The following is a 144,179-nucleotide window of genomic DNA, read 5'->3' on the forward strand; positions in this document are numbered from 1 at the left end:
CAAAAATGTAAAATGATGCCACTCTTGCTAATATTTTTGGTTTTGGAAAATATAGTTATTTTTCCCTAAAACATGTTATTTACGTTAACATGAATGTGTTAGGTTTATTCTTCTCCAATGAATAAATATTTTAAATCTTGTTGCATTTTCCTTTCAAAAATTGTAAATATTGGTAGATATAACCTCAATTGAACAATAGTTTTTTGGTTTCAATAATTATCTTCTGGAGTGTAAGGAGGTCCTGAAAGCTAAACATTTGAGAAGCACTGAGCTAATATTTTGGCATTGGGGTCTATGAAATCATCCCTTTGCTCACTTACTTCTAAATAAAACCATCATTTCTGGAGATTTGGAATTGTGTGAATTTTATAGTAATTTCAATGTAATGGATTTGAGCGGAGCAGGTCTAGTCATGAAGCCCATGTGGAATGCTCTTTCCAGCTCTCGGCATGTTCCAGCCACTGTTTTAAAGGAAAAATGTCTAAGCTCTCCCAAGACCAGACTGTAAATTACAGAGATTAAATCGTGCAGGGCAGACACCAGGGAAATCCTCAGCTGGGAGGCGAGGGACAGGTTTTGAATCACATCCTTCACTGGAACCAAGATGATTTTGCCCCCTGGGGTCCTGGCCCATTAGGGGGAGTCAGCTCTCCCTGGCAGGATGGGGGTGGGTGGAGAGGCTTGGGGTCACCCAGGTCCTTAGCAGCCATAATCATGCCAGAGAAATCTAAACTCAGCAAAGAGTTTGGAGGGAGGGGCTGCTGTAAGATTCAGGACCCTCGGCAGAAGTTAATTTATCTTTTCTGCTGGGGTATGGATCAGTTTTGCAGCCTGCGAACCCGAGTTCAAATCTTGACCCCTCTCTTGCAATCTGTGTGACTCCGGGCAAATAGTTCACTGTCTCAGAACCTTAATCCACTTATGTGTAAAGTAGGCTAAAATTAGCAATGCTTTTAGGGTGATTAGGAGAGTTCAACGAAATAGTAGTAGTGAAAACATAGAAAACAGTTCCTGGCACTGGGGAAGAATATTAGCTCCTTGTCTTTCTCTGTCCCAACTTGCTCTGTGGTGTTAGGCACCCTAAGAGCATAGAGGGCTGTAAAGCACAGGCCCTGACCTTATTATGACTGTCACATCAGAGAGGAGTCGTCCTCTCATGGCGGGCATAGTGCTCTGCACGTGTCCCTTCCAGGTGCTGTGTTTATTCCTTATTGAATCCAGTGATATGTGTAATTGGGCTTTTACCTCTCTGTCTGCCTCAGGTATGGTGCTGAGAGCCCAGCAGTAAAAGAGAACAGAAATGAGGCTTCTTAGGAGTCCAGATCCCTCCTATGTCCTTGCTGGGGAGGTTTCTATTTGACCCCACAGCCCCAGCTACGCCTCTGGGGCATGACGCTGGAACCTGGAGCTCAGGGCCCAGTCACATTCTTAGGGCATCAAGAAGTCCCTGAAATAGTGAACAGAGAACAAGGGGCCTGGCGGTGACGGATCCCACCCAGACATGAACAAAGCAGGGTGCCATGCTTCAAGGCCCAGAATCCGCCAGATGCCCTCATTCTCTCTGCATCCAAACCCTTAAAATGAATGGGCCGCCAGGGACCGACTCAGCCCAACGGGGAAAGGAGAAACTGAGATTAGTCACCACCCAAGTCCAGACTATTGAATTTAACTTTCCATTTTGGATGGGAGAGCATTCTGGAGAAAGTTCTCCCTGGCGTTTAAGAAGGGGGAGCTGAGAGCCGCCCCACCCTGCCTTCGGGTTCTGCCTCCCAGGCATGGCCTCAGCCTCTTCAGCTTGGTTGTCAGATGGGCTTTCAGCCCCACCTGTAACTTCGGGAAAGAAGGCCGGCGCTTCTGGGAAGCTGGACAGCACTGTGTCATTTGTACAAATCAGCAGGAGGTCCCCTGAGTTCTCTCCCATGTGCACCACGTGGACTAGTGCTTTCTCAACTGTCCCTGGCAGGGAATCGCATGAGTCTTGTCCCGGAGCCTCATTCCTGAGGGCTGCAAAGCATTCACCAAAGCCACGGTGGGACTGGCCCCAAGCCGAGCTGAGAAGAGGGAACTGGGCCCTGCCTGGCCCAGAATCTTTCAGGAATGTAGCACCCTCTTGCCTGAAGGGCCGCCTCTGTACTAGGGTCCTGGGCTCCTAGGAGCACATCCACGGTGAGCTGACACGGGGCGAGGAAGGGGGCGGCACGGCCGCCAACTGCGGGGTGGAGGAAAATGCAAGTTGGCTGTTGGTGCTGAGCCTTTCGGCCAGGAGGCCAGGAGCAGAGGGCTCTGCGGTCAGTTAGCCTCCTCCTACAGGCAGCCGACAATGGCTTCCCCCCGGAAGAGTGACTGGAGCTGATGCCTGCTGAACCTCTGTGGGGTGCCCCGCACTGCTCTAGAGCCTCACACGTGGCAGCTCAGTGAGTCTCCATCACGACTCTATAGGCTAGGGCCTGGGATCAGCTTTGTGTCCCCAAAGTGGAGCCCGGACCCTGGGAAGTGGTTTGATTTGCAGCCGCTGGAGTTAGCCACTGTGGGCCTCCCGGTCTGACCCTGGCTGGCTCGACAGAGGTGACTTGACCGCTCAATCCTGCCTCAGGAATGCAAGGAGCAGGGGACTGGTGTCACCCCAGGCTTCCAGAAGCTTGCAGGTGGGTAAGAGCACATCGCCAGGAGCCATCTCACCCGTGCCTTTGTCACTGTGAGCTCCAAGTCCTTGCAAGACTCTGACTTTACTGGAAAGGAGTGAGAATGTATATCTGACCAAAACAGAAAATATACTTTACACACACACACACACACACACACACAAAATAAATAAATGTATGTATGTAGGCTTAGTAGTAGTAGTGGCAGTAGTAAACAACAACAACAACAACAGTAATAGTAAGGGCTAATGTATCTACAGCTTGCTCTTTCCATCAACCACGCTACTGGTTTCCTCACAATATCTCATTTAAGCTCCCCCAGTGCCTTCTGAGTTTGGGATAGTATTACTTCTCTTGCATAAAGGAGGAAATGCAGGCTCAGCAGAATCCAATAACCTGGCCGAGGTCACTGCTGATAAATAAGCAAGCTGGGCCTCACACCCACGAGGGCCTGGTCCCCGGGACCCAAAGTCCTGACGAGGGGGATCTGCTGGCTTCACTGTTTTTGATCTCTTCCGAAGAATTAGACAAGCCTGGAAGGCATTTGGGCCTGTGCCCAGGAGCCCATAAAGAGTTGTCATCATCTTGGGGAGGCTATCAAGGCACACCGAGGTCACTCTCCCACTGTGGCGTCTGTGATGTCTTCCACATAGATGCGGAGATCTGGAATGTCGCCCCCCTCACCCCCCGACATTTCACAGACTTTCATCTGGGGATTTCCCTCATCTGTCAAGAAAAGGAGACATCCAAACACAAGCACACATATTCTTTTAAAATAAGGAAGAGTACTGAAAGACAAGTAAGTTTTTGTTTGTTCTCTTTCTACATTTGCAAAGCTCGATGACAGCAATGGTTCTTTACAGCAGCACACAGACTCCTCGGTATGAAACCCAGGTTCCTGAGGATGCAAACCCAGTGCCCCTTTCTGGAAGACAAATGGAGGTAACAAGACCCTTTCGAATGCAGGTGCCCCTGGTTTAAACATCTCTACTGGAATGTATATAGACCTGCACAGACAAGCGAAGTATTTCCGGTGAAGTCTACGAGCGAGACAAGGCCCTCGTGACCATCTATGAGCTGGTTGAATCAATTATGCTATAGTCGTACCACACAATAGTTCAAAAGCATGAGGTAGGTTTATGCCTTCTATTGTGGTCACCAAGACAGTTACTAAATGGGAAAAAAAGGTCACTGAACAGTAATGTACAATCTCGTTTGTATCAAAAATACATACCTATGTACAAACATATGCACGTACATAAATAGAAGGTCATGGTTCCCTGGGTTACATCTGAGAAGAGGTGGGAGTATGGGCTTTCCCATTTTCCTGCATATTCTTATATTCTGATTAAATCATTTGCAGCAAGAATCTATTTTTGTGCTACTTGTGTGTACTTTTAAAATGTATTCTGACCCAAACAGGAAATATACTTTATATAGACACATACATACACATATATAAAATAAATATATATTTATGTAAAATAAATATCTATCCCCATGTAGTTTTCCTGCTCCTGGTCTCTGGCCCTGAGGATCAGCAAGAGTTTAACATGGCCTCTGCAGACCAGAACACGGTCTTACAGCCCCAAGATGCATTTAACAGGTATTAATGCAAATCTCATTCTTAGTTGTTGTTGTTGTTTTTTTTAATTGATTGCCTAAGGGCAATTAAAGGCTCAGAATGGTACCAAGTCTTATAATGAAACTTAAAGACTTGGATCACCAGCTCAGTATGGGCACAACAGTGGAATGCAGATTTTTACAACAGTACAAAAACCTTAGTTTGCATTAAAGGGAGCACTGGGAGTCTCCTGGGAAGTAACTTCATCCCTCTGGGCTGGACAGGATGTCCTCATTGAGAGTAGGCTGTTCAGTTTCAGGTAGGCACTTAGGCATATTGAAAGCTACATTGTCTAGAAGGCACAGATAAGCTGGGTAAAGTTCTAGAAAACATGTTACTCAAAGAATGACTTGAGGAACGGGCTTTCTTGGTGGGTGGAACCATGGCTTCGTGCCATTTTCAAACATGTAAAGGACTGTATGTGAAAGGGGCGTTAGTCTTGGTTTATGTCTCTCTCCAAAGGGAAGCTCTAAGTTCAGCAGAAGACAAGAACGTCCACTCCAGAATCTTTTGTACTGTCGGAAAGAACCTTCTGATATCTAGAGCTTTCTCACTTGGGCAATCTAACAACAGGACAGGCCATGGCTGAAAAACGAACACTTCCAGAGTAGAAAAGAAAAATCCTGTTGGGGGTTGATGGTCAAAAAGCCGATGTGTAATTATCCAGCCCATGCGTTCCCTTTTGGGAATGGGCAGGGGAGGAATAACCACTTAACTACCCAATATTATATTATATTATATTATACCCAATATACCAATAATAAACAATATTATACCCAGTATACCAATAAATTACCATTTAACTACCCAATATTTTCTTAAGCCCTGGGTATGACTACAGTTTTTGACCTGAAATTTTGTCCCTTTGTGGAAAGAGACGAAAACCCGTTAAGATAAACAGATTTAACCCTGAAAACTAAGAGGTTTGTGGAGTAAAAGAAGACTGGAATCTGGATTCTCAACCAAGAATCTGTCCCAGATCAGGAAGGTGTACCAGTCAGTGGCCCATGGCCAGACGCTGAACCCAAATGTACATTTTTGTTGGTTGGTTGTCCTTTACTTACTGTGAGAAGGTGAATGTCAGAAACTGGATGGCTGGTAGTCAAAACTCAGGGAACAAAGGTACTGAAACCACCCCAGACCTCGGCTTCCCTTCCCGTCCTTTGAATTATCACTGTCCCAAGTTAGTGATTGCTTCTCCCCACAAACACGGAGCTGGGGCGTCCTGCCAGCTGGGAGCCCACCCTGTCCGATCACTGCGTTCTCTGTTAGCCTCGGCGTTTGATGCTTTGCCCTTATTCCTTTTCTTAGTTCTTCTAGTCCCCTGATCTCTTTTCTTACTGTCTTCACTCCCCTTCTCTTGTCTTCTCTACCCCTAACTCCGTACTGTCCAGGGACAGAGAAAAGGTGAGCAGGAAGATGGAGAGAGAAAGAGAGACAAAGGAGAGCAGAGGCGGTGCTGGTCGCTCCACGAAGAACAGAGGTCTTGGAAGGCATGCAGGGGACATGAGGCAAGGACGGACCTAAGGAAAAGGGGAAGGGGAGAAAACAGGATGCAGGAAGGAAAGAAAACTGCAGAGCAAGCAGAAGAAAGAAGGTTGAGGAGGAAGGAAACTGACAGAAGCCGGAAGAAACTATCTGAGACACGTGCCCTTGGCTGCTTTTACGGAACCTGGGAAATGGTAAGTGGGTTATCTCCTGGAAATAAGACGCAGAGGGACCAGAGAAAGAGGTTTTTACGTATTATATTCTTTTTGGTTGAAAAAAGAATTGAAGGCGATCAAAGACCCAGATTCACTTAGAGCATTCAATGAGCAAGGATAGCCAAGAAGGGAAGGGGGCAAATCAGATAGGAAACTGGGGAAAACCATCCCAGCTGAGCACATTTGTACAATTTCCTAGCCCGGAACTCTGAGAGCCGGATCCAAAGAAGGAGCCTGAAGGACACGCCAATCCCAGGTCCTTGCCACTGGCCTCTCTCATAAGACACTCTCAATAAAAACAGAGGAGACAATGTAAGATCACAATGTCAAGAAGATATTTCTTTCTTATGCTCCTAGTTTCTATTCTTAGTAACTTTTCATTTTTTTTTTAGTAACTTTTCATTTTGATACAATTTCAAACTTATAGATATGCCCCAAGAATATCACAAGGAACTCTCATTTACCCAAATTCTCTAATTATGGACATTTTACCATGTTTGCTTTATCACTTTCATTGCTCTTTCTCTCTCGGCCCCCCTCTCTCCCTCTTTCCCTCCCTCCCTCCCTGTCTTTTTTCTTGAACTCTGAGAGCATGCTGCAAACGATGATGTCTATTCACTCCTAAATACCCACGGAAATATTCTGGTGGAATCGGGACTAGTACAGTGTAGCTTTGTGACTTTCACTAGCACCAGATTATATGGAAAGAGCTTAGTGGGGCACTGAGATTGGAAGGGGAGGAAGTCTAAGAAAATGGTCTTAACCTGCACTGATTTAGTAAGGGACTGTTTTCTTGGGTTTATTTAGGTCAATAAAATTAGCAAAATCTTCCAAAGCAGCTTCTCCCCATGCTTTACATGAAATTGAAGAAACATCAGTTGTTCACATCAAATTTTTAAAAAAAAAAAAAAATGGAAGGGGAGATGGCTTTGGTAGGTGACACTCCGGGCTCCAAATGCCTTATCTAAGAGTTCTCAGGACCCCCATTACTGAATACAAAGGCAGCAAAAATCACCAATAGCACGCAGTGCTCTGTCCATCCTAAAACACGCTGAGGATATTTTTAACATCTGTGAAATTAGACCATGTCTTATTAATCGGTGACATAATTGTAAGTGGCAGCCCCCTGTGTTTATTTATATTAGTGCATAAAACAACAGTGCATCCCACAAAAGATAACTTCTTCGATGAGATGAAATAAGAAAGATTTTTTACCTCTGTGCTTCTTAGCCTGTGTATTACCAGGAGGAAGGAAGCAGAAGCAGGTCAGGTGGGGCACAGGGTTTTGGTATCATCTCCTAAGAATCCTCCCAAGTCCCAGCACATGATCTGTAGCTTCCTCCTCCTCCTTCTCCTCCTCCTCGCTCTGCTGTCCTCTCAGTTGCCTGGGACACTTGCTTATCTCCCGATGGCTATTTCTCTGCCTGCTAGCATGGGTCTGATGACAATGTCTTGTGCATCCCATATGTCAAAGTTTTGCCAGGGGCTGTTGCTTCTACTCCCTTCTCCTCTCAGTGCATGTGCATATGTGTGTTTGGAGGGGGTTGGAAGAGCACAGCATTCAGCCGCAAAATGATGTGCTAGAGGACTAGGCTGAAGGGAAAGTCCAGCAAGAAAACCGACTTCTAGCCTGATGACATAAAGGCTGACTTTCCTGGGTAGGGGCTCCAGGTGTAATGCAGCCATCTGATTTGCTGATTTAAAATGATGATGAAGGGGCACCTGAGTGGCTCAGTGGGTTAAGGCCTCTGCCTTCGGCTCAGGTCATGATCCCAGGGTCCTGGGATCAAGCCCCGCATCGGGCTCTCTGCTCAGCAGGGAGCCTGCTTCCTCCTCTCTCTCTCTGCCTGCCTCTCTGCCTACTTGTGATTTCTCTCTGTCAAATAAATAAATAAAATCTTAAAAAAAAAATAAAATGACAATGAAGGGAAACCTGGGTGGCTCAGTCTGTTAAGCACCTGACTCTTGATTTAGGCCCAGGTCATGATCTCAGGGGCATGAGATCAAGTCCCGTGCTGGGCTCCACGCTAAGTGCAGAGTCTGTCCCTCTCCCTATCCTTCTGTTCCCCCTCCCCCAATAAATAAATAAAATGTAAAAAACCCCAAAATGATGATGATGATGAGGAGGAGGAGGAGGATAGGCTTGAGGTATTCTTCAACCCCAAAGGGAGTGATGGACAGAAGTGAGATACAGGAGTACTGTAGGGGAGGGGGCTTTTACCTTTGGTTTCCTAGCATGTTCTCTCTTTCACGTCCTTCTTTTCCCGATATCAGACCTGGAACATTGGCCACAGGGTGGCCTGATGCTGGTCTGGCGTGTCAGAGTCCTTCCGGCGTCTTGTATAATGACCTTGGGAGAAAGATATTCTCTTATTCTTGGAGTGGTCCATTTGGGGCTGCCCATGGCCAGCTTTCCCAGCATGTAAGGAGAGTCTCCAGAACAAAGCCCAGGCAGAGACCAGCATGATAGAGTTGGAAGAGAGTGGCTCCAGATCCTTCCATCCTGTAAGGTACCACAGTTATCCTTCTCTGAGCACAAGCCAGGGCTTTCCTGTTCTGCTTAAACAAGTTTAAGCTGGATTTCTGTTCTTTGGAATTGGTATGATATGAGGTATTTTAAACCTCCACCTTAAACTCTCTCTCTAGCTTAGCTGTTCTTTTGAAAGTTATTTGCCCCACATAATTCAAGTTTGGGATTTGGGAGGGTGAAATCCCCACATCCCGGGCTGTTGACTGAAAGGGGATCCCAGGGCCTTAAATACTACTGGCTTTGGTTGAGAAGTTGTGTTGATGACTGAAGAGCCTGGTGTGGATTCTCACTAGGGGGAGGGCCTTGCCTCGAACTGGGTCAGGGGTCCCCACGGGCCACCTAGGATTCACCCTACATCTCTGTTGGGTCCACGAAGTCTGAGAGAATCTGAGACCTGCAAATTCTGAAGAGGCTGATTACCATAGCCAGTCACTTGGGTTTGTCATAATGGATAAGGACCTGTCCTTTTGACAGGATGGGCCCAGCTGGGTACTCTGCTTTTTTTTTTTTTTTTTTTAAGATTTTATTTATTCATTTGACAGAGAGAAATCACAAGTACACTGAGAGGCAGGCAGAGAGAGAGAGAAGGAAGCAGGCTCCCTGCTGAGCAGAGAGCCCGATGCGGGACTTGATCCCAGGACCCTGAGATCATGACCGGAGCCGAAGGCAGCGGCTTAACCCACTGAGCCACCCAGACGCCCCAGGTACTCTGCTTTTTAAAGCATGTCCTAGAATAAGAGCTGAGCCCAACGCACCACATCTTGAAGGATATGCTTAAACTATTCTCTATAGCAAGAGGGCATGCATCTAGTTTACCTAAAAACTATACATACAGCATTATTCAGGAATTACTAACAAGAGGTCTTAAGAACAGCCTTGGGTTGTACTTTTGAAAAGAGTAATTTACTTGGTTTAAAGGCAACCCCTATTTGCTCGGTTTCTGGTAGAGCTACTGGCATAGAGCTTTCAGGAATGTTGATAGCTGAGAATTGGCATCAGTCCATAGACAATTCTCGTCTATTAAATTAAAGCCTACTGAGAGACCGATGCGTGCAGCTGTCTCGAACTGAATTATTAGGCAAGGGGCTTGCTAAAGCTGGACATTGTAAAGTTATGAAACTCATCTCAAAGGGTGTGTAGACCAACCCAGCTCTGAAACCAATGTTTGTTTATTCCATTGCTCAAAAACAACTTCATCATGGATTGGAGAGCTCTGCTACAGTGTGTGACATCATTTCCAGAGAGAACCTCTCAAAAACTACTGAATGGAGACTTTTACAAAAAGCATTTTCTTATCAGGTCAGATATTTTATTGTTGGTCTCTCACAAAATATGATTTTCAGACATCTCTTTGGGCTTCTTAAGGCATAGTCCATAGGCCTCTTTCATCCAGTTTTACTGCAAAAGGGAACCACACTATTTCTTTGTGAACCTCACAGTCCTCACTTCCATAAACAAAAACAAGTATTCAAAGAAATTCTTCCAGCTGATGATGATGATTATTATTATTATTATTTTAGCAGGCAGGAAAGATGGCATTTGTGCTTTTCTCACCTGAGGATTTCCTTCCACATAAACTTGTCTGATGGATCTGGAATGAGACTGAAGGGGGTTCGAATTCTGGCTTCACCTCTTGAGAGGTAGTTAAGAGGTGGGAAGGGGAGAAAACCATCAAACATTTCAATCACTTCCTTGAAAAGAATCATTTAAGATTACAGTGTTGTTGTTGTTGATTTAATTTTTACTTAAAAGGGTTACTTGGGTTACTTAAAAGGGGTGGAGGGGAACAGGGAGAGAGAGAGAATTTTAGGCAGTCTCCACACCCAGGGGGGAGGCGACACGGGGTTCAATCTTACAACCCTGAGATCATGACCTCAGCCGAAATCAAGAGTCTGATGCTTAACAGACTGAGCCAGCCAGGCGCCCCAAGATTATACTGTATGTCTGTAATTGTATTATTGCAGTGCGTGTGATCTTGATTAAGTCACATAACCTCTCCGAACACCAGTTTCCACCTCTGCAAACTGAGAAGCAATAGAACAATAGAGATTTCCAGCGTGGGTAATACTCAAAGCGCAGAGTTGTCACGTGGTAACCCCCCAACTTTTATGACACTTGAGAATCCCAGAGGCCCGGAGGTACAATTCCACCCTGGTCAACTACCAGACATCTCACCCTTCCCCGGGCTCGCCCTTTCCCCAACCTTGCGGAGAAGCTCTTTTCTCCCCCGGGGCTTGAAAATGCTTTGTACCAGCTGGTAAAGGTAGGGCGCAGCCAGCGGGGGAAGCTACCGGGGACCGAGCACCTCCTGCTTCCCCTTGGAAGGAAGCGTCCCCATCTCGAGTTCACAGCGCCCAGATCCGCCTCCCGATAAGGTGGTCAGGGCGTCCTCCCGGCTGGCCCCCGGGGTGCGGCAGTGCGTGCGCCGCGGAGGGCGGTGGCAGCGGGTACCCCGCCCTGGGCTGCCGCCCCCGCCGCCTCGGCGTGTCAGGTGCCGTGAGAAGCGCCCAAGGATATGACCGGAGCCCAAGTCTTTCCAGAAGCCGCGCACGCAAAGGTCTGCTCTGCACGCAAGGGGGAGGGACAGCAGAGGAAACTTCAACCCGATGAAATTGGTAGGCGCGAGAACGGCCTCCTGCTCCTCCTCCCCCTCCCTCCGGGATCCTCAGAGCGCCTTCCCTCTGCTCCTAGCCCCCCGTTCGCCCCAGCTTGGCTCCGGGCTCTGTGCCGAGGGTCTCGGACGCGGCCAGCGCGACAGTGCGCGGGTCTGGGGGCGGCGCCACCTCGGGGGACTGCGAAGCCGGAAGCCTCTCGACCAGCTGCGCGCGGCCAGCGCTGGTCTTTGTGTGCCCAGCACCGCCCGGGTCTGGGAGCGGCGTCTTTCGGGGTTCTTGATCTCTCTGCACAAGGTGGAAGGAGAACTTTGCCCGCCAAAGGGCCTCATCCGAGGGGCCTATTTGTTTGCAAGAAAGTTACAATAAAGTAAAACAACTGGGGATATGCTGTAAAGGCAAGCCGCCACCATAACCCGGGCAGTCCGCGTTCCTAAACCGACAGGTTCCCTCCCCCGGCCCGGGCGCCCAAGGATCCCGAACGGGTTTGTCTCGGAGAACAGAGCTCAGTCACCGAGAGGGAAGAGGAGTCATGCGCTCCGGGCGCGCGGGGCGGGGGGGGGGGGCGCGTTCCCATCCAGAGCCCCGCGAGACGGGCAGGTTTCGTTCCCAGCGCGCTTCCGGGAAACTGCGGCTTCGCTGGGGAGGGACTGATTAAAAGTGGTTTTCCGGCAGGCTGGAAGCTCACACCGCAGCTCTGGCAAAGCCGACAGTCACTGTGCCAAGGCCGTCGGGAGAATTGGGGCCGCCTTGCGTGACTGCGGGAGCACAGCGACTGGGGTCTGAGCCGCTGGACCCTACCCGGCGCCCCGCCCCCCGCCCCCCCACAAGCCCCGCCCCGCTCCGCCAGGTCCACCCGCCCAATGCAGACCTTAAAAGTCGCGCGGGATGGCGCGTTTCAACTCTGGAGTGACTGTGCGCAAACGGGCCACGCCTCTGCGACACCGGCTGTCGGAGACACGCGGGGGTCCTGAGGGCTGGGAATTGACTGCATTTGTTGACCCCCCAGTCTCAGTCCGCACTCTGTGAGAAAACCCCGCTTTGCCGAGGCCCCAGGTATAGCGGCGATCTGCAAAGAAGGGACCCTTCTTGGTCCGCATCCCAGTCCCAGCGCCTCTGGCTCGGACGACGCCTAGAGGCTACTGAGTGGGTGCCCAAGCTCCCAGAGCAGCAGGTGTCCCGGCTAGGTCTCCGATTTCCTGGAGACCTCTTGCCCTCCACAAAGGCCCCAGCCCTGTTTCGGAGCCGTGCATCCCGCGCCCGCAGGAAACCGCGCCACCTCGCAGGTCAGTCTCTCCGCAGAGCTGCTTTCCCGCGACCTTGCCGGGCCGGGGTGGTAGGCACCGAGAGGGAACGGAGCGCCTCGGTCTTGATGCCCTCCGGTTTGTCCCCGAATTGCTGGGACCGTTAGGCCGCTGGGGGTTGAGGTGGGGACGGAGAGTTCGGGGCACAGAGAGGTGGAGACACGCGTTTCCCTTTCTTCTTAGGGGAAGGGGTTTGGGCCGGGAAGAAGCGTCCTCTGCTGCTTGCCCAGTGCGCGCGCCCTGAGCTGACCTACGTGCCACCTCCTCCTTCCCAACAGCGCAGCGTAGCCAGACGCCAGGGGTAGGGGCGCGGGGCGCCGGCTCCTTCCTCCGCACACCTGAGCGCCACGCCTCCGTCCATCTCTCTCCGACATGGTCACCAGCCTCGGCCCCGACGCTCGCCTGCAGCCGAGCGCGCTGTCGTCCCAGCAGACCACGCTCCTGCTGCTCCTTTCGGTGCTGGCCTTGGTGCACGTGGGCCAGTGGCTGCTGAGGCAGCGGCGGCGACAGTCGGGGTCCGCGCCTCCGGGCCCGTTCGCGTGGCCGCTGATCGGAAACGCGGCGGCGATGGGCCCGGCGCCGCACCTCTCGTTCGCGCGCCTGGCGCGGCGCTACGGCGACGTCTTCCAGATCCGCCTGGGCAACTGCCCGGTGGTGGTGCTGAACGGCGAGCGCGCCATCCGCCAGGCGCTGGTGCAGCAGGGAGCCGCCTTCGCCGATCGGCCGCGCTTCGCCTCCTTTCGTGTGGTGTCCGGCGGCCGCAGCCTGGCTTTCGGCCAGTACTCCCCGCGCTGGAAGGTGCAGCGGCGCGCGGCGCACAGCACCATGCGGGCCTTCTCCACGCGCCAGCCGCGCAGCCGGCGAGTCCTCGAGGGCCACGTGCTGGGCGAGGCTCGCGAGCTGGTGGAGCTGCTGGTGCGCGGCAGCGCGGGCGGCGCCTTCCTCGACCCGCGGCCGCTGACGGTGGTGGCGGTGGCCAACGTCATGAGCGCCGTGTGCTTCGGCTGCCGCTACAGCCACGACGACGCCGAGTTCCGCGAGCTGCTCAGCCACAACGAGGAGTTCGGGCGCACGGTGGGCGCGGGCAGCCTGGTGGACGTGCTGCCCTGGCTGCAGCGCTTTCCCAACCCGGTGCGCACGGCCTTCCGCGAGTTCCAGCAGGTCAACCGCAACTTCAGCAACTTCGTCCTCGACAAGTTCCTGAGGCATCGCGAAAGCCTGCAGCCCGGGGCCGGCCCGCGCGACATGATGGACGCCTTCATCCTCTCGGCGGGAACCGAGGCGGCGATGGAGGGCTCGGACGACGGCGGCTCACGGCTGGACCTGGAGTACGTGCCGGCCACTGTCACCGACATCTTCGGCGCCAGCCAGGACACGCTCTCCACGGCGCTGCAGTGGCTGCTCATCCTTTTCACCAGGTAAAGCCTCCAGGAGGCGTGGGCCGGGCTTTTCCTCCCCTGTAAAGGGCGGAGTGGGGCTGGAATATGCTGAGGGCGCGACCAACGCCCAGGGTATGTGGTTCCGCGCCAGGTCCGCACCTCTCCAAGCTGAGATCTCGGAGACCGCGCGCGCACCCTACCCAGCCGGGCCCCGACCGCCCGAGGCTTTGATCTTGTCGCTCGCTACCCCTCCAAGTGGGGACAGAATTGTGAGAGCCGCCTGAAAGGCAGGATCTTCTAAGTGTCCTCAGATCAGTCCTGGTCTCTGCCTCCTTGGCACAACAGAAGCAAAATCGGCACGGTTCCGAAAGAAAGGGTAACGGGGGATACGTTCAATAAACACAGCAGCTCCTTGGCCCGGCCAGTCCGCGGCGCAGAGCAGAGGCCGCCCAGCCCCTGCGCTGCCCGCCAGCCGCGCGTCCGGGCTTTGTTCCCGGGCACAGGGAGCCTCGCCAGCGCTTACCCGGCACGGAAGCTTTAGGAAGGCGGCCAGAAACTAGCAGGTTGTGCTGGGTTTACGAAACCGCCGCGCTAGTTGTGTTAGAAGTATCCGAGTTAATAAGCCGCAGAAGCAGTCACTTTTACCGAGCGCAGAGCGGCGTCCGGGAGGGCAAACGGGGCATCCAGGAGGCGGATGCACTTTTCTGGTCCCCGGGCCCGGGTCGGTGGGCAGACTGATCAGCAGTGGCCACCTGGATTAGGATCGCAGACCTCTGGGAAGCTCTACACGCAGGAAGCAAACGGGTTGCTGGTATAGGGTGTTGCTAGATTTAGAAAATAAAAAATAAAATTAACGCAGGACATGCTCTTGCTAAAAGATTAACCATTGTTTATCCGAAATTTAAACATTTAACAGAACAGCCTGTTTTTGTCTAGGAACCCTACTCTGGGGCAGATGGCTCACTCAAGGCACATCGTGGTTGCCTTGAGAGACCTGAAGTCCTGGTTGTGCCATTTCTTGGCGCAGAAGGGAGCCACGGTGGGGGCGGGGGAAGGGATGCTGAATTTGCTGGCAATCCAGACATTGGAAGGCAAAGACTGTTTCTTTTCTTATTAGAATCCTCCAACCTCAGATCGGGTGCAAGCACTTTTATAAACTGAATTTTTTGTATTTTTAACATTGCATTTCAGTATTAAGAGCCCAGAAACACATATAGGCAATGAGCAGAAACCAAATACAAACAAGTTGATAATAGATTGGGAAGAAGACATCCCAAAACGAGATCAATAGGTCTTCTATGTCCCTCCATAAACATATCATCTTTTGAAACTGCGCTCTCTCTCTCTCTCTCTTTAAATCAGAAACTGAATTGGGCAGCATAAGTAAATAAAACAATTTTGGAGTCACTTTCAATTCAATATAGCTGATGAATACATTTTTCTTCCTTTTAGTGAAAAGACAGTATGATGGAGGTTAGCAAATTACACTGCCCATTTTTGTATGTAAGTTTCTTAGCAAAATACAACCATGCCCAGTCGTTTATGTCTTCTCTATGGCTGCCTTCACAGCACAGGGCAGAGCTGAATAGTTGTGACACAGGGATTTGATTGGCAAAACCTTAAATATTTACTATCTGACCTTTCATGAAAAGGTTTGCAGACCCCTGAAGTATGATGTTCATGAGGCAGTTTTTTAAATCAACCATAATTTCATACCATACATGCTTAAATTTTTTTCAGAGATGCAATAATAATTTACTTTTTTTTTTAAACTTCTGGCATTTTCACTTACTGTAATGGACATTTTCCTATTTTTTAAAACTTTATTTTAGTGATTTTTGATGGCTCTCTATTTTTGTCATAATAGTCCCATGATATACGATCACTTCTTTTAACACTGTTGATTGCATTTTAAAAATTTTGGCTATTGTTTTAGTTACATATTTTTGTATCTGTTGTTTCCTGCATATACATTTCTAGGCATGGATTACTGGGTTTAAAAAGACTGGGGAGGGATTACCCTTCTGCATCTTGCTTTGTACTCAGATTTTGTTCTCCAAAAGGACTGTACTATTTGTATTGCCAACAGTGAATAAGCATTATAGTTTGTACCATCGAACACTGGGAATTTCCTTTTACGTTTAGAAGATGTGTAGCTTTATCAGGACACCAATTTGTGTGAAGTGAGAGCAGTGTATGTCTTAGAATTATCCTGGGAAATGAGAGAAAAAAGGATCAGCTTTGGAGGCTGCTTTTCTTACTTTTGTGGACCCTGGGTGGGACCTCTTGCCTCTGTACAGGCTTACCCCAAGTGATTTTTTAGTGACATTTCGTGACATTTTTTTTACTACATTGGAATAAAGATAATTAGGTTAAAATTACATATTAAAACATTTTCTTTGACCTAACAGCTCCTTTTTTTGTTCCCTGATTTTGAATGAAATGAAAACATTTTCATGGGCCCCTGGAAAGTTTTGTGGGTCCTTGGCATTGTCTCCTGTGCCTCATGGAGAAATTGTCTTTGTTAGGACCTTTTTCAGACTAGAAAACTTAAAGACTGTTTTCGACTTACGATAGGAAAAAGAGCATCAGCCAGGTGAGGCTTGCTACAGGAAATAGAATTATTAGTTTACCTATCCCGTAATTTAGTGAGAAAGTAGGTAACTGTTTGGGATTGTTTTCTTTTTGAGGGGTTGGCTGTGTTAACTCAGCCACTGATTCAGATAAAGAAAATGGCATGAAAATAAACGGTCATGCACTTCCTAGATAAAAGAATTCATTTGCCTCCTTTACTTTCTCCTTCTGTGTTAACAATCCAACAGGTATCCTGATGTGCAGGCTCGGGTCCAGGCCGAACTGGATCAAGTCGTGGGTAGAGACCGGCTGCCCTGCCTGGACGACCAGCCCAAGCTGCCCTACGTCATGGCCTTTCTTTACGAAGCCATGCGCTTCTCCAGCTTTGTGCCTGTCACCATTCCTCATGCCACCACCACCAGCGCCTCCGTCTTGGGCTACCACATTCCCAAGGACACGGTGGTTTTTGTTAACCAGTGGTCTGTGAATCATGACCCCGCAAAGTGGCCTAACCCAGAGGACTTTGATCCGGGCCGCTTCTTGGACAAGGATGGCTTCATCGACAAGGACCTGGCCAGCAGTGTGATGATTTTTTCAGTGGGCAAACGGCGGTGCATTGGGGAAGAGCTTTCCAAGATGCAGCTGTTTCTCTTCATTTCCATCCTGGCTCACGAGTGCAATTTCAAGGCCAATCCAGACGAATCCGCGACGATGGATTTTAATTACGGTCTGACCATTAAACCCAAGTCATTTAGTATCAACGTCACTCTCAGAGAGTCCATGGCGCTCCTCGATAGGGCTGTCCAAAAGTTTCAAGCCGAGGAAGGCTGCCAGTGAGAAGCCAGAAGCGAGCTCAAATTTTGGAAATACTCAAGTGGGGGGGCGGGGGGATATAAGACTGTTCTAGCTCCTCTGTGCCACTTTCTCAATTGGCTTCTAAAGTGAGCATCAACCAATGGACCCGCTGATGAGGGGCTTCACGGACCTGTGCTCAGAGCAGCTCAGGGCTATGAAGGAGCTCCTGGATTTTTGGAGCCAAAGAATTAAAGGGTTCAAGGTATTTTTACACAATATTGAGTGCTGGTAATAATATCTTGAGGGAGCATCCTTTGGAGTTGAAACCCACATATGCGCACCCACAAATGACCTAATGAAGAACAGGTTCAGTAACCACACCTTCCAGGACTGACATTCCAAGCGCTGAAATCTGCTTCATAGGAAACCACAGTGAGCAAAATTTCTGAAAATACTGTTGATTATGCAAAGGCAAATCATTTCAGTGTAAGACGCGGGATTGAGGGTGACAAGGGAAGAGGGTAAAGACCAGAAACTCCTTTCTGACCTCTTTGGTCAAAAATAGTTTAGGGAGTATCTCTGGATGGATTTGTCTTTTTGCCTACTGATGTGCTTTCTCTTTTTTGCATAAATCATGAGGTCATTTGCTTATAAAGAAATCAATAGTGGTTGGTCCAATAGTAGGCTTCGATGATTTATCATGATTTTGAAGTGTAAGTTGTTAAACTGTCAAAAATTCCAAGCCGAAGTCACACCTCTGCTGTTGCCAAAGTATAGAATTTCAGTGATGAGGAAAAAAAAATATTTACCAGCCCAGCTAAGCTTTATGGCCTATGATCATAATGCACTGATTTCAGTAAGTCTCGTAGAATAAAAAGGTCACCAAATACTATTCAATATATTTACTTATATAATTATTTGTAAGTAATATGTATTAGTTATTAGATTATTAAATAGTATTAGTGATTTTAAGAAAAGTTCGAGTTAGGTACACCTTTCCAAAAGAAAGACCAAAAAGTACAGTTCAACCAATTTAGTCTCAAATACTTGAAATGAGCCTATTTTGACATCATGGAAACTAACATAAAGCAAAGTCCATTCTCTCATCTGCAACTTGAATCAGAACTAAAAAGTCTCAAAATTGGATCTCTAAGATGTGTTCCTTATTACTTTACAACATACTTTCTAAAAATTATATTCACCATCTAGAATCTTCTTGTGAAATCAATGTTGTTAATATGCTATAATTCTAAACTCTCACCATACTTAAATTTTAATTTAATTTTAAAGCCATTCTGATTGTTGAGTTTCCATTGAAATTACTGGAAATCTGACCGTTAGCCTGTGCAAGGCAAAAAAATTTAACCTGTGTCTGCCTGGTGAATAGGGAAAAATGCAATGAACTATCCAGATCTTCTCTTTATTAGAAAACCAGGGGGGAAATTCCCATCATACTAGGCCTAGTTTCTTAAATGATTTTTAAAAAATAGTGTCCATGTCTGTGTTTTGGAAAGTCAGAATCAGAAGGTAGCGTTGGGAGGCTGTTTTGAGGATTGTATCACGTTCCAATGGAGCTGATCAGATCAGGCATGCTGTTCAGAATGGCCGGCCTGGTGAGCAGCCCACTTTGATAACTGTGAAAACATGAAGCCTGAAGGAAATATATATGTTCCATTTATGTAAAGAGCCCAAAAACCTAAAACACACACGCAAAAACAGAAAAACAAGGCAAAACAAAAAAACGCACGATGGAAAGTGGCAAAAGTTCAAAGTGAAGGTTGGAGCTTTAACTTTCCGTTGCGTGTGAACTTTCAGAGGAAGGTATACATGTCCTGAGAGTTTACTGCTTCTTACATTCTATTAAGCTTTTTGGGAATCTTTTAATCATGTTACAAAAGGAGGCATGGCTGATGGCTCTGCATAGGGGCGGTGAGAAAAAAGATAGGAAAAGGAAAAGGAAGAAATATGATTAAGCTTTCCCCCACTCATTCCAAATTAATTCCTCTGAAGCACAAAATTTGAAATATGAACATTTAGAAAAATGTATCACTGGCTAAAGTTCAATCCCAAGTATACTTAAAAAAAAATCTACAACACAGAAGATCTATTTTGTAATTTGGAATTCTTTTATGAATAAACATTTTGTATGCTTTTAATCAATAAAATCTCATAGCTCTACCTCTTGAGGATGGAGACCCATGACAGTATTTTTAAAGGCACTAAAGCCAACTGTAGAAATCAGGCTTACTCACCACATTTAAATTTTTTTTGTCACCCACTATGCTAAAACGTGGTTACCCCCTACCCCTAAGCAGGGCCAAGACAGTGATTTTAGGTTGCCCTAGCCCACTTACTCTGAGACATGTGTGGTACAAGAGCAAGCATGTACCAATCTGGATGCCTCATTAAGTCAACCAAGTCCAGATGTGCTATAATCTGTTTGTACCGATGTAGGCTCAGTTCGGCTGAGACTTCTAGCAACGGAGAAGGACAAAGAGAGGTGGGTTCCGGGAGGCTACCTGGCTTATTTAAATGCAACTTGGTTATTCTCTGTTTTATAATCTAGTTAAAGGAAGGAAAACGAAACCCAAAACAAACAAATACAAATAACCAAACTTGGAGGCTACAGTAATCCAGCTACTTACTGGTCTAATCAGAAAACCTTACTATATTTCTTCCAGACAGAGAATGTATTTGCTGGTCGCTATTGTAGTTGGAATATCTACTCTCCAGGTTATGGTAACAGTTAAAGTATATTGTTCCTTAAATAATTCCTTTAAAAACTGAAGCTTTGACTTTGCAAGAAGATGACTTTTTTTTCCAAACAAAAAGATGTCTCAGGTTTGTTTTGTGGGTTATCTGAAAGCTTTTTTTTCTCCCCTCCCTCTAAAAGCTTTCACGTCTCAGAACTTAGCCTTCACCTGTGAAATGCTATTACAGCCTTAATATTTCCGTATTAGATCTATATTAGATCAAATAGTTGCATGGCGTTTATATGAATTTGTATGTTTTTAGCTATGATACATTGTGTGGTATTTTAGTAGATGTTTATAGCTCAATGATAACTTTTTATTTAACCTTTTCCTATTTTTGTATTTTATCACCGATGCTTTTAACATTTAGAGAGCTACTGTTGTACATGCTTGTGACTGAATACATTTTGGCAACACAGGGTTAACATATATCTTTTAGTGTGTGATTGACCACACTGTATCTGTAATTACCTATAACCTGACACCATTACCAAAATAATAAAAATCACTTTCTAGTCTTGTTATGAAGTTTTACTTTCTGTTGTAGCGAATCTGCTACCTTTTTTTCAACATGCATCCACTCATTTCAACTCCGACTTACAAGTACTTGAATTAAAATGTTGCCTTGTAAACATTTTACTTGGTCATTTGACATTTTAGGCTGCTTGCCTTTTTTTTTTTTTTTTTTAAGTAGGTGTTCAGCATTCAGTTTCCTACCAAATTTCTGATCTCCGTATTTTTCAGTTTATGAGCACCAACACAGAAGTTAAATTTCAGTGGCAAACACCTAGCAAAGTGCGAGTTGATTTTTAATTTTGAAAGATGGACTAGAGTAGATTTTTTAAGACTCTGGTCTTTTATTTCTGTTTCACCTACAAAATGCAGGATACACTTCCACCCTCAGTAACAAGCCAGTCTTTTCCTTTAGTATTTCATTCATTCATTTTGTTTCCTTTTGTCACAAAACCTTGTGTGTGTGTGTGTGTGTGTGTGGTGAAAGCTTTTGTTTTCAATTCAGTTGATACACATTTTTTCATTCATTTTTAAGGTATATGTGCCTTAAATAATAAATGCAATTCAGGTCCAATAAAAATAGAATAGAGGAGAACATTCTGTCCCATACTCTGTGGAAATATTTTCTGCTAACCTTTTTACTGGGTGAAGGATGTGACTTCCCAGAGACTCTGCTGGGACTCTCCAGGCTCTCACCGCCCCACGCACACAGATCTCAGGCTCTGCAGTGCCAAGGGCTCTCATTTCTTCCAGACCGAAGCTCCCATTACTGTGAAAACAGGAAAAGAAATTGGACACACACAGTGTTATTGATGCCTTGGCTCAATGACATCATTTCAGCAAGTAAAGGGTATGCCTATAAATTGGTTTAAGAGAAGATCCACCTGGTTTCCAAAGATGCTAACCTAGGGTTTTCAGAATGATCATACAGTTTTAGGACCAGTGAAATACATTTTTCCACAGGAGAAATTTTAACAAAATTGTAAGTGGGGTCAGGCGTTTGCAATAATGTCAAGCAGAGTTGAATTCTACCCAACCGATCCACTAAAATATAAGGCTGGAGTGCAGGGTGGGAAACGGACTTAGCTTTAGACAAAAGACAGGCATGATTGCTGCAAACACATAGAGGTCATTTCTCTGACCTTGAATCCAGTCCATTTTTCTGCAGAAGTTTGGCTGTTGACACTCCCTCCCTTCGCCTCAGTGACTTCCATGCTCTCTGCTTTCCAGTTCTGACCCACTAGCTATAATTCTCAAGAGAAGGGAAGAAAAAAAAAAAAAAGAATACACTCAGAAGCAATTATTTTTGATGGGAAAGAGTGGAGAAAATCTGGTTTAAATAGGTTTGGGCGAGCCGCAGGCAGACAAGAGCTGATGCCTGGAGCTGCTGGTGCACTTGCACCCAGGCTGCGTGCTCCGTGCATACACGTCCAACGCGCAGCAGGTACTGGAGGAAGCCACGCCCCCAGACCGTGTTGTGTCTGAAGCGCTGCATCTCGCACCTCGCGTAACTGCACAAGCATTCCCTGCGGGGGGCCGTCACGGGGCCTGCTAAACACTGAGAAGTTGGCAGTGTCTGGACACTCTCTAGACAGAAACTGACTCCACAGCCCATTGTCCTCACTCTGTAGTGAGTTACCTTCCGACCTGGCCATGTGTGGGGGGACAGTCTAGTCCGTCTACGGTCTAATCCCTCTGACCCTTGGGTTTCACAGCCATGTGCCAAACCTGTCTAGGGCACGTTCCACACGGCAGTCTGGTTTGACACTGTGAAGTGCCAGGAAGACTCACAACACTCCTTTCTCCTGAGAAAAGCATCCTCGAACTTCCTTATTGAAAAGGAAGAAAGTGGGTGGGGGGGCGCCTGGGTGGCTCAGTGGGTTAAACCTCTGCCTTCCGCTCAGGTTACTATCTCAGGATCCTGGGATGCAGCCCCACATCAGGCTCCTTGCTCAGTGGGGATCCTGCTTTCCTCTCTCTCTCTGCCTGCTGCTCTGCCTACTTGTGATCTCTTTCTGTTGAATAAATAAATAAAATCTTAAAAAAAAAAAAAAGGAGGGAAAGGTGGAAGGGGGCAGGGAGGGAGGGAGAGAGTGAGAAGAAAGAAAAGAGAGAGAAAGGAAAGAAAAGGAGAAAGAAATCCCATGGCTTCTGCTCGCTCTCTCGTGCTTTTAGGCGTTCATCCAAAGAAGGAAAGGTCGTGGTTTGTTTTATAATCCTAAAACTTCTATCCTGTAATCTGTTTAGGTTAAAGATCCTTGCCTGAGCCAAAGGCCATCTATCCATAGGGAGGACCAGTGGCCTATGAAGGGGCCTCATTGAATAATTCTCTCAGGTAGGGGACACCACACTGGATATTGGCTCAGGTGACCCATCAGAACCTTTCCTGCTTTCGGTGACTTTGAGTAGGGTGAACACAGAACATTCTCCAGAGAGAGAGCGTGCGCCTGCAAAACCAAGGCATGAATGAGACAGGCATGTTGATGGGAAGCCTCCTTTGAGAACAACTTCTGGGAGCTGCTGGAACGGATACTGGGCTACTTGAGGTCCTTTTAGGTGATAGGCTCAATAAACTAGCTACATAAGGGTTATACTAAACAAACAGCACGATATTACATAAATTGCACAATATAACAACACAAACCCAACAGCCACTGAGAGTCCTTCAGGTCAGAGAATCACACCACCAGCCTGAAAACCTTCTAGGCTTTCCAAAAATTTTTCATTCTGTTTTTTATTCCTACCCACTTATTTTTGTTTCTCTCCCTCTCTTGATGCTTAATGGGTACTTTTTGTTTGTGTGTGTTCCAGCGAAATTTGTATTATTGTTTTGTATACATGTGGTTTTAATTTATTGTAAGTGCTCTCTGTATTCCATCCGACTGCTTGGTCTTCTCTGTATACGATACTTCAGACATTGTCGAATCCCATGGCTTCTGCTCGCTCTCTCGTGCTTTTAGGCGTTCATCCACCGCATTTTCTTAATCCAAGTCTTGGGAATGGGCACCCAAATGGTGTCTGATTTCATGTGTCCCCATATAATGCTGAAAGGAACATTTTTGTACATGTTTCATTGAGGATTTATGAGAATTTTGTAATATACACCCGTGATCAGAACAGTCAGGTTCGCCAGTCTGCGTCTACCTGATTTAGGGACTGTAAACACGTTCTCCAGGATGCCAGCTAGCCACACTTCCATCAGTCTGGTCCCTCTACACCGTTGTCCCTACCAACACATGGAAATGGCTTCATTATTTTTTACATGAAATACATTGCTTAGGGAGTAAGCATTGCATTAAATAGATTTTTTTCAAAAGAGACATCCACCCTCATTTTTCAACATGTCCTATAGATATATCTGTGGTTCTATCAATCTCTTTTCGATGGTACCTTCATTAAAAGCAGGGACTGGGTGCCGGCACTTTGCTACTGAATGGTAGTTTGCACATACACTTATCAATGAACAAAGGAGTGAGTTCTGGTAAATCTGCTTCTCAGCACTAAGGAGACCATCTTTCCCTGACTCCTTTCTCAATCTGTGCCCTTGAAGTCTGACCTCAGTTTCTTCTCCCTGCTATAGAGTTGAGCTTAGTTAAGGTTTTGAGGTTCTCCCTAACTCACTCCAGCAAGCAGATTGGCAAGCAGAAATGCCAATCCTGGGTCTTCCTCCTCTGGTAGGAATAGTGGCTTTTAAACATTTTTTTTTTTTTACCATAATCTGTAGTATAAAATACATTTTGCACCATAACTTAGTACATACCTATGCGTGTAACTGTGCACTTACATACTGATATAAAAGTAGCAGACCCTTTCACTGGGGCACCTGGGTGGCTCAGTCGGTTAAGAGTCTGCCTTTGGCTCAGGTCATGGTCCTGGGATCGAGCCCCAAGTCGGGAATCCCTGCTCAGTGGGGAGTCTGCTTCTCCCTCTCTGTTTGCTGCTCCCCCTGCTTGTGCTCTCTCTTTCTCTCTCTCTTAGTGTCAAATAAATAAAATCTTCTAAAAAATAGTATTTAGCATTGTTTTCTGTGATGCAATTTCTTTCAAATCTACTTTATTATTTTTCATTTAAAATACACTGTAATGAGATACCACAAACTTTTGATAGAAACTAAATTAAAAAACAAACACATAGTAAGTGTTAGAGATAATGTGAAGCTATTAGAGCATTCAAACATTGCTGCTGGAGAGTGCAAAATGGTACGGTGTGATCAACAATCTTACTCCTAGATATTTATCCTAGACAGATGAAAATTCATTCACATAAAAGCTTTACATTAATATTTATAGCAGCTTTATTCATAATCACCCCAAACCGGAAACAACCTAAGTGTGCTTCACAGGTGATCGGCTAAACAAACCTTGGTACACCCGTACAGAGGAACGACACTCAGCAGTAAAAAAGCAATGAACTCCGCAGATCTATGACCAGCTTGGAGGAATCTCGAGGGAAAACCATTGAGTCAAAGAAGCCATCCTCGAAAGGTCATACACTGTATGAATCCAGTTTTGCGACAGTCTTCCAAAAGACAAAATTAAAGTGATGGAGAGCAGACCACAGGTTGCTGAAGGTTAGGGGCAGAGGGGGCTGGGGCTACAGAACATGGTGGAGTTTTGGGGGGTTTCTGACTGTGGCAATATAGCTTCGGTGTTAAAGCTTATTAAGCTCTACATTAAAATAGGCTGAAAAATATTTTTGAAGGAGAGTTGGTGCAAATGAGTTTCAGCGAAGCTGTTGGGTGGTTGGCAGAGACGACAGCAGCTGCTGGAAGACAGAGAAGCACTGAACAAAGGCCAAGTCCAGGTGTGTGAAGCCGGGTCACAGCCCGAGTTGAGTCCTTGTTGGCTGAGGCAGAACCGGGAAGTAGGACGCCAGCATTTCCGATGAACAACAGCAGCTACAAGTCAAGAGTGGGAGCCTGCCACTCGGTGCGATTGAAATCAGAGTTAACTGAGCATCTACAGTGTGGCAGGCTCTGTTCTGGGCACTGACAATAAGACAGCGATCGAGATACTTGGCTTTGAGCTTTTGGGGCTGATATTCTAGTGGGGTAGACCTGGAGAGAGGAAAGATAGAAAGGAAAGAAAGAAAGAGAGATAGAAAGAAAGAAAGAAAGAAAGGAAGGAAGGAGACTTCAGTTAGTAGTAAGTGTCCCAGTGCTGTAAAGCCAATGGAACAGAGTGGAGTGTGTGTGTCCGTGTGTGGGTGTGTAAGTGCATGTGTTTGTATGTGCATGTGGGGGAACTCTATACGTAGTCAGGGAGGCCTTTCTGGAGGAGGTGGCAAGGAGCAGAATTAAGGACAAGCATCCTCTTCCTCCCAGCCTATGTGAAGGAAATAACCGACACAATTTTCAGACAATAAATCAGTTATCTAAAAAAAAAAAAAGGCTGGTTACAACTCATTAAATTGATTCTGTGGTCACTAATGAGTCACAGGCCACAGCTGGAAATAAAATCACTTCAACACGCCCAATGACAGATGTTGCAGGCAAGTCCTTATGCAGCTTTGGCTTTTGGTTTTGCCACATGGCATCAGTATGGTCCAGACCGTTTCCTGCCTCTGACTCCCAGACTCCATCGTCTTCCCCTGGGAGCACTGAAACAGCTCCCGGAGAATCACCAGCGAGCAGGCCCTCTACATGCCTAAGGATGTCGGCGCTAACATACTCGACAACGGTGCTTTGAAAAATCCAAGTTCAAATGGTCTGCGGATTCTCCCACTTTCTAAGCAGCAAAGTATTTCAACTTGATGCTTCGGAGCACTTAATGGATCTTCTTCTGGAATATTTCACAGACTCTACCTCTGGCCCTTGAATGAAACTCTTACTGTATTTGATTGAAAAGGATTTCCACCCTGATTTCCGTGGGCTTGTGGGGAAGAGCAAGCAGTCTGGGTTACAGTGTCCTGGGTCTCGCATCCCCGGTCTCGTACTGTGCGGCTGGTTAGGCTTTCTCTACGGGCCTTGCCTTGTGGTTGTGTCTGTCAGCTCTGGCTTTTGTCCAGGTGCTGGGACACCAGAGCACAGGTCACACCCAGCGCTGAGACTTCCACAGTTCCCTTGAGGCTGGCAGGCTCTGTGCTGGTCCTTCTGATGCCGCCTTGGGTGCTCCCCTCCGACCCCCCATTTCACTGCTGCCCCACCTCAGGGGGCCACGGGGCACCTCGGCTCTCCTCCTGCCCTTCTCAGCAATCTTCATTTTAACTTCAGACTCTGCTTCTGCAGTTTCCACAGCCTCCAAGCAAATCCAGCTGGCACGCGGTTTTCCCTAGCACTTGGCATTGACACCGAGGGAAAAAGTTGGGAAACACAGGCTGGACAAAGAGGTGGAGGAATAAGGTTGGTTTTTTACTGTTGTTTTCCAGTGTGGTTTCCAGAAACTCATTGTGGTAAAGAGCAGAACAAGGCTGCTTGCCACTTAGTTTTCATTTTTAACTTCACAAGATGGTTCTGGAAATACCAATCAAAGCTTTGTTCACAAAACCCACCAAAAACTGTCCTCCCTCCCTCATTTTCTCTGTGATCATGTGGCAGGGGTTCAGTCCATGAATCAGAACCACCACTGGGCTCTGCAGGGTTCAATTCCTTTGTCACTTTGCTCCTTCCTGTAGTCAGAGTTCAGACCTCAATTTTTTTCTTTTTTAAGGATTTTATTTATTTGTCAGAGAGAGAGAGGGAGAGCCCACAAGCAGAGGGAGCAGAGTCCCTGCTGAGTAAGGAGCCCAATGCAGGACTCCATCTCAGGGACCCTGGGACCATGATCTGAGCCAAAGGCAGATGCTTAACCGACTGAGCCACCCAAGCGCCCCAGATCTCACCTTCTTGATGCAGCCTACTTTCACCACCCACCAGACACTCTCAGCTCACCTTATCTCATTCTACCTTTTCTGTGTTTCCTTTTTTTCTTTTTTTTTTTTCTTTTTCACAGCACATGTTTCCTGCTAATATAACACAAACCTAACCTTTCCTCTTTGTTTATGGCTTAACGTCTGTCTCTAACGGACCTCACTCCACAGAATGTAAGGATGGGCATCTTTATGTTCCTTGGGAAGTAGGACATCCAATCATCCCACTAGGTTTTCTACACAATGTCTGTGGGGTCTGTGGGATCTGATCACTGCCCCAAATAAGTAACACACACACACACACACAAAATTGGTTAATTATTGTTGTATAGACCTGCTGTCCAATAAAATAGCTATGAGTTACATGTGTCTATTTAAATCTAAAGTAATTAAGATGGAAAAAATTGAGCTTCATCTCCCTAGTCATGCTAGTCATATTTTAGGTGGTCTGTAGCCACGTGTGGCTAGTGGCTACTGCCGTGGACAGCACAGATATAAAACATTTCCATCACAGCAGAAAGTTCTATTGAACTGCGCTGCTATAGGTGAATTAGTTTGTCAACGTGTTGGATTTTTTTTTCTTTTATCCAAGTGGTAGCTATCCATTTAGTGTCTAATTGAAGTAAGGTGCCCTGATAAGAAATGCATGTTGCCCAGGGAGGATTCAGAGAACTTGCTTCTTTCAGCAAGTGGGTCTGAAGATAAATATAATATGAAAAACATGTATCAAAAACCTTGAGGTTGATACAGATAAATTACTGCAGGAATTCAAAGGAAGGAAATATTTATATTTTCCAGTTCAGGGTAGGAAATCAAGGAAGACTTCTTGGAGGAGGTGGATCTGAAACAGAAAACTGGCCAGTACTTCAGTCTGAAAGCACAAAACACTCAACATCTTGAGAAAACGAGAGGAGAGGACCTGATACAGTGATAACCTGGTGGGAAACTTAGCTCCACACAAGGAGATTAACAATGATCGTTCCCATAGCTTTGAAGTTCTGCTTTTACTTCTCCCTCACCTCTGCCTTGGGACAACGAGTCCCCTGGAAACAAAGACTTCTGGTCCTGACGTCCTCTGCTTGTTCGGAGCTGGGGAAGCAGGTAGAAACTAACGACACTTGAATGGTTCCTTCTCTGATTTTTCTCCTCTGTTTGGGGGTCGCAATGCAGGGAGAATCTTCTCCTAATCCCATTCTCCCTTGCAGAACAAAGCTTGAAGTCTTGACCTGAAGAGCTCTATTGCAGGATGAGGAGTGACTGACTGTGATTTGTGGCTCTCTGAGACTCTCCACCGGGCTCGTTTACCCTCTTCCCGGAGCCCGTAGATGCTGACTGGTATCAGCCTGGCCTTCTCTCACAGGTGGGGAACCTCATGCTCCCAGTGGAAAACTCAACTCAGGGCAAAGGAACAAGGCACGTGAGGAGCACAATTATTTCCACAGAAAACAGTTAAATTTCAAACACTTGATGTAGCTCTCTAACGCCGCTAATATGATTTGAATATTTCTGGAATGCTTCTTCTAACACCACTAGCATAGCCTCAGCGGGCTCCACTGATCACCTGCTGTCTAGACAGATGCCACCTTCTGTGCTTCACACCAGAGGTCAGATGCCACCTTCTGTGCTTCACACCAGAGGTCAGCAAACTGCAACCCACGGACCGCATCCAGCCCATGACTTTTTTTTCTTCTAGCTTGTGAGCTATGACTTATTTCTACATTTTCTAATGGTTGGCAAATATCAAGAGAAGAATAGTATTTAGTGACACATGCACATTTCATGAAACTCAAAATTCCGTGTCCGTAAATCAAGTTATGCTTGATTTACACAAAGACATCCATTTATTTGCTTTTTGTCTATGTTGCTTTCCTTCCCCAGAGGCAGAGTTGAGAAGTGATGGGGATCATGAAGCCTGCAAAGCCAACAGTATTTATTCTCTGGCTCTAACAGGAAATGGGTGCCATTCCTGGTCTATACCATTGACGCCTCGAGGCACCAGCGAATATTGATAATAACTTCCTCAACATCCACCAGCCCACTGTGGCTGACAGGACACTTCCCCGGGCGCCACTTTCCCCTGTCTCCAACTGTCCTGGCCTCCGTCTGGCAGGTTCTAGCAGGCTGTGGCTGCTTCACAGACAGACATGAACCCACAAAGCCATCACCCCAGGTGAGGTCATTCGAGAGCAGAAACAGGTGCCAGGCATTTTTTTTTTTTTACTGAGGCAATATTCCAGGCTGTTTGAAAATGTAGGCATCTGATGACAGACTAGAGAGCACAGCGGTTACGTTCAGGCAACATTCAGATCCACGCACGTGGTGCGGTAACATCGTTGAAACAGAATCAAAGAAATAGATTGTGTGTCGGCACTTGAAGTTCTTACATATTTTCCTCTTCCCGAAGGATTTGGTGTCTGTAAGCTTGTATCATCTGAAAGAGTGCCCTTCACAATTATTAGACATAGCCTGAGCTAAGGCAACAATCCGATAAACAAAATTCTTTGTCTTATATGGTCACAGGGGACACTCTGAAGTGTGTTTTTGAGCAACTCTCATAGGATCTTCCATGCAGAGTGGAGTAAATCAAATGTCATTTTAGTACATTCAGATCATTTATTCACATCCAACTTATGCCTCTAAGCATTGTTAAACACTGTTAGATTTTGTGATAAGAGAAAATTACTGAAAAAGCAAACACATTTCCTGTTTCAGGGGTGTTTATTCTTTTTTTTTTTTTTAAGATTTTATTTATTTATTTGACAGACAGAGATCACAAGTAGGCAAGAGGCAGGTAGAGAGAGAGGGGGAAGCAGGCACCCTACTGAGCAGAGAGCCCGATGCGGGGCTCCATCCCAGGACCCTGGGATCATGACCTGAGCCGAAGGCAGAGGCTTAACCCACTGAGTCACCCAGGCGCCCCCAGGGGTGTTTATTCTTTGTTCGAGGAGACACACGCGAGCAGTGGGATGGATGCAGCAATGGTTTTGTATGAGGTGCAGGGGGAATAGAGATCAGAAAATACCGGATTCACCTAAGGACTGTGGGGAGGCGAGGGTCGGGAATGGCTCTGCAGAGGAGTTCGCTGTGAGCTGGGCCTGGGAAGATGCTCAGGGTTGACCAGAGAGACGGGATACTGGGAAAGAGGGCTGAAAAGATCCTGGCTGGGCGCTGAGCTGTGGAAGGGCCTGGTGGTCTGTCTGGTTCCCTGCTGGGTCCCCAGGGCTTAGAATGGTGCCTTGTCCTTGCTCAGTAAATACCTGTTGGATGAATGAATCTGGCATGTTTGTGGATTGTGATAATCCACATGGAGTGGGCACTTGTTTGTATGGTTAGTAATGTGCTATTTGGGAACCATTTCAGCGATGAGACTGACTTTTATCTTGATTTTTCATGCATCTGTGAAAAAATAAATACTAGTCTCGGAGGGCCTGGAAACAGCTTGCATTCTCTCTTCAGCAGCATTGCTGAAGCTTTCTCCTGCTCTGGCCCATGGGTTCGACATTGTGTACTCTCAGAACTCCCGTGAAACCTCCCGCACTGCCCAGGACATTTCAGCTAAAAGTGCTGAGATACTCAGCTGTTAACAATACACCAGTAACAGCCACCTGCGGGCTGTTTGGTCTTAAGGTTTTGAGAGGGGGCTGTGCACTATTTCTCTCACTCAAAAAATCACATCATGAGCCAAGTGAAAAAGATGTATTATGGTAGGAACAATTTTAAATCCACTGTTTTGTTTATTTATTTATTTAGAGCATGCCAGGGAGGGGCAGAGGGAGAGAGACCATTCCAAGCAGGATCCATGCTCAGCTGGGAGCCAAATTTGGAACTCTATCTCACGGCCTTGAGATCATGACTCGAGCCAAAATCAAGAGTCGGATGCTTAACTGCCTGAGCTACCCAGGTGCCCCTCACTCATTTATATTTAAGGGACATTATTATTTGTACTTATTGGTACTTTATTTTTTATCAACAAATGCCTTTCAATCTCACGGTGATTAAGATATAACAACGCAGATTGAGAACCAGTGCTTTGTACTACAAAGAGCCTTGACATTTATGGATTTGGCAGTCATGGAGTTAGTGACCAAGGATCCGTTTCTATATGGTGATTTTTATGAGACACAGATTTGAATCCCATGGCCAGTTAGGCTGGGGGATGGCAGGGAATCCATTAGCTGGTGAACCCAGCCCACTGCCCACCTGCTTATGTCAAAATAGCGTTAATATTTTCTACTTGACTTCAGGGTCCTCAAATTCTTGGAAACTGATTAAGAGAAAAAGTTTGTAGAACATGTCCCCAGGACAAACAATAATTTCTGGTGATGAAAATAAGACAGAGAGGTCATCAGACAAAGAAGGATCCTTAGCCAGGCTCATCAATGCTTATGGAGAATCATTAAGGAAATGAAGGTCATTCAGAATTTCCATTTCCACCTGACTGCATTGTACAGAGGGCATGTGAAACTGCTGCCATTCACAAACACCTCCAGACACATCCCACCTGACCGCCAGGGGTCAACTATATCTTCAACCCTCCCCCGGCAATTTGGTTTTGCTACGATTCTGCATGACCTTTGAAGGAAACGGTTGGCAAATCGAAGATAAACATCAAACCAGACTTGGTCTAATTGAATAAATTCCAGACTGATGAAGCCTGAGCTAATGAGGTTTCATGCCCTGAAGGACATCTTAGTCCTTGTCACTGGGCTTGGGGATGTCTTTCCTGAAGAGACTCGCTCCCCGGGGTACAGCCAGCCCCACGAGGCTGTGTTCTAACTTGCTCTCCCTCTCTGCCTCTCTGATTCTGGCCCTTAAAAACAACACACCCTTCGTGATACTTTCGAGGTAATTCTTCCAGGTGGAAGATTCACAAAAGCACAGGATTACCCATGAGCCTTCTTTGGACGCCGCTCCCCTCTCTCATTTCCCTCTGATACTTAGACATCAACCACGGTGGGAGGTTATCCAGCTTGAGTTTTGAAGTTGGGCGAATCTTTTTCACAGCTGGGAAACTAGACTCAGATTAAGAGTTGCTATTTGACTTCAAATTATGATGCTTCGATTAAGCATGTTGGGGGGAAACCATAAATAACAATCCTAAGCCTAATCTTCCAAAATTAAATAAGATTTCTTAAATTCATGTCTTTCAAGGAGCAGCTTGCTCTCAGAGTGGTCCCAACTTTTTAGGGTCTTTTTATATTGACGGCCTGGCTTTTTTTTTTTTTTTTTTTTTTTAAGATTTTATTTATTTGTCAGAGAGAGAGAGCGAGCGAGCGAGCACAGGTAGACAGAATGGCAGGAAGAGGCAGAGGGAGAAGTAGGCTCCCCACCAAGCAAGGAGCCCGACGCGGGACTCGATCCCAGGAGGCCAGGATCATGACCCGAGCCGAAGGCAGCCGCCCAACCAACTGAGCCACCCAGGCATCCCTGGCTTTTTATTTATATAGATCCTATAGATAACAACACAAATCACAATAATTCAACAGAACAACATGTGATTATTCCAATACAGTGGATGCAGAAGTTATGGTCATCACTCAAAACCACGTAGTGAATGGCCCTCTGATCTTTAAGAAATCCATGTGCCCTTCACTCAGGGTCATGTCTTCTCTTGGTTCCAAGTTCATAATGGGGTGACCAGGAGCTCTATTAGAAATTGAACCATGGTAGGATATCCAGGGCAGCTGTTCTGCCCAATTAAAAACTAGATTGCCTCCCCTTCAGCCAGGACAGAGGTCCTGTGGGCTTTTATTTTTTTTTATTTAAAGATTTCATTTATTTATTTGACAGAGATCACAAGTAGTCAGAAAGAAGGGAAGCAGGCTCCCGGCCAAGCAGAGAGCCTGACTCGGGGCTCGATCCCAGAATCCTGGGATCATGACTTGAGCCGAAGGCAGAGGCTTTAACCCACTGAGCCACCTAGGCGCCCCTCCCATGGGCTTTTAAAGACTCCACCAGAACATCTGAAAGCTGCAAACAATGTAATGGACTGGTGATGTTGCTTGCCTTTTCATGAACACAAGAGGAGAATCAGAGAAATTCAGGCTGTAAGTGGGGACGTGAGGAAGGAAATGTACAGTCAAGGGTCATACTTAGAGTAAGTCATGCTTAGGAGATGTGTATGCTGGACCCCATGATCCTAGAGAGAAGAGGGGGTGAGGCAGGACAGAAGGGAGCCGGTTGTAGGAGTGAGGACCCTCAGAAGGCAGTGGAATGTGGGACGCACAGCTCGTGGGGACACTGGGCCAGGGACACGGAGCTCCTGTAATGTGGGGCTGAGCGTTTGTGTCGAATCATGAGTTCAAATCTAGTCTCTGTCAGTTTGTAGAAATGTGTGAATTTGTGCAAGTTAATCTCTTTAAGTAGCCATTCCCTCATGTGTAAAATGGAGGGAATAAGATCTCAGATTTAAATTGCTACCCTTGTGGGGCGCCTGGGTGGCTCAGCGGGTTAAAGCCTCTGCCTTCAGCCCAGGTCATGATCCCAGGTCCTGGGATCGAGCCCCACATCGGGCTCTCTGCTCAGTGCAGAGCCTGCTTCTCTCTCTCTCTCTCTCTCTCTCTCTCTCTCTCTCTCTGCCTGCCTCTCTGCCTACTTGTGTTCTCTGTCAAATAAAGAAATAAAATCTTTAAAAAAATAAAAAATAAAAAAATAAATTGCTACCCTTGAGTCTCACACACACACACGCATGCACGCACACACTTGGGTAGGAAATCACTCATCTGTGAAGAAAGATTACATCCTCAGTGTTTCCACAACTTACCTCCTGGCATTTCTCTGTCCTCCTGACGCTGGCCTTCCCCCAACTTGAACCTGCGGATCCCTGCTTGTCCGGCAGGTGCCAGAGGACGAGGGTCTTCACCTGCCTGGGACACGACTGTGGACTGAGCCGGAAGTGCGGGGCGCCCCGCTGGGAGGGTGGCCTGGCGGGACAGCCTGAGGAGAGGAGGGGCTACCGGGAGGTGGGAAGGAGACCAGCAGGGCTTGCTGTGGCTTTGTCAGACATGGCGCTGGGCACATTACCTTTCCTTGTCTGCTTGATTCCTCGAAGCAGGGTCTGATCCTTGGCATCTGGGGGCCGGGAGTGAAACAGGAGACATTAGGTTCTTGGGAGGGCAGGGCCAGCTCATGTCCTTCCCTACTATCCTTCCTGACTCCTCAGCGAACACACAGTTCAGCCTCAGACAGTGGAAGATTTTGTGGCAGGGGAGGAAGAGGGGTCTTCCCTCATCTGTCAGCAAACCTGATTCCTCCCTTTGTGGAAGTGGGGCCTTCTGGTTAACAGCAGGAGTGAAAAGGGGGACTGTTCCATCAACACAGAAACGATGTCTCAGAGGAGCAGGGGTGACATAGGAGAGACTGTGCCCCTCATGTAAAGGAAGTCACTGCTTCTGAGAAAGAAGTGAAAAAATATGAGTGCCTGGCGATGCTCCGAGGCCTTGTCACTTGCCATCGACAGCACAGCTGACCTGCAGATTTAGGAACCAGGCAGCTCTGAGTTTTGTGACTCACTAGTTTTATGACCTTAGGCAGGTTAACCTCTCTGGACAATAGTTTTTGCATTTGTGAAATGAAACCAATCCCAAATGAGTAAAACCCTAAAGGACAATCCCAAAATGAAGACTGACTTTTCCAGGACAATCATGTGCATTAAAATCACACACATATATATGAATTACGTGTATTATGGACTGTTGAATAGCATCTGGCTTTTAACCATTGCTTTAAGAAAACCATTACTGTATTTTCATCATCATTTAAAAATTTCAAATCAAGATTGGGTGCAAAAAACCCCTACACTTCCAGCTTGGCTTCTAGGGGACATACTGGCCCAGAAGCACAGGCCTGACCCTCCTAGTGCTGAGGGGGCAGAACCTCTCAGGGCAGGGCTGGTCTGGTCAAGGCTAAGACCTGATGCGGGTCCTCGATACGGACTCCACAATCGGGTCTGTGAGACCAAAGTGTCTGTCTCTACCTGTCCCAAGGTCTACCTGTTAGTCTCAACCCTGTGGGGTTCTGACAAGGTCCCAGTGTCATCAACCCACATTTCCTTTTGATTTCAAAAGGCTTGCCCTGGGTGCCTGCTGTGGGGCAGGGTTCATTCTAGAAGCTGTGGGTACAGAGACTGAAGGTGCGTGCTTGAACCTCAGCTCAGGAAGTTGGAAGGAACAGGCAGACCATGCCCCCCCCCCCCCCAGTGCGGGGGGGGGGGGGGCCCTCGCCTGCAGACGCAGACGGCCGCCCAGCACAGGCTGCAGACAGCGGGCCGGAGCCCTGAGCCACGCAGGAGACAGTGCTGAATTTCCCAGAAAACAGCTTGCACAACAAGGAGTATCCGTTTTTCTCGGCTCCTTCCCCCATGGACCAAGATAACCGAACGAGTTACACAGAACACTCGGCTTATTTGATTGTTGGGAAAAACCAAAACCTCCCCAAGGGAAGGAAGGCCCAAGCGCCTGGTGCAGAGAGACCGGCAGCTAGCGGCGGCCTTGACCACGGCTCCCAGCACGCCCCGGGGGGACCAGGCCGCCCCCGGGTTCCCCGAAAGGCCAGGCTGAGGCCCTCAAGTAGAAAGTCCGCGAAGGGCTCCCTCGGGGATCGGGAGATTTCTGCTGGCTAACCGGAGGCAGTAAGTGCCTTCCGTGGTCTAACTGCGGGAAGAAATGGAAAAAAAGAAGGGAACAGGGAGAATAAAGAGGAGACAAGAGACAGAAGACAGCCAGCATTCTGGACGCCCAACTTGCAAGTGAAGGCAAAACTCCTAGGTTCCGGGGCGCCTGGGTGGATCCGTGGGTTAAAGCCTCCGCCTTCGGCTCGGGTCATGATCCCAGGGTCCTGGGATAGAGTCCCGCATTGGGCTCTCCACTCAGCAGGGAGTTGGCTTCTCTGTCTCTCTCTGCCTACTTGTGATCTCTGTCTGTCAAATAAATAAAATCTTAAAAACAAAAACAAAAACAAAAAAAATACCCCTAGGTTCCAGAGCTCTACAGGCTTACAAAACACTCCAAAGTATTGCATTTAATCTTTTCCTGCAATTCTCATTCCCTCACCTCTCTTTCTGGTCTTTCTGGGAATGACTCCCAGCCCAGGCCGGCACTAAAGTCTGTCACACTGTGGTAGTTATTGAGACTCGGGGAGCTTGTGTTTTATCACCTATGATGGCCTTGTGGGGGGTGGGGGACAAGAGCCAGAGGGTGTAAAGCATTTCACACAGTGTCTTCCGTGAGCAGTTTGTGAGTTTCCTGCCTTGAGTTTCTTTCAAGCTCTCGGCCACTAAGGAGAACCCGAAAACGTGATTGAACACAATATGCAAGTTCGGGAAAGACACACCAGGATTCTGAACTCATTTGGAGACTCTGTTAAGTCAAGGGCACTGATGCGGATTGCCCAGCGGGTGTGCATGTGGCAGTAGTGGCAGCAGCGGGCTGTCTTCCCCCAGGACTCGCACAGAGTCCATGGACGCTGTCCGGCCCTCGCTCTGGGCTGCGAGGCCGTGAGCTCGTGGTCGGGCCCGTCTCTGCAGACATTCGCTCAACAACCAGAATCTAGAGGCAGAGTCGACAAGCACTCCAGGGAGAGGACAGGGTTATGGGGATAAAAAGCAATGGGGGAACATCTTGGGAAGATAGGGAAGCTGAGAAATCCTCTCCATGTCCCAATGCCAATTATTTTCCTTGCGTTTATTTAAACTTTCTCACAAAATCTTGCATCGTCAGAATGTTTAGCACCATTTTATGAAGGGGGAAGCCAAGGCTCACTGAGGTTAAGTCACTGGTGCGACTTTGTGCATGGAGTGAGGGCCGGTCTGGATCGGAATCGGATTCTGAACATTGTACTGGTTTCTCTTTTATATCATGCCACCTTTCCCCGGAAGCCTTGACTGATGGAAAATCAATGCTATCCGGGGATAAGGCGGCACATTTTCCTATGCACTTTGCTCTGCACCCCCCTTCCTACTCTCTGGCCACCAGGACCCCCGAAGTGGCCGTGGCCACCAGCCTTGTGGATTTTTGGTCCAGTTGCTTCTCATCAGACTTCTGCATATCTGCCAGCCTGGTCCAGCACATCTCTGGCTCTGATTTCTCCCTGCAGGAACCCGAGAGTCTGTCTCTGTATGTGTTATCAGACCAGCTAAAGAGTTACACATGTCCGCTCGGAGGAAGAGGGCTTTGATGTTGGATCCGCCTCCAGGAAAGCCTCCTGCTCCCCTGCCCCGGCTGGAGCTCTGTGTTTTCATCAAGTTCCTCACAACACCTTGCTGCTTGCCAAGAGGAAGGCCAATGAAGCAGGACGGTGCCGGGGTGGGGCGGGGGAGGGCGACGCGCCTGCTCGCGGCCCTGAGTTTGGGGCAGGGTGCTGATTATTCCCTGGCTTCCAACCTTAGCTTTCTTCAGGGAAGGGAATCTGGATTCTTGCTGGGTCTACAAATCCTGTGGCTCCTTCAGAAAGGATAGGGGGCAACAGCGAGGGGCGTGCTTGTTACAAGCCAGACTCAAGGCAAAGTGAACACTTGTCTGTGACCAGAGTTTGCAAAGTGTACTCGCGTTTGTCATTTCATGCTCTCCTTGAGGGAAGCCCGGGAGCTGGGCACAGTAGCTCGACTACACGTACTTGGCTTGCTGGGCGTACGGAGCCCTACCTCTGGGCTCCTGGTAAGACTGTCCTGCAGGTGGTGGCTGTCCCCAGGTGACACCTCCATCTCTTTGTGATGAGATCTCCGTGATTCTCCATCACAGGCACCTCTTTCTTTATCCTCAGGTTGGGCCCATCAACAAGGGTCCCCTGCATGTGTGCCCAGGGAAGCTCTTTTTCCACATGTTCTTGTAGCTCCTGACACAGTGATGCTTGGAATTGGGTGGGTGGGGGGGTCCCTGTGACCCGGGTGATGCCCAGAGTGAGCCACCGTGCCACGGTTGGGGAGCGGGTCTCTTGTCCATCTCTCCGACCCCCCTTTTTTTTTTTTTTTTTGTCCTAAGGGCTCCTTTACTGCACAATCCCTTTTACGTGCCCCCTTGATTTATATTAAATTGGCCCATGTATCTGGGTATACTTACAGCCTCTCCACACTGATGGGTCATCGATTCATTCACAAAACTGCTTTCATTCTTAGAGCTTTAGGCTCCATTTTTTCCTATCTGGTAGGAATATCTGCTTCCTATCTGTTTGCCCTTCCTTCCTTGACTTTTTCAGGGTCTTCCCAACTATTCTTCTTGTTGTTTTTCTATATGACTCTTAGGATACGGAAAGGATCTTGTTGGCATTTTAATGGGAATTACACTAAATTTGTAGATCGACTGAGGAAGCTTTGGTAACTCCAGGATGCTGTCTTCTAGTCAGAATGCAGTAGGTCTTTCTACTTGTTCAAACCCTTGAGGACTTTAGATTTCCACTGTGCATCAGGCACTTTCTTACTTTACTGCTAGGGATTTGACTCTGTCTGGTGGTTACAGTCGATAAGGGCTTAGCTTCCATTACCTCTCCGACCGACTGTTCATACCGGGGATGGCTATTGATCTCCACACACTGCACTGTCTTAGTAAACTCTCTTATATTTGAAAATAGGTTTTTAGCTACTTCTCTCAGGTTTTTTGTGCATACAGGTTGATTTACCTACATAAATAACAATATTTATTATATTCTGTTAATATAGTACTTCCAAATGGACTCTGGAATTTATTTGTCTTTTTAAATCAGAGCTAGTACCAGGGCTAGTACCAGATGGTTCAGTCGGTGAAGCGTCTGACTCTTAATTTCCACTCAGGTCATGATGTTGGGGGTGGTGAGATCGAGCCCCGCAGGGCTTTGCACTCAGCCAGGAGTCTGCCTGAGATTCTCTCTCCTCCTCCCTCTGCCTCTCCCCTGCTCAGCTTCTCTAAATAAATTAATTAAAATATTTTTTAAAAAAATATTTTACTTATTTATTTGAGAAAGAGCAAGTGAAAGAGAGAGAGAGAGAGCACGAGCACATGAACTGGGGGAGGGAGGGGCAGAGGGAAGAGCCAGCTCCCCGCTGAGCAGGGAGCATGACCCTGAGATCATAACTTGAGCCAACAGCAGACGCTTAACCGACTGAGCCACTCAGGAGCCCCAGTAAATAAAATCTTTAAAAAAAACTAGTGCCAGTGCCTCCAGAACAATATTAAGTGATAATACTGATAACATCATTCTTGTCTTGTCCCTGACTTCAGTACAAAGGTTTCTAAATTCTGTGTTGTAGCATGATAGACTCAGATAAATATCTTTTTATCATTTTGAGAAAGTCTTTTTTTTTTAAAGAATTTCTTTTTTAATCAAGCAAGGAGGCAATCCTATACTTTGAAAAGTTCTATATGTGTGTGTGTTTTATCATAAATATGTTAATAGAGTTTTAATATTTGTAATTTATAAATAAATGAATGTAAAGATGTTGGGGATGCCAGCTTTGAAAAACTGATCGCCTCAGGCATGTAATCAAAGAAGCTTGGAGACAATGGGCTTGTAAGATTGTAATAAAATTACTATATTAAAATACTAACATTTACCACATATAATTTAACTTTTTGTTTTTTTTCAAATGCAGAAGACACTTAAAGATCTTGAAAGCTTTAGTTTTATCGTAATGGATGTTGTTTATCTTATCAGTTGATGGAAGATTGGCTAACTAAGCATAGATCATTAGAAGGTCTTAGTTCATCTCTGAAAAAGTCTGATTTCTTTGCCCCTCTGAATGTCTTCCTCTACATCGGATGGTTTCAGGGAAGCAGCAACATGCTGGGTTTCCCCGGTCACACCCCCAAGTGTGGAGGCATCATAATATGACAGAGGAAGGATGGAGGGGGCCCTGTGTGGCCTGGGTCCTGCCTCTCTGAAGCACACCTTGGACAAAGAGTGTGTCCTCGTTGAAAGATGCTCTTTCTGGCAGAGGCAAGGTAGTGACACACCTATGTGCAGACCACTCAAAGGATGGGAGGGAACCAGACTTCATAATGACTCATGGCTTCAGCACAGTGGGACTTCCTGTCGGGGCCACTGCCAGAAGTCTTGAGTGATTCTGACACAAGAAACACAAGTATTCTTTGTAGTCATAGAAAAAGGAAAAGATGGCTAGAGGGATAAACATCTCAAACAACAAATACTTTTTATGGGATGTCTGGTTTTCTGCAAATTTTTTTTCTGAACCAAGACATGTGTTCTTTTTAAAATTAATACATGCAGTACAAAAACTCAAAGCAATATGCTGATTTATTCCATAAAGATAATTCCCAGGCTAACTGTGGTTTGTTCTACATTGTCAACAAGAGTAGGGAGCTGGGGGAGGAATTTTGTAAAGTCCTGGAGATGAAAAGCTTGAGTCCACATGGAGTGACTATAATCTAGATCAATTCAATCTCGGCCTCCCGCCTCCCCTCCATATCTCTCTCTCGCTTCCTCTCTCCCTTCTTTTTTCTCTCTTTCTCTTTTCCTTTCTCTCTAAATATATACATACACATATATGTTTATATGCGTGTGTGTGTGTGTGTATAAAAGAAACATATATGTTGAAATGGCAAATTTAATTCAACCTTTTAAAAAGCACTCATTGAGTACCACGGGAACACAGAAGCAGGATAAGAGGGAGTGCCTTTTAATCTATTTAAGGAGTGAATACATGTGCATATGGAGTGAATAACAATTCAAAGAAGTACAGAATTGTGGAGCAACTGGGTGGCTCAGTAGGTTAAGCGTCTGCGTTCAGCTCATGGCCTGAGCCGGGTCCTGGGATCGAGCCCTGCATCAGGCTCTCCACTCAGCAGTGAGTCTGTTTCTCCTCTTTCTGTGATCTCTCCTGCTTTTACTTTCAAATAAATAAATAAAATCTTAAAGAAACCCCACAATTGAATAACAAAATAACACGGACTGTGTTATAAGAGGTCAGAAAACTCATGACTGGTTGTTGGGATTCTGTCAGTGGGGTGTCTGTAAGTACAGCGGAGCAAAGCAGGGAAGGAGGACCTAGGATTTCTCTTCCTTCTCCTAGCATTGTTCCAATGTCACAGGATCCATCTACCTGCTCATCTGAAGGTCTGTTCTGACGACCTCATCCTGGGGCAGGGGGCAAATCAGAGCTCCTGTCAGCCTCCTTATGTGCTGCCAGTGTTAAGGCAAGAAGGAAAAAATGACAAGCTACCCACAAGTGAGAAGGATGTTTTTGGCTGTAGGATTTTTGAGTTTAGTGCCATCTGCTAGTCAGAGCAACTGAGTCAAGGAAGAAGATAGACAACGAGCCCATGAAAAGATGCTCAGTCATCAGTCAGTGAAGTGCAAATTAAAAGCACAATGCAATGTCATCATGCGTCATTAGAATGGCTAAAACTGAAGACAGGCTGACCGTGCTGAGTGCTGGTGAGGATGTGGAACAATGGGAACTCTCATTCATTTCTGAGGGGAATGCAGTAGGGCGCTGCCATCGGAAAAGCAACATGGCGGTTTCTTGTAAAGCAAACATAGGCTTACCATGTGACAATTCCATGCCTAGGTTTTGCCTCCTCCTTCCAAATAAAAACATGTCCTTGAAAGACTAGTGAATGAATGTTCACACCAGCTTTATTCATAATAACCCCAAACTGCAAACAACCCCAGATAGGTGCATTGACAAATGATTTATGACATTCAAATTATGAGTATTACACAGCAACAAAATGGAATGAACTATTTATTGATACACCCGAAAACACAGATGAATCTCAAAAATGTGCTTGGAGAAGGAATGATTCCATTTATGTGATGTTCTCAAAAACAACCTATAGTAACAGAAAGCAGATTTATGGTTGCCTGAGGCTGGGGTGCGGGCTAGAGGGACACAAGGGAACCTTCTGGAGTGATGCACATATTTATATCTCGATTGTGGTAGGGTTTAACTTGATGTATACATTTGTCCTGACTCATCACCCTGTACGCTTCACATGAATGCATTTGGTTGTATGTAACGTTTACAAGAAGTAAGAAGAGAAGGAGGAGGCCCTTCTGATAAATGGACTTTCAGGACAGGTGAACCAGTGAGAGATATCACTCGCTTCTGAGAAAGGCCTGGGGGATGACGGACAGAGAGCAACTCAGCCCCACATCTGCCCTAGTGCTGTACAAAGATGGCGGCTGAGTCTAGCCTGGCAGCCATGGTGTGGTGTGCTTGGTTGGATGTTTCTTTTGAGACCCAACTCAGTTCACTGGCTCCTCTCTTGAACAAGACACTTAATTTGGGGTCTAGCTAACTGTGGTTTGGAAAAGCATTCCTCCTGGGCCCTGTGCATCCCGAAGGTGGTCCCTGCTCTGAGAGCATTTCCAGTTCGAGACAAGGTGGGAGGTCAGAAGGTGATGGGCAGCTTTTGCTTGGGTGCCCCCAGCAAGTTATCCTCTTTGAAAAGAAACCAGGGGGTTTTTCACTTAGGTGAAAATCACCTAAGTTTGGGAAAATCTAAATAAACTTCCCCTCATCCCCAAGCTTCTCGGCCAACTCAGTGAGCCACATTGGAACAGTCTAGATTTGGGGAGGAGGGAGTTGTGACTTCGAGATAGATCATAATCTCCACTAAGTATGTTCTGAAATGTAAATTATGGTTATGGAACAGTGATGATTCACATAATTACATCAAAATTAAAATATAAACAAAGTATGACTGTGAGCAGCATCTTTTAGAGAAATTACCGCCACCAGATATACAGAAATTGTTCCCTGAGTAGAGTAAGGCACCTTTCCAGGACATTCCTATGAATTTATATTCTATGGACACTGCACTCCCTATCCAAAGCCCATCTTAATTACTGTTTTCCTTTCCAATGAACCATTTCTCCCACTGTGGGAGATACTTGTGTGGTTGGCTAAGTTAACAATTACATGAATTTCAAGAATTCTTTGTGTTGAGAAAAGATAGACGGCCACAGGCAGTTTTTAGGTAAATATAAACAAAGGAAAAAGAGTTCCTAAGTACATTAAATCTAAAATGGTTTAAAGCTGATTGTATGGATCTGAATATGATTTCCTCCCTTACTGCATACACCAGGGCTGGGAGTCAGGGCCCCAGGGTCCGGTGTCCACTGTCTCATTAGCTAGGTATGTGACTTCCAGAAAATCTAACCTCGTTCCGGTTTCCTCATGGTCAAGTTAAGATGGCACCATGTCCTTGCCAACCTCAGCAAGTAAAAGGCTTGCAACGAAATGTTACATCTGGTGCTAACACTTTGAAAAAGTGAAAGTTTGATATGAATACAAAGGAGCGTTTTTTTGTTTTTTGTTTTTTTTCACATTCCCAAGACAACTTTTACAATGTTATAAACATAGTATATGTCGTATCAGTAGATGTACATGCTATGGGACTGGTTCTGAAAGCAATAAAAATCACCTCATTCAAAAATTTACCAATCTGTTAGCAGGAAGCACCAAGGGCTAAGTGTCCTCCGAGAGCCGCACTTGCTCTCACCAGGTGGCTGTTAGGAACAGTCCTCTGTCACTACCATTCTAAACCATGTTAAGTTCCACACTGGGGTATGGCAGGAGTCACTTTATTACTAAACCAAGAGACTGCAAACTGAAGCCTGGAAATGGAATATGAATTAAAATTTCAAAAAGAAAAAAAATAGCAACTGGGTCTTAGAAATGCCACCATGATTAAGTCTAGAATACAGTCCACATTCCATTCAATGCAGGCTATAGTTAAAAAAAAAAAAAAAAAGGAAAAGAAAAGAAAAGGAATGTCCCCGTGTCTGTGTTGTTTTTAGGGGAATAAGAGAGTTCTAGGAATTTGAAGTCAAGGACTGGTCTTGGCATTGCCTTGAGCTTGCTTACTGCCTCTGGCCTAGCCCTTGAGCTACAGGGTGGATCCATTTCCTGCCCTGCTCTCCTCTCCTTCCCTCTGCTTGCTCCCTGTCACGTCATCTCCCAAGGGTAGAAGTGACCCTTAATCTCCTCTTTTAGGAACCCTAGGAGCTGTGAAGTGCTTTTGTGTTTCTTGAGTTGTTTGGGTTAGTTGAACACGTGTTAATTGAGAGCAGACAGCCACATAGGTAATAGAAAAGTGACTAATAGATGGTCCTTGTCCTCCCCTTGCTGAAGATCTGATGGCTAGTCAGGCTGACAAAGGACACAAGAAGTGCCTTGCTATTTTGAGGAAGGAGAGAGCACATCTAGAAATGTGGATCAGGAAGGATTTATGATGGAGCTTCTGTCACTTGAGCCAGGCCTAGACTGGGGATAGAGATGTTTGCAGTGTGGGGCTCAACTGTAGGACCCTGAGGTCACCACCCGAGCCGAAACCAAAAGTTGGACACTTAACCAATTAAGCCACCCAGACACTCCTGACTGGGACCTTTTAAAAAATTAGGACAACCAATGTTGGGTTCCAGATGATTCCATACACAGCATGGTGTGACTAGTCTACCTGACAGGAAGTGGTTGCCCACTGAGGGGTCCATGAACAGCACAGCTGAGTGACATTAATAATTCTAAATGATGTTTCTACTTGTAATTTTCAGCAGATTCTTTTCCTAGTCAAGTTTCCTAAATTTAAATTAGTAGGGTTGTGTAAATCTCAAGTACTGAAGGAGGAAGAAAGGTATAATTTAATTCTTCACATGCAAACTTTATTTGCCAAAGTGTAAAAATGCTGTTTAAAAACAAATTACCTGAGTTAGAAACCAAAGTCTAATTAAATAATTAATTTCATAGTACAATTGCTCAACTTGTTTTATATTATAGAATGGATACATTTGAATATTATAGAAATTTGTTTTAAGAAACAATTTAATATGCTTAAGTTTGCTGTACAATAGAATGGCTTGGAGGACTGGAAAGTGTTCCAGAGTGACAAGTGTTCCTGAAGTTACAATTTCTCTTCTTCAAAATCCAAATTATGGACAAAATGTATGAATCTATGGTTTTCCTGGAGTAGGAAAGAAAGGACAGTAACCCCTGAGAGATTGTAACAGACAGGATAAGCCCTGCATCTGCCCAGGGTTATTGCTTTGAGAGAGCTTCCAGGAGATCATGAACAGAGGGGGAGCCTGAAAGGAGTCCCACAATCTCCCTGAGTTGAGGAGACAAATTGAACAACAAAATGCCCATCAAAATCTTACTTTTTTTTTTTAAAGAAATTAAACAACTGATTCTAAAATTTCGATGGAAATGCAAAGAAGCTAGAATAGCCAAAACAAGTTTGAGAAGAAACAAAGCTGGAGGAATAATAATATCTGATTTCAAGGGAATATAAAACTACAGTAGTCAACAGTGTGGTGTTGGCATTAATACTCAATGGAATAGATCAATGGAACAAAATAGAAAGTACGTACATGTGTGGAAAATGGATTTTTGACAAAGGTGCAAAGGCAACTTGATGGGAGAACAACAGTCTTTTCAACAGATGGTGCTAGAACAATTCTGTATCCACATACACAATGAATGAGTTTCAATCCGTACCTCACACTGTATACAAGAGTTAACCCAGAATGGATCACAGATTTAAATGTAAAACCTCAAATATAAGCTTTTTAGAAGAAAATATAGGAGAGAATTTTTATGACCTCATATTAAGCAAAGATATTTACATATACCACCGAAAACAACATACATTAAAGTATAAATTGATTCATCAAAATGAAAAACTTTTGTCAAAGACAGTGTTAAGGAAATTAAAAGACAAGCCACAGACATACAGAAAACAGTGACAAATTATCTATCTAATAAAGAACTTCTATCATACTTAATATATAAAGAATTCTCAAAATTCAATAAAAAAGAAAACAAGTATCTCAATTAAAATAATGGACAAAAAATTTGAATAGATATTTCACCAAAGATACATGAATGGCAAATAAGCACATGAAAAAATGCTCAGTGTAATTTGCTATTAGGGAAATGCAAACTAAAACCCCAAATAGACCCAATTAAATTCTAATCGCTGCACACAGAACAGTAGTTAAAATTATGGAGAATGACGATACCTAGTTGTTAATAAGGTGGTGGAAGTGGAACTCTGATTCATTGCTGGTGGGACTATAAAAAGGGATAACCACTTTGGAAAACAATCTGACCATTTTTTTAAATGCTAAACAGAGATCTATCACATGATTCAGCCATTCTACTCCTATGTATTTATCAAAGAGAAATGAAAGCATATGTCCACTTAAAAAATTTATATGACTATTCATAGATTCGTTTGTAATAATCAAATACTGGAAACTCCCCAAATGTTCAACAGATGAATGGGGAGAAACAACTGTGGTATATCCATGCAATAAAAATCCCCCGGTAATAAAAAGGAATGAACTTTTACTGCACATGATGAGATGAACAAATCTCAAAATAATTTTGTTGAAAGAAATCAGACAAGAAAAGAGAAAACACAATTAATATACAATCTTAATTATACAAAAGTCTAGAAAATACAATCTGTCGTGTCAGAAGGCAGGTCGGTGGTTGTTTGGGGATGGGAGGTGCAGGGAGAATTGGGGGGTTGCAAGCGGGTGTGAAGAAACTTTTGGGGTGATGCAAATGTCTGTTATCTTGTGGTGATGGTTTCAGGGATATATATATAGAGAGATGGATCGATCAAAACGCATCAAGTTATCCACCTGAAATATGTGCATTGTGGAATGCCAATTACACCCCAATAAAGTTATTTTTAAAAAGCTTAGGATGTGACTTCGGGCACCCAGAGCAACATCCTGGTTTGGGAGCTACAGAAGTCACGAAACAGCAAGATATGAACAATATTTGGTTCTAAAATGTGACTTGTCTTTAATTGGGAAATGAAATATTGTTGTTAACTGCCCAATAACAGGTCGTAAGGTCTCCACTGAGGCTCTCCCACGACACAGATCGAGGTGAACGAGTCACTGAAAGCAGGTTTCACCACCTCCTTTTTCCCTCCTTCCTTATCTTGGGAAAGGAGAAGGCGGCGAATGTGAAAACAGACTTAATAGAAGGGAAGATACACAACAGGTTGCTGGAAACATAGGAAACCAGAAAATGGGTATCAATATCCAAAAACTACAAAGAAAGATTTTTTCACCTTTGTTCTCTTTCCTTACCATCTCTCTCTCCCACTCCTTTCTTACTGAACCCTTTCTTCCTTTCCTGTTCTTTTTTTCTCCTTTTTTCCTTCTACCTTCTGTCTTTTACCCCCACATCCCCTTGACCCCCATTTGCTGGCAGGATTGCACAGTGGTTCCGACTATAGCACGGACTGGAGCAGACTGCCCAAGTTCAAATCTCATCCCGTGCTCCGTATGGTATTTAATGCCTCCTGCTTTAGCTGCCCCGTCTGTAAATAGGGTAATACCAAATGTTCCTTCTCATCGGGCCACTGTGGTAGGGAAAGCACTTGAACTAGGCAGAATCACGGGTTAATACCCTGCAGTGTTACCATTTCCAGAGCCGTTCCCTAATCTACCACTGACAGGCTGGGCTCCAATCAGTTAAATGTAAAAAGTCCTGGGCTCAGAGAAGACCACAGAAAGCACAAGATTCCGAGAGCTGGAACCCAGTCCTGTCTCAGCCAGTCCCCAGCTCCCTGACCCCTTCCATGTGATTTATGCATCAGAGCTTAGACTCTGATCTAAATGAGAAGGGAAAATGAGGTTGGTCTAGAAGACTGTCTCCATGGTCACATGCAGCTGTTAACACTGCTTATCATTCTAAATCATACAAATATTATCAAATGAGCAGCTTTTTGACAACCATTAGGCACAATGGAGTTTTTCATGTTCCAGCAAAGATCATTCATTATTCAGTAAGAAAGATAACTTTGCAAATTGCATGGAGTTTAGGAGTCTGCGTGTTTTCCTTGTGGTGGCCGACGCGTCACTAGCTTGGCCTTAGGGACCCCCGGGGAGAAATCATTCCGAAAGGGCTCTGGAGCGATTCTGTCTTCTCCCAGGTCAGCAGCACAAGTGGAGTGAAGTAACCATAGAAAGAAAGCGACAGCCAGTTCACATGACTCCCTTTGTGTAAAGTTCACTGCAGAAGTAAAACAGTGCTGCCCCCTGAGAAAAAGACTCCACTTTTCACGGGGGCAGACTGAACGTGGAGACTGTTCCGTCGTGACCCAGACGGCATGAAGGGGATCCAGTATAACATGACGAGGGGGAGGTTTCCTCTGCTAACATCCTACTGAAGAAACTGTTAAGTGTGTCAACAATTCTGAATGCTTTAAAGGTTCAAGTAACTTTTAGAAGTGTTATATTCGCAATGGGGTCCTTATCCAGAAACAGGATCACTTAACCAAGGGACATCAATTTGTCCCCTGAAGGCATATTGACTCCAGGGACTCAACAGGAATTTTGTTAAAACACACGGAGATCGCTTAGATGTCCCTCATAATTCCTAGCAGAAGTCTCTGCACTGCTCTCTGCTGGGATGAGCTGCTCCCACAACGTGGTTGATTCTGTCATTTGTTGCTAGTGGCAATCACCGCCTCAACTGGCACATTCCTGGAGCTGTTTAGAGAGCCAGAGGCATCCTAGCCTGTGGACACCAGGGCTCTGTGCAGGGACCTACTGAGACTCCTGTCCCTTCCAGCCAGCAGTGTCAATGTGAGACCGGGTGTCAGAGTTTGGGCAAGAATCAGTCGAACCGATCTGGGTATCTCGATGGGTCACTGTAAAAGAGGGAGGATTTGGCTCAGTTTGATTAAATGGCATCGGTAGGTCAGGGCTCGAAGTTTTGAGTGTACAAATGTATGCGTGTCTTTGGGATAGCAAGCAGGAAATTCAACTTCTGACCTGATTTCCAGGATGAGGCTGGTTCAGGTGTAGTGAGGAATCTTTATAGATCGCTAAGTTCAATGAAAAAAAAAACAAACCCTTGTAGTTTATTAAAAAATTGAAAATACAGGAAAAAAAGAAACACAACTCCACAGAAATAGGAACTGCTACCAGATTCGTGTCTTTCCAACTGATGCTCTTCTGCACACATTTTCATACAGCCGAGACGCCATGTATATGTGTATATGAGATGACAGGTATACACTACGTATACATATACAAATAGGTACACTGCCTTGTAAGTTGTCCTTAAGATGCTTTGTGCATTTCACAGTTCTGGTAATTTTTTCAATGTCAAAGTAGTAACCTGTTGTAGTTATATTCTTACATGGTTAGATTCTAATACAGTTAACTGCTTTTTTATTGTTGGACGTAGTGTTCTGCTGTAGTAAAGAATGCTGTTATAAACATTTGTGGATAAATAATTGTACTTTCCCTCTTTAGCACTAGTCCCCTGAAATGACATTACAAAGCTTAGGAGTTACTACATTTTTAAGGCTCAGGATACATTTTACCAAATGCTGGTGTCAAAATACCCTTCCTCCAGCTGTGGTTGAGAATGTTCCAACTCCTGGCATCATGACCAGCACTGAGCATCTCTTGAAAGAAAAAAATCCTTGCTAATTTGATGAGCAAACAGTATCTTACTGTAATTTTATTCACATTTCTGATTACTAGTTACCATGTATTTGCTCTCCTGTTTTTCCTCTTCTGTCAACAACTTGTTCATGACCTTTGCCCATTTTTCCCATTTATTATCTACATTAATGAAATTTTGTTTTGTAAAGTCTCCATTGAAGCAGCAATAAAACACTTACTAGAGTTCAATTTGTTGAATTGATGTAAGTATTTTATTTAAAGTAATATTCTGAAGACTATAGTTTATTGATAGGAAAAATATGAATCATACATGTTTAAATTTTGTACTGACATTTATGGGAACTTGATTTCTCCAAATAACATGATTAGTTTTGTAGTGCGACTATTGGAATGCATTCTGCAGAAATGTGGTTTTACCTTCAGATCTAAGCACAATACCCTTACATCAAAAAAGAAAAAAAAAGGATAATAAAAAAACGCAACTTGGATGAGTTTAAATTTTAGTAGACAACATCTGATTTGTTGTAGAGTAAGTTCTTTTATTTACCTCTTCAAGGAACTGGTTATTTTTTTCACTTCTCTCTGCGCATCTGTATCCTATAAAGAAAATATAAGTACACAATGAAATTTCACACAGTGATGCTGCTACCCTGGGTTTCAAAGCAAACTTTGGTGGAGTGAGGTGGTACTTTCTGAAGGACCATTATAAGGAAATTACAGATTTCTCAGATCCAGGTAGTATTCAGATCTCTGAGAAGATGTGTCATGTGGAGAGCTAGTTCCAGGGTTCCCCCCACCAGGTCTGGAGTAGTGGGAATGCAGGGAAAAAGAGAGCCTTCTGTGTAAGCGGACACACTTGCTCTCACTAGAGAGATGTAATATGTTTTCTAGTACTGCACATGTGTTGCTATTTCTTTAAAACGGGTATGGAGATTAGAAAGAGAAGTGATACATTCAGATGGCAGGTACGCCTCTACATTTTTGCATTTAACAAACATTTATTGAGGGACGCCTGGGTGGCTCAGTTGGTTAGGCTTGGGTCATGATCTAGGGTCCTGGGATCAAGCCCCCAGTCGGACTCCATGCTCAGCAAGGAGTCTGTTTCTCCACTGCCCCTCCCTCTGCTCCTGTTCTCTCTCTCTCAAATAAATAAAATCTTGAAAAAAAAACAAAAAAACCCAAACATTTATTGAGCACCTAATGGAAAAAATTTAAGGGATGTAACAAATTAAAATGAACAGATGAAGAAAAATAAACAAAGTAATATTTGGAAGTAGCTGTTAGCATTAAAAACAACAACAACAACAAAAAAACCCCGAAGTTCTTCAATAGTTTCAATCATAATGTAGTGTCTGATCAACAGGATGTCTACTTCTACCAAATCAATATTTGTTGAAGCTTGTGAGAAAATATGATTAACAGATTAGTGTATGAATGTATTATTTAAAAGAACTTATAAAAAATAAGCTGTAATCCCTGTTGATCTCTGTAACCCTCTGGCTAGCTGAGTGCTTGGCCCCTAGGAGTCCTGAATGGATGCCTGCTATTAGGGGTCTGATGCTAGAACATACAGTAACACTTCCCATTGATCAATTCCTAGGAATCCATTTCTTACAGAATAATGACATGAATGAGAGAATTATTTCAATTAGATGCCTAAAGAAATGAAAATGCACAAACCACAATGAAAGATTTAAAATGAAGGTCACAGAGCAGCAATATTTACACTCATGCCCCACAAAGAAGAGATCCTCCAACTTCCACCCCAATTCAACTGGCGGCGAATGTGGGCACCCGCCCGCTCACACACACACACACACACACACACACCATCCCTCCGTTTCACTCTTGCCCAGGGCTTCCATTCAAATATTCTCTTTATTTATGTTTTTATGTACAGAGGACACTGGTGGGGCTTTTTGGTCCCCAAAGCCACCTAAAACCATCACCTCCAATCACGCTTCCCTTTGTTATCATCCAAAATATAGGCCCTTTACACCCTAACCCTTGTTGGTGCTCCCCTGATGCCGCTCGCCTGTGAATTCTCCTCCTTGACTCAACCTCCCACTTCCCCCCCTTTTCTCGGACGCTTCTACAGAGCTCCCTAGCACGCCTGTTAGGGGACTTGTTTTGAAGTCACTTTTGCATCACCCGTAATGCATTTGCTGAGAGAATATATTCTGGGGGGAAGGGGAGAGGGGGAGGGCTATTACTGGCGGGGGGGGGGAGCCAATGAGGGAGGAGGGTTCCCCTCTACCATCTCTTATAGTTGTTAAACTCCTGGTCACTCTCCCTTTACGTTTATTTTTATATGACTTCGGGATCTGGATCACTCTCCACACTGTCTGCCACCACTGTTGGAAACATTCTTGTCCCCATGGCCTGTGGATCCCAGAGCCCCAGGACCTGGTCCCCTCATCACCAATGTCCTCCCGCACCACCCCCGTGAGCACACCCTGGGCTGCGTCATGACCTAGAACCGCTCTACCCCGGACACACGCAGCCTGCTCTCTGAATACAACTGCCTATCTTATTGGGCCCTTTATCCGATTATTCTCAATAACACCAATTTTTCAACTGCTACAGTTTATTATTTCCTTATTGTTCTCTGTCAGCTTCCTGGTGCTTTGACTTATTTTCTACCCACATTAGGTTCTACGTCCAGCTACTCTATGAGTGAGAGCGCAAAACCCATTCTCCCTCTGTGGTGCCTGCCCTGGCTCTCCACCAACCGACAAGTCTACAAACCCATCGAGTTTTCTACTGAGTCCATGACCAAAAAAAAAAAAAAAAAGAGGACCGTGATGTGCTCTCTCTGGCTTCCTCAGGACCTTATTCTATCAATTATCTCCTCTCTCCCCAGTCTTTCTTGACCCCTGCCTTCTTTGCTGGCCCTTTCTCATCATTTAAATATGCTCCCCTAGTTCCCATCCAAAAATACATGATTTCTCAACTCCAGCACCACCTTAACCACCGCCTGACCATCCCCCTCTCTTCCCCATCACGTTATTGGAAGAGCGCCTCCATGTACTGACTGCATTTCCTCACCTCTGGCGCTCGGCACTGTCTCTGCTCCTACTGTTCCATGGAAATAGTCTGGGTGAAGATCGCCAGTAACACACATCATTAAATTCAGCTCATTCCAGTCCTGACTTCTCCAGAGTGTCTGACAGAGGTGACCACTTCCACCATCCTTTGGCTTCTGAGGCCCCTGTGGCCACTTCTTTCCATCTCACTTGCAGCTTCCTTTTCCACCTCCCCTTCTCTTATGTTGGTGTTTCTCAGAGTTGATCCTTGACCTGTTGGCTTTCAAATACTTTCACTTAACTGGGTGATCTCTGCCATCCTGGAGCTTCAGAGATCCGTTATATGACAAATATCAATCATCTGATGGACTGGAGAACCTCACAGACACAAACTCAAAAGGTCCATAACCGAAGTCACCTTCTCTACCAAATCTGGTTCTCCAACGTTCCCTAGATCCTTCAAGGTACCGCCATCTATGCTGGTCAGTTTCTAAAGGCAGAAACTGAGATCTCATTCTTGAGTCCTTTATCTCCTGGAAATTCAGAGTCTGAGTCTTGCAGAGACCGCCGCCCCCAAATCCGTTACACCTGTGCTCTCTTCTCACTCCTCACTGCCACTGCCTTAGTCCGGGTCACCGGCTCATGCCTGCTTTACTGTAGGAATTCCCTAAATGGTACCCCTTCTTCTAGTTCTGCTCCCCTCTGAGACAAGTCAGTCTCCACATGGCATGGTGTGGACTCCCCGGGATCTCACTGGGTTACTTGTTGCTTAAGACCCTGTAATGGGTTCCCCCTCCTTTAAGAAAAAGGTACACAGGGTTCTCATCTCTTCCCTCCCTCTAGTACTCAACATTTCAGCCATATTGTACATTTTATTCAATGCTTTTCGGCATATTTTTCAATTCCAAGCATTTGTTTTTAGTGTCTTATCAAGTAGGGCCACCCACATCAGTACCAACCAAGATATGTGAACCACATCATGTGCGTTTATGGTCCATGTTTCCATTCACCTTTGTCATGTACATACATATTTCGACACTAATATAATCCTTAGAACACATTATTTTGTGTTCCCCATTTTTCAGTTACATTAAAAGTTGTTTTCTGATTGAACAAATGTCAAATTGGTCAGCTTTCCACACTGAGGTAACAAAGGGAAAATGGCCTGATTACTCAGCACGTTTCATGATTTTTTGAAGACAAATGCCAATGTATCAGATTTTTTATCATCAACTTTTATTAATCTGCTGAGGAGGGATTATTTTATAGCCTATTGCACGTTACCAGATTCTGCCTTCTACATGTCCAAGAACGCGTTTTGGTTCTACATTTTTACACTGCATTATTTAAAGTGCCATAACATTTGCCAAAAGTCTAAATTATATGTTGAATTGTGTTCTAAAGCATTCTTGATAGTTTTGTTCTCCAGTCTGAGTTTTCTTATAGAAGCTGCAGATAAAGGCACTTCTACTTGGACTTGAAGCCTGAGGGACTCCCCACTGTAAGAACTTGAAGGCTAAGGTATGCGTGATCACTAAAGACTTCCCTTCATTTGTGATACTGAGGGTGTTCAATACAGTGAGAATCCTCATGTGTCGTTGAATGTTACTCTGTAAGGAAAGGGTTTCTCCTGTTTATTTCACTGAATTGCTTCTCGAACATGAGTTATCTGGTATTTCTCAAATGGCTTCCTCCTCCTGGTAAAGATTTGCTATTTTCCTTCTTGATTTCTGTGTTCTGTGTCTTCAGTGTTCTGTGTCTTCCAAGGCTTGAGCTTTGGCTGAAGGCTGTAGGGTGTCTCCCCTGTGGGGACTCTTATGGAAAGGTTAATGCTGAAGCGTCTACATCCGTTACAGGTATGGGGGTTTCTTTCCAGCGTGTGTTCTCATGATGGCTGAGGTCAGAGCATGGACTAAGGGCTTTACCATGGAGATGGCATTCATAGAGTTTCTCTGTGGTGCGAACTCACTCATGTTGTTTGAAGGATAAGTTGTTACTGGTGGCATTTCCACACCAATTACAAAGGGTTCTCTGGTGTGAATTCTCTCATAGAAACAAAAGTTAGCTCTGTGGCTAAAGAGGTTGCCACATTCGTTACATTTGTAGGGATTCTCTCCAGCACCACAGACCAGTCAGGAGAGCTGTGGCTATTTCCCCATTCGCATTATATTCAAAGAGCTCTGCTCCATTGTGAACTCCCTGCTCCTAAGGGGGAGAGGTGAGGCTGCTAACGGTCTGCCTACATCACTCATCAGTTCATCTGTCCACATGTGGATTCTGTGCTGATCCTTCAGTGATAACCTCCAGTGAAAGTCTTCGCCGCGCTGGCTACACTCACAGGGTGTGATACTCTCCCATACTGAAGTTCTTCTCTTTGTAGCAGGTTAACTGCAAGGCGATTTGATGAATTCTGAGGTCTTCATTACATTTCAGGCACTCGATATATATGGGCCATATCTGTGCACATGGCATCTTCTGAGGACTTGGCTTATGGTTTTGAGTTCAGATTATTTTTTGCCTCCCCAGATTCAAACTATGAGGCATTTCTGCTGAGACAGCACACTTCCTCTCCTCAAAACACTGTAGTTTTAAATTCCGGGCATATAACGTTGTTGACATACAAGAATCTGGGCCCTAGAGCCCAAGGGCTGACATTGCCAATGTCAAGTGCAGTGTGATGAGCTTAGACCTCCCTGAAAGGGACAGAAGACATGTCACAAAGAACTCACATACCAGGAAGAGATTACAAGTGCCACAAGAAGCAGCACTTATGGGAAAGTATATCAATACTCTCTACCAAAAACTTTGCACAAGGAAGTCTCTCTCTTACTTATTCTTATTCTTATACTTACTCTTATACTTACATTGTTATGCTCCTGGCATTTGGCAATGATCGTCAAACATCAACTCGACTAGACTGGCTACAGCTTAAGAATGACTGATTTCAAACTGATGCTCTGTCATCAGTTATTTTCAGAAAATTATTAGAGGGAGGTTTAAGAAACTTCTTGAAGGTGTTTTTAAGATCAACTTTAAAAATGCAACCAACGCTATTATATATCAAGAAGACTTAACGGATACAGTATTTCAGAATGCCGATCAATACAAGAGCTGCGAGAGTAGAAATGGGCGGTAGCACACTCCCATCTGCAGCTCATGAAAATGTCTGTGTAGAGAATTGGAACAGTCTGTCCATCCGCGAGTGGCCTTATTAAGTTCTTTTAAAATGAACCAGGAAGAATCAATTCTCTAGGCCTGGATGGCAAAGATGAGTTAATCTATAAGAAATAAATCCAAACCAGAAAGAAATAGGGCAAATCAGAATTTCTAACAAATGAGACCCTGGACAGCATTGCTGGGTTTCAGTAAGTGACCCACTCATTCCTCGGAGCTGTCGTGTTCCCTTAACAGGAAGGCAGGGTGAACATCTGTAGACTGATTGTGATTTTATAAACTTATCTGAGAAACCAATTTCCTAATTAAAATTGGCCCGGTGATGGGTATTAAGGAGGGCACGGGCTGCATGGAGCACTGGGTGTTATACGTAAACAATGACTCTCGGAACCCTGCATCAAAAACTAATGATGTACTGTCTGGTGACTATCATAATAACAAATAATAATAATTAAAAAATCAAACATGAGGTCTTAATTAAGACAGAAAATTAAAGCAGGATTAGGATTTTATTGCTAAGAGTGGTGACTAGTAAGAGGGATGATTCTTAATCTGTATAACAGCATGGAGATACAGCCCAGGATTTTAAACAACAGGTAATTTCCAAGAACTTGGTAGCCGGGACACACTAGTGTTTACTTGGAGCACTCCCAGCGTCCTCTTCTTCCTGGAGTTGTTCCTCGTGTATTTTATTTACTGTCCTTTAAGAGTTTGTCTTAGAAGAGCAATTAATTCCACTTCAAAATAGCACAGCCGTTGAAGAACAGTCTGTTTCCTTCCCAGATCAGCGCTTCCCTCGTCGTGACACACAACACCACATCCTGCTTCGTGCCCTGAGCGCTGCTCGCAGCACAGCCCAGGACGGTAACTTGACCCTTCTTCCAGGCAGAGAACTCCCAGGCTGCTGGGGAGGTCACGACTTCATTCATCCAGCATTGTCACGCCGACTCAGACACAGGAATCCCTTTTATTTTAAAAACGGAATGTTTCTCAGGACCTGAGATTACCTTCCTGGGGTCAAGAAAAGTCCACATGAATAATAAAATACTGTAGTTTCAAGTTCTGGGAATACAAGGTCGCTCACGTGCATGAATCTGGGCCCTAGAGCCCGAGGGCTGACAGTCCGGATACCGAGTGCAGTGTGATGAGGGGCAGCCCCCTGGAGGGGACAGAAGACGCTCATCGCTGGGAAGAGGTGACAAGTGCCCCAAGAAAGCAGTGCCCAGGTCACGCAAGGTCATGTGAGGGAGTGCGCGCCAGGGGCCGGTGCCCTTCACTGTAATTCGTGGCTCTGCTGGACGTTTTGCAAATGAACAGACCGGTCAGCAGAGTCACTACTGGGGTGCACTTCAGTCAGGAAAACCTTGCAGAGATCAGTCAGGAAAACCTTACAGACAACTCTCCTCAGCCTACTCGCTAATTGAAAAAGAGACATTCCTGACAGTACATTTAACTCCTTGAAAAAAAAAACCCCAAAAGACCAAACCTCCTAGAAAATGCAAACAGAAACATCACTGGGAAAAATAAAAAAGTAACATGGGAAATATTTACTAATGCTGTTTTGCTTATTACCCAAGTATTCCCACAGTGCCCAGCTCTCTCAGTTACATTCATATTCAGTCCCACTTGCTAGCATTAGTATTTTTGTTTGCGTGCTACTAAGTCTTCTGATTCTTCCTGCCCGGACTCCTGAGTGCTTGTCACATGCCAGGCCTGGCACCTGGCACGAACGAGGAACACGGGGGCGAACGAAACACACCTGGCTGAGACTCTCTTGGAACAATCACACCCATTACCGTAGCTCTGTAAATGATATGAAGGAAAAGCACGAGGTGCTTTCTTGCCTGGGAGCGTCAAGGAAGTCTTTCCTAAAGAAAGGACATTTGTGGTGAGGCTGGAAGGTGAGTAGGAATAAAGGTGGTGAAGGGAGTGAGGGCTGGAGTGGGAGTGTTTCGGGAAGAGGCAGCAACAGGGCGTGGGGTGTGAGGCAGGGGAGAGCGTGGGGCAGAGTGAGGAGAGCAGGGAACATACGCCAGAGCCCTGAAGGCTGTGTTACCCATTTAGGACTTCCACGCAGGGAAGGGACAGACTGACGTTTGCTTAATCTGCTACCTTGGCTGCTACGGAGAGTTAAGAATGACCTGGAGGGAGGAAGAAAGCTGTGTGGCCGTGGGATGCTCCCCCGTCACAGTTCAAGTGAACTGGGGTGCTTTCCTGCTTGGAGTTGGGGCCGCAGAGCGAGGGGGCTCACGGCATGTTTCAAAAGAGGGGGTCTGAGAACTTGGGGACTGGGTGGGTGTCTGGGTTGGGGGCTGAGGTGTCCGGGATGACTCCCAGCATTCCCGACTGATGAATGAACGTGCCATTTAGTAGCTGGGAAGACGGAGAAGAGCAGATCCAAAGGTCTGAGGACGAGCTGAGCTTGAGATGTCTGCGAGACATGCAGGTAGGGATGTCCCATGGGAAGCAGAAAAGGTCTAGAGCTCAGAAGGGAGGTCTAGAGATGGAATTTGAGGAGTAGCATTTAGAAGTCATGGATAACAGGTTTGTGGGGAGGGAGGAGGAAAGGTGAGAGGAGAGGGACCAAGGACCAAACCTCGGGGGTCACTGATACTTGGCCCTTGTGCGAGAGCTGAACTGCACGCACAAGCAGCTGCATGTCACACCAGGCATCAGACTTCATTATCACACTGTACCCGAATCTCAAACTCTAATAAGAACGTATAGACACCCAGTTTAAGATGACTGCATATAACCTAAGTGACATCATTCAGGAGAAATGGGCAAGTTGGTAGGGTCCCCATCACCAATATGGGGCAGGCAACCAGAGGGACAAAATCTGTTTTCTGCCCCCAAAATTCCATAAAATGTCTTCTGGGGGGAAGTGTTGCTACTGAGCTTGTGCTATGTGCTCAGTGTTGACCAAAAGAACCCACTGAGGGGTCAGAGAGAGAAGGAGAGCCAACCCTGAAGGAAATCCCGAACCTAGGAGCCACCCGAGACCTGGAGCAGGTGATTGCTAGGAAGGCCCAGAGAGGGCTGGCCAGCCCCGTCTACAGACACGGGCATCCCCGAACCCTGAAGCTCCAGAAAGTTCTTGTTCTACTTCCTCATCATCCGTATTTCCCATGACTGTCCTGAACACCTCTTTCCCTCCAAGCACACAAATCTTCGCTTTTCCACCTGGAGACTTTGGTCATGACCTGCGACGTGCTTCTCTCGCACCTCCACGTCATCAAAACCCACCTCTGATGCTCCTTGATCTCTTCTAGTGAAAATAATTTCCATCTTCACTATTTCCATAACCAATTATTTGTACTTCTCTTAGCTCTTTGGGCTTTTCACCCTGAGCTACCGTTATTTGGCTATCTAACCTATATTCTAGGCTATAGAGGGCTGTGGGCATGCCTTGCAAGTCTATATTTGAGATTACAACAAACATCAAAGCCAGTGTGGCTCCAACAGAGGAGGAGAGGGCTGCTTATTTCCGAGGTATTTATTTCCCCACGCCACCCCTTTTTAAAAATGTAGGCTCCATACCCAGTGCAGAGCCCAGCATGGGGCTTGAACTCATGACCCTGAGATCAAGACCTGAGCTGAGATCAAGAGTTGGACGCTCAACCAACTGAGCCCCCTGGGCGCCCCTTGAGGCATTTCTTTTAGCTGTGATTCAGAGGATGAAGTCTGCTGGTATGGAAGGAAGAAGGAAAACATTTAGTTTCTTTCATTCCCGCAATACCAATATATGGCTCACAGGAACACAGACGGGACGGTTAACTCTGAAATTCTTAAACCAGAGCACATCCAGAATGCTAAATCAGTAGACAAAAGGGCAAGAATATGATCGTTCTAAATCAGTAAACAAAACAGCAAGAAGTAATATGATAGTTTCTTCTTCATTAATGGTAGGTGTCCAAAGACCGAGAAAATGGTAATACATTACATTTAATCTTCTTCCTGCTGGAGGATAGCCATCCCCTGCTGTGAGCTGAGGACTGAGGATGGCCGGCACGTGGACAGTCCTCTTGCTCCAAGGGGGGCAGCCAGCCTACTTGTCTGCTGCCTATCACAGCTTCATCGTCAGCTCCCCAGAATGAGGCTGTTATCCTTCCTTCCCCCAGTGGGCTTAGCCTATTCTCTGCTGTCTAACACTTAACAGGCATTAGGATATTTTAACTACTAGCCCATGATTTGTGTGTCCCTTAAAGGTACTGGGGTCTACTACAGCAGACTTTAAAACTTCATACTACATGTTAGTATGGAAGAAAAATCCAGACATTTCTAAGCCATATTTGAGGCCAGAAAAGGACTAATAAAATAACAGCCCTCATTGTCACTGTTGGGACTTACCTCTTTGGTAACACAAGGAAGCAACACTGCCAAATTACAAAACTTCACAGCGTTGTCTGTTTGTTCAAGATCGATGTAACACTAGAAATGATAAACGGTCCATATGAAAGGCAAGCACAGTTTTATGTAATGGACTCAAAGTGATCTTAGAAGAGTGGTCTTCCTGGGGCGCTTGGGTGGCTCAGTCTGTTAAGCATCTGACTTTAGATTATGGCTCAAATCATGACCTTGGGATCATGGGATTGAGCCCCAAGGAGGGCTCTGCTCTCAGTGCAGGATCTGCTTGAGATTCTCTCTCTCCCTTATTAAATAAATAAAATATTTAAAAAAGGGACGCCTGGGTGGCTCAGTTGGTTAAGCAGCTGCCTTCGGCTCGGGTCATGGTCCCAGCGTCCTGGGATCGAGTCCCACATCGGGCTCCTTGCTCCGCAGGGAGCCTGCTTCTCCCTCTGATTCTGCCTTCCACTCTGTCTGCGTATGCTCGCTCTCGCTCGCTCTCTCTCTGACAAATAAATAAAATCTTTAAAAAAATATTTAAAAAAATATTTTATTTATTCATTTGAGAGAGAGAGAGCACAAGCAGGGGGAAAGGCAGAGGGAGGGGGAGAAGCAGGCTCCTCACAGAACTGGAAGCCTGAAGTGGGGCTCAATCCCAGGACCTGGAGATCATGAACTGACCCAAACGCAGGTGCTCAACCATCTGAACCACCCAGGAGTTTCAATAAATAAAATTTAAAAACAAACAAACAAACAAACAAACCAACCCCAAAATAGTGTTCTTCCTTACCTTGGCCAAGAACAAGTAATTGGACTTAGAAAAACCAGGGTGTAGTTCTTCAACCTGATTTTAAGAGAAAACAGAAAAGAGAATAATGGGATAATATTAAAACAACCACCACCACCAGTAAAGAGGATATATTTCAATAAATCAAGTACTAACCAAACTGTCCTAAAAATTTAGGTTGTTTGTGTTACATCAGAATTATTTTATCAGTTCAAGTACCTTATGAGTGGAAATAGAGCTTTTGAGATTATCCATTAAAATAAAGTTATTATTACGTTCAAGCTTACGTTAAAGCTTACGAAACAATGTGATACTTTGAGGTTTTGGGATTCTTTTGTATAACCTATCCTTTCTCTTTTTCTCCTTTCAAAAACAAAAACAATTGGTGATACACTTTCCCAGGACAAGTCCTATACAATTCACAATCTATTTAGGAACTAAGCAGAGGATGACTGGTATCCTATGACAAGCCTCCACTGCATTAGTATTTGATTTCTTAGGGCTTCAACACATCCCTTGAGTTGAATCCTATCCGGAGACCCTTACATCAAGTATTTTTAATGCAAAGACTGACCCGTGAAACAACTAGTCCAAGTGGCAGACCTACGTGTAGATTTTAATAAGTGGGTATGATGGAGACACTTTACTCTTCATCTATTAAACTCTTATGCACCGGTTCCCTTTCTACAGCTCTGTGAATAAGAATTTCTTCAGGCATCTGGCATGGCCACTAGAAAGCACTTCTTAGAACCTAAGTCAATCTTCGGTCAGGGTCGCCTTCTGCAGTTGCAAGGGCTCATGCAAATATAAGCCCCCAGTCTGACCTCGGAACCCAACCCAGAGAGACACACAACCCAACAGAAGAAGGTTACATTAAAAAAATTTACAAAGATATGCTTGTTTTACAAGATACAAATAATATGGACATTTAAAAAATTAAAATGTGAAAATTACTTTGTTCTAATTTTATTTTCGATTCCAGTCTCATTCCCCAGGGGTAACCACTATCAACAGTTGGACATGCATCCCACCAGACCTTTCACAAGTACACACAAATTTAAAAAAAAAAATCCGCTTTTGAAAAAAAATTAATATAGGGCCATTTCTATGTATTGGTCCAAAACTTTTCTTCCACAACATATCACAGGTACATTTTTGTGTTAACATACACAGATTTACCTCATTTATTTCTTAAGAGCTGTATTTCATAATACACATATGCTGTAATTAAATTAAGAATCCTCTATTAGACATTTTTTTACTCTTGCTAACAACGACCGATGAACACATCTGCTCCTGTACGCTTGTGCACATGTGGAATTATGTCTGTAAGAGAGATTCCTAGAGGTTGAATTGCTGAGTAAAAGGACACATACACTTTAAAGATGGATGCTAACGGAGAGGAATCTGAGACCGAGGCACTCTTGTGCTGAGGAGGCTACATCCTTGGTAAAGGACATTTACTTTCTATAAAATCCAAAAGGCAAGGGTCCTAGGAGGAGGAGGAGGAGGAAAAGAAAGTCTTTTGGGCTGGGGAGCCAGACTGGGTGTAAGTCTTTAGGACCAAATGGATGAACAGTGTGTGGATCTGGCCAAGAACCTGCGAGTGAGACCGCAAGGCTGCCGCCAGATGGAAGGACATTGTCAAGTGCAGTCCTAGTCAGAGCCTTGAAAAGCCCACAGGACCATCCACAGAGCTGTTGGGTTCTGGTTCTGTTGCTTCTCTCTTGTCCAGTTATTTTCATCTCAACTCTTACTCTTTGAGTCTACTAAGTGCATTTCTTAGATCACTCTAATAAGACCTCACTTAAACTTTGCTCAACTGTACCTTCTTCTATGTCCAACAGTTGCCAGGCTCTGTCCAAATCCTGCCTGGAGAACTTGCTCCAACATATGCACATATGCAGTTTCTTCTTTTTCTAATGTTGGCATTTTAATTCCACATACACACCTTAGCACTTATGTTTAATTAACCATACTAACTATAAATTAGAACATCTCTTTTTGTGCTCATGGTTAAAAAAAAAGAAGCAGCCCAAGGAACATAGGTTACAAACAACATGAACTTCCTAAAATGGAGCAGATTCTGACTTTTTACCAAAGGGCATACCTAATAACAAGGAAGGTAGTGTTGCTCAGTAGAATGTTCTAGTTAGGCAGCAGTTTCTAGCTAGGCTTTTAGAACACTCTATAATAATACTCTATAATAATACAGTAATATAATAACAAAATACTCTATAATACTATAATGCAATAATACTAATACTCAATAATAATACAGAATATTGTAGTTAACTTGGTCTTGGTTGTACAAGTTCCCTGGAGGCAGGAGCTGTGTTGATCATTTCTGTATCTGTTACCAGCTATGTGCTTAATAAACATTACTGAATAAACTAGTGGTGTTTTAAGAACATCTCATAACCTCAGGCAGCTGCTCTCCATCATATCAGGACACAGATGAAGGCTCTGCAGGTGGTAAAACCACTAAGGGGGGATCCAGAGATCATATGTTGCAAACAGCAGAAGAGACCAGGGCCACCGATTCCCCAACATTGCTACACCTGCTATCCTATTACATATACTCAAGGCACTGGGTTCTCAACCATGCCATGGGCTGTACAGGAAGAGCTCTGAGAGCTTTAAAAACACTGATCAAGCTTTTAAAATACTTCCCTTATGACCCAAGTCCATTCCTTTTGCTAAGGTAATGTAGCAAAGAAACTTTAAACATTTCTAGCTAAAAGCTTGCATATGAATGTTCATAGAAGCTTTATTCATAATGGCCCTGGTCTACAACCACCTCCCGAGATGCTGTGACACTGAGGAGGATCAGACTTCACCAGTTCTAAGAGCAAAATAATAGCAGCTAACATTTACTTTCAGTTAGAGAACTTAACGTGCTAGATCCTGAGCTAAGAAACTTACATGAACTATTTTATGTATCATCACAAAAACCATATAAAGTGGGTATTATTATACCTTCTTTACAGATGAAGAATTTAAGATTAAGAGAAATAAAGAAACATGGCTAGGTCATATGGACGGGAAAAGACTTAGGTCTCAAACTGTCTGATTCTAATGCCAGTGCTCTAGATCTCTACAGGACTGAGCTGGATTGCCTGGGGACACATTCCTGACCCCTGTGAACCCTCTTTGGGGGGACAGAGTTGGGAACAGGAGTTCTATAGTCTGGGGTCCAAAGCCCCAACTTGCTGCTGGGACCAAGGGTTGTGGACTCCCCTTGGGTATGGGAGCAAAGTTCTTTCCCCTCTACCCCACAGTGTTCTTACTTCCCCCCACAGCCTTCGAACTTAGCACCTTGGGCTCCTCAGAACCCTTTGCTGTAGCAGTCGACACAGGGAGAAGCTTTCCTTATGCCTTCTCACTCCCTCAACAAATACCACAAAATGCATTTTCAGACAGAATTTAAGTCATGACTGAATGGTGAGGTCCCCAAGATGGTTGGCCAAGGTGTATACAATTTAATGGAGTTAAAACTCTATGACCTTTATTGGGCTTACTAGGTACAAGGCACTCTCTAAGCAATTTCCTTGTATTAACTTATTGAATCTTCACAACAACGCTATGAGTCAGGTACTATTATCTCCATGTCATTGATTAAATGGAGAGAGAAGTTAAGAAACCAGTCCAGCGTTAATCAGTTGGTAAGTGGCAGAACTGAGATTTAACCAGGTGGTCTGGTTAACCAGAGGTAAGGCTGCAATCCTTACCTCTACATTATTGGGCCTCCGATCATTTATTTTATCTGGGTAGTATTTTGAGTACATTAGCACCTGAAGAACTTCTGTGCAATGTCCTGAAAACCTGAGCCCCCATTTATAACTCTGATACTATGAAGAAAGGAGTTTCAAGTCCAAATGACATTCTTCCTAATTAGCTTAGCACCTTCTATGACCTATCTTAAATATACGATGATCTATATTCTTATAAAATATAAAATGAAAGAACTAATTCTCAGTGGTAGATAAAAGAGGTGAAGAAATGGGGGTGACCCAGCCTTAGACTACATGCATATTTTGGCCTGCCACTGTGTGACAGGAGAAAAAATTAAGTTCCTTGCTTTCCTTTTTTATAAAATAAAAAAGATCACGTTAAATAAAAAAAAAGAAGACACATTTGGCCCCTGCGCTTTTATACCCTCCACTCTTTCTAACGGGCTCATGATCTCAGAACACTTATTTTTTCCACAGGGTGTTATAGGTAGCTGCTAACCATTCAGTCAGAAATGGAAAGTGCAATGAAATCTGTTGTGATCTTAGAATATATGTTTTCTAAATCCCCTCTTCGTTCTACAAAATCAAACCCTAAGATACAACAAAAATGTATGAGCATGTATAATATGTTGGACAATACAGTTTAGAGCCCGATTTTTGTCTATCTACATTGTTACAAATCTGAAAAGGTAAATAAGGAAAGAAAAGGCATCTGAGTGTCTGTAAGATTCTATAATTGCTCCCAGAGAAAGATAAAGGGATTAGCTCACCAGGAACTTGAGTATATACACACACACATTATTACTGTTTAGAGTTTTATCAGCATTGCAATTATACATTTTAAGACAGGAATGAAAATACTGGTTTGATCTGATGCCCTGTGTTCCATAGAACTGTCTGCAACTTATGGAGAATAATAACTTTCCTCTTTGATATCTTTTAGTTCTTCAAGATTAAATTGCTTCTGTATTAGGCTAATTGGGAGTATTTAGGAACAAGTCTAATAATCAGGGCATGAATGCTTTTGTACATACTTGTGTATGTACCCAGAGAGCAACTCTTGGATTTGGTAGCAAGGGCTGTGCCCCTAGGACCTAAGGCATAACTAGTTGCTCTGGGAAGCAGTCTAGACACCTCAAAACTAGGATTCAACCCACAGCTTCTGTTAGAGATCTATGCATGGAGAAGCGTAGGAGGGATTGGTGCAGGTTAGAGCCAATTTGATACTAAAATAACAGACAAAATATACCTTAAGGAAATTTTGCAAAGCTTCTTCTACAGTTGAGGATGGTATTTTTCCAAACAGAGTAGCGGCCATCTTTTTCTCAATCCAGCTCAGTTTTGAGACCTGCAAACAGGGAGGCGACATCATTCTTAGAAAGTTGATCACCTTTTTTTTTTTTTTTAAAAGATTTTATTTATTTATTTGACAGAGAGAGATCACAAGTAGGAAGAGAGGCAGGCAGAGAGAGAGAGAGAGGAGTAAACAGGCTTCCCTGCTGAGCAGAGAGCCCGATGCGGGACTCGATCCCAGGATCCTGAGATCATGACCTGAGCCGAAGGCAGCGGCTTAACCCACTGAGCCACCCAGGCGCCCAGTTGATCACCTTTTGAATGAGTCGTCTCTCCTCAGACATGCGTGTCCAGGTGTATGTGGATGTATATGCATAGAATATATAAATATAAACATCTCCATAAGTAACATATATGACAGAGATCATCTTTATGGTATTAATATTTTACCTTCCCTTTTCTATAGTTCTAACAAACCGTGAGCTCTAAAAGCACTGGTTACCCAATCAATCTGAAATACTCACGGTAAGATTTGTGTTCAGACAGAGAAAGGGATGGAGAATACTGCTGATCCTGTTTGTTTATATGATTCAAGATTCTGAGATGACCACACAGAATTTCTTTTCAGGGTGCAGAACCTACCAGTCTCCATCTTGGGTTCCTTCCTGCCTACTCCCTGCGGCCAACCTAACTCAGAACACAGCATCTCAGAAATGTAAATAGAAGAAGGGTCTTTAACCCATAGGGAGTACAGAGTGAGGGCCCAGGATACATATTCACAATTCAGGAGAAAATTTTTTAACCAATAACCACCAAAATCAAAATTCATATTATCATTTATTCTTTGCTTCCTTTACCCCCCATTTTAATTCCAATGTAGTTAACATACAGTGTTCTGTTCTTCTCAGGTGTACAATACACTGATTCAACAATTCCGTATGTCACTCGCTGTTCTACAAGAGAAGTGTGCTCTTTGTCCCCTTCGTCTTTCGACTCACCTCACCCCTGATAACCAGCTATTTATTCTCTGTAGTTTAGAGTCTGTTTTTTGTTTGTCTCTCTTTAGTTCCCTTATTCATTTGTTTTGTTTCTTATATTCCACACATGAGTGAAAGCATATGGTGTTTGTCTTTCTCTGACTTATTTTGCTTAGCATTATAGTCTAGGTCCAACCATGTTGCTGCAAATGGCATGACTTCATTCTTTTCTATGGTTGAATAATATTCTATTATGTGGAATACTATACCACTTCTTTATCTATTCATCTATTGAGGGACACTTAGGTTGCTTCCATAATTTGGCTATTGAAAATAGGTTACAATGAACATTGGGGTCCATGTCACACTTTGAATTAAAGGTTTTGTATTCTTTGGGTACCCAGCAGTGTGATTACTGGATCATAGGGTAGTTCACCAGTTTCCATTCCCACCAACAGTGCACAAGGGTACCTATTTTTCTACATCCTCACCAACACTTGTTATTTCTTGTGTTTTTGATTTTAGGCATTCTGCTAGATGTGAGGTTATATTTCATTGTTGATTTACATTTCCCTGACAAGGAGTGACATTGAGCATCTGTCCAAATGTGTCTGTTGGCCATCTGTATTTCTTCTTTGGAGACATATCTGTTCACTCTTCTGCCCATTTTTAAATTGGATTATTTGAGTGTTGAGTTGTATCAGTTCTTTTATGTATTTTGGACACTAATCTTTTGTTGGATACATGAACTGCAAATATCTTTTCCATTCATTAGGTTGTCTCTAGTTTTGTTGGTTGTTTCCTTTGCTGTGCAGAAACGTTTTATTTTGATGTAGACCCAATAGTTTATTTTTGCTTCTGTTTTCTTTGCCTCAGGAGACACATCTAGAAAGATGCTGTTATGGTCAGTGTCAGAGAAATTACTATCTATGCTTCCTTCTATGATTTTTATGGTTTCAGGCCTCACATTTAGGTCTTTAGTCCATTTTTGGCATATGATGTAAGAAAGTGGTCCAGTTTCATTCTTTTGCATGTAGCTGTCCACTTTTCCCAACACCACTTGTTGAAGAGACTATCTTTTTCCTATTGTATATTCTTGTCTCCTTTGCTGAAGATTAAGTGACCATGTAATTGTTGGTTTACTTCTAGGCTTTCTATTCTGCTCTATTGATCTACAAGTCTATTTTTGTGTAAGTAACATACTGTTTTGATTACTTGTAATATAACTTGAAACCTGGAATTGTGATAACACCAGTTTTGTTTTTCTTTTTCAAGATTGCTTTGGCTATTTGGGTGGTTCCATACAAAGTTAAGGATTGTTTGTTCTAGTTCTGTGAAAAATGCTGTTGGTACTTGGCTAGGGATTACAATAAGTCCATAGATTACTTTGGGTAGTAGAGCCAGTTTGACAATATTTGTTCTTTCAATCCATAAGCATGGAATGTCTTACCATTTTTTTAGATCATCTTTAATTCTTTCAACAATTTTTTTTTATAGTTTTCAGAATACAGGTCTTTTACCTCTTTAAGTTTATTCCTAGGTATTTTATTATTTTTGTAATTGTAAATGGGATTGTTTTCTTAATTTCTCTTTTTGCTTTTTAGAAATGCAATGGATTTCTCTACATGGGGATTTTCTATTCTATGAGTTTACTGAATTCATTTATCAGGTCTAGTAGTTTTTTGGTGTCATCCTTAAGGTTTTCTATATATAGTATCATCTCATCTGTGAATAGTGAAACTTTTACTTCTTCCTTACCAATTTGGAAGCCCTTTATTTCTTCCTCTTATCTGATTGCTATGGCTAGGACTCCCAGTACTATGCTGAATAAAAGTAGTGAGAATGGACATCTTGTCTTGTTTCTGATCTTAGGGGAAAAGCTCTCAGTTTTTCACCAATGAGTATAACATTTACTGTGGATTTCTCATATAAGGCCATTATTATGTTGAGGTATTTTCCCTCTAAACCAACTTTGTTGAGGATTTTATCATAGATGGATATTGTACTCTGTCAAATGGTTTTTCTGCATCTATTGAAATGATCATATGGTTTTTATTCTTTCTCTTACTAATGTGATATATTACACTGATTGATTTGCAAATACCGAACCACCCTTGCATTCCAAAAATAAATCCCATTGATCATAGTGAATGATTTTTTAATGTATTGATGGATTTGTCTTGCTAATATTTTGTTGAGGATTTTTGCATCTATGTTCACCAGAGATATTAGCCCGTAGTTCTTTTTGTTGTTTTGCCTTTATCTAGTTTTGGAACCAGGATAATGCTGACCTATTAGAATGAATTCAGGAGTGTTACTTCTTATTTTATTTTTTGGAAAAGTTTGAGAAGAATAGGTATTAGCTCTTCTCTAAATATATGATAGAATCACCTGTGAAGACATCTGGACTTTTTTGGTTGGGAGTTTTTTGATTACTGATTCAATTTCATTGCTGGTAATTGGTATGTTCAAATTTTCTATTTCTTCCTCTTTCAGTTTTGGTAGATTATATGTGTCTATGAATCTATCATCTCTTCTAGGTTGTCCAGCTTGTTGGCATATAATTTTTCATAATACTCTCTTATAATCCTTTGTATTTCTGTGGTATTAGTTACTTCTCTTTTCGTTCTGATTTTGAGTTTTTTTTTTTTTTTTTAATGAGTCTGGCCAGCGATTGATCAATTTTGTTTACCTGTTCAGAGTTAATCCTAGTTTCATTGATCTCTTCTATTTTCTTTCTTTCTTGTTTCAATATCATTTATTTCTTCTCTAATCATTATTTCCTTTCTTCTGCTGGATTTGGGTCTTGTTCTTCTTTTTCAACTCTTTTAGGTGTAAGGTTAGTTTGTTTGAAATTTTTCTTGCTTCTTGAGGTAGGCCTGTGTTGCTATACACATCCCTCTTACAATCACTTTTGCTGCATCTCAAAGATTTTGAATCATTGTGTTTTCATTTTCATTTGTCTCCATATATATATTTTTAAATTTCTTCTTTGATTTCTTGGTTGATCCATTCATTGTTTAGTTGCATATTATTTAACCTCTGTGAAGATGTGGTCTTCCCAGATTTTTTCCTTTTTATTTTATTTTTTTTTTAGATTTTTAAAATTTATTTATTTGACAGAGAGAGAGATGACAAGTAGGCAGAGAGGCAGGCAGAGACAGAGAGAAGGGGAAGCAGGTTCCCTGCTGAGCAGAGAGCCCGATGTAGGGCTCGATCCCAGGACCCTGGGATCATGACCTGAGCTGAAGGCAGAGGCCCTAAACCACTGAGCCACCCAGGTGCCCCCAGATTTTTTCTTTTAAGCTAAACAAATAATGTACATTCAAGCCCAGACTCATGTGAGGTTGGGTCAATGGTTTTTAAGCCTGTGGAGTCTTGTACCTTAATGAAGACTCAGGTTCTCAATATCTAAAACTGGCATAATAAAAACTGCTTACAGGGATGTTTCAAGGATTAAAGGGGATAGGAAATACAAAGTACAAACTGCACATTTGAGACATAGCAGGTGTTCAATAAAAGAGCTTCCTTCTCCATTCCTAATCCTCAATCCACAATTAAAAAGCTTCCTCTTTTGCTTATGCTAATTTCCTTATTCAGAAATAGCATTTCTCTTCAGCATAATTTTTCATGCATCTCTTAAGATAGATTTTCACATTCTGTTAATTTTCTATAAACTAATGTCATTTAAGACACTGGATCTTAGATTCGCCAGCTGTCTTGATTTATTTCTGTATGTTTCAAGTGTTTTTCTAAATTCAGTTCTTTGAAGACAAGAACAGTGGGCACATAATTTATGTTCAACACACTGATAAATGAAACAGTCCTCTCGCAAAACAAAGAGCAGTACACCAACACAGAGCACATGCCTATAGGAGGCTGACCAACAACTGAGAGCATGAAGGGGCCATGTGATTAATGCCGGGGGAAACAGAGAGGTGGTCAGGGGAAAAGACAGATATATACATGTATATAAAAATTACATACTGTATGTACCACAGTATACAAACAAATCAATCATAAATTCATAAAATAGGTACTGATTTTATCATTTTCCCTATAGTAGGCACTAGGTAAAACACTTACAGGAAGAATAAGTCACTGGAAATATATCCCATAATCATAGTATATTTAAACAAGACTTATAGATAGAAACATTCGACTCACAGTATAACAGTATCTTCCTTTGAGGTAATACAAAAAGGGTTCTTCAGGTAAAAATTGGATTGCTTTATCTAGATGTTCCTGAAAGAAAAATCAAAACAAATACCATCTCTCAGATTTCAGGCAGTGATGAATGGAAGTGTGCCTAGTCAATTCAAAGGGGCTTTACAGCATTGTTTGGTCCTCCTCCTCAATCCTTAGCATTAATACAAGTAAGTCTTACCAATAATTCAATTTTCAGGAATGACTGCCCACAACTAGAACAAGACTGTGACTCTGAAACAATCTTGAGGGTTTTGAAGGGGCGGGGGGTGGGAGGTTGGGGGAACCAGGTGGTGGGTATTAAAGAGGGCACAGATTGCATGGAGCACTGGGTGTGGTGCAAAAACAAGGAATACTGTTATGCTGAAAATAAAAATAAAAATTAAAAAAAAGTAAAAAAAAAGACTGTGACTATGATTTAATTAAGCAATGTGTAATTTAAAGCCAAATATCAGTATAAAAATAGAAAGCATCCAAGTGACATTTTTGTCTGCCCATGTCTTGCCGAGCTAGTACTTACTATTGGGAAGCATCCTTGCAAATATCAAATAATGGGGATATAACGGGAGAAAGAACAGCAGAACTAGGTGATGAAGGGATCTACTCCCCTGACGTTATTGTAATGATTATAGGGAGCTGGAAGACAAACCCTGACCATTTATATTGAGCTATCAAAGCTACAGGCACATTATAGATGATGTACATGTACACTATCTGTTTTATTCACTCATCATGTTAAGTTTAAGCCTTCAATTGGATTCTATTTCTCCTGCCACATCAATATGCAAGAAATGTTAATTAGTCCCCATCATGTTGATGATATTGGTGCGCTCATGACCAAAAGACTAATCCTCAGTCTTTGAACAAGTAATACTCGTCTACTATGTGACTACTTTCAAGTTCCAGAATAATAATAATCTTCAAATTCCCAAGTAGTTTCATTCTTTTTTGTGTGGTATGATGTAAAGACTGTTACTTCATTTAAATAAAAAAGATAAATTCCTTGAGATTAATTCATTGAATTTGATTTATATCTTTTAAGGAAACAGATAGGTCCATTAAAATATTTTTAATACCAAGAAATACCTTGAAGCGATGTCCATAGTTGATTTTGTTTTGTAAGCCCTCAAACTCAGATACATAGCCACACAGAACCGCATACCTGAAAAGAATAAAAACAGTGGAGAGTGTGTGAACTTTTAACCAAATACCATCAAATATAACATTTTAAAAATATTTCTTGCATTTATTAATATTTGGCAGAAGTATTCATACAGATGCAAGGGCATCTTTATGAAAATAAAGTAAAATGAAATGAAAAAAAAAAAAAGAAAAAAAAAAAAAAAACACCTGACATGAACATGAGGCCAGTTTCCTCACCTATGGCAGGGGAAAATAACACCATCTCACACATCCCGTACGTATGCCAGAACACCTCGAACACATAATTGCTTAGAATACTACCTGCCACATAGTGAGTTCTGAGAAACAGGAGTTGCTGCTATTACCAACACCAACTTCAAAGTCACAAAGAGGCTCTCTGAAGAAGTCTAGTTACACAGGTAATAAATTGAAAAATATATTGTATCATCATATCCCTGCTCCTCCTTAATAAAAATAAAAATAAAAATAAAAATTTCACAGCCTCCCTTAATGTCATTTGAAAACAAAAATAAATACCACGACTAAAACAAAATCAAAGGTAGTTTCAGAATACACTTTTCCGAAAAACTCCCCATGTCCTTCAATCCTTCCTTGGAAACAATGCAAACTAGAAGAGCGTTTCCCATGAATTGTTTACTTTTTTTTCCCACTGGGAATACAAAAGTTACTTCAATAATTATTTGACATAAATTGGGTGTGATACTTGTTCAGCAATTTGCTCGCTCCGAAATCTGGGGATGTATTACTCTTTATATCAGAGTGTTTCTGTCTGTTTCAAGTCTCCAGAGTATTTCAGAGTGTTTCTGTCTAAGGCAAAATATTCACTTACCTAAATATTTCAAGAGTACATATTAATTTTTACTTGTACTGTCATAATCGAAATCAAATATGTAATTTTGGGTGTTTATCTTGATTATTCCTGTATATTACCATAACTTTCAAGTACAAAAATGAAGTGAACAATTTTCTTAATTTGGAACAGTTAGACCCTTCCTGAACACAAAAGATGACATAATTCACATAACTTATAACACCAACAAAACAGTCACTTTACAGTTACGATTTGTTTGACCTCTGAATTTCCAGTTTCTATATAATCAACCAAATCTGCTATAGGAGAAACAAGAATGATGACTAAATCAACCTATCAAAAGTAATCTGAGAGCCTAACTAGATTAGGAGATACTACTACTCACAAATTCTATCATCAGACTACATTACACATAGCTCTCTGCACCCACCAGAGACCGAGCATGGAGGAAAAGTTTACCGGAGAAAGACTCAAGAGTTTCCTTTTAAAACTGCTACTGTGGGCACCTGGGTGGCCCAGTGGGTTAAGCCGCTGCCTTCGGCTCAGGTCATGATCTCGGGGTCCCCAGGGACTAATTAGTTAACATTTCTTGCATATTGATGTGGCAGGAGAAGTAGAATCCAATTGAAGGCTTAAACTTAACATGATGAGTGAATAAAACAGATAGTTTACATGTACATCATCTATAATGTGCCTGTAGCTTTGATAGCTCAATATAAATGGTCAGGGTTTGTCTTCCAGCTCCCTATAATCATTACAATAACGTCAGGGGAGTAGATCCCTTCATCACCTAGTTCTGCTGTTCTTTCTCCCTTATATCGAGCCCCGCATCAGGCTCTCTGCTCAGCAGGGAGCCTGCTTCCTCCTCTCTCTCTCTGCCTGCCTCTCTGCCTACTTGTGATCTCTCTCTGTCAAATAAATAAATAAAATCTTTAAAAAAAAATAAAATAAAACTGCTACTGTCACCTCCAGCCTCACCATCATCTTTTGAAATGCTCTCTGTCATTTTGTTCAGGGAGTTCCAGAAAGTGGAGCAGAATCCCATACATCTATTTCTCCCAATGCTCCCATTTTTTTATGGGCATTATCATTTTCTCATTCACTTGGACTTAAAACCTTAGGCCACTTAAAAAAAAATAAGTTTTTATTTTAAAATAGCCTGAGATTTATAGGAAAGTTGCAGAGATGGTACAGAGAGTTCTCATATACCCATATTCTGTTTTCTCTCCTGTTTACATATTACTTTACATTTTTGTAATTTTTTTGGTACATTTTGTACTGTTTACATATTACAGTACATTTATCACAAGTCTACTAATTCTGTCAAGCAATACTGATACATAATTTTTACAATGTACCAATAGTAATACATTATTATTAATGAAACCCCAAGCTTTATTCAGATTCTCATGTTTTTCCCTAAGTTAAATATTGACACTTTTCTCTCCATCCCTCCTTCCACATTTATCCCTGTTAACTCACACCTGTGAATTAACACCTGTGAAACACCTGTTTCACACCTGTGAAAATCTTTTTCAATTACTTTTTTAATTACTTTCGTCACTCATCATACATCCTCTTCTAGTTTTGTGTTACTTGCAACTTTATAAATGTACCTATTCTATCTTTACCCACTGACAAAATTATGGAACACACCAGTGTCTAAGATACAGACCTGGAACCCTAGAATCACCTCCAGATTGACAATGATGTTGCCAACAGTTATTCTGTTGAGTAGCTGAGGCTTGAACCCTTCTCTCTACGTGGGTAACCCAGAGACCTGCCCACATTTCTGCATCTTGTCCATAAGAACATTATAAGTAAACTTACATTAATGCCTTGCTTAAATCCAGATGTACCAGCTCAATTTCCCTACTCTATATGCTGGCAAAGAAATAAAAAACAAATCATGTCACATTTTTAGAAAAATCTGTTTGAACTTTCTCATCCAGAGATTTATATTTGCACTGGAATCAAAAGAAAAGAATCTATGTTCGCTGATCCAGAGTGCTGGGATCAATCATCTATTCCGTTAAACGTCAGCATCAGAACAACTCCATGCACAGCCCTAGGCATCGACACTGCTTTCTCAATATGCTCTCTCCAAGCTACTCTGAGTGAGGAAAAAAGGGAAAAAAACCCTCTATGACTTATGCATATTTCATATAATGTATATATGCATATTTCATATAATGAACGCCATTATATGAAATATACACATTTCCCTTATAAATAATCAGTCTTAATGCTTCTCATAATCTTTTATGAAGTCTGTTTCTTTCTTTTTTTCCCCCTGAGCTGAGATCAAGAATCGGATGCTTAACTGACTGAGCCACCCAGGTACCCCTTGAAGTCTGTTTCTTCAAAGTCTTAAATATTGCTTATCTTCCTACATATTCTAAGTTCAAAGTTCACCTGACCTCAAAGGATCATCACTTTTTTTTTTGGCAATCGGTTCCACTATGTCTCTGTGTGTCTGCGTGTTTTTGTTCTTTTATGCTGTTCATCTTTAAACATGTAATTTAAACCATCTCAAGTTGACAGGAACTCTGAAGAACGGTAATTCACAACATGGTCCATTACCTCCATCTAGAGGTCATTCTCACCGTAAATACTTTGACAAAATTTTCGATTTTCTTTGCATTGATATTGAATATATCTTTAATAAATGACCAACATTCCTACTTTAACTACTAAAATTACCCCATTAGTTTCCCTGCATACTTCTTAATCAGCACAAATGCTATTTACACTGTAGGAAAGCAGTAGAAAAATAATGTAAAAGGAAAAAATACTGAGTATCTAGGAGTAAGAGATCTGATTGTTGTTTTTTTATTTATTGTGTGACTCTTGCTTACTAATCAGCATATACCCCCCACAACAGACCCCCTAAACACACTACCTGGCTCCTCCTTATCTATAAAGTGGAAACAGGTTGCTCTGTGACTCCTGTGCTGTAAACATTTGGATATAATTTGTGAACAGTAGAGCACAACAAATATGTAAGACATTAGTTGTAATTAAGGTCAGGCCTATTGGGCTAACAAACTAAATCCTCAGTGATTTTACTCTCTTGGTTCTAGAAGTATTTTAGACTGGGTACAACAAAAACAACAGAATTTGCAGCAAACATTTTAGGCTTTGGGGTCAGACAGTGAAGGTTGCAACTATTCAACTTCATTGCTGTGCACAAATTCATAGGTATGGCTGTGAGCCAATCAAACTATTTACGAAAATAGGCAGTCGGCCCCAGGATGTACTTTGTCATTTACACTGAATGAATGAGAAAATGTCTCAACACCCCAAAAAAGACTTTTTATGATATTTTTATTACAATTAATTATGGAATCAGTTAACCTAAATTTTAACCACTGCTTCTCAAGTCAAACTTTTAATTTCTTTTATCATTACCCTAAGCCTCTACTATTTAATTGAATGAAAACTCTTGTATTCACTACATACAATATAATATATTCGAAGAACTAAGATACAATTGACATTTGAATTTATCAAATTTTACTAACTGATTAGATTTTAACTTTTTAAAAAATTTAAAACTGATACTGAACATGACATGTGCAAAACAGTTGGATGACTACTCAGTGTGTGTGTGTGAGTGTGTGTATAAGATTTGAACTTGGAGTCAAATACCATAGTTATAAACAAGGCAATCTGTTCACAACAAAAAGTGAAATAAGATGAACAAAAGCAAAGAAGCCAGACTAGTGTACGGCAGACCAGGTAGACTATGAGGGCAGAGTTACGGATAATTTCTTCTTACAAGATAGATTTCAAGGTACTTATGTAGCCCCCAGGGAAGACTTCTGAAAATTCCTCTAGGAAAATGTGAAGCTTACATAGATAAATGCCCTCAAGTTGAGGACTGAAATCCACTCTATATTTTAAGTGTGATTTTTCACGGATGCAGATCTGTATGTGGGAGAAGGAAAAGGACAACAGAGGAAGAGCAATGCAGCGGGAGGGAGAGGAGGAGCAGCTCAGAGTTCAGAGTAAGTAGGGCTTCGGGGTTCTTTCTTCATCTAAACCTCATCAACCAGCTCCCAAACCTCCAGTATCAAAGGAGATGAAGAGTGTGTCTTGATCAATACAAATTCATTACAGTTACGACTAAAGGTAGAAGAACAGAAGTACCTCAATGCATTCCTCTGTTCATTTATTAATACTGATGTGCACATTAGATGAGAAGGTCTGTTTGGCTGTAGAAATGATAGCCAGGACCCTTACTTACTGGGAAAATGATCTTAAAGATATGTACCAGGAAGTTAACTGCAAAACTGCCTTTCTGCTAGAGTTGCGGCAGAGGGACCAGGGGAATAAAACAATACTTCACTTTAGGTGCTCCAATTCCTAAAGCCAGAAGCTCTACTGCCCGTGCATGACACCTTAAGGAAATGACTGACAGGCTCTGCTGGGCTCAGCCCTGCGCCCTTCTCCAGGCTATAGAAGAGAAGATAAGGGAGAGTTCTTGCAGATGGGCGGAGAGTGGGCTCTGACTCCCACCTTTTCATGGAAGGGGGCAGGAGAGGCTTGCATCTCATCTTAAGCCAAGTGAGAGCAGATCAAAAGACCTGTTTTTACTTTGGCCTGTGTCCCTTAGGGGACATAAAAAAATGTCCTTGACTCCTAAGCAGAGAAGCTTAAAGATGAGCGTGTGGGTGGAGCTCCCCCTGCTGGTGGCGGAGTAAAGAAACAGCTCTGCTTTGAGAAAATGGGTCTGCATTTCAGTTAGCCAGTGGAATGAAAATGAATTTCCTGTGGGACAAATGTGGACCTGCAGAAAGGGAGCCATTGTGAGAGAGATATTGCCTAAAAGTGCTCCAGAAGAATAAAAATAATCCCAAAGAATGGTAGGTTTCTGGAAACCTAGGTCTGAGAGAAGGATCGTAAATTAACTTACTATTGTTATCTTCCTAGCGCCTGAAGTACCTGTATTGCTGTAAGGAACTAAAAGATGTAAAAATGCAACCACACGGGTGCCTGGGTGGTTTGATGGGTGAAGCATCTCCTTTCCATTCAAGTTGTGATCTTGGAGTCTTGGGATCCCTGCCCATCAGGGAGTTTCCTCTGCCCCTCACCCTGCTCATGCTCTCTCTCTCTCAAATAAGTAAAAAAATAAAATCTTAAAGAAAAATGCAACCAAAGAGTGTTAATTTAACACAATATATTTCTTATTTGTGTTTTATAATTCTAAACATACAAAGGATCCAAGAATAATTCTTGGATTCTTGCATTCAAGAATAAATTTATTTCCCCAAGGATATTCACCTACCCAATGAATTAAATTCCCTTTGTTTGAGCTTTCCTATATTCTTTATACTAAAAATGGCTCCTCTTTGACATGTAGAATTTGTACACATGGACTCATTAAGGTAAAGGAAATGAGTGACAGTCTTTTATTCTTTGAAGCACTCTTCCTACATTTCATTTAGAAACATGGTATCAATTCAATATTTATTTTCAAACAAAACATTAAATTATATTTAATTAGAATTTATCACATTCAAAGGCACTGCACTTGGTTGATTCACCTATGAAATCTTCAGTGAAAATTTACTTTGAATATATTAAAATACATATACTATAAAATACATGAGAATAAGAATAGTTACTGTGCTATCTACTAAATATATTTTTCAGTGAATGTGACAGGTGAAACAGGTCAATAATATCTTAAAAATCAATTGTAGCTTACATAGAGGCATATGAAGGTTTAAAAAGACTATAGAAGTTCTATGTACTTACCACAGATGACAATGTCCATTCGTGGGTGCTCTAGTGATAGCTCTCTCCCCTAATGTCTTTCCTGAAAGACAAATGTACTTACAGTTAGTACTTTCACATGAGCTGGTGGACGAGTGGAATATTGAATTAAGTCAGTGGTTCCAAAAATATGGTCCCAAGACTGGAAGTATCGCCTGGGAACTTGTTAGAAAAGTGAATCTGGGGGGCACCTGGGTGGCTCAGTGGGTTAAGCCGCTGCTTTCAGCTCAGGTCATGATCTCAGGGTCCTGGGATCGAGTCCCGCATCGGGCTCTCTGCTCAGCAGGAAGCCTGCTTCCCTCTCTCTCTGCCTACTGTGATCTCTCTCTGTCAAATAAACAAACAAATAAATAAATAAAATTAAAAAAAAAAAAAAGAAAAGAAAAGTGAATCTGGGACTACAAGGGAGAACTCATTCCCTAACAAAGTCTGGGCTCAGCAATCTGTCTTAACTAGCCTCTAGAGATTCTGCTGTATGCTCAAGTTTAGGTCCACTGGACTAAGTGACGAAACCAAGTGTAAGAAAAGTCATTTGATCATTATTTGAAAGCAAAGAAAATGGATGCAGAAACTAAAAGCAAGATGAAGAAAGAGAGAGCGAGGCAGAGGACAGCGTGCTAACTCCATCTAAAGGGAAGGCTTCCCAGGGAACAGGCTCTTACATAAATAATCATTCCAAATCATTTCCCTTAGTTTTAGGATTGCTTTTCATAATGTCATAATTACTTTGGATAGAGGTTTGTCTATTGGCCCAAAAAGTCAAAACATTTGTTACAAAACTGAACATTCTGAAAATTCTTCTCTAAAAGGGGCTGCTTTGTCTTGTGCCATCTCCTTTTCTCCTGATCCATGTTTTTGCTGTCGTCTTGAAGAGAATATCCAGGGATCTACAAAATGCTCTTCCAAATAAGTGGTTGAGTTAATCTTTATAAATAAGGATCTTTTATTCTAAAACCATTCTATCTGTTAATATGTTAAGGTGGTACACTCTGTATCTGATAGCTCTATCCATGAAGAAAACCATCCTGTGTAGAAATCTACCAAAACCAGGAAAAAATTACAAAGTGAAGTGTTTTAATACTGACATTGAATCGTAGACATATATTAAAAGAGTATTTTTTAAATAAATGATTGAAAACCAGTTTTAAACGTACATTTAAATATTAGAAACAAAATCAGTATTTTACCTCCTTGGCCAAATGAGCAAAAATAGCTTTGAGTCCACAACCACAAGCCTGAAATAGAGTCCCTTACCCTGAGACTAGGAAAGGACGCTCGGTAGTAGGCAGGAGGGTTCTGGAGCCTCACTGATCCAACGGAAGTCCGATAGGAAAGCTGTTTTCCTTAGGACATCATACTTTGTGATCTATTTGAGACACTTACATTGCTCTTTTAATTCTGGCAATTATAATAATGTTCCTTTAGATAAAAGATTCATATTTTGTTTGGAAGACAAATTATGATCAGAGTACTTCAAAAGAGGCCTGTGTAAGGCTCCACCCCAGCGAGAGGGTGTGGAAAGAATTCTGCACTCCTGGGCCATCACATTTTCCCCTGGCACAACAACTTTATTTTTTATTTCTTTTTAAGTGTTTATTTATTTATTTGACAGAGAGGGAGAAAGCACAAGTAAGCGGGGTGGGGGGGCAGGAAGAGGGAGAGGGAGAAGCAGGCTCCCCACTGAGCAAGGAGCCCCATGCAAGACTTGATTCCAGGACCTTGGGATCATGATCTGACCCAAAAGCAAACTCTTAACCGACTAAGTCACTCAGGCAACACCTCCCGTACCATTTTTAAAAAAAAATTTAACTACTCTATTAGAGAGAATAACATTCAGTACTTCCTCTTCCCTCATGCGGAGCTCCAATGTCCTCCAACGCTGGTCTCAGCTCAAGCCTATTTTTGTCATTGTCTTTCCCAGGTACTCACTGCCTGAACCCTTCACATGATGGGCTGCCTCGATGTTGATCTTCCTTAATGCAGCGTCACCTTAATCACGTTCACCTCCCTCTTCTCTCCCTTCTCTCTCACCCTCCACCCCTCATTTTAACATTGTTCCTGGACACAGTAATTTCCAATAAATACTTCTTAAATGGAGAGGAAAAAGAATTATTTTTTAATAAATTTCAGTATCTGAATGAATGCATTTGAGGCTTTCACTCCTTTGCCATGACATCATAAATGTTTCTTTTTAAAATAGATCCTATTCCAATCTATGTTCCATTTTTTCCCCCAATTTCCTCCAGCCCATTACTTTTTCCATTTTTACCACCTCATTCATTAATTCAATTAAACTTCTACTACATTTAAGAATAGAGATCCCAAGTAATTTCACCTATGAGAGACCCTTACTTCCCTAGGAAAGCCTTCCCTGCCTCGACCCCCAGCCCCTGCCATCATATTCTTGCTGTTATTACTCTTAAAGTCCTGCATTCGCTTTCCTCACAATGGCTTTCCATCTGTTTCCTTTTATGTACAGTTATTTCAATAATACTGCTTCCCCAACAAAGCCATCGGCTCATCTAGGGTCTGAGAACATGTGATTTTGCTATCATTTCTACCTCCTATCACACACAGGAGGAATCTCAATGCCCAGGGTAGGGCAAGTGCATACAGGAAATAAATAAGTATCTGATACTGATGAATGTTGAAACAGTTTACATGGGATATCCTGTGACTTTCTCAGTAGATACAAACACAAATCAGTTTTTTTCTCTTTGTGCAAAAGTCACTGGAGGAGGAAATCTACAAGTGGAAGGAATGAAATTACAAGGAGTTTGAAGATACTACCTTCTTAGAAATTAAAATGACAGTGAATGAGATTGGAATGAGGTCTGTGGTATCATTATGCTTTGCTGTTTCTTCCTTATGCTATCTTAGAGGAAGAAAGGTTCGAAAAGAGGAGGTTTGGGGGGCGCCTGGGTGGCTCAGTGGTTTGGGCTGCTGCCTTCGGCTCGGGTCATGATCTCAGGGTCCTGGGATTGAGCCCCGCATCGGGCTCCCTGCTCCACAGGAAGCCTGCTTCCCTCTCTCTTTCTCTCTCTCTCTCTCTCTCTGCCTGCCTCTCTGCCTACTTGTGGTCTCTGTCTGTCAAATAAATAAATAAAATCTTTAAAAAAAAAAAAAAGAGGAGGTTTGGAATAAAAGAAGAATTAAAGAAATTCTAATGTCAGATTACTATGCTGAAGCTCAGAGAAATGGCAACTACAGGGTTTTTTGCAAGAAAGGGTTTTGATATTTAATGAGAGTCAAGATGAGATATATATATTTATGTTATTTATATATATCTAAATATATATTTATGTATATTTACATATATTATATATTTATATACTTTTATTTATATATTTATTATTTATATATATAAATATTTGACATCCCTGCTGTTTTTCTTTTGTTGTTACTATGGAAAATTTCAAAAATATGCAAAAAAGTATAAAGTACAGTATAATAAACAATCAGGTACTGTATGCCTTAGCATAAACGATGATCAACTCAAGGTTAATCTTGTTTTATCAAGATGAACTTTGTAAAAAAAGCACTGAAAAAAAACCTGAAGTTCTACCTTACAGTAATCAGGGAGGGTTATTTTAATTGTACTGAAGACAACTATCCTCTGCCTCTTTTCCTCCTCAAATATTACCTCTGAACATTTTGTCTTTCTGTGATTTTATAAACTTTATTATCTGAAATTTGAGTTTTTCAGTTGTGTATTCTAATATGCTCAAACATTTAAAAAATATATATACTTTAGCCCTAAAAAACCCTTTCTGTCAGGGCTGGATAGCTCAGTGGGTTAAAGCCTCTGCCTTCAGCTCAGGTCATGATCTCAGGGTCCTGGGATCAAGCCCTGCATCGGGCTCTCTGCTCAGCGGAGAGCCTGTTTCCTCCTCTCTCTCTCTCTCTCTGCCTGCCTCTTTGCCTACATGTGATCTCTGTCAAATAAATAAATAAAATCTTAAAAAAAAAACAAAACCCTTTCTGTCCCTAGACTATGTATATTTTTCAGTACTAGGATATATTAAAATAAATTAAACATATTGGTTCTAGCTTAGGTGATTTAAATTTGATTAACATTCATTAATGGGTTATTATAGATAATGACTGTCATTTGAGGATAATCAATCTTTACAAAATACTTACCGATATTAGCATAATGTTTTTTTTCTTGTGTGTTAGTAGATAGCTCATACATGTCTCCATAAGCACGAGCTAACCGCCATATAAACTCTATTTCATCTCTAAACTGAAAAGATAGAACTGTATATTAGATTATACTCAGTAACTTGACAAGACTAGAAGTGTTTTCCTCTGCAACTTTTAAAAAAGTAGGCAGGTGAACTGACATTTATGGATGACTGAATCTATTCATGTGCATACAACATTTTCAATTCAAATATTCATGGCTACAAAATGTGATTTAATATAGTGTTGCCTTTGGATCTTAAAACTAAGGAGGGTTATGGAGACACTAGCTCTACACCAACAAGGGAGAGAGAAGGGCCAGGCGCCAGACTCGGTGAGTTCTCTGGGGATGATAGTATCCTCTTTTTATTTTCCTTTCTGAGTTATCTACCTTCAATATAATGCCCCAGAGAGCATTACAAATCACATATACTCAAAAGAGCAGGCGTATTTTTAACCTAAATTGCCTACAAATACAATCACAATCTTTGTGCTTGGAGTTGCTAAGTCCTCAGACAAAGGATTTGAGACTAAAACTGCTCACAGAGAAGACGTCCTCCCTCCGTACCCCCTCCCTCCCCCCTTCCTTCCTTCTTTCTCTTTGGTGGTAGTAGTGGGAGGAAAGGGCTTTTTCAACTCAGCCCAACGTTAAATATTGAAAAATGTCCATTAGTAGAAACATGCTGAAACTGATGGTTGTTACACTAGTAACTCTTAAGACAGAAAACTTAAAATTGTAGCTTTCCTGCCCCAACAGAAGCAGTAGGTCATATTCTTTATGTTATAAAGTACATATCAAATATGGCAAATTAATAAGAATCAAATAAAAATAGGTGTGTACCATCTTATATTAGAGCCTCATAAACTCTTATAATTTAGTTTTTAAAAGTTTCAGTTAGATTATAGAAAAATTTTGCATCAACCATTTAGGTAACACAATTGTTACAGTCATAACAGGAATGGGATTGCAGGTAAAATTAAAAATCAAAATTATACAAACGTTATTGTCTCATATCTCTTACCTTTTCTTTGTGATCACAAAGTAGTTCAAAACTCTCCAACTTGCTACATTCATTCATACGTAAATTATCAGCCTTCTGAAGAAGGACATCTAAATTTAACTCCTCTATGTGTGTGTTAAATGCCTTAGCGACTGGAAAACTCTGTTCTTCTGTGTCAGTATTAGCTGTAATATACCTAAAATTCAGAAATAATAATGATTAAATCTCTTGAAAGTTATATTATAATAGCCAGAGTGATTCTTTTAAAATACAAGCCAGTAGGCTATGAATACCAGAACAGATGCGTGACTGATGAAATAAAAGAGGCATGAAGCAGATCGGTACATATATGGAGCTGTGGTGCGTGATGGAGATGGCCTGTCAGATCACTGGAAAAGGAAGGGAAGGGCCAGGAAAAAAAATGGCTATGCCTATGGAAAACAATGAAACTGAATCTCTACAATATAATATTATAAAATTAACTCTGGATGATAAAAGGAATTAAGTGTTAAAAATAATTTTCTAAACTCTAAGTAGAAATTATAGGTGAATATCTCTCAGTCTTAGAAGTAAAAAGTTTTTTTTTCTTTTCCTTTCTTTTTTTTTTTTTAAAAGATTTTATTTATTTATTTGTCAGAGAGAGAGCGCACACAAGCAGGGGGAGCAGCACGCAGAGGGAGGAACAGGATCCTTGCTGAGCAAGGAGCCCAATGTGGGACCCGAACCCAGGACTCTGGGTCATGACCTGAGCCTAAGGCCAATGTTTAACCGAATGAGTCACCCAGGTGTCCCAAAGCAAAAAATGTTCTTAACCAAGATATGAAAGAATTAGCTATAAATGATTAATTATGAGTGCCTAATCAGCTTAGTTATATTAAAATGAAAAAACTGCTGCTAATCAAAAGACAATTTCAAAAATATAAGAACATAAATTAAAAACCAGGAATAGATGTTTTGCAACATATCCATGTGGAGAACACTGATATCAAGAACATATAAATGCTTTTCTAAAATTAGATAATAAAAGATGCAGTGAAGTCAATAGAAATATGCTTGTTAGATACAGACTTTCCCAAATAAGAAAATACATATAGTCAATAAACATAAGAAATGATGTTCAATGTTCACTAGCAAACAGAGAAATACAAATAAAGACCACAGGGAGATATTATGTAAAAAGTCTGATAATATCAAATGCTGGGCATGAAGTCAATCCATAGGATCCGATGTGCATGCAAACTGGTGAACCCAGCTGGGAAAGCACTCTGGAGTTATCTTGTAATCATGAATTTTTCACATGCCCTAGGACCCAGTAATCTGGTCTCCTGCATATGTGCAAAAAAAGATGTATAATAGCAATACTTTCGAACACCAGGAAACAACCTAAATGCCCATCAAAGAGTGAATGAATATTATACAACAGTCAAAATGAAAGAGATACAGTGATGAGCAAAATATGAAGGAATCTTGACAAACTTATTATTAAGTGGAAAAATAAGCTCTTAAAACTATATACAACACAATCCCCTTTCCATAAAAACAATCAAAATTAAACGTGTATCTTAAGGAACATACACACACCTGCAATGAAATGATATTATTAAAAAAAAGAAGGAATGAACAATATAGATTATACATTCAGGGTAATCGTTACCTTCAGATGAGGGAAGGCAAGGGGAGCCAAATGGTTTGATGAAGATTATTGTCTAGGTCCCATCTTTTGTTTTAGGAGGTAGTTTCATGGATGCTTTTACATTATTCACAATAACTAACTAAATGACTAAAAGTGACACATGCATGGACCAGTCCTTAGAGTTTGTAAGAGCTATTCTATGTACCTGAGATATAAGAAAATGATAACCAAAAGGAAGTAACTAGTTTAATATAGTACATAATATTCTTTAGAGCAAAAAGCATTAGAAAGAGGGACACCGAAGCTAAATGGTTCAATTTATGATAAAGAAAGAGCAGTTTGAGACGTCTATGCATCTAAAAACTCAAGTTTCAGATACATGGAAAACATAAATTAACATTTACAAAGAGAAATTGAATCCACTATCAGAACAGGTGATTTTTAACATAACAGTCTAAGTAATTGATAAAGAAAAGGTAAGGATACAATTTAGGTACCAAAATTAACAAGCTCAAATCCAACTAGCATATATAAAACTAGACATTGAGCCCCAGGAAAACAATGTCATATGGAATATCTATGAAAACAGCCACATACACAAGGCCACGAAGCAAGCCACAAATGGTAACAAACAATCTGTTATGTAGACCATATTCTCTGTTCACAATGCAACTAAGTTAGAAATCAACACTAAAGAGTAGGTGAGAAAACCTCCAAATTTAAAAATAATTGAAACATTTCCATCTACATGCCCACTACACCGGCTAAAATGAAAAGACAAAAAACAAGAAGAGTTGGTGAGGATGTGGAGCCAATGGAGCTCTTATACATAGCTGATGGGAGCATAAATCAGAACCACTACTTTGGAAATATGTTTGGCAATATATCCTAAAGCTGGTATACACATACTCCATGGACACAGTCATTTCACTCCTAGGTATATACCCAAAAGAAATGTGTACATATGTTTATCCAATCATAATAGTCCATAACTGGAAAGTACCAAATGCCTATGAGGAATAGGGAGCTTACATATTGTGGCATATTAACGCAATGGATGAGTATTTAGCAGTGAGGATAAATGGCCTTCAAACACGCACAACGATATGCACGAGTATCACAAGCTAATATCAACTGAGAGAAGCTAGACACAAATGGGCATATGGTGTATTATTTCATTTAGATAAAGTAAAAACATAATTTTAACTGATGTATGCATTTGTAAATCAAGATGGGTTATCCTGTTGGTGCCAAGGAGTGACTGGATGAGAGCATGTTGGGAATATCTGAGGTACTAAAAATATTATGTCTCTAAATCTGGGTGCTGACTTTACAATTGTATTCAGCTTGAAAAATCCGTCTGGGTGTTTGTTATTTGTATGCTTTTCCGCATGTACTCTGTATTTCATAAAGTTTAAAAAGAATTTTAAAAAGATACATCTCATACATAAGAGAATATAAGAAAAGAAAGAAAAGCAGAAGTCATTATAAACAGCATCAGGAATGAAACATTGTTACTACAGAGCATAGATTTAAATAACAGACTACAAGGGCACCTGGGTGGCTTAGTGGGTTGAGCCTCTGCCTTCCGCTCAGTTCATGATCCCAGGGTCCTGGGATCAAGTCCCACATCGGGCTCTCTGCTCAGCAAGGAGCCTGCTTCCTCCTCTCTCTGTGCCTGCCTCTCTGCCTACTTGTGATCTCTCTGTCAAATAAATAAATAGAATCTTTAAAAATAAATAAATAAATAAATAAACAACAGACTACCATGAGCAATTTTAGGCTAATACACTTAAACTTGGAATGAAAGACAACCACCTAGAAAAATATAACTGGCTAAAACTGCTCAAGAGAAAATCAACCAGTTAGTCCAGAAAATGAAATAAAAAGTTTCCAGATTGGAAAGAAAGAAGTAAAATTATCTCTAATCACAGATGACATCATCTTGTTCATATAAATCCTAATAAATCCATAAAAAGCTATTAGAACTAATAAATAAGTTCAAGATTGCAAAATACAAGATCAACTTATAAAAGTCAATTGTATTTCTATACAACTAGCAATGAACAACCCAAAAACAAAAATGAGGAAAACAATTTCACTTACAATATTATTAAAAAAAAAAAAAATTCTGGGGCACCTGGGTGTCTCAGTCAGTTGGGTGTCAGACTCATGATTTTGGTTCAGGTCATGATCTCATGGGTGGTGAGATCAAGCCCCTGGGTTATGGCCTACACTCAAAAGGGAGTCTACTTGAGATACTCTCTCTCTCTGCCACTGCTCACTCATGTGTGTCCCCCAATTCTCTCTCAAATAAGTAAATAAATAAATACTCTTTTAAAAAAAGAATAAAATTCTTAGGATTGAATTTAACAAAATATGTGCAAGACTTATATACTGTAAACTATCAAACATTGCTGAAATTAAAGAATAGAATCTAAGTACATGAAAAGAAGTTTTGTGCTCATGAATCAGATTTAGTTGTGATGGCAGGATTCCCCCAATTTATCTATAGATTCAAAGTAATTTCTATTAAAACTCAGCTGACAACATTTTCCCCCCAGAAATTGACAAGCTGATCCTAAATTTCACGTGGAAATGCAAGGGACCCAATATAGTCAAAATAATGTTGTAAAAGAGAAACAAAGAGAATTCATGCTTCCAGATTTCAAATTTTACTATAAAGCTACAGTAGTAAAGATGGTACTGGCATAAGGAAGATAGACATATGGTATAGGGATTAAGGACCTATTAAGAATTCAGGTCCAGAAACAAACCCTTATGTTTATGGTCAATTTGTTTTAACAAGAATACCAAGACAACTTAGTGGATGATACAATTTTATTTTCAACAAATGGTACAGGGACAAATAGATATCCACATGCAGAAGAAATAAGTTGGAACTTCACCTCACACTATATATAAATATTAACTCAAAATGGATCAAAAACCTAAATGTAAGAGCTAAAATTATAAAACTCTTAGAAGAAAACACAGGAGTAAATATTAGAAAGAAAAAGTAGATAAAATAGATTTTATAAGATTTTAAACTTTTGTGCTTAAAAGAAATTTTCTTCATCAAGAAAAAGAAAAGAAAATTTAAAAATGGAAGAAAATACTTACAAATGAAATATACTAATGTATATCTAACAAGTATGCTGACAAATATACTGATGTATATCTAACGAGTACACAAATAGATTTACAACTCAATAATAAAAAGACAAACAATTCAATTTAAAAATGGAAAAAGGACTTAATATTTCAACAAAAGATGATAACAAAATGGCCAAAGAACACATGAAGAGATGGCTCCATATCATTAGTCATACGTGAAATACAAATCAAAACCACAATAATTCATTCATTCATACCTTCTAGGATGGCTAAAATAAAATAGACAATAACAATATTGACAAAGATGTGGAAAAACTGGGAACCCCCTACACTGCTGATGGGACTGTAAAATGGTACATCAAGTTTGGAAAACAATACAGTAGTTCCTCAAAATGTTTAACAGCAAATTACAAATTTGACTCAGCAAATTACAAAATGACTCAGCAATTACACTTCTAAGTACACATCCAAGGAACTGAAAGACTATGTCCATACAAAAACCTGTGTAGGAATGTACACAGAAACTTATTGCATAATAGCCAAAGAATGAATACAACCCAAATACCCTTCATCTGCTGAATGGGTAAACAAAATGAGTGAACAATGGAATATTATTTGGTAATACAAAGGAATGAAGTACTAATGAGTGATACAACATGAATGGACCTTGAACACATCATCTAAGGGAAAGGCCACATATTGTAAGATTCCACTTCATGAAATGTACAGGATAAGTAAAGCCATGTTAACAGAAAGTGGGAATAATGGTTGATAGGGCCTGGAGATGCAGAGAATAAGAGAATGAGTGGATATAGGGTACATGGCCTTTTTTTGAATGATGAAAGTTTGGTAATTAGATAGTGGTGATGGCTATACAACTAAGTGTGAATAAACTAATCCCCACCAAATTGTACACTTTAAAGGGGTGAGTTTTACAGCATATGAAGAATATCTCAATAAAGATTTTATTTTTATAAGAAAGAAGAAAAAATGTGACTCTTCCTATAGCTATCAAATAAATTAAGCTAGAATCTGTATATCTATTTCAACACACACACACACACACACGTACATACACACACAGAAAGAGAGAGACAGGGATTGGGAAAGAAAAGAAGTTTCTCTCATGGGGAATTCCACCAAATATCCAAAGAATTAGATTAACTCAAATTCTTCTAAGAAATTCTAACACAGGGAACACCTCTCAGCTCATTTTCTGAAGCTGGTAAAACTGACACTGAAATCAAACAAGGATAGTATAAGAAATGAACATTATAGATGAATATCACACATAAATATAGATGCAAAATATCAATCAAAGACATCAAAAATATCAAAAAAAACTGTAACAAACATGAAAGAATGCATCATAGCCAAACTGGATTTCTCCCAGGAATGACAAGCACAGTTTAACATTAGAATGTTTCTTTTTAGTACAACAAAAAGAATGAGAAAAACTAGATGATCATTTCAGTGATTGCCAATTTTTTCTCAATAAATTCAAATTCATTTTAGGATAAGGAAATAGCAGGCCCATGAACAAGGAGTAGAAGGGGACTTCTGAACACAAGGTTATATGCCAAAACTATAATATACATTTCACACTTAATGATGAAACATTAAAAGCATTCTCCTTAAAGTAAGAAATAGAAAAGGATGTTCAATATTGTTGCTTCTATTCAATAATGTACTGCAGGTCCTGTTAGCACAATATTAAAAGAAAACAAATAAAAATTATAAGAATTGGGAAAGAAGGACACCTGGGTGGCTCAGTGGGTTAAGCCTCTGCCTTCGGCTCAGGTCATGATCTCAGGGTCCTGGGATCAAGGCCCGCATTGGGCTCTCTGCTCAGCAGGGAGCCTGCTTCCCCCTCTCTCTGCCTGCCTCTCTGCTTACTTGTGATCTCCCTCTCTCTGTGAAATAAATAAATAAAATAAAATAAAAAGAATTGGGAAAGAAGAAATAGAACTACTTTTATTTGAAATTAATTCAGTAGAATAAAAATGCTAGCAGAATTTACAGATAAGTAAACAAAGCTATTCAACATTTACGATCAATTTTTGAAAATAAATCATGCCCTTATATATATAAAACCAGTTAGAGAATGTAATTTCTTTTTCTTTTCTTTTTTTTTTTTTTTTAAAGCTTTTATTTATTTGTCATAGAGAGAGAGAGAGCACAAAAGGGGCAGCAGGCAGAGAGAGAAGCAGGCTCCCTGTCAAGCAGGGAGACTGACATGGGGCTCAATCCCAGGACCTTGGAATCATGACCTGAGCCAAAGACAGATGCTTAACTGACTGAGCCACCCAGACACTCCTAGAGAATGTAATTTCATAAAATGTAACATTTACAGGAAAAATACACAGCACCTAGGAAAAATATTCACATTTTTTAAACTTTTCTACAGAAAGCTAAAAAATATTATTTGAGGAAATTAAAGACTATCTAAAAAATGGGCAAAGGTATTATATCCATGGAAAGAAGAACTTAACATTAAACCAAAAAGATGCTTCTTGTAAATAACAACACTGGCTATACTAACCTCAAACAACGTGACTTTAAGTCAAAACTTACAAGGGTCAAAGAAGGACATTATATAATTATAAAAGACTCAATTCACCAGAAGTATGTAACAATAACAAACATATATGCATTAAACATTAGTGGTTCTAAATATTTGAAGCAAACACTGATAGAATTGAAAGTAGAAACAGATAGTAACATAATAATAGTAGGAGATTTCAATATCTCACTTTTAATAATGGATAGAATAGCCAGGTAGAAGATCAATAAGCAAACAGAGGACTTAAATATCGTTAGAGACCAATTTGACCTAACATATACAGAATACTCCACTCAATAACAGAGGAATACATATTCTTCTCAAGTGAATGTGGACATTCTCTAGCACACATCATATATTACACCACAAGACAAGTCTTCATGAATTTTAAAAGATTAAAATCACACAAAGCATCTTTCCTGATTGCAATGAAAGTGTAAATCAAAGGCAGAAGGAAAACTAGAAAATCATAAATATGTGCAAATAAATAACACACTTAAACAACAAATGAGTCAAAGAATAGATCACAAGGGAAATTAGAAAATATCTTGAATCAAAAGAAGGCAAAACACAGCATACCAAAATGTACAGAGTGTAGTGAAAACAGTGGTAAGGGGAAATTTATAGTTATAAATGCTTTTATTAAAAAGGTATCAAATCGACAACATAAATCTACAGCTTAGGAAACTAGAAAAAGAAGAGCAAACTAAACCCAAAGCTAGCAAAAGGAAATAAAAAGATTAAAGTAGAAATGAACATATACAGAACTTAAAAAAAAAATCAATGAAACCAAGAGTTGGTTCTTCAAAAAGATCAACAACACTGACAAAACTTTAGCTAGACTAAGAATAAAGGACAGAAAATCAAATAACTAAATACAGAAATGAAAGAGGAAAATCACTATCAATTTTACAGAAATAAAAAGGGTTATAAGAGAATATAATGAAGGATAGCATGCCTACAAATTGGATAACTTAGATGAAACAAAGAAATTCCTAGAAACACAGAACCTACCAAGACTAAATTAGGAAGAAACAGAAAATCTGAACAGATCTAACAAGTAAAGAGACTGAATTAGTAATCAATAAATTCTTATCAAAAGAAAGCCGAGGACCACATGCCTTCACTGATGAATTCTACCAAACATTTAAGGAATTAACTAGTATTCTTCAAATTCCCAAAAAAAAATTGAAAAGAAAGGAACATTTCCTAACTCATTCCATTAGGTCATTACTACCCTGATCATAAAGCTGTACAAATAAACTATAAGAAGAGAAAATTAGACTAATATCTTTGATGAATACTGATGCAAAAACCCTGAAAGAAATACTAGCAAATAAGATTTGAAAGCAATTATACACCATGACCAAGTGGAAATGCAAGGATGGTTTAACATATGAAAAATCAATGTGATATACCATATTAACAGAATTAAAGGGGGAAACACATCTGACCATCTCAGCTGGTGCAGAAAAATGCAGAGCACTTGATAATATTCAACACACTTTCATGATGAAAATGAGTAACAAACTGGGGTGCCTTCATGACTCAGTACGTTGAGCATCTGACTCTTGGTCTCAGCTTGGGTCTTGATCCCAGGGTTGTGTGTTCAAGCCCCATCTTGGGCTCCATGCTGGGTGTGGAGCCTACTTAAAAAAAAAAAGTGTGTAACAAACTAGCAATAGAAGGAAACTACCTCAAAATAATATAGGCCATATATGACAAACCCAAAGATAACATCATACTCAATGGTGAAAGACTAAAAGCTTTTCCTCTCACATCAGGGACAAGACAAGAGTGCCTCCTTTTGCCACTACTATTCAGTACAGTACTAGGGAGTCCTAGCCAGAGCAATTAGGCAAGAAAAAGAAATAAAAGATACCTAAATCAGATAGGAAGAAATAAAATAATCTCTTAGCAAATAACATGATCTTAAAAGTAGAAAATCCTAAATATTTCACACACACACACACACACACAAACTGTAAGAATTATAAACAAATTCAGCAGTACCACAATATAAACCAACTTGCAAAAATCAGATGTGTTTCTACACATTAACAAGAAGCAATCTAAAAAGCAAATAGAAATGACTATAATAGCATTGAAAAGAATAAAGTACTTAGTAGTAAACTTAAAAAAGGAGATGAAAGATTTATAAACTTAAAACTATGAAACATTGCTTAAAAAAAATTAAAGACAAAATTGGAAACCCCATGCCATATATTTGGAGACTAATATTGTTAAGATGTTAGTATTACCCAAAATAATTGATAGAACCAGTGCAATCCCCCTCAAAATCCCAACAATGTTTTTTGTAAAAATAGAAAAATCCATCCTAAAATTCATGTGGAATCACAAAGAACCCTGAATAGCCAAAACAACCTTGAAAAAGAATAAGGGTGGAGGTCTCACACTTCCTGATTTTAAAACTTACTACAAAGCTCAGTAATCAAAATAATGTGGACTGACATAAAGTCATGTATAATATCAGTGCATTAGAATAGAAAGCCCAGAAATAAACTCTCACATATATAGTCAAATGATTTTTGACAGGTCCTAAGACCAATCCATGGAGAAAGGGTAGTCTCTTCAACAAAGGGTGTTGGGAAAACTGGGTATTTATATGCAAAAGAATGACATTGGGCTCTGTGCAAAAATTAAAAATTAACTCAAAAAATGGATCATTTACTATTTTGGGGATGTCAACAAAAGCACTGGTTACAGAGGCAAAATAGATGGACACCAAAATTAAAATAGATAAATTAGACATCAAAATGAAAATGAAATTTTGGCCATCAAAGGACATAACCAACAGAGTGAAAGGCAGCCCACACAATGGGAGAGAAGATTTGTAATCATATATCTGATAAAGGGTACAACTCAACAACAGAAAGCAAACAACCCAATTAAAAAATGGGTGAAGGACTTGAAAAGACATTTTCCCAAAGAAGATGTACAAAAGGCCAATGAGCACATGAAAAAATGTGCAGTACCATTAAACATGGGGGAAATGCAAACCACAATGGGATACCACCTTGTACCAATTAGGATGGTTACTGTCAAAAAACAGAGAAATGTTGGTGTCGATGTGAAGAAACTGTAATCCTTATGAACTCTTGGAGGAACATAAAATGGTGCAGCTGCTATGGAAAAAAATTAGGCAGTACCTCAAAAAAATTAAAAATGGAATTGCCATACGATCCAGTAATTCTACTTCTGGATAGACAATCAAAAAGAATTGAAAGCAGGGTCTTGAAGAGATATTTGTACACCCATGTTCATAGCATTATTCACAATGGCTAAAAGTAGAAGCAACAAAAGCGTCTATCAACAGATGAATAAATAAGTAAAATGTGATCTGTACATACAAAGTAACACTGTTCAACCTTAAAGAAAATCTGACACATAGATGAACCTTGAGAACATGCTGAGTGAAACAGCCATCACAAGAAGACAAATACCACATTATTCCACTTCTTTAAGGTGCCTAGAGGAATCAAATTCATACAGCCAGAAAGTAGAAAAGTGGTTGCCAGAGACTTGGGGGATGAAGGGGGAGGGATTCTAATGGGTCCAGAATTCAGTTTGGAATATGAAAAAAGCTCTGGAGAAAAATGGTGATAATGATTGCAAAACAATATGAATGTATTTAATGCCATTAAACTTAAAAACGGTTAAGACAGTAAATTTTATGTGACATGCATTTTACCACAATTTAAATAAATGAAGTAGAAAATTTTTTTTTACAAGAAATGCTAAAACTTGGAGAAACATGAAAGTAAAAGTAATATCTTGGCCCAATGATGCAGGTTTAGGGGGCATTTTATCATGATAAATAATTGAACACAATGCCAATTTCTTTACTCTACAAAGAGTAACTATATTCTAACTTAAGTATTTTTAATTGTCTATATGCATTTTTTTTATTCAATAGTTATTCTGATAAATATATCTATAGACCTTAATATAGTGGGAAAAAACTGAAAGATATTTACTCAAAAATAAAGTTTTGGGAGGCACTTTTTAAAATAAAATTTTTATTTAAAAAAATCTTTAAAGTAAAAATTTTGGAAAAAATCTTAAAAATATTCATTTTGAAAAATTGAGACTAGGGGCACCTGGGTGGCTCAGTGGGTTAAAGCCTCTGCCTTCGGCTCAGGTCATGATCCCAGGGTCCTGGGATTGAGCCCCACATCGGGCTCTCTGCTTGGTTGGGAGCCTGTTTCCCTTCTTCTCTCTCTGCCTGTCTCTCTGCCTACTTGTGATCTCTGTCTGTAAAAAAAATAAATAAAATCTTAAAAAAAAAAAAAAGAAAAATTGAGACTAAAATATGCATTTATTACCTTTGATCTCAGAGTCCTCTAAAGTCTCAGACACACACACAAATGTGTATTAAAATTATTTAGTTAAAATACCTGGTTTCAGTATTCAATAATTTCCATTATCATATTTTTTACTTATAACTTGATCCTTGTATTAGTAAAAATATCATCTGTCTCTGGGCTATCTGGCATGAGAAATGTTATCTAGCAATGTTGATACAAATGAAAATTTGTGAATTGCTGAATATAGCTCTATAGATGACATAGGTAGAAACACTGTCTGTAATGACTAAAATAGGATAAAAGATGATGTTAAAGCTCTCGGAGAATGTCACACATCTAGAAGACATATATCAATGCTTGAGGTTATTTTCAGATCACAGAAATATTACAATAATCATTCAGAAATCCGAGACTGGTCAACCTGTTAGCAGTCAATCGGGTAAAAGCCTTAAACAGATTAATAACTTTTGACTTCTAAATTTCAATAAAGTCATAAGCTATTTTTCCAAAGACATACAGCAATTAAAATTAAATTTAGACTGCAACGTGGAGGTCTTTTTTTTTCTGAAAAGGCAGTGAAGCTTGGTGAGATAGACTTTTAGGAGAACTGAGCCATGATTTCTACAGAATGTGCCTGGTGGAAAAATTTCTGATTTAAGCTACTCTTCTAAGAGAGGGGAAAGTATGTGGCAACGTTATTTTAGGAATTGCAATAGTTGAAGATCTGTCTTCGTCATGGAATGGCCATGTTTTTATCTTCAAAGGAATCTAAAGCCATGTCCTTCTGAGGTGGGATAAAGCGAGTAGCATTTTTTTTTTTTTTTTTTTACAAAGTGAAGAAAATCCAACATTACACAAAACAGGGGAAGTTACTCTTTGAGAGGGATGCAGGTGGAGAATGATCTGTATGGTGATTCCGAGAACAGGATGAAGGGAAACTTTCCTTGATTGGCCTCTTTCTTCAATATCGGTGGCAGTTTCGTTTTGTTGACAGGTGTAGGAAACAATACCTCGAAGGGAAGCTAAGGTTGATGTGCTAGGTTGACAGGTGTTTCCACCAACAGTGTGTAGATGGGCTGAAGGATTAGCTCTTATTCCCAAACTCATAAAATGTGTAGGGTTAAATTCAGGAGAACAAGAGCTTAGATATTTTTCAGCAACAGAAATACTTGAGTTTTTAGAAACTCTTTCAATTTCATCTGTATTAAAGATGCTTTGACCACTTGATTGAAGATCAAAAAAACTAGCATTCTCATAACAGGAAATTATACTGAGTTTAGGGGCAAAGAAAAAACTTTGTAATCTAAGGCTAAGATAGTCTGAGGAAGATTTTAAATCACGGGAGGTTCTTTTTTCTTGAGAATCAAAGTTAGCTCTACTGTGTTGATGGTCAGGGAAAATATTGCTTTTCTGAAGTTTAGCAAGTAAAGAATGTCTTCTTCCACAGATAGACGAGTGAGTAGAAGATAAATGTTTACTTCCTCTACGTGAATTGACATTAGATATTGCAGACAAACGAGTTCTTTTAGGATTAAGAGATCGAGGAGTTAAAGAAGAAGCTTCATGCCGCAGGGGGTCTGAAGTAACTTGATCTGCAGGACAATTTGGTCGCAAGTTCTGGTCCTGTTTGCTGCGGCTAGAGTGAGAAAAGTGTCAAATGAGGGGAAAAAAACAAAAACAAAAAACAAGGAGCAGAGGTGGAAACCTGCCAAGCCTTCTGAAGAGTGATATCTACTTTATCGATATGGAAACAATAGGGAATGAGAAAATTATGGCAGCTGAATTGAGGGTCACACAGATGTATCCCCCTCCCCCAAAATGACCTAGTCTAAAAGATTATCTCTACTTGCACAGTACCTGCCCAATCTGTTAAACCTTGGGAAGATCAGTTGAAAGAATCAGGGAAACAGGCAGAAAGACCAGGGGAAACATACCACAAGGCACGAGAACGAAAATATCCGCTGAAGGAAAGGAGAGGGTTTCCTCTTTTAAAAATAGTAAATCAGGGCGCCTGGGTGGCTCAGTGGGTTAAGCCGCTGCCTTCGGCTCAGGTCATGATCTCAGGGTCCTGGGATCGAGTCCCGCATCGGGCTCTCTGCTCAGCAGGGAGCCTGCTTCCTCCTCTCTCTCTCTGCCTGCCTCTTTGCCTATTTGTGATCTCTCTCTGTCAAATAAATAAATAAAATCTTAAAAAAAAAATAGTAAATCATACTATTTGTTTGAGATTCTTGAACTACCACATTTAAAGGAGGTAAGTAGAATAAATGTATGCCCCGTTGACTAGTACATTTTAAAATAGTAACCATGGAAGAAGCAGAACGTCTCTGGAGAGAATACTTTAGATAAAGCACCCAGAGCCCTCATATTCAGTTATTGTGGGAAACTAAAGGAAGCGTTAAAGCTGGGTTCATGAACATGTCAGTGTTCTTTAGCACATGAACGCATATGGAACAACGGGGGTTTTTCTTTTCTTTTTAAAGGCTTACCTTAAGTATTTTCCCATATTGAATTTAATCCAAAGGAAATCTCTCCCTTCCTTCCTAAGCCATCATCCTTAAGCCATAAAAATGCCCTGTGTAGGTGGAACAGGTCAGAAGACTGAACACTTAACCTGTGTGTGGAATTAACATGGCGATAACACAGAATGTGATGACAGCAGACTCTAGAATCTCATGACATCAGGTTCAGATAAAACTGTTCTGTGGCTTGCCTTTCTGAAAAGCTGCAATCCATGTGATGGGGGAATGCGTATTCTAACTTCATCATGTTCAAGGAGTCAGCCAATAACTCAAGAGATGAGAAAACAGGATAAGGCAGTAACGTATATAATGTCTGCACGATCTTTTGCTTGGGACTATCTCTCTCACAGCCGCCCTACACACCCCTGGCTTACTAATTCATTCTACTTTCACATGAACACTCTTCACCCCAGGTTTTTATCCCCTGCAGTAATACAGAAAATTACCATTACAGATTTTGGTCCAAAGATATATTGAAAAGGAAAAAAAAAACCCCAAAACCTGAATAGCCAACATCATTGCCCCTCGAGAATGAAATAAGCTTTCTCTATGTGGGCAGTAAAGCACACCATCTGATAGTGCAGGCCAGACTCAGAGATTAGAGATCTGCTGTGTTATTGTTTCTAACTCCTTGAAACAACTTATACCCATTTAAAGACAAGGATAACAGAGTCCTCAGAGAAGAAATACTGTCCTTTTCTTTTCCAAACCAACTTGGAGCCCCATCCGTGTAATAGGTATGTGTGTCAAGCCAGTGATGACAGAAAACAGTGCCTTGAATATAAACTTTTCAACGTCTCAATATTCTGAACACCGGGCTGCCATGTTCTGATTTTTCTTCCCCTTCTAACAATCTTCTTTGGTAAAACTTTTTTTTTTTAAATTTAATATTTTATTTATTCATTGGGGTGCCAGGGTGGCTCAGTGGGTTAAAGCCTCTGCCTTCGGCTCAGGTCATGATCCCAGGGTCCTGGGATGGGGCCCCACATCGGGCTCTCTGCTCAGCAGGGAGCCTGCTTCCTCCTCTCTCTGCCTGCCTCTCTGCCTACTTGTAATCTCTGTCAAATAAATAAATAAAATTAAAAAAAAAAAGATTTTATTTATTTGCCAGAGAGAGAGAGAGAGGTACACACAAGCAGGCAGAGGCAGCGAGAGAAGCAAGCTCCTGCAAGTGTCCATGTGGGACTCGATCCCAGGACCCTGGGATCCAGACCTGAGCCGAAGGCAGCAGCTTAACCAACTGAGCCACCCAGGCGTCCCGGTCATTGGTAAACCTTCAAACAAACTACTTTTCAAAGGCCCAGCACTCTCTCATTTTCATCATATAATTGTTGGTTTGGTGATCTGATTTGACCCTACACATAAGCTAATACACTCATCGGTTAATGTCTCACACACAGGTCTTGGGTCAGAAGAAGAGGACTTTAATACACACAGCAAATCCAGCAGTGAGATCATTGGCATATTTGTGCTGGTTCTCCCAGACCCCAGGTCCCCCACAAGGGCAACGCAGAGGGCCTGGAGACCCCTGCATTTGCTCTGACTCGTGTTACAAAGAAAGGAACGCTGAGCTTAGGGAACCCACTACACTGACCACAAGCAGTAAGCAAATCTGCTAACTGTGCTGTTGGTGCTGGAGGGGAAGATCACTTTATTTCTCAAGGTTTCTCCCCACAGTCCCGACACATGCCCTGGACAAAGAGTGGTCGGTCATGCAGACCTTATACCCTTCCCAAACACGAACTCAAAATGAAACATAGCCCTAAATATAAAATGCAAAACTATAAAACTCTGAGTAGACAACATAGGAGAAAGCCTAGATAAATTTGGGTCTGGCAATGACTATTTAGATAGAACACCAAAGGCATGTTCCTCCACTTCGGCCCACTCCTTGGTATTAGTTCCAAAAGGCTCAGCACTCTACCTCTTCGTTCTATCCCATGCAACACATTCTGCCTGAGCAATGCCATTCATTCCTACAGCATTCAGCATCATACTTGGTGGGATGGCCAGAACAGGAACGACCTTCCCTGAAGGAATGCTTCTCTCAGACCTTCAGCTGCTTCCTTTCACAGGCTACCGGCGGGTGAACGCTCATGCCGGCAGGGGCTTCCATCTTTTGCCCAGTCCTGTCTAGGAGGGTCTAGAAGGCAAGGGGACTTGGCCCTTACTGCTCTGTTCTTGGCCTTTGGGGCTCTAGTTAAAGTTAGAGCACAGTATCTCTCTTTAACATTCTGTTACCTTGTTTCAAAAAGATCTGTATTTGACTTGGAAGACTCTGTTTTGTTTTCTCATGTACCTGGGGAGCCTACGTGGTGCTGGGCACAGGGTGGACATTCCCAGAGAATCAATAAAGAGGACACCAACCTTCCTTTATTGTCCCATTTTTAAAAGAAATTCATAGATGAGAAGACCGAAGTATAAATAAACTACGATGAGATGCCCAATCTTAATAGTGTTTGGGGAAACGCAAGCTGAAATCATGATTAGTTACCACTTCATCTCCACCAAGTTGCCTAAAATTAAAAAGTCTAACTGTAAGAATTTGTATGGGAAAATAAGAATTCTCATATATTGGCACACTCTCAGGAATAGGTTAGTAATACAGCATAGCACTCTATTTGATCTACAACTCAGCAACCACTTCTAAAATATATACTTTGAAATTATTCCACCAGTGCCTAAGGAAATATGAAGGTATTCAATAAAGCATTGTTTGGAAGAACCAAAAACAAACATCCATCCACAGGGAAATAAGTGAAGGCATATTCATACAACGGGATGCAGCATAGCAACTGAAAAGAATGAAATAAATTTACATACATCAATCTGGAAAAATCTTAAAGAAACATTTGATGCAAAAGTGAGTTACAAAATGTTACATATATAATGCCACTTATGTACATCTTGAGAACCAAACACCATTTATTCATTGTTGAAGTAACCATGCACATGTAGGAGCAACATTCACTTTCAAAGGAAGAATCTGCACCAACTTTAAGACAATGGTTACCTCCAAGAGAAAGGACTACAAAGAGGATTTCATTTATGTGGCAATACTTTATTTTTAAAAATCCTAATCAAAAAACAACTTTTGTGTGTGCAAATGTGCTCTTCTACATTCTTTCAATATGAAAGAATACAGACGCACCACATCATGAATGTATGAAATTGTCTCTCTCTCAAGGCCTTGAGAAATTGAAGTCCAACAGTAAAACTGTCTTGGCAGAAGTAAATAATAGTAAGAATAATAAATGTAAATGAACAAAAGGCAAAGACTATATATTTTGGCTCACGAAATGAAAATTCAAAGATTTTTAAAAAGATTCATGTATCTGTTTACTCGAGAGAAAGCATGAGTAGTGAGCAGGGGGAAGGGCAGACGGAGAGGGAGAGACCGAATCCCAAGCAGCCTCTCACTGAGCATAAAGCCCAAGGCAGGGTTCGACCTCACAACCCACAGATCATGAGCTGAGCTGAAAGCATGAGTTGGACACTTAATTGACTGAGCCATGGGCACCCCGAAAATTTAGATAGTTTTTAAAACTAGTTTTTAAATCTCAAAAGCCTTTTCTGTCTGTGGTCTTGCTGGCATTCACCATCCTTTATTATTTGCAGAGTAATATCTCAGATACTACATACTGTGGCTTGTATTATGGCTTGGTGTTCTTTTGGGGGTAGATTTGTAGGGTTTTTCTTTTCAAATAATTGTGTGTCTGTTGATACCATCTGAAGCTATCATATGAACTTAACACTAAAAGGAAAATAGTTACATCAAGAAAAAGAGAAAGAAGGCCTGTAGGATTACTATACAACCATGATTTCCCGAACAGAAATGTTTCATTTTGAAACACATCTAATATTTACTTTTTTAATTTTTATTTTTTTAAAGATTTTTAAAAATTTATTTTAGAGAGAGAGACACAGCGAGAGAGGAAACACAAGCAGGGGAAATGGGAGAGGGAGAAGCAGGCTTCCTGCCAAGTGGGGAGCCTGATGTGGGGCTCAATCCCAGGACCCCGGGATCAAAGCCTGAGCCGAAAGCAGACGCTTAATAACTGAGTTACACAGGCACCCCTCCTTTCTTTCTTTTAAAAAAGATTTTATTTATTCATTTGAGAGAGAGAGAATGAACAAGCATAAGCCAGGGAGATGGGCGGAGGGAGAGGGAGAACCATGGGGCTCCATCCAAGGACCCCAGGATCATGACCTGAGCTGAAGGCAGATGCTTAACCAACTTAATAGAAACACATCTATTCTTTGTAAAGTTCACTTAAAAAAAAAAAAAGAAGAACTGTGAGTTTATTAGAGGTATTACTTTAAACTAAACTGGAACAAGATGGAACTTTTGAAAGAAAGGTTTCTAAAGCTTTACATAACATCGTGATTTAAAGAACTTTTTAAACCCATGGTTCGATATAACCTTTACAGATAAAAGTTGACAGAAAAAGGAGCAGTGAGAGGCTTGAAAAAGAAAATGAGCTAAAAAGTTTTCAGAAATAAGGAAGGACTTCTGTTTAAGCAGAAAACACTACTGTGAACTCGTGACCTTGAAAATATTTAAAACTATTTTTCTTTACTGTGACCCTAAATGGGCCCAAGAAAGCTCTGGTATCATCCTGCCCACAAACAGGGCGCATCTGCACACCCGGCTGCTGCTGTCTAGTACAATTTGTCCCTGAAAGGAACCAAAGCTGCCAAGGCAGTGGCTGACTCCAAGTCTTGGAGCAGGGACAAAAGCAAAATCAGTAGAAACATAATATTACCAAGAAGCACAGATGCTTTCCAAGATGTTCATGCTAGCGCTAAGAAGGAAAAGGAAGAAACTTGACAGGCCCTCTGATGGCCACATTATAAGAATTCGAGCCTCTGGGACGATCACCTCCACGGTGAAGTAGATGAAATCAGCTAAGTCCTACAAAGGCATAACTCCCTACGTCTATAATGATACTGTGTATGAAGACAGGCATGCAGAAGATACTGTGTGCAGAAAATGGTTTCTACTGATATACCCATTCAAATTTTTGATACCACCTAAGAATATAACTAGGTTTTTCTCTCTTCTTGTGTAGAAAGAACAGCGTCAGCAAATTGTGACTGGCACCCTTTTTACTAAAAGATGTCAAAAGCTCCAGGAACCTTTGGCAAAAGATAAACTTTACATATGGAACATGCAATTATCATTTGATGTTTAATTTTGCTGTCAAGGACACTGCTGTATCAAGGATACATCTCAACTTAAATATGTTAATGGGGCTATTTTCTTACCATGACCAGTCATTTCTGTCCCGTGGGAGGTTTATCAGGACAGGCAGTCTTAATTTTACAAAAATCCACTTTATAAAGACCTTGTTTTTAAAAAGTACATTATTTAAAAAGTTCGTCTCTACGTTTTTATTTAGAAAGGTATTAAATTTTTCTACATCTTATTCCTCTCTCAAAAAAAATCCATGTTCATTGTTTCTTGTTTTGTTTATTTTACTGAAGTACAGCTAGTAGGAAAAAGTTTCCCTCTACTTTATTAAGTATATAATCTATAATTATAGATTAGTCCAAGTCATTAGGGCTGCCTTGCCTCTACTCTAGTATTCTGTTGCTAACAAAGACCCCCAGGATGGAGCAAAAAGAAGGAATGTCTTACCTGACATCAATCTTAAAAGTTTTTATTAGCCATCTGCGGCTGTCATTCATAAATTTCACAAATCCTTCTTGAATTCACATAAACAATTTATGCCTACACTATTACTTGAAGTTAATTAAGTCCCACGATTACCTTGTTTTCATTTGTCTAAACTTATCTTTTTAAAAATTTAAATTAATTAGCCAACATTTGGTACATCTTTAGTTTCAGATGTAGGGACTCAATAATTCATCAGTTGCACATAACACCCAGGACTCATCAAACAATGTGCCCTCCTTAATGCCCATCACCCCGTTACCCCATCCCTCCTCCATCTGCCTCCCCTAGTTTGTTTCCTGTAGTTAAGAGTTTCTCATGGTTTATCGCCCTCTCTGATGATCCCCCCTTCAGCTTTCCCTCCCTTCCTCTAAGATCCTCTGAGCCTTTACTTATATTCCACATATGAGTGAAACCATATAACTGTCTTTTTCTGATCATCCCAAACTTAACCTTAAACTTAGGAGAGGCTGCCTCTCTTCCTAGAATCTTAGAAGTTCTTGAACAAGCCTGTGCTCAATCTAACCTAAGTCTTTCTCCATGAAAGGTTACCCAGCCTTTTGGCCTCCGCTCCTTCACTAGGACTCCTCCCAGTCGATCCTCTCTGGCCAGGCCTTCGTTCCACCATGTCCTTTCGAAGATGTGCTTGCCCCATCAGTGTCCAAGGCTGTGTTGGGATCTTTGTCCTCACTAGAGTACAAAACTGCTGTTCTTTATACCCTTAATAATTAACAGCGCCTTTTCAGAGTTACAGTTCTGGAATATTTAGAACTATTGTCAATTGCTTTCAATCACTCCACTGCCAATTTTAAAATCAGTTTACAACTTCTTGTTGTTCAGGAACACAAATGTTTAAAACCTTCCTGTTCTCTAGATCAACCATTTGTGGCTCTTCCCTATCTGATTTTTCATAGAGTTCATATATAAAAAAAATGCTAAGTAATTCCAGTCCTAGCATGATGTCAGAGACCTGATCAACTGTTTACATTTCTTTACCTATAAAATCACACTTTTACTCTGACCCACTGTTTCCTCTCTTCTCTCTCCTCCCTTCTCCCAATTCCATGGTGATGTAGCAGAACACTCATTCATTCATGAAATAGTTATCAGCATCTACTCTGTGCTAGGTACAAAAACAAGATGTTAAGAATATAACAAAATAGGGGCGCCTGGGTGGCTCAGTTGGTTAAGCATCTGCCTCCGGCTCGAGTCATGATCCCAGGGTTCTGGGCTCATGCCCCGCAGGAGGCTCCCTGCTCAGACGGGAGTCTGCTTGCTGCTCCTCCTCCTTGTGCCCTCTACCTCTCCTTGTCAAATAAATAAAATCTTTTTTTAAATAAAGAACATAATAAAATAATCATAGTGTCCCTGCCCTAAACAACCTCTAGTGATTCTTTATTTACTTGCCTATTTTACTCCTCAAAAATATTAGCTGGGGACAGTTTTTTGTTTTTAATCATAAATCATTTGTTTTTATTCTAGAAGAGTGTTTTTTATGTTCTTGGTTTTAGAATTCAAAGGTTTACCACTGTGGATGGTGAGGATGAAACTGAATTACCTGTACCTTCTCAAATCATTTTAGGTCGGCACTAGTCCCCTGGTTATTTAAATTAATTACAATTAAATGGGATTAAGAATTCAGTTTCTCAGTTGCACTAACTACAATGCAGGTGCTTGATGGCTAAAACGGTTAATCACTACCATACTGGCAGCATAGACTGAGAACATTTCCATCATCACAGAAAGTTCTAGCTGAGAGCACTCCTTGGACAGTTCTTACATAAGGGGTCACACATGGCCACATATAAAAACAGGTTTCACATTCTGGCAAACAATTAATGACTTTTTCATTACTCATGATGGCACTTGGTGCTAGTAAGTCACTTATATTCTTTCTGTCAGTACAGTCTAAATTATCTTAAATACAGACCACTATTGAATATAGTTTTAATTATGATGTAAGCCAAATAATCGTTTCTTTTTTAATCTTATTACTAGCAGAATATATAACTGGAAATGCATAATGAAAATACCTAAATATAATAGCAATAATGAAATAAATAATAAATTCCACATGGGAAACATCATGGAGAAACTTACCCTCCTTCACTTTCTGCTTCCTCTGAACTATTACTTGTTCCAGAACTTTGAACTGTGGCAAGCCTTCTTTTTCTAGCTCTGTGCTGAGGACTTATCTTATGAACAGTTATCCGCCCTCCAAGTTCACCTTGTATATATTCCTCCAGCTTTGGAATGGTTTCTTTAAGAACTCTGATTTCCTCTTTGAGTTCTTCCATATTTATCAGTAATTCATTTAACTTCTCCAATATCTGAAGCTGCCTTCTTTGAAAGATTGCTGCTGTTCCTTGGCCATTATACATTTCATCTTGAAAAGTCATGGAATCAAACTTATTACCCAGAGAAAGAAATTTAGGTAAATTCAGTGTTGTCCTTGATTTACGAACTTTGTGGTACCACAAAAGAAGCAAGCTGATTCCAGTAGTTCCCACCATGATGCCAACTATCAGTTCTTTGTTTGTGGAATGAGGCATTTCTTGGGTTTTATTTCTAAAATTGAAAGCATAAATGTAAATAAATGTTGTTTCTGTCTTTGCCCAAGACAAAAATATTAAAGCTTTCTCAATCAACAAAAGTCAAGTCCCCGTCATAGACACACAGACATACACACAGACACACACATGAAAAATCATAAACTAAAATACACTGTAAGTATAATATATTTATTTCTAAAATGTATGTGGCCCAATAGAAATATTTACTTTAAAGATATCACTGAAGTCCCATGTAAAATTTCAATTTTAATTCAGAATTTGTATTCTACATGCCTGATGTATTCTACATGACTGATCTGAAATGTATTCTTTATCATATATTTTGAAAGAATATGAGAGTGGTAAAAGCATCATTATTCATTTCTAGAAAAAAAAAGCTGTTTAAGAATTCAAATTGTGCTTAACTCTTTTTGAAACTTTTATCTGTATAAAATTGGTATGCTGATTTCTGAGTCTTATCCAATCTTTAAGGAAGTTCAAGGAGCTTTTCTTAGCACCCAGTTCACATGTATACTTAGAGCAATAAGCCTTTTCAAAGCCCAGGGATTTGGAATATAAAATATATCAGAGAGCCCTGGCAAGTTTGTAAGCCACCTCATCTCTGTTTTATTCAGCATGCAGAGCAAAAACACTACCACATGAAGGCTTCATCACCTTTCTTCTTTTGATCCAGACTGCCTCTGCTCCTTACATTTCTATTTCTGAGGCCTTAATGTTTTTATTTTCTTTCGAATTTTCCTCTTTTTTAAAGTAGCAAAAATGTCCTTTCTTTGACTCTTCTCTCCATCTGAACTTTCACTGTTTTACATCCAAGGCTCGAGTGTTTACCTGCCTAATTCCACACAAACTCAGCTACTTTGACTAAATGCACCATAATTTTTTCTTGGTATATCCCATCTTCCTAGTTTTATTGCTTATTTCTGTTCTTAAAATCAGAAGGCCATTAATGAAAAACAAAAATATAATTAATAATATATTATTAAACAAACATATCTAATATTAAATATATATATAATTAAACATATAAAATATAATAAAAATATAATATTTATAATAGTATAATGTTCCTTTCCTCCCAAGACTTTAAAATGGCAATAAGTATATTAGTACTATAATAAACTTCTGTGTTCAGAATAAAATATAGTGAGGCTTCTTTACAGACTTTGAAGTTCTCAAAATTATTTTCCCATCCATAGCCACTACTTTGTATACACCTTTATTAAATTTTGTTAGCAATTTGAAAGAAATGTTAAAAATAATGGTAAACTGTCTGTTACAGGAATTTAAATTCACAAAGTTTTTGGTTTATTTTTCTTGACACTTTCTCAAGGAGCAAATTAATAGAACACTGCCACCTATGATCCCCAAGAAAAAGGAAACACATGAGATAAGTCCTGTGATCTCCCTGGGTTTTTAATTTGAGGCATTTCTGGACTATGGCACAGGAACAGGAAAACCAAACAAAGCCTGGTAGTCTACTGAGTTGAACAGAGAACAGAGTTCAGAGAATCTGAAGGACCTAGAATTTGTGTGGCACAGTAGCGAAGATGAAGAAAGTATATAGAGAAAGAGCTCTAGAAATATGCATAGGAGTCTCCTTATATCTTTAACTGAATACCAGTCTGAATTTGCATAGAGTCAAATCCCATCAGCCCAGGCAAATGAACAAAGTCCAGGAAGTTATAAACCTAATTATTCCTAAAGATTACACAAAGTGTTTATCAAATATCTGAGGCTTTCAGTAGAGATCTCAGAAGGCTAATACCTTGGAAATTAACCCTAGAATTAAGATCTATTTAGATTTGTTCTCAAATAGATTAAAAATGAGCCTCCAAAGGATCAAACTAATTCACAAATAATTTAACTGCCTTCAAGAGAAAGTCCAAAACTCTTTAAAGAAACTGAAAAAGTTCAGAATACAATGACATAGAATCACAATGTTGATCATCCAATCGAAAATAACTAGATACACAAAGAAGCAGGAAAAGAATGGAGATGATGTAATTAGCAGACAGGATGTTAAAATAATGATTACAAATATGTTCACTATTTAATATAAATATTAAAAATATGTTACAGGGGCACCAGGGTGGCTCAGTTGGTTAAGCATCTGCCAACGGCTCAGGTCATGATCCCAGAGTCCTGGGATCGAGCCCCACATCAGGCTCCTTGCTCACTAGGGAGCCTGCTTTTCCCTCTCCCACTCCCCCTGCTTATGCACCCTCTCTCTCTTTGTCAAATAAATCTTTAAAAAAATATATGTTACAGAAAAACATAAACATGATGAGGAGAGAAATAGAAGGTGTTAAGCAAAACCAAATAGAACTTCTGGAGATGAAAAATAAAATATCTGAAATAAAATTTTATTGATTGAGATTAACGGAAGAAAAAACACTGAGGAGAAAAAAGTCGGCAAACCTGAAGACAAAGTAACAGGCAAAAAAAACAATGAAGTGACATCTTTAAAGTACTGGAAGAAACTCTCAACTTACATTCTATACCCAGTGAAATATTTTTTAAAAGTGAGGGTAAAACAAAGACTCTTTAAAGTGTTTGTTTTTTTTCCTAAGATTTTATTTGTCAGAGAGAGAGAGAGAATGAGCACAAACAGGAGGACTGGCAGGGAGATGGGGAAGCAGGCTCCCTGTTGAGCAAGAAGCCAGAGGTAGGACTTGATCCCAGGACTCTGGAATCATGACCTGACCCCAAAGCAGATGCTTAACAGACTGAGCCACGCAGGCATCCCAAACAAAGACTTTTTTAGACAAAGGAAAGTTGAGAGAATTCATTGCCATCAGACACGCACTAAAAGAAATGCTAACAGAGGTTCTTCAGGCAGAAGGAAAATGATAACAGATAGAAACCTGAATCTACAAGTACGAGGGTAAATATGAAAGTCATTTTTCCCACTTTAAGATTTCTTTATAAAATATTTGCTTATCAAAGCAAAAATGATATTAACCAATTATAGGGTTTATAACATATGTAGAAGTAAAAAAAAAAAAAAATGAGGACAACAATAGCCCAAAGTATGGGAGGGGACAAGTAGAATATACTGTTGTAAGGGTCTTGGATTATAACACAGTGTCATTATAGTAAGTTAAACATGTACTGTTGTAAATCCAAGGGTTAAAAACTAAACAAACAACAGGGGCATCTGGGTGGCTCAGTGGGTTAAGCATCTGCCTTTGGCTCAGGTCATGGTCCCAGGGTCCTGGGATCGAGCCCTGCATCGGGAAGCCTGCTCCTCAGCGGGAAGCCTGCTTCCTCCTCTCTCTCTCTTTCTCTCTCTGCCTGCCTCTCCTCAGGATCTCTGCCTGTCAAATAAATAAATAAATAAATAAAATCTTAAAAAAAACACAAAAAAACAAAACAACTAAACAAACAACAGCAACAGTTTAAAAAAACTCCTTAAAGGTGTAAATAATAAGCCAAGAGTGGAGATAAAGGGTGAAAAAAAGAACGGGCAAAGAGAAAGCAAGTAAGGAGAAAAGAAATGATGTCATGACTGTATTGGAAAATGGTGCCAAAAAGATGGGATAAATAAAAGCATTTCTATCTGGGCATGGACAAGATCCAATTCTTTAAGAAAAGGAATATAAAATGATGAAGTAAAAGATCTGGGAATCACTGAAGCACGAAACTTGAGAAGGCAGAGGGATGGATGGTCTGCAGGGCACAGGCACAGACCTTGACCTTTGATGGAAACACAAACCGTTCATTCACAGGAAGGAAAGAAAAGGCAGATTATGTGCAGATTCAGGAAGGTGGGTAGATGGGACAGTGGGAGCTTATGAAAGTTCTCTGTGGTTGCTTCATTGTTCTAAGTGAACTAGGAAACCAAATAAACAGCTGAGAGTGAGGACAGGGAAAGGCGCACTGGAAAGATGTGAATTCTGAATTCAGTTGTGTACCTGAAATGTGTCTTTCTAGGGTCTATAGCTCATGATCACATATACTTAGATAAAGCATTGTTATACTCTAAATGAGCAACTAAATGTGGTGCTTCAAATGGTCCCCCATTGGAGCGTGAATGGGATTATTTCCAAGAAATCTGCCTAAGAGAAAGTGTTTTCAGATTCCTGAAGTAATAGACTAGATGATATGCACTGAATGCAGGGAGGATCCTAGCTAGATGCTCCATTTCATCACAGGTCTCGGTGTAAAAGAGAAGGACTAAGGATTTTAAAATAATAACTTTTCAGAAATTACTATATCCAAGAGAATTAAGACTCCCTTCTTCTAAAGCCAAAGATTCTAGGAGAAAGGCTGAGTGCTTAATCTGGCCTACCTGACCTCAGGGAAGTTTTCCTGGTATTAATTTATTTTTCAACAAGCATTTTTACCTAATTGTTAGGATGGAATTGTAAGTCTAGCCTTTCGTCCTCTCCTATCCTATCCAGGAGACACGTCAGCAGTAGATTGGGATCAATTCAGCTAAAGTTGTGGGTAATTATTATTAGCTGTACAGTTATTTACATACACACACACACACAGACGCACACAAAATACATCACCAAACTAAATTATTTTGAAAGATTATTGCAAAAAAGGCAACAGATAATAATAAAAGTCACTACATGCCCATGACTTCCATTTGCATTATGTCTACTAACCACACATCAAACTCCATCTTCTTGGCTTTTTGTCAATAAAAAGATTAATGCAGAATGTTCCTATGCTGATCCGGAGGTCTATTAAAAGAAATCTTCCTACTCTGATTGCTTTCTTGGCTCATGGGCCTTCCTTGAACTTTACATGAGAAAAACGTAGCCTAGTTTGAAATTATTTTCATTTAATCAAGTAAATAAATGGGAGTTAGGAAGGCGATCTGATCCCTGAGACTGTCCCAGGTTCAAATAAGTGGCCAGGGGCATGAATTTTCGTTTGACCTTTTCTTTAGGAATTGCACCAATTCCAAATTATATCTTGGAGGCAGGTCCTGTTATTATCTCTATTTTGCAGAAAGCAAACTGAGGCATACTGCCTGCTGTTAAGTCATTTACCCAGGGGCCGTGGGACTAGGACAGGAAAACCATTACCCTGATAAGTCCTGGACGAATGGCTGCCTGAGGAAGATTCAGAGAGCATCCATAAGGATATGAAGGAGGGTGCTGCCTGGGCAGAGATGTTCGCAGCTGAAACAGGATTGCAGAACTATAAAAATCAACAGGGGGAAAAACTAGAATCAATCAGTGGAGCAGGTATTGCTTTTAAATAACCACAGTTAGAGACTAATAGTGCAAGCTATGTTTGAGTCTTTTTACCAGTATAAAATAAACCTGGTTCTAAGCCACCAATCTGAAAAATGCCACTCATTAAAAAATAGTAACTAGCAAGGGCACCTGGGTGGTGCAGTTGCTTAAGTGCCAGACTCTTGGTTTCTGTTGAGATCATGAGCTCAGGGTCCCGAGATCGAGCCCTTCCTCCGACTCACCTTTAAGTCTTAAGACTCTCCCTCTCCTTGTTCCTGTCCCTTGCACTCATTCTCTCTCTCTAAAAATAAATAAATCATAAAAAAAAACTAGCAAAGTAATAAATCAGAACACTTGCTTACCTGCAGTATAATTTCAAAGGCTGTATTACATTATTTGTGTAACTTCTATATGTCTATCAATTAGTGTATTTACACTATCCTTTAGTATAAAAACACAGTAATTAAAAAATGTATTGACTAGATAATCAAATGCTAAGTATTAGTCCCCTTACAAGTCTTGATTTGTAAGATGCCAGTAATAATAGAAAATGACACATTATTTTCATACAAAATATTGTCATCTAAAGCTAATGGGTAATACATAATTATTTGCAGATGAGAACCAAGAATCCTACTGAAGTAATAAATCACCAAAATGTTAAGGCTAAAGAAATTTTTACATTAATTTTTAGAAATGGAAATTGGGCTTTATCAAATTACAATGTTTTCAGCCATATCTACCATATATTAAGTTAATTCATCAGTAGAATCTTAGGGGGAATTACATAAAATATGTAACTCTGGTACTTGGAGGGACGTATGAAAAATTTTGCAAGAAGGGGAAAGGAATACCCTGGGTTACACTCAGGCCTGAGGTTGGATTCCCATAGGATTGTCTCTGAGACCTTGAACTGGCAATCACAGCGACCTGGCTAACCTAGTATTTCTAAGTGAATTCTAATACTCCTTTTTCATCAGGTTCTCATTAGTTTTCCTATTTAATAATTTTTTTTAAACTCAGGGCTCGCTGATGTTTGGCTTCTTTGCAGATATTTGGGGCACTGAAAATTTGGCCTTTCTTTTGTGTCAAGTAGAGAATCGGAGTCTGAGCAAAACACAACAAAAAATGTTTGCCGGAGACTGAGCGGCGACCCGGCGTCTCCGGCTGAAACCCCTTCGGCTTGCAGGGACCCACCGGGGCGCGCAGCACACCGCCAGCTTCCCACGCACCCACGACGGGCGGCCTGCGTGAAACAGCAGCGAGTTCCAGGACTGCAGCTTCCAGACGCCGGCTCGACGCGGCTGCTCCGGAAGGGGAGAGCCACCGCCCGCCGGGGCTGCCCCCGGGAGGACGCGGCGCAGCGCCGGCCGGCGGAAGGATGCCCCGCGGGGCGTCGGCGGCAGGGACCCCCGCGGGACCCGGAAGTGCCACAGCGGCCGCCGGAAGTGACGCCTCAAGCCCTCCGCTCCGCGGTCGCGTCCGGCCTCCGCCAGGCGAGCCACCCATTACCCACCTCCACACGCACCTGAGTTCGCCGCTCGGGCTTCTTCGCGGTGGGAGAACGGGGACCCGGGACCTGCGGCCGGGCGGACGGGAGCGGAGCGGCGGCCGGGCGGACAGCAGCCGGCAGCCCGCGGGTCCCCCCGTCCGGCCCCGCGGCCCGCCGCGTCCTGACCCAGATAGCGGAGGCGCCGGGGGAGGAGCCCGCGGCCGCTCGCTCTACGGCTCCCGCCTCTTCCCGCGGGGGGTTCGACTTACCCGGGCGGGCTGCCAGCACACCTTTTCCAGAAGGAGAATGCGCTCCTCCGGCGCCTCGGCCCGCACCGCATATTGTTGCCGGGATGCCGCCTCCCCTCCAAGCCTGTCTCCCTCGGGTCTCCGGCCCTGGCTCTGGGCCAGCCGCGACAGGCCCAGCGCGTCTGTCCCATCACTGCCGCTCCCCAAAGCCGCCTGCACCTGGCTCCCGCGCCCAAACTCAGCCTCCCCCCAGTATACCCTTCTTTGTTACCCCTCCTAGGCATAACCTTGAAGTTCCATCTTCATTACAGGGTAGGGCAGACGTCAGATTTAGGCTTGCAGAGAACTTAGTCTTGATTACTAAATTCCCCACCAATGCACTGAATGGAATTAAAAACAGGTCACTCCTATTTGTTAAGGGAAAAAAAAAAAAATCTTGCTCTATGAAAAATGGAAAGGCTTGTTTTATCATCTATACAATGCTGTTTACTGATGGGGGTTCTCTAGGATCCTGGAGACTCTAAGGTGTTTTTTGAGTTTTAAGCAAGCTGCATTAAAGAATAAGCAAGCCTAGCCATAACCACAGTCATTTTATTGAAACCAAGTTATATTTTGGAAGGCAGTAGGCTAACACTTCAAAGATTTGAAACTAGCTAAAATAGCACTCCATTCCAAAAACCCTTTTCTCATTTTATGGTTTGCAAGGATATCACAATACAATACTAATATTTGTTTTGTTTTCCAGAATACAATATATTGTAAACCTGTTATGCAAAGTGATAATAGGGTTTTGTTTGTTTGTTTGTTTTTTTAAATAAGATTTGGGTACAAAAGAAACTGTACTGTCTCTTCTATAATACTTAAAAGAAGCTTAAAGCACCATGCAATTTAAGCTTTTCCAGAAGCAGCCCACTGAGTTGTTCACTGCTATGTCCTCAGTACACAGCACAAAGGAGATCCTCAATAAAAACATGGAGTGTGAGTGGAGAACAAGGCCTTACCAACTCTCTGCTCCAAGAGGAAGATGGCAGCTGGTACTGACTTGTTCTTCAAGTAGGGTCAAGTCGCTAGACTCTGGTTTGCCTACTTAACACCTGCTCCTCTGTCTGCCACCAGTATCTTTGATTCTGTTCCTTGCTTAGTAAAAATTATCTTGAGAGGTAGAAACTGAGATAGTGGTAGCCATTGATCTTTGGTTAAGTTAAAACTAAACAGCATAGAGAAGAGATACCCTTGCCAGGAACTGTTGTAGGGATAGCCTAAAAAAGAAGGAATGACTCCCCTACCCTTCCTCAAGTATAGCATCAAAGGAACTACTAAAGGGGGGTTTGGGAAACAACAGGGGTTTCAAAGTTTCTGTTGGCCATGGGCAAATACTTGTGTTCCCCCAAAGTTCATGTATTTAAACCCTAATCCCCAGAGTGATGTAATTTGGAGGTGTGGCCTTTGGCCCATAACTTGGTTATGAGGTTGGAACCCTGTGAATAGGATTACTGCTCTTATTAGAAGACTGAGAGGCCAGAGATCTCTTTTTCTCCCATGTGAGGATACAGTGAGAAGCCTGCTGTCTGCAACCTGGAAAACGACTCTTCCCAAAAGCCAACAACACTGGCACTGTGATCTTGGATTCCAGCCTCTGGGGCTGTGAGAAATAAGTGTCACTTAAGCCACTCAGCCTATGGAAATTGGTTCTAGCAGCTAGAACTGATTGAGACACTTTTCTCCATCAAAACTAGCACAGTGCTACAATGATCTGACCCTTCCCAGTTTGTCCTCACCTGCTTCTCCAGCTTTTCCCTACCAGACATCATTCTATACTTCAGCTATAGCCAAACTGCCTTACCATCTTTCCCTAAGCCACAGATTTTCCAGTCTCTGTGTGCTCTTCAGGCTGCTCTCTGCGCCTAGAATACCCTCCCATTCACTGCTGGTCAAAAACCAATTCATCCAGTTAATCTGCTTTTCTTGGGAAGCTCCTCTATACATTTTTCTCCTCCCCAAAAGATGTGCCCATTCATGCACCCATCAAAACTTTTGGGGAAGGATAAAGACTCAAACAATCACAAAATCCTTCCCCGCTGCCTTGCAGACACCTCTCTCTCGTACCCGGTTTTGTTACTGCGTGGCCAGTGACTGTTGGGTCCTTGAGATTGGGCTCTTCAAGGCAAGGATGTATCTATCTTGGTGTCCCCAGTTCACATACTCAGGGGCACAGTGCACATACTCAGTGTCAAATATTTTGAAAAAGAATATTTGTAAGTAGTATGTATGGTCAAGAGAAAAGCATTAAGACATTTGAAGCCCTTCCTGCCGTAGAGCGCACGTTATGGGTTTATCAGGGTTTTTTATTTTGTTTTGTTTTATTTCTTGGGTTTTATCTAAGTGGTTTTATTTCCAGGAAGCAATTGAATGACCAAGTTGGTTTTAGCCCTATAACAGTTATCAATATACTCTATGGTTAATTATTCATATACTTCCTTGTGCAATTATTTCCAGATCTTTTTATCACCTATCAACTTAAGGAACAGACCATTAAGAGCAAAGAAACTGTTTAGTTAGGAGGCAATCAAGGGTTTTGCCTCCATTTCCTTGAGAAGTTATACTCTTATTCTAGAAATTTGATCTGGATTTTACTTAAAGACTCAGGAACCTATGATGGTCAGATAATGCCATTTACATTCCAATCCATTATATTTTTGCTCTTGGAATATTCTAATTTACAACCTGAATTTCTGTGAATTGCAGGTTGAGCAGTAAATATAAGTACCCCCCTCCCCCAGGCCATGCCCCCAACCCCTACCTCAAAACAGCAACATCTACCTTCTTCTCCAGGCTGGGGTCAAGGAAGTGTTTTGTTGCTAAATAACTGAAGACATTATTCTAAAATTAAGGACACACTAACCAAGAAGAGAAAGAGCAGCCCAAGGCTGACTGCACAAAGAGCTGCCTGGAGGAGCCAGCCAGCGCCACTGAAGCTCCAGGTTTCCCAGATCAGACCTGGGGGCCAGAAGAGAGCCAACAGCAACAACAGCCACAACAAAAATACTGACTGCGTCTTACACTCCATTCTTGCTTCCTTCTTCGGATGAATTGTCTTATTCCATCGTCCCAGCCATCTGGTGGGAGAAGTAACGTTATAGGTGAGGAAGCAGGGGCTTGCAGAGGGGAAAAAAGTTGGCCCCAGTCCCACAGTCATTTTTAGAGGCAATGATCAAACCTAGCTTTTTGTGAATGCCTTTCTTCTCAACCACCTCCAGTGAGGCCCGCCATCCTGATGCCTGATAGAACATTCGATCAAGGCTCATCAGAACACCTCTCATAAGCACATCCCAGAAGTTCGCAGGTGATATTGTCCTGTCTTCATCTCCCTAGTCAGTTAATAATGGGGTTCAGCTCTCACTGCTCCTCTTACAGGAGGGCCTGAATCTCCAGATCAGAGCACTTTACCCCACGGGGAGCTTCTCTCGTGGGGTTAACCATGATGTCTAAGCCACAGCTGCATACAGAATTATGGTGGATCTAGTATGTTCAGGTTAGGCTAGGAATAGACTTGGGGAAAAGAGGGAAAATAATACTGTGTCCAATGCAAGTGGAGTGCTTTTGGGGGACATTTTTATTTTAGGGGACCCCCAGACTATGAAATTACCCTGAGATTACTGTGACCAAATTGGACCTTCCAAGGGGAAAATGTTTTCTATGAAAAAGGCACAAGAGTAAGTTTATTAGCTGTTTCCACAAGACTAAGTAATTAGTGTAATAAACTGTTAATCATTTAAATACAATAAAATAGCTGATCCAATATTCCTGTGCTGAATAAAACTTAAAATGGTATTTTAGAAAAGTACATAGGAAAGAAAAATTAGCAACAATATTTATGTAATACTACATAGCAATCCAATGTTGGAACCATTTGTTAAAAATATGACAACCTCATTGAAATATGGAATTCTTATTCAAAACTTCCCGTTTGTCTAGAAAAATTAAGTTTTTGTGCAATGAAGAAGCAGTTATTTTCAGAAAAGCGTATACTTTGCCTGATTGATACCAACCTTGCTCGATGATGATCAGCAGTTTTTCTGGGACGCTTAAAGATAGGAATAAAGTTTCTTCAGAAATTGCAGAAGGCTTTCTAAGTCACATTCTTACTGTGGTTTCCTGTAGACAGCCTGTTTAAAGCACAGCCATGGATACACTCGAAAATGGAACTCACAGCGTAAAGAGGAATCTTGCCCCTCCCTTCTGCATGTTTTCTTCATCTTGAGAGAAAATGTTCAGGGACGTTCTTGATTTATTTGTCAACTTCACAAGCCAAGGTCATTTTCCTTGTGGCAGGTTCAAAATAAAGTCAAATGCTCACCAGTTAAGCAAAATACTGTTACAATACGTGTATATACAAACTAGTTAAAATAACTGGATAGTTTTAATTATACTTAAGTAGAACAAAAGATTTCATTTTGAACTTGGGTTTTGTACAAGGTTCAGGCTGGGAAAATTTAGGTTAGCAGTTTCCCAGACCTACTGTCCTCAGACTATTTAAAGAGAAGTAGTTTCTCCTTAGGAGCAGATCTCTTTCAAAAAATTGTTCAGTAGAGACCGCCTCTTGTATGCAAATAAATCTGTAAGAAGAAAACACCCTTGTGCCGTAATAGAGACACATTAATTCACCATCCATCGTTAAAACTTTTTCCATTTTATAAAGATTATACTCTCATTATTACAATTAAGACACATACAAAAGTGAATCTAGACAAAGATGAACATTGCAATTCACCACTGTGATGATTTTAGAAGAAAGCTTGATTCCTAAAGCAAGTGACTAACCTGTAAGTATCAGGATCTAAAATAATTGAGGTTTGTTTGGAACTTGGAATATATATCTTATGAAAATCACATTATAAATTGTGGTTTGTTTTCTTTCTTTCTTTCCTTTTTTTTTTTTTTTTTTAAGATTTTATTTATTTATTTGGCAGAGAGATCACAAGTATGCAGAGAGGCAGGGGGAAGCAGGCTCCCTGGTAAGCAGAGAGCCTGATGCGGGGCTTGATCCCAGGACCCTGAGATCATGACTGAAGCCGAAGGCAGAGGCTTAACCCACTGACCCACCTACGCACCCCTGTGGTTTGTTTTTTAAGTAACCCCATAAAATCCTTCATAATCTACAAAATACGAAAACATACTACATGGTTTCAGCTGAATTTTCACTCAGAACTGTTGATGTCAGGATATCACCCACCTTTAGCTCTGGCCCTAGCTATTTCCACTTAGGGGCGTAAAAAAAAAAAAAAAAAAAAAAAAAAAGGACTTGTCCCTGCCAATTGCAGCAGCTAATAGCTGTCCAATGAAAAGAGAGACCCCATCTTCCAGCTATGGCATCTGCTTACCAACTAATTAAAAAAAAATAATTCTTCCTACCTCCAACCACAGCCTCTGCTGAGTTTTCTAGCAAGGAAAGAACTGTCCATTCAGCCAAGGGGTCTTTGTTTCTCAACTGAGGCAAAACAACTATTCCATGCTCCTCAAAAAGAATCAAGATAAGATAAAATAAAAAGACAATTCCAACAGTAATGACATTTATTTTTTCTGTAGTGGAAACCTCCCATTTCTCAGACAGAAGGAACTTTTCTTCTAGATGTAATGACTGACTAGTCACTCATGGTATAAAAAGTGTAACTCAAAGGGTGTCTGTATTTAACAAATGAAAGCCTGCTAAACTAATTTTAATCATGTAGATAGTCACATAGAAAAATGCAATATGGCTTTACAGAGTGACAGCAATTAAAAAAAAATTTAACTGAGAGAATCTAACTTTTGCCATAAAGGCACTTACAGTTTTTTCCTTTGCTAAATATTTGTGATTGTGAAGACATGACCAAAAATAAGCAGTATTATTTTCTCCCCTTTTTAATGTGTAAAAACTGAAGATCTTTCACCAACATGCTGTAATTGCCACTGTGGCCCAGGTTAGGGCTTCAAAGGCATCAAATATCTAAAGGAAAAATGAAAATTTCAGTTGATCCAAATATTTTTAAATACTTGACTAGCATCAATTACCCTTCCTAAAATAACGCCCTCATCCTGCCCACCCGCTGGTGTCTCCCTTATCTCACACCCAGCACGACCAGACATTCACAGACTTGTCTTCCTGCTTCCCCAACCATTTATCACCCCTCGAGGAAAACCCTAACACTGCTCTCACGAAGGGGACAAAGGTCTCCTGATGTCCCAAATTACTGCCGTTGGAGCTCTTTGGAACAGGGTTTTTCAACTTCAGTCCTGCTGACCTTTGGCACTAGAGAATTATTTGTTGTAGGCTCTCCAGCATATTCCTAATCTCCACCCACCAGGTGCTGGTAGATCTACAAGTTACCCATCACGGAATCTCACTTAACAGTGAGTGGCCCCAGTCAGACACACGCACATTTTCCCAAAGAATTAAATACTCCATGGGCAGGCAAACATCAAAAGAATGTGATGGGACTTCTTAATTTCTAAGTTTAGATAATTTTTCTTAAAATAATGGGCCATGTCTTATTCATTTTCTATCCTCCATATTTGACATTCACTAATATACATCTTGAATGAATAGATTGACGGATACATTAAAACACCTCGACATCTGAATTCTTTACTTTTCTTTCTTTTTTTTAAAGATTGTATTTATTTATTTGAGAGAGGGAGAGAGAGCATGAGAGGGGAGAAGCAGACTCCCCAAGTGGCTAGGAGCCTGATGTGGGACTCGATCCCGAAATTCCAGGATCATGACCTGAGCCGAAGGTAGTGGCTTAACCAACAGAGCCACTCAGGCATCCCTGAATTCTTTACTTTTCAACCTGAAGTTTTGACAAGTTTTCACATTTGTCCCCAGCCTACATGATTGCTTTAAAAAAATTTTTTATTTTAATTGGTTAATGTCAGGTAAGATGGGTTACAGAAAAGAAAGACCCATTTGGTTGCGGAATATGGGATTGGAGGGATGCTGAGAAAGGAAAACTCAAGTTTTCAAAATTAAATGGAATTTTTTTTACCTTACCTCAGAGACCCAAATTTTGCCTAAAACTAACTCTGTTTATCAAACTACTTTTCTCATCAGAATTATACTATCCAGTGTTTGTAATTCTTTCTAAATACATGTATACTTCAACAAGGTTTACTGTCCCTGGTTTCTGCTTTGCAAAGGCCACTCAATCTTTTAGGTAGCATTTGTAATTAAAATGTTATACTGAAAGACTGGGATATTTATGTGCATATATACTAACTGGGTTGCTTGCTTATTTTATAGATTCTATGACCATCAAAACTTCAGATTCTTAGCTCTGAGATGGGACCCAGGAATTTTCATTTCAAAATATTATTCTGACCTGATGTCCCACGGACCACCCTTTGAGAAACATTGCTTGTAGCGGTAGGGATGGTGATCTGCTGAATTTCTAAAGTAAAAATGAGGTCAGGCAGCCTTACACTGGAGAAACCGCTGTTAAATCTGTTCTTTATTCATTTTTGGTGTTTTATGCAAAAGAAACCAAATGAAATTCAGATTTGGGAAATCGAATACTTCATTAGACATTCTTCTCACAGTTTCTCCTGTGAGTGAGAGAAAGAGTGAGCGCAAAGAGAAGAGAGGATAAAAAGGTCCACATTTGTTACCATTCTCAATATTCCAACTCATAGGGAATATAGCTCTTGGTATTTTTTGTTTATTCTGTACTCTATGGCTTAAGGCACTTTTTAGACTCACTTTCTGACATCATCAATTAGATCATTAAAGGGAAAACATGGGCAGCTTAAGAGTTGTGGAAGGAAGAAGAAAACAAAGAATGAAAATCTAGGTGGAGACAGGTGACAAAAAATAGTACCGAAGCTCTCCACTTCATGTTCATGTATGTTTGTAATAGCCAAATATCCAGGATAGCAAGGAAGTCATTCTTTGGTCTGTCATGGCACTATGCCAGAGTCACCTAAAAGCTCCACAGAGAGCCCGAGAAAACTCCATCAAGAACAGATCCAGAATGCGAGGCAAAGCACTAAGGAGGTTGGTACTGAGATGACAGGGGAGCTGGGAGTTGGGCTTGTGGACCCCCAGAGAGAACGAAGCATTTCCCTTTGGAGGGGAATGGGAAGAGAACTCTTATACTAAATCCAGAGGATCACAGCAGGAAAATTAGAACACAAACTAAAATATTTTTATTCTCTTTTCGCAGCTTATGGAAATTATTTCTCTTTCCTATGACTTTTAATGTCTTGCTTGGCTGCAAGTAATAGAAAACCAACTTGATGTGTCTTAAACACTTAAGGTTTTGCTTATCCCACATCTCAAAAAGTCTGGAGGCCTGACTGATTCAGCATTTCAACAGTATCATTAGGAGCCAGGTACTTTCCATATTTCCAGGCTGCAATCCACAACATATTGACTTTCATCCTAGGTTGGCATCCTCATGGTGGCAAGATGGCTGCCACAGCACCAGGAATCATGCCCTCTCACAACTGCTTCTGAACACAGGAGGGAAGAAGGAGGCTATCTTCCTGCATCTCTTTCTTTTTATGATTAAGGAAAATTTCCCCAGATATTCCTCATGTCTTCATGGCGATAGCTGCTCATACCCATGCCATTGCTGAAAAGGAGCTGCCTTAGAAAAACAAGTAACTGCCATTTACTCTCTGCTGTGGCTGGTGGAGTCCATCAAACAGTCAACATAGGAAAGCTATTGTGCAAAGAAGCTTGTGGGTGAGCAAACAAAATTCCTTCAAGAACGATCTTGTGTTTCTCTTTAGACATTTCACTACAAGTGAGTCAGATTTCTTTCTCTCTCTCTCTTTTTTTTTTTTTTTGATTTTTATTTATTTATTTGACACACAGAGAGTGATCACAGGTAAGCAGAACAGCAAGCAGAGAGAGAGGGGGAAGAAGGCTCCCCGATGAGCAGAGAGCCCAAGGTGGGCCTCGATCCCAGGACCCTAAGATCATGACCTGAGCCGAAGGCAGAGGCTTGACCCACTGAGCCACCCAGGTGCCCCGTGAGTCAGATTTCTAACCTGGCTTTATAGTAAAATGGCTCAGGCCCAGATATTCCCTATCTCCTGAGAGTAATGCTGACCAGTTAACTGACTTTAGGGAACAGGGCACCTGACCGTGAGCCTGCTCTCCTGCTAACGTGCTTTCACATTTGAAGGATCAATGCCTGTATGAAAAGGAGAATGTGTTCCAGCATGTTATGTTGCCAGAAACGGAGGTCTAAAAATATAGAAGATCAAGAGGCAGCTTTGTTGTGTCTAAATCACATTTGCATTCATACAAAAACAGCTTTTACTGTTTCTCCTTTGGACCCATATAAACAAATTTCCAGATGGACGTGAAACATTTGGGGAGGTGCTCTGTGTCTAATGACCCTTTAAAAAGAGAAAAATAGATTCTGGCTTTTACCTCCGCAAACAGTGTGGGAGTTAAGGGTCAGTGCCTTCTTACACAGATCTACTATGACATCCTTTAGTAATACAAAATGTTGCTGATAGAGCAGATGAGATTTTCAGTTGTAAGATTCAGGTATGCAGAAATGTCACTTGTAGTTGAACTCCGCGGAGGATCTTTTCGTCCTGGCTAGCAACACCATGGAAGAGATCAAAATCGCCTATTCAAGGTAACTCAGCTACTTCCAGATTTTAAGTCTGGGAATCTTCCACTCCGATGCACCTTCTCTCCTCCTCCCGGAGGGCGAGCTAAGCTCCTGGGAAGGTTCATGTGTCATCCTGGCAGCTCACCAGCCTGGCCATGCTCTGTTCCCATTTGCTTCTTATGCCAGGGAGCTGGTTCCCCCCCTCCGGCCCCAAACCCTACTTCCACCCCGTCCTTGAGTGCAGGCTCCGCCTTCAGCTGCTGGTGTCCCTGGCCTTTGGTTTCAAGGTCTAGCATTTTGTTTCTTTTGGAGCCCAACCATAAGTGTTTCGTGCTCTCTGGCCCTGCCACCACACTGGTCCCCACCTCCCCGCACTGCATCCTTGGGGGTTTTAGAAACCCCTGCCCTCCCTCCTACCTGGGTGGGGCCGCAGAACTTTCTGAGACAAACCAGTCTTTTCATAAAAATAGTGGTAACACGATAAAGCACGGGTATCTAAAGAGAGAGTTCCTGACCCCGAGATTTTCCAAATCCCAACTTCCCCTTCGCACAGTGTGCCTGCTGCCATTATCATAGAGGAAAAATGAGAAATCAGCCTTACTTCCCACAGTGCAGGCACTGCTGGGGGAAAGCAGGAAGAATTTGATCCTCTCTTCTTAGATAAGGGAACAGAGTCAGAGATAAGATAATGTTGCCTTGGGGAAAAAAAAATGTTTGGTTTCAGTGGTTTTCTTCCTGGGAGCCTGACGTCTCTGTGGGGATTCAATCCTCGGCTGAGTCTGTGTGGGGTTTTGTACCAGTGACCTGTGCCTATAAAGCATTCGGCTTCTGAAATGAACACCGAGTCCCCCCAACAAATCCGCGCCACCAGGCCCTGAATGGCGTGGGGCTGTGTATGGAAACTGAAGTTCTTGTGTTTTCAAAAACAAAGCATAGAAAGAAAAAGCAGATGGATACAGTTTCACAATTTCTAAATGTTCTTTCATGCAGGTTAAAGAAAGAGTTTTGAATGATGACCGTCTGTGTTCATCTATGTTAAATACACACCATGCTGAAGGGTAAGATTTAGGTGAGAAAGAAGTTTTTTGTGGATGTAGAGCTAGGAGGAGTTTGGGGGGGGGTGGCAGCAGGGCTTGTTTGCAGCCTTGGGCTGGCTTGATGGGGTAAAGCTGGGAGGGAGAGCTGAGTGGCTGTTCTGCCTCAGACATCGATTTACTTTGTGGCTTCGAGCAAGTCACCTTAAAGGATCTGTGTCATCGGTCAGTCAATGACCTAGCCTTGAAGTTGCATGGAGGACCAAAGCAGACAGAACCGTCTGGTCCGAATGCAGGAGCTTCTCAGAAGGATGGAGCCCCAGAAAGAGCAAGTGTGACTAACTGTGCCTTCGTGAGCCTGCTGCAACCCACTGGAGCTGGAAGCGGCCTCTGAGACCATCCGGCTCACCCCCCTCATCGGTCAGGTGAGGAACCCAGGGAGGGGAAAGTAACTTAGCAGCCCCACGTAGCCTGTAAGTGCCAAGCTGGACCCGTAACTCAGGGCTCGTGGTTGCCATGAAGGTTCTGGTGTCCTCGATGTCTAATGGTGAATACAGAGTTTATTTTGTGGTTAGAAGCAAGGTGAGTGTGCTCACGGTGTTCACAGTAAAACGCCCAGCTCTGTGTCCTAGAGAACAGAGGGATGACTTAAGGAGACATTCCCTGTGAGCCTGGCAGAGGCTGCTTAGGCTGTGCGTTCTAGTCAATTCTGTCATCACTAGGGATGGGCCATCTCACAGACCTGGGGCTGCAGCCTTTAAGTAGGAGCAGCCCAAGGAGGCTCCAGTGCTCCTCACCCCAGAGACCTGACTGGGGGAGGCAGGAGGAAGAGAGCACTGAGTAAGCAAGGTGGGGGTGAGGGTGGGGGGTTGGGGGAGTGGGGTTGGGGGTCTTGAGGGGGGTGGGAGGTGGAGGGGAGGGGCAAAGGAGCAGACTGAGTGACAACAGATGGCTGTGGGGAGAGAGTTGGTGAGGAGATGGCGGGAAGGGGAGGGAGCAAGCCAGCAGGAGAGCAGAGAGAAAGGGGGCTCCTTCTCCTGAGGGAGTAGGGTTGTGGTCCACCTGACTGATGGAGAGGAAGGGCCAGTAGTCCCTGGGCTGAGGGCATGAATCCAGCGGCTGGGCCAGGGCCCTGATGGGGTTTGGAGGAAACAGGCAGGATGGAGTCACACTGGACCCTTTTCCAGGCTGTTCCAAGTGGAGCCTTTGGGCAACAGAGGCTTCTAAGGGCTCCAAATAACTCTGCTTCTAAGATACAGCCCTTTGAGTCCCAGCAGGCCTGGACTTCATAATAAATAACAACGAGTATATTTCTTTAGTACTTCCATGTGTATAAAAAGAGATAAGTGTTTTTTTTCATACTCTGTCTCCTTCAATAATCACAACAAATTTCAAGTTAAATATTATTATCCTCTTTATCCAGCAGAGGAAATTGAGGTTTAGAGATGGTAAAACAATGTCCCAAGACTACCAAGAATATAAGCAGGCAGAGATTCCAATCCAATTTCTATTCTAAATTCATTTTTAATCATTACATTACACCAAGGACTCTACACACTTGGATCCTGCCTCCTGGGGTCTGGGCCATGCTCTTCCTTTGAATGACACCAGTTCTATGACTTTTCTGAATGAACCTGCCTATGTCAAGCTTTGATGTCAGGAATCAGAAACTCTGACTGAGGAAGGGAGAGAGAAAAAGGAAGATGGCAGACAGGGGCAGAGAAGAAGCCCCAAGCACCCCAGCGTGCTCAGTGGAGCCTCAGAGCATTCACCTGCGCCGGAGCTGCATTTCTCTGTGGCTTTTGATTTTTATCCTCTTAATAGCTTTGCCCTTGCGGCAGCCAAAGGGCAGGACAGCATCGCGCAGGAGAGTCCAGGATCAGGGTGTGGTCTAGATAGACCAGATGTGTGTTCAGGCAGAAAAGGAGAGCCGCTCCTTTGGGCAGGTGTGTGCAGGTGGTGAGTCCGGGTGAGGAGGCAGTTTACAGAGTCGGGGCATCTCCCGGGGCAGGGAGGACCAAGCCGCAAGAGGGTCTGGAGCAGGCAGGAGGGGTCTTTAGGTCCGAGGACCAAGCCGCAAGAGGGTCTGGAGCAGGCAGATGGGGTCTTTAGGTCCACGAGATCCTCTCTGTCAGGAGGAGCCTGGATTAAGTTCGAGGCAATGAGCCAGGCTAGAGCACTGGGACTTCACATGGAAATACTAGAAGAACTAGTGGGTCCTAGATGCTGTTTTTGGCATCTAGTTAAACTGGCCACGAGAGGGCAGTAGGGAGCCACTCTTGAGGCTGCGTAAAGGTTGGAGGGCCTGGGAGCTCCCAAACCTGGGCAAAGGGACACAGATCCCTCCGCCTCACACTGGGCACTTTGATTCAGTAGCTGGGGGTGGGGGTGGAGGTGGCACGTGGCAGTTTTAAGGCGCGGCCCGCCTGACTCTGATGAGGCAACTCCATTGGTGGCATTTTAAAGGATCCCACATCTTCTCTTACCTTCAGCCACCTTAATCCAGGTCGACAAATATGATTGTTCGGAGAATCATACCTGTTCAAATGTTTTATGGAGAAAATAGATCGCGTAACAATGACGGTTTAAAACATATGTTCATTTCAACGAAGAAGAATAAGGGAAAGGGCTGTGCCCACACTGCGTAGGTAGGTTGAAACGTAGGGCAAGCCCCTTAGAGACCCCTGTGTGCCAGTCTCACCTCGCGTTCCCTCCCTCCCTCCAGAGGTAACCATGATCCTGAGGTTTGTAGGAATCGCCCTCTTCCTTCTCTTTAGAGTTTAACACCTCTGGGTTTCTGGTATTTTTTTTTTTTTTTAAACCCCTAAATAATATATTATTTAACTTGGGCTGATTTTGAATTTTTAATAAAAGGATTTTTTTTCCCCAGTTAACAGTAGGATTTTGAGACAAATCCATATGGACACATGGGTTTGTACTTCATTACTGTGTACGGACACGTGCACCTGGATTCATCTTCTCTCTCTCTGCTGCCCGCCCCCCTCTGGTTGACTCTACCCCTAGTGTGGGGCTCAAACAACCCCAGGTCAAGAGTCACACACTCTAGCAACTGAGCCAGCAAGGCACCCCCATATATCCTCTTGATGGACACTTACAGAGCTTCTGGGCTTCTCCCTCTACATTTCTGTGAATATTCCTGTACCTGGAGAATTGTGTGAGAGTTTTTCTAGGGCATAGATCCAGAAGTAGAATTGCTGGGTTTAAGCGTGCATAATAAGCACCAACCATTAAAAAAAAAAAAAAAAAAAAAAGACTGATACATCTTTAAAGATAGAGAAAAGGCAAGCCATATCCTGGGAGGAGATGTTTGCAATCTGGAATACCGATAAAGGACTAATATCTAGAGTATACAAAGTACCATGAATCATTAAGAAAAAGGGAGACAACCTGATAGAAAAACGAAGTCAGACATGCTTCAGAAACAAGGAGATCCAGAAAGAGCCACTCACTGGGTGGCTCAGTGAGTTAAAGCCTCTGCCTTCGGCTCAGGTCATGATCTCAGGGTCCTGGGATCGAGCCCCGCATGGGGCGCTCTGCTCAGCAGGGAACCTGCTTCCTCTTCTCTCTCTGCCTGCCTCTCTGCCTACTTGCGATCTCTGTCTGTAAATAAATAAATAAAAATCTTATAAAAAAAAAACTGAAAGAGGCCCAACCTCGTTAGTTAATAGGAAAATGCAAAGTCAAGTTACACGGAGACAGCAGCCCATAGCTTACGGACATTGTTCAGAATGAATCAGCCTGTATTAAGTATTGTTGAGGCTGCAGGACAATAAAAAAATCCACTCATTGCAGAGCAAGTGGTAGAATAACTTGGAGATCCAACACCAACATTATTAAGAGAATGCAATGGAATTGGAAAAACCAGGGGTCCATGCTGAAGTGGGGCCATGAAGAGGAACTGGTAGGGGGTTCTCTAGGAAGCTCTTGCTTCGGTGTAGCTATGGCCTCTGTGGGTTCACAGCCAAGCATCTGGTGTGAGGCCTGGGGCTGTCTTGGCCAGCAGGGCCTGTCATCTGGAAGAGCTAGACACGTAGCACAGGAGAAAGAGGCCAACCTGGATGGACCCTACGGGGTACCCTACCACAAAGACTGTCAGAGAGAAATGGCTCCCACTTCCCAAATCTTGTCGAAGTTTCTCCTTTGGCCAACTCTAACTGGGACACACAGGAACAGGGATTCCGGGTGACGTGGTTTCCACTGTATTAGTTTCCTATTACTGCTGTAACAGATCACCATAAACTCGGTGGCTAATAGTGCAAACTTAGTAGCTTACAATTTTTTAAAAAAAGATTTTATTTATTTGTTTGACACAGAGAAAGAGAGATCACAAGTAGGCAGAGAAGCAGGCAGAGGGGGAGGGGGAAGCAGGCTCCCTGCTGAGCAGAGACCCTGATTCAGGGCTTGATCCCAGGACCCTGAGACGGTGACCTGAACCAAAGGCAGAGGCTTAACCCACTGAGCCACCCAGGTGACCCAGTAGCTAAAATATGTTCCACTTGGTTAAAATCAAGGTATTGGCACTGCCCCACTCCCTCTGGAGACTCTGAGGGAGAGTCCACTTCCTTACATTTTTGGGCCTCCAGAAGTGACCTGCTTTCTTGACTTGTGGTCCCTTCCTCCATCTTCAAAATGTGTCACTCCACCCTCTGTTTCTGTTGTCATACCTCCTTTCTGACTGTGATCCTCCTGCCTTCCTCCCATAAGGACCCTTGTGATTATATTGTGCCCACCTGCATAGTTTGGGATAACCTCCCCGTCGCAAGATCCTAAACTTAATTACATCTACTAAATCACTCTTGCTATGTAAGGAAACACATTCACAGGTTCCAGGGACCAGAACATGGGTGTGTCTGTGGGGTTGTGATCCAGACCACCATGGAAGCCCAGCCTAGCCCAGCCCAGCCACCATCTTACTGACTGGAGCCTTTTTTACTGGATGATGTTCAGTTTGCTCACTGAGGTCCTCCTAGCGTGGCTCCCTTCTTTCAAGGGTGAGGTAGACTGGTAATTTATAGATCCTCTGGCTCATAGATCTTTCTAATCTTTCTTCCCTCTCTCAAGCCTTGCTGCTGTCTCACGTTTTGGCACACCCAGCCATCACCTGAAGATATGGAATCCTGGGAATTCCTTTTCACCTTGTTTGTTGAAGGTGTCCTTGGTGTTTTTCTTTCATCATCCTTATAGCTGTGTCTCTATTTTATGATCTGGGTATTAAATAAAACTCTACTGCCACTAGTTCTTGCTGTCTGAATGGTCTGCATTCTTGCCATGGTTTTGAACCCATGGGTAGAATACTATTCTTTTAAATGAAGCTGGAAGATAGGTAAAGATTAATGAAGGTTTGCAAAAGACCTTTTCTGAGGTTGGATTTCCTAGCCAATCTCTTCCCAAACCATCCCCTAAAATGTGGCTCGGCACTAAACTTCAAAGCTGAGTAGCTACTTATACTACTAGAAATAAAATTGGATATGAGGGTTTTGTGGCTAAGATAGCCCTCCATTATGGTCAGAAATGAAATTTCAAAGGTTTAGGGTCAAGATATTTTCGCAGTTGAAGTATCAGTTTCAAATACCTATTTTAAAGATTCTCAAACAAGGTGGTTTGATTTCTTGGTGTCTTAAAAGTGTTTGGCTTCACTTCATCCCAAGTGAGATTTTAGACTATGAACCACATTGCAAGAATCCCTTGGACCACCCACCTCAAAAATTCTGCTTGCAACCATGGAACACACACACACACACACATCCCACCACCACCACCACCACCACCACCACAGCCGCACCATATGAAGTGTCTGCTTAGCAAATGACCATCTTTGTGGTTGTAATCATCAAATATCTATTTCTATACCCTTTTTACAGAGAGTTCAAATCTCCAGCAGAAAATACTCTTCGAACAAAACCTACTCATTGCATTTGGGCAACCGCAGACCACCTGGAGGGCCTTCAAAGACCAGAATCTCAGAAACTACAATTTAGAGCATAAAAAGAATCATGGTGCCTTGAGTTGAGGAGAACCAAAAAGATACCTGGTACCAGCTCACCCCAAATTTGAAAACTAGCAAAGCACACAATGTGTACTGGTTCAGATATACATAAAAAAATGTCTTAAAGGGATGAACTATGGAACCCAGCTGTCAGCTAGGACCACCTCTGCTCTGGGGGTTTAGTTGAGCTCCTACATTCACAAATGTTCCTCTGTTTTGTCTTCCTTCAACTTGGAAACTCAAGCCCTTCGAGGATTCTGTAACTCGTCCTTCTACTCAATCATGTCTAGAAGTTAATGGTGTCAGAGAGAAGTCAAGCGGGTCATTGGATGCCATAGCCCACAGCCTAACATCGCCTATATCTTCACTTCTCCTCTTCCTCTCACCCCACTTCCTAACTCCACCTCCCTCCCTCTTTGGGGAGCAGACAGTCCCATCTCCTTCACTGCCTGCCCTTCCCCTGTGGCCTCATGGCCTTGGCTCCAGTCCCCCCACACCCACCCCAGACTCATCCGCTCCAAGTGGCTGCAGTGAATATTTCCCCAACAAGGATGGGCCTCCTGTGAAGAGAAATTCACCTACCAGCCCCTGAAGGAACAGAAATGTCTTCACCTCCTGACACATACAGCAGGCAAAGTGGTCATAAAACCATGAAACTACACGAGAAGTTATTCAGTCTCTTCTTCTACAGGAGAAAATCCACACAGAAAACCCAGACAGGTGAGGACAAATGTGAGAATGTCTGAAGGCTTCTCCTGCTTCCTTCCCTTAGCAGGCTTAGCAAATTTGCGTCACCTGAATCTGTTGTCTCTCCCCACGCTTCCATCAGAGTATGCTATTCTTCTGCATTCTTTCCAAATCATTCCTTCCAAATCTTCTTCCCCATGAACTAAACCTGCCGTCCTGCTCTTTCTCCTTGTTTATGGGTTCACATCCAACAGGTGAATTTCCTACTGCTGGGTTTTGTGTTTATTTCACTTGCTGTTCAAAAGGCAACATTGCAATGAACTGTACTTATCTGTAGAGAAATCAGTAAGTTCTTACAACACAAGAAGGATGGATTCCCATATTTTTTATCAGGAATCTCACAAGTCTGTGTATCATTTGACTGAAAAAGCAGCACGCTCCTGAGACTCTCTTACATTTCCTTACAAACTCCACTTCCTCTCACTGTCTGAGAAATGAACAGACAGGGACGCCTGGGTGGTTCAGTGGGTTAAGTGTCTGTCTTTAGCTCAGGTCATGATCCCAGGGTCCTGGGATCAAGTCCCGCATCCAGTTCCTTGCCTGGCCGGGAGCCTGCTTCTCCCTCTGCCTGCTGCTCCCCCTGCTTGTGCTCACACTCTCTCTGACAAATAAGTAAAGAAAGGAAGGAAGGAAGAAAGTCAGTCTAGGAAGGAAGAATGTCTAGAAAGGAAAGAAAGGAAGAAGGTCTAGAAAGAAAGGAAGGAAGGAAGATAAAGGAAGAAAGGAAGATGAAGGAAAAAAGGATAAGAAAGGAAGGTAAGAGGGAGGGAAGGAGAGAGGGAAAAAAGAGATGAACAGACATCACTAAGCTTTATGGGGCAGTTTCCCCCTAAGTCAAACAGAAGAGGGTCCTGTCTTCAAAGGACTTTAAGAAACAGCCCATTATAACAGGAAACATGGGACTCAAAGTCCGAAGGCCTGGCTTCAAAAGGAGTGGGGGCCGGCAGGTTATTGCAAGTCTCTGAGATTCCTTGGTTTCCTTGTTTGTAAGATGAGTAATCATCATTACGGCCCTGCGTGCGGTTGTTGTAAGACGTGAATACAGTTGTACCCATGAGAGTTGTGTGCAGACTGCAAAGCATTGTACAACATTGAGATATCAAGCAAGGGTTTAGCCATCAACACAAGGAGGATGTAAAAGGAAGGAAAAGTGCATCCAGTTAATTCTCTGAGTCTTCAGGTTTGTTTCTGTGGACTGAAGCTTCAAATCCCTTTTCGCAGCTTGAATTTTGATGCAAACCTTTCCTTTATCTCCAGTAGTTTGCAATGCACTGGCCGCGGCCAGGGTCAGCTACGTCTGAGCAAGCAGCTTAAACTCAGCGCTCACAGAGGGACATCTCACGGAGCCATGAGTTGTCCAGATCGGATGTGGTCATCTCTCCTCGGCTGCAGACTCCATGTCTGTCCCTGCCGATAGTGCCTTTCCCTGGCCTTGCCAGGCCTTGCCTGAGCAGTGCACCGGTGTAGAGAACGAGACACAGTTTGGGCAATTTCAGGCCTGAGCAAGCCTTTATCTTCCCATCCAGCCAAACCCTCCATGGAAGGCACCCCCATATTCCATTTCACAATGGAATGGAAACTCAGGAGGCTGGATTGCCGGGTGGCTGGGGCCTGAGCAGGGTGCACGTGGCAGGGACTTACCAAGTGTCCAGGGCTGGGTTGGGTCTGGCAGTCCCCCGCTGAGTCAAGCTTTAGCCTTTTGTTGCCAGATCATGGGAGATCTGGGAGGAATGAGAAAGGGCAGAAGGGTCTGGACAGTTAGGGTAGGGAGGTGGCAGGGGAACCTTCAGGGAAGGACGCCAGCAGCCATCCACCCACCAGTAGGAAGGTATTTCAACATATTAAGGTCTGGAATGCTCTTAGAGGGACACACAGGCTGAATACCAGCCCAGCGATTGAGACATCATCTAGTCTACCCCTTCGGCTTCCCCCATGAGCAAATTCAATAACTAGACCATTCCCAGCAATGGTCTCTTTGATATAATCACTCCAGCCAATCGTCCCCAATCTTCTGGGCTTCAAAGCATGGAGGACTGGGGCACCTGGGTGGCTCAGTGGGTTAAAGCCTCTGCCTTCCACTCAGGTCATGATCCCAGGTCCTGGAATCGAGCCCCACATTGGGCTCTCTGCTCAGTGGGGAGCCTGCTTCCTCCTCTCTCTCTGCCTGCCTCTTGTGATCTGTCAAATAAAAAAAAAACAAAAACAAAAAAACAAAAAACCCATGGAGAACTGCAGAGTGCCTGGTTTCCATGGCAACTGGAAACCAGATGCTGTGCTGGGACAACCCTTTATCTAATCAATTAAAGTCTTGTTACTGTTGCCTTTGATTTGATTTCCTAATACTTCCTCCTGTTCCCTCATCAGTAATTGACATCAGTGCGACTTCATGAAGCTGTTACTGTGTCGATTGGGCTTGATTCTACAGGAGATTTGGAGGACCAGAGAGCCTCTGGCTTTTAGGAGGCTGCAGGTGGGAGCGGACAGAGGTGTTGTCTGAAGGCATCCAGGAATTCTGAAGGGGCAGAGTCGGGAGGAGGGCAGGAGGGTTTGGCCCTGGGAGCACCCGCAGCAGGGAGCCCCAGCCTGAAATGGAGACAGACAAATGGAGCCTTGGTAAAGGCATACTCATTGAAGAAAAGAGGTGTCTGTAGATTTACAGGTGGAATTAGGTGAAACCAGGGAACTCAGCACTGAGAGCAGATACAAAGGGTGGCAGGTGGGTAGGGCAGTAGTTTTCCAGATTTTCTCAGGAGTAGATCTTATACCAGAGCTGAAAATATGCGATAGATTAGGGCAGACCTGGGAGGTGGGGGTGGGGTAGGATGGAGAGCATGGGGAAGGGCAGGGCTCTGGGAGCACAGCATGGAAACCATTGGTTTAAAAGATGGCCTTTAGGGGCTGGAAGATCTTGCAGGATCTCTCGTGCCTGGGTCACCTCATCCCAGGATCCCCACAAGGAAGGCTTCAGATTCCTCCGGCTCTGAGAAATTAACGCAGGTGGGAGACTAGCTTCCGGAGACTGGAGTGAACAGCAAAATGTCAGCAGCTGGGTTTTCAATGGGCTGGACTCTTGACCTCTTTTCCCTGTCATTAATCTACATGGCAAACTAAATCATACTCAGAAAGTACTTTAGTACCTCAGGATAAGAAGTCACAGTCACTGGTCTGAAAATATTTGGTCTGTATCTTCCGCATTCTCTTTCTATGTAGATATCCATCTGTGGCAGGACATAACCACAAGGAATCAGTACAAGGGGGAACTCAAGAAATCAGGTGTTTAATTGCATCAGGCTAAAATAGCCTGATCTTTTTATCTTGTAATCCAGTGGACTCCAAACTATGGAGTGTGCATCCCAATTAGCACAAACTGCTGGAGCCCATGCCCCCAGGATAGGTATTTTAGTTATGAATTATATGTACCTTCCATGTATATTTTGAATATTAAATATGAATACATTTAATTAAAAATGAAAAAAATTCTAGTATTTCCTTTCTTCTGAACTGTGTAATATTTAAAAGCACTTTGATGACAGATATGGATTACCATATCGATGGATTTCCTATGTGGGGACCTCTTTGCAGTGGAAAAATTCAAAACATTCTACCGAACACAGGGAGTGTATTAACTTCTTCGGGAGGCCATGCCAAGACCATCGTCACCTCACTAATAAATAATGTCACCACAGTACGTAGAAACTGGATTGCAAGCCCCTAATTTGTGCGTGTGCCCTTTGGTCTTATCTAACATGGAAGAGTGGGCTTGGAGCTCTGCATGGAAATATTGTGACTGTAAAAAATATTGAAGACGTCAAACAAATAAGCAAGATGACTGTCTGGTTCACACCTACAAAAGCTGAGACTGAGGTGGTTTCTTACTTGCAGAAACACTATGAGCTCCTGTCACAGGGCGAGTATTCCAGAGTCCGTAGAGCTCTCCCCACACCCCTGCCTGCACCACCATCCTGCCTCATCAGGAAACAATTGTACTTGTTAAAGATCAGCATCCATATTAGCACCTAATAAAGAGAATGATTTGCACTGAAAGTCCCAAACCTGGATGTCATTCTGTTTTTACTATTTGAGTAAGCATATTGCATAGTTCAGCCCAATTTTTAAGGATTTTGAAGATTTCCTTGATGAATAAAGCAGTGAACCAACTGATTCACCATCACTTGTGCAAGCTTCTTGGTTCCAAGTGAGTATGAAGAAGCTTGTCTAACCTAATCGATCAGCTTCTTTCCCTTTCTCACCCATGCCTGGGTCTAGAGACAGACTTTCCTTTCACCTCTTTTTTATTTCCTTTTATGGGCTTTTATGGTCTATATGGGTTTTCATATGTCAAAGAAGGAAATAAAAGAATGAGGAACAAACTTTCTCTCTCTCCAACGTAAGTCTGGGTTTTAAGCTTAGTGTGTTGCTACAAAATCCTATTTTGAATAACAAAAGCTATTATTCAAAATATCGGATTCCCCCCCCACTTTGCATTCCTGCTGTAATAGTTTTAATCTTAGAGACAGATGATACCTCAGGTTGCCCAGAGAAAATGACACATATACCCCAAAACATAGAAAAGTGCATTAACATTTTTAGGGTTCTTTACAGAGCCCCAGGAGTTGGCCAGTTTTTGCTGCATACTCTACAGACCCCATTTTCCTGGTTTTCCATGGTGACCCCATAGCCATGTAATGCTGCAGCTGGTGCCCCTCCGAGGACTCTCTCTGGGTTCATCTTGAGTGTTATCCCATAATGCTGCAGCTACCGTGGTTCTGGGCTTTGTTCTGGAACCTCTTCCTGCCCATTGCCTCCAGGGACACTCTCATCCGCCCTGGGGGGAGTCTCCATTTCATGAATGGTCTGTGTGTGGAATGTCCGGAAGCCTAGCCTTGGAAACCCAGAACTCATTTTTCTGTAGAGAGAATGTTTTAAGTGTTTGTGGTTCTCCAGGTCAACCCACAAAGACTCGCTCAAGCCCTAGTACAGGTAATGAGTTTTCCCTTTCCTCCTTTTATATGTTAGAATTACAGACTGTCGGAGCTGAAATGGAATGTAGAACATTGTGTTATCCACCGCTAACAGAGTTGTTTTCCACTGTGTTCCATTACAGAGGCCCCACATTCCATCCACTTTAGATGTTAGTTGGGTCCTGTGGTCTGGCCTGGAAACCCAGTCATCCTTTACGACATCACACAATCATGAAGCAGGAATGGTCTTGCCACAGAGAGCTTCACCTTGGCTACTTTTCTTTACAGCCTTGGAGGCACACCATGAAGGCTGGGTATGTGTCGATGGTGTCCCTACCCAGACATGGCCAATACTTAGCACCCTAAGTCAGTGGGATCACGGGAGCCACATCAGGAAAACCAAAGGACTCAGGTGTGGAATGGGAGGTGGGAAAGAACGCTTGTTGGCATTTCCAGAGCCAGGCACACTTCCAGCTTGGGGAGCCTTTATCTTCCTGTCCTCTCTGAAACGCTTTTCCCCAGATACTGTCATGGTGCCCTCTCTCACTGCATCAGCTCTTTGCTCAAGTGTCACAGCTTGGAGAGGCCCTCAGTGGCTGTTCCATCTGAACCGGCCCTTCCCAGCTCGCTGGTTTCCTGTCCCCTTTGCTTTGCTCCATGGCACTATCGTTTGCTTATTCGTCAGAATCTCCGCTTGCTATCCTCCCCGCCCCCTGCACCCTTTTCCTCAGCTCATGTGTCAGCTTCATGAAGGGAGGATTTTACCTGTTTTGTTTACCATCTACCATCAGTGCCCCTAACATTGTCTTATCAGACACATAGTAGGTACTCAGGAAATGGACTTGTAGGAGAAAGGATGAAGCCAGTAAGCACTGTCCTGATGCTCTGTGCCTGTTATCTCACTCAGTACTCGGAAGAGTTTCTGGGTGGTAGGTTTCTTCTTTTAACCCATGAGTGGCTGAACTAAAAAGCAACTTTAAAAGCAACTTTAGCAACACAATTTTGTGATTCATATCTGCATTTTATTGGTTTCTAATTGTTGGTATGTTTGAATCTCAGTAAAATCCTCTCACTTTCCCTGCAGAAGGCATTTGAATTAAAAGAAACTCTGCCTGGACTTTGTTATCATAAAGGGGGAAGGATGGCACTTTACAGTGGTTCATCCTTTAAGGACAACTCAATTCAAGCCGGTAAACTAAGTGAGTGATCACTGTTGCTGGAGTGGGTAGAACTTAAGGGCTCTGTCCTCAAAGACCTTGTGGCGGCATCATCTCTTTGACCTGGGAGACATAATATGTTACCATTTTTCTTCCATCCCTTCATTCATTTAACAAGCTTGAGTTCTGCCCTTGAGGATTTCTCTCCCAGAAAGAAAGAAGCTTTGTAAAAAAAAAAAAAAAAACTTTGATAACACAGTGAGTTAATAGTAACAGAGAGGTCTGAGTAAAATGCTGTGAGGACATGTGGTCCTTATATTAGTTAAGTGCCCAAGGGTACAAAGTTGTCTTTCCCATACTACATAACAACCTCTTATTTTCCTGGACAAGTTGTTGCAACCTTTTGTGATTTTATTTCTTGACAGTAGATGGCGCTGATGATTGTCAAAAGAGACCAAGATGCGGCCACCCCCACTCCCTTCCTTAGCCATTAAAACAAAACAAAACAAACAAAACCTGAAAGGCATATATATATATATATATATATATGAAAGGCATATTTAAAAAATATAAAATATAAAAAAATATAAAATATATAGATAAAAATATAAAAAAAAGAAAGTAAGATTTTCATAACAACGAAAGGTTGAAATTAAGAATTTGGAACTGCCATGTAACTGAGCTGAATGTGTACGTGATCCATGTGTATTTAATTTGGGACTCTAGGGGCCATGGCTACTTGCAAAATTTCATTAACAGGATTAAAACAAAATGTAGTAAAATTTAATTATCCAGACAAACAATAAATCTAGAGTTACTTGTCACATTTTATTGTCTGCACCATAATTTTAGGAAGACATGACTATTAAGACAACTATAAATGCAGTTAAATATATATATGTATATGTATATGTATATGTATATGTATTTATATGACTTTCAGAGTGCTGAAGACAGTACAGAGGAATACGGTGGTCAAGATGAAAAACAAAACAAGACAATTTAATTAGATGACCTGCATGCAAGTTAACATCTTGGACGTAAGTTTCCTCATCTTGAAAACTGAAATATTTCTTATCTAATTCACAGGACAGTTGACTGGATGGAAGCCAGTAAACGCCTTGAGAATGATCACGTTCAATATCCCAATAAGCCTTCATTGATCTTTTCCGTGCACTCAACCCAACCTCCTACAGGCACCATCTTCACACAGTGACACTGAAATGTAGAATAAAAGACTTGAGGGATGCTTGGGTAGCTCAGTGGGTTAAAGTCTCTGCCTTTGGCTTGGGTCATGATCCCAGGGTCCTGGGTTAGAGCCCTGCATCAGGCTCTTTGCTCAGTGGGGAGCCTGCTTCCTGCTTGCCTCTCTGCCTACTTGTGATCTCTCTGTCAAATAAATAAATAAAATATAAAAAAAAAATAAAAGACTTGAGTGTTGAATTTCCTCATTGGTCCATGAACAATTTAGTAGACTTCCGTGTAGATTCATGGAAGACCAGGGGCTAAGGTATTTTCAACCATAAATGGAATGTTTAGGTTAATATTCATTGATCCAGAAAATTAAATGAAAGAACTGTGAATCCAAAGGATATCCGTTTATTGGAATAGTCTATACTTTCCTCCCAACTTTCACTATCTTTCCCTCTGCAGGTGTACACGTGCCCATGTGTGGAGGCAGTGGGTGTGTGTGCCTGTGAGATGTATGTTTGTGGGGCACAGGCAAAGCAGGGGTGTAGAGAAGATCACAGCCCTACAGAAGCCTATGTGGGATTTCTCCCTCGACTTTCACATGAGGCATAGACATTCCCTCTGCTCTTTTTCTTTTTTAAAAATAGCTCAATGAGGGGCACCTGGGTGGTTCAGTGGTTAAGCCTCTGCCTTCGGCTCAGGTCATGATCTCAGGGCCCTGGGATCAAGCCCTGCATCGGGCTCTCTGCTCAGCAGGGAGCCTGCTCCCCCCCCAACCCCCGGCGCCTGCCTCTCTGACTACTTGTGATCTCTGTAAAATAAATAAATAAAATCTTAAAAAAAATAGCTTAATGAACATTCTTTGACATATAAAAAAAAAATAGACACTTCTCAAAGAAGAAATTCAAATCGCTAACAGGTTCTCAGCGTCTTTAATCGTCAGAGAAATGCAAATAAAAACCACAAGGAGATATCCCCTCACACCTGTCAGGGTAGCTATGATCACAAAGAGAAAAGATAGCATGTGTTGTCAAGGATGTGGAGAAAAGGGACCCTGTGCGCACTGCTGGGAGGGATGTAAATTAGTGCAGCCATTATGGAAAATACTATGGAGATTCCTGAAAACATTAAAAATAAAATTACCATAGTATCCTTTGTTCCTTTTTTTTTTTTTTTAAAGATTTATTTATTTATTTGAGAAAATGCACAAGAGAGCATGATGGGGGCCTCCATCTCATGAGGCTGAGATCACAACCTGAGCCGAAATCAAGAGTCAGATGCTTAACTGGCTGAGCCACCCAGGCGTCCCCCTCTTGTTCTTCTCTTAACAAAACGTTCACAGGTATTTGTGGATGATGGTATTATCATTTCTGCTTCAGAAGCTCTGGGCATCTCCTGGTCCTGGCTCCTGGGCCTCAAGCTGCTTTCCCTAGAAGAGACATCCTCCACACCAGGGACTCCTGGCGGCTAGATGCAGCCTCTCAGGTCCTGCCAGGAGTTAAGTGCCCCATCTCCAACCTCCACTATTCTATCTGGGCTTTGGGGACACAAAGCATTCTGGCCAAGGGCAAACAGTGTCTGGCTGGCTTCTAAAGCACAGGGGGCAGATTGTTCTTGCTTTTACAGATTCTATCACTTCCTCAGAAGGGACTCCCTGCCTGGCCTCCATCTTACTCCCCACCCTGGGTCATATTCCTGTAGAACCTTCCCGCATTTGTGATTAGAAAGCTGTTTCTGGGATTCTTTATTTCCTCCACTAGACTCAAAGTTCTTGGGGGATGTGGCTCGAGCCTGTCTTTTGTCCTGCTGTGTCCTCATGCTTGGCACAGAGCCCAGCGCAAAATAGGTGCTCAGTAAGGAGCTGCTGAATGCGTGAAAGACCGACCCACTTTGACCTTCCCTGAAGAGCGCTGGCAGCCGCTGAGAGTCAAAGGAACCCACCCACTGAACACCCAGACTGAGTGCATTTATGACACTTCTCAGGCTTTTCAAGAGTTTGGACTGGTGGAGGCAAGGGGAGAATTTCTAGTTAAGAGAGGCTGGGTTTGAGGGTCTCCAGTTCCCCCATGCTCTGAATTTTCCAGAACCTTCCCTGCTAAACTGCCCACCTCCCCCCCAAAGGGTCCCTTCCTGCTCTTTGCTTCATTGTTCCCCATGGGCATGGGGCTGGCGTGGAACTTGATCCTAAGTAAGAGTCTGTTCTAACAGGAAGCAAATAATGTTCCTCCCCTGATGGAGGTGTTTCCTTCTTAAAAGAAGTTACAAAGGGCTCTTTTCAGAGCGAGAGGGGGCGGGCATGGTGTGTGGTCACACTGCTCCTGCCCCGTGCAGACTGAAGCACGTTCTGGAGTCGGAGCCTCCAAAAGGAGCCCGGAAACAGAGTGGCCCAGGGTCTCTGAGCCTCGGTCCCTTTACCTGCTGGTTGTGAGCATCCCCGAGAATACCCTAGAGTCCTTGTGAATCTTTTTCTTCTCCTGGCTTCCAGGATATCGCAGTCTAGGTTTTCTTCCTGTTTCCTCACAGTCCCCTTGCGCGATCCGCTCCCTCTGTGTCGTCTCTTCCCCGTGGGTCCCCAGACCTGTCCTGAGGACTCTCCTCTCCCACCACACTCACCTTGGGATGAGGACACTGAGCTTCATGGCCAACAATTCCCTCTGTGTCCTGAGGAATCCTTCATGCTTCGTTCCAGCTCTTACTTTGTCTCTGGCCTCCGGAGTCTTATAGCTAAAGGCTGACTCTACGTCCCACTGGGATGCCTACGAGATGTTTCACACTAACTGGATCTAAAGCTGAGCTCTCGCTCTTTTTTAGAAGACTACTTTTCACGAGCAATGGAGCATTGATGTAGACCCAACAGTTGACATCCTATGCAATAGTGAAAAAATAGGGGCCTTTACGTTGAAGGTGAGAAAGAATGGAAGGAGGGAACCATTGTGATGCTATTTTGACAATGAAGGGGAAGTTCCAGCGGATTAAATACAATGAAGGGAGAGGGTAGAAGAAAAGACGATGAAAATTATTACTTGTAGATGATATTATTGTCAATACTGCAAGCCAAAGAGAATATAAAAGAAAATAATATGAAAGAGACATCAGGTAAGAGTCAGTTAGAAAATAAATATGCATACATTGAAACCCTGCACTTGTTCTAAAAAATTCAAAATATAATGAAAAAGGTGCCATCTATGGCATCATTTGTTTTAAATATAAAATACCTGAGAATCAACTTCTCAAAGAGGTGTGACATGTACATTTTAAAAATTAAACGTAAACTATATTTATTTATTTTTTAAAAGATTTTTATTTTTTTAAGATTTTATTAATTTATATGTCAGAGAGAGAGAGAGCAGAAGCATGGAAAGCTACAGGCAGAACAGGCAGAGTCTGCAGAGGGAGAAGCAGACTCCCTGCTGAGTAAGGAGCCCAAGGTGGGACTCGATCCCAGGACACTGGGATCATGACCTGAGCTGAAGGTAGATGATTGACTGAGCCACGCAGACCTCTCCATAAAGTACAATTAAAAGCAAATGACAAATCAGGAAAACAATTTCCAATTAAATGACAAATCAAATTTTCCTATCTCTAATATATAAATAGCATTTACAAATAAAGAACAAAAAAGCAGAATCTCAGTTAAAAATTGCAAAGGCAAATGATTCACAAAAGAAAGAATAGCCAATATGTCTATTAAAAACATTTGGCCTCATTTGCCATCAAAGAAATACAAGTTACAACAATAAAATGTGATTTGGGCCTTGTCAAATTACAACTTTTTTTCTAAAATATTGTCAGCATTGATAAGACGTGAGGGAACTGGCATACTTATATGTTGCTGATAGAATGTAACTAGCTGTGATTTTCCTGAGGACAACCCGACAATATGTATCAAAAGCCTTAAGCCATCCTTTGACCCAGAAATTTCACTTCTAGAAACATAATCACACTCATTATAAAAAGCTTTGCTAGAACAGCATTTTGATATGGGGAAATTTCTGGAAACAACCCAAAGGATGAACAACAGGGGGCTGGAGAAATGAACTATAGTTCATCCAAAATTAAAGAGACCACGTAGCATTACACATGACATTACAGAACATAAAGCTGAACTCTTGTTCCCACCCTCCCTGTGCTCCAGCTGGCCTTTCTTGTAATCTTGCCCACCTCAGTAAGTGGCTCAGTCCCAAAACCTTGCAGTCATCCTTGACTCCTCTCTTTTCTTCAGAGTCTGCCTCTAATCCTCAAGCCTGTCAGCTCTACCTTCAAAATGCCTCCCTCCTCTGACCTTGTCCCTCCGCCCTCAAACACTCTGGGCTCGATGGACACCTAGCCCTACCACCTTGCTCCTGGACCTCGACAGTCGCTGTCTTTCTGCTTCTACTTGTGTCCTGCTACAGGCAGTTCTCTCTACAGCAGGCACACTGACCTGTCATGTCACCCCCCTCTGCTCGGAACTCTCAGGGGCTTCCCTCACACATGGAATAAAATTCAAACTCCGTGCAATGCTTTAGACAGCTTTGCCGGCTCTGGCCCTTGTGTGGCCTTCTGACTTCAGTTCATATCACGCTGACCTTCTTGTCATTCCTCAGACTCACAACCTTGTTACTGCCTCAGCTTTGCCCTGCTGTTCTCTCTCTGGGGTTCTCTTTCCCCAGTTCTTCACATGACTTTGGTCTTAAAAGTACAGAGAGGCTCATTCGACTCCTTAAGTAAAATAGCTTCCCATCACTCCCTGTCCCTCATCTGCCTTTGCTTTTGTCACTTATGACTCTTTGTGTTAGGAGTTACCTGTCCTTAGGTGAAAGCTAGTTTAAGGAGAAGAAGGATTTGTTAATAGAAGCTCAAGGAATGGTTAGGAAGGCGGAGTGGTTCACAGCCAAGAGCAATGCGTAAGTCACACCAGTTTGTTAGAACCCCGTCTCCCTGCTGCCAAAGGAATGTCACCAGCGCCACTGTCCCAGACACTAGCTCTGCTGCACCCACTGCAATCTTTCTCCTCCTGCAGATGGGGCCACCACCAGCGAGGATTTTCAGCAGGCCCTGTGTCCTTGAATCATTGACTCCTGACCTGAAGTATGGGCTGGTGTGTCTGATTGGCCAAGCCTTGACCATGGGTCTTGGCTCTTTTTACAAGGGAGGCTGATCAAACTACTGTCTGGAGAGTTCTCTTTCTATGTGGCAGGCCATGGGCTCTGCATCCCAAGAGTCCATAAGGTACAGAATGTCCAGATAGGGGCACCTGGGTGGCTCAGTGGGTTAAAGCCCCTGCTTTCTGCTCAGGTCATGATCCCAGGGTCCTGGGATCGAGCCCCACATCAAGCTCTCTGCTCAGTGGGGAGCCTGCTTCCTCCTTTCTCTCTCTCTGCCTGCCTCTCCACCTACTTGAGATCTCTGTCTGTCAAATAAATAAATAAAATCTTAAAAAAAAAAAAAAAAAAAAGAATGTCCAGATAAGATGGAGTTTCAGATGCTGGGTGGCCAAAAAAGGATGACATACTCTTGCATTATCTGGTTTTCTACTGTGTTTATTTGTCTATTGCTTATCTCCTTTGCTAGAATAGAAGTTTTACTAGGTCAGGGACTTTGCCCTTTCCTCTCTCCAGAGAGTCCAGAACAGTGGAGGCAGAAAGGTGGCCTTCCATTAATATGCATTGACTGAACATCAGATACTATATTGAAAGTGTTGGCAATCATGAAGTTTAAACAGTCTACTTGTTATCATTCCTCTTCTTGGTGGTGGATGCTCCTGGCCCCCTCTTCTGGCCTGTTTCTCCTTCCTTTGCTCCTAAAGCAAAAGCAAGCCAGTCTAGTCTGATGTGGCTAGAAACCACACTTGTAGGTAGAGAGTTATCAGAACAGAGTGACATTGTAGGACACCCAGCTGATGCCACAAATTCTCTGGTGTGGGGGATAAAACCTTCACACATTTGGTGACCAGAAATGAAGTGTTCTCTGTGTTAAAGTCAGGGAGACATGCAGGGAAGAAACATCAGTAGGGAA

General features: G+C 42.2%; 2 protein-coding genes across 11 annotated transcripts; one reads left to right on the forward strand and one right to left on the reverse strand.

The window, feature by feature from the left end:
- Window positions 1-10,992: 10,992 nt before the first annotated feature.
- LOC131840517 (cytochrome P450 1B1) lies at window positions 10,993-20,440 on the forward strand. 2 transcript variants are annotated; one of them, XM_059188566.1, is made up of 4 exons: window positions 10,993-11,114; window positions 11,787-12,397; window positions 12,694-13,833; window positions 16,617-20,440. In XM_059188566.1, exons 3-4 carry the CDS (start codon window positions 12,788-12,790, stop codon window positions 17,203-17,205), a joined length of 1,635 nt encoding a protein of 544 aa, XP_059044549.1. In that variant the 5' UTR covers window positions 10,993-11,114; window positions 11,787-12,397; window positions 12,694-12,787; the 3' UTR covers window positions 17,206-20,440. The 2 variants fall into 2 exon arrangements, with proteins under 2 accessions (XP_059044549.1, XP_059044548.1); XM_059188565.1 differs by lacking the exon at window positions 10,993-11,114 and having other exon boundaries at window positions 11,603-12,397.
- A 21,379-nt stretch (window positions 20,441-41,819) lies between these two features.
- On the reverse strand, window positions 41,820-113,605 carry RMDN2 (regulator of microtubule dynamics 2). 9 transcript variants are annotated; one of them, XM_059188571.1, is made up of 13 exons: window positions 113,499-113,605; window positions 111,585-111,699; window positions 106,070-106,537; window positions 84,154-84,328; window positions 83,090-83,192; window positions 78,929-78,989; window positions 72,277-72,352; window positions 71,152-71,229; window positions 65,964-66,062; window positions 60,984-61,037; window positions 60,197-60,277; window positions 50,194-50,243; window positions 41,820-48,880 (listed from the first exon to the last, which is right to left on the reverse strand). In XM_059188571.1, exons 3-13 carry the CDS (start codon window positions 106,519-106,521, stop codon window positions 48,847-48,849), a joined length of 1,263 nt encoding a protein of 420 aa, XP_059044554.1. In that variant the 5' UTR covers window positions 106,522-106,537; window positions 111,585-111,699; window positions 113,499-113,605; the 3' UTR covers window positions 41,820-48,846. The 9 variants fall into 9 exon arrangements, with proteins under 9 accessions (XP_059044554.1, XP_059044552.1, XP_059044553.1 ...); XM_059188569.1 differs by lacking the exon at window positions 113,499-113,605 and adding an exon at window positions 113,266-113,404; XM_059188570.1 differs by lacking the exon at window positions 113,499-113,605 and adding an exon at window positions 113,254-113,391.
- Window positions 113,606-144,179: the final 30,574 nt, after the last annotated feature.

Source organism: Mustela lutreola, chromosome 9, assembly GCF_030435805.1.
Source record: "Mustela lutreola isolate mMusLut2 chromosome 9, mMusLut2.pri, whole genome shotgun sequence".
In the NCBI taxonomy this organism is placed as follows: Eukaryota; Metazoa; Chordata; class Mammalia; order Carnivora; family Mustelidae; genus Mustela; species Mustela lutreola.

Bases quoted from the DNA above. Each gene is read 5' to 3' on its own strand.
- LOC131840517 (XM_059188566.1), top strand. From the start codon at position 12,788: ATGGTCACCAGCCTCGGCCCCGACGCTCGCCTGCAGCCGAGCGCGCTG. The intron at 13,834-16,616 runs GTAAAGCCTCCA...ACAATCCAACAG, and splicing joins CTGCTCATCCTTTTCACCAG to GTATCCTGATGTGCAGGCTC.
- RMDN2 (XM_059188571.1), bottom strand. From the start codon at position 106,521: ATGCCTCATTCCACAAACAAAGAACTGATAGTTGGCATCATGGTGGGA. The intron at 84,329-106,069 runs GTAAGTTTCTCC...TCTGAATTTTAG, and splicing joins GAAGCAGAAAGTGAAGGAGG to GTATATTACAGCTAATACTG. The intron at 78,990-83,089 runs GTAAGTATTTTG...TTTGTCTTTCAG, and splicing joins AAAACATTATGCTAATATCG to GAAAGACATTAGGGGAGAGA.